The sequence below is a fragment of the Trifolium pratense genome, linkage group LG6 (assembly GCF_020283565.1).
Source record: "Trifolium pratense cultivar HEN17-A07 linkage group LG6, ARS_RC_1.1, whole genome shotgun sequence".
Lineage (NCBI taxonomy): Eukaryota > Viridiplantae > Streptophyta > Magnoliopsida > Fabales > Fabaceae > Trifolium > Trifolium pratense.
Genome location: NC_060064.1, coordinates 18940986 through 19067327, shown reverse-complemented (window position 1 = coordinate 19067327; position 126342 = coordinate 18940986). Strand labels below are relative to the sequence as shown.

At 33.3% G+C, this 126342-nt stretch overlaps 15 protein-coding genes, 1 long non-coding RNA gene and 1 pseudogene across 20 annotated transcripts; 6 read left to right on the top strand and 11 right to left on the bottom strand.

Moving 5' to 3' along the window:
- Positions 1–6337: 6337 nt before the first annotated feature.
- On the bottom strand, positions 6338–10527 carry LOC123891186 (flocculation protein FLO11-like). The gene is made up of 5 exons (XM_045941030.1): positions 10010–10527; positions 9411–9516; positions 8882–8999; positions 7632–8588; positions 6338–7092 (listed from the first exon to the last, which is right to left on the bottom strand). The coding sequence occupies exons 1-5, from the start codon at positions 10182–10184 to the stop codon at positions 6685–6687; spliced, it is 1764 nt and encodes a 587-aa protein (XP_045796986.1). The 5' UTR covers positions 10185–10527; the 3' UTR covers positions 6338–6684.
- A 2736-nt stretch (positions 10528–13263) lies between these two features.
- On the top strand, positions 13264–19908 carry LOC123889405 (4-hydroxybenzoate polyprenyltransferase, mitochondrial-like). 2 transcript variants are annotated; one of them, XM_045938731.1, is made up of 10 exons: positions 13722–14024; positions 14177–14664; positions 15256–15391; positions 16212–16333; positions 16993–17062; positions 17181–17330; positions 17725–17860; positions 17951–18047; positions 18494–18564; positions 19490–19908. In XM_045938731.1, the coding sequence occupies exons 2-9, from the start codon at positions 14246–14248 to the stop codon at positions 18561–18563; spliced, it is 1200 nt and encodes a 399-aa protein (XP_045794687.1). In that variant the 5' UTR covers positions 13722–14024; positions 14177–14245; the 3' UTR covers position 18564; positions 19490–19908. The 2 variants fall into 2 exon arrangements, with proteins under 2 accessions (XP_045794686.1, XP_045794687.1); XM_045938730.1 differs by having other exon boundaries at positions 13264–14664.
- A 233-nt stretch (positions 19909–20141) lies between these two features.
- On the bottom strand, positions 20142–23491 carry LOC123889404 (BTB/POZ domain-containing protein At3g08570-like). 2 transcript variants are annotated; one of them, XM_045938728.1, is made up of 4 exons: positions 23049–23491; positions 22543–22609; positions 21249–22415; positions 20142–21094 (listed from the first exon to the last, which is right to left on the bottom strand). In XM_045938728.1, exons 1-4 carry the CDS (start codon positions 23123–23125, stop codon positions 20570–20572), a joined length of 1836 nt encoding a protein of 611 aa, XP_045794684.1. In that variant the 5' UTR covers positions 23126–23491; the 3' UTR covers positions 20142–20569. The 2 variants fall into 2 exon arrangements, with proteins under 2 accessions (XP_045794684.1, XP_045794685.1); XM_045938729.1 differs by having other exon boundaries at positions 21249–22395.
- Positions 23492–25235: 1744 nt separating this feature from the next.
- LOC123889749 (FT-interacting protein 3-like) lies at positions 25236–28389 on the bottom strand. Its single transcript, XM_045939235.1, has one exon. The coding sequence runs from the start codon at positions 28387–28389 to the stop codon at positions 25354–25356; it is 3036 nt and encodes a 1011-aa protein (XP_045795191.1). The 3' UTR covers positions 25236–25353.
- A 5548-nt stretch (positions 28390–33937) lies between these two features.
- On the bottom strand, positions 33938–35309 carry LOC123893028. Its single transcript, XR_006803332.1, has 3 exons — positions 35193–35309; positions 34900–34956; positions 33938–34111 (listed from the first exon to the last, which is right to left on the bottom strand). It is a non-coding gene; the product is annotated as an uncharacterized LOC123893028 (long non-coding RNA).
- Positions 35310–36286: 977 nt separating this feature from the next.
- Positions 36287–39754, top strand: LOC123892756 (probable acetyltransferase TAP2). The gene is made up of 8 exons (XM_045942616.1): positions 36287–36424; positions 36508–36602; positions 36697–36757; positions 37278–37461; positions 37869–37968; positions 38102–38202; positions 38682–38775; positions 39435–39754. The coding sequence occupies exons 1-8, from the start codon at positions 36387–36389 to the stop codon at positions 39512–39514; spliced, it is 753 nt and encodes a 250-aa protein (XP_045798572.1). The 5' UTR covers positions 36287–36386; the 3' UTR covers positions 39515–39754.
- A 9066-nt stretch (positions 39755–48820) lies between these two features.
- On the bottom strand, positions 48821–50503 carry LOC123891869. The gene is made up of 5 exons (XM_045941744.1): positions 50309–50503; positions 50086–50218; positions 49585–49989; positions 49114–49461; positions 48821–48907 (listed from the first exon to the last, which is right to left on the bottom strand). The coding sequence occupies exons 1-5, from the start codon at positions 50476–50478 to the stop codon at positions 48821–48823; spliced, it is 1143 nt and encodes a 380-aa protein (XP_045797700.1). The 5' UTR covers positions 50479–50503.
- Positions 50504–56307: 5804 nt separating this feature from the next.
- LOC123888995 (probable LRR receptor-like serine/threonine-protein kinase At1g06840) lies at positions 56308–64164 on the top strand. 2 transcript variants are annotated; one of them, XM_045938166.1, is made up of 21 exons: positions 56308–56511; positions 56758–56862; positions 57457–57607; positions 57726–57797; positions 57931–58002; positions 58145–58288; positions 58373–58444; positions 58602–58673; positions 59065–59139; positions 59444–59512; positions 59623–59691; positions 59795–59863; positions 59980–60066; positions 60234–60302; positions 60491–60996; positions 61366–61524; positions 61612–61895; positions 62259–62310; positions 62402–62661; positions 62779–62913; positions 63470–64164. In XM_045938166.1, exons 2-21 carry the CDS (start codon positions 56769–56771, stop codon positions 63842–63844), a joined length of 2886 nt encoding a protein of 961 aa, XP_045794122.1. In that variant the 5' UTR covers positions 56308–56511; positions 56758–56768; the 3' UTR covers positions 63845–64164. The 2 variants fall into 2 exon arrangements, with proteins under 2 accessions (XP_045794122.1, XP_045794123.1); XM_045938167.1 differs by lacking the exon at positions 56308–56511 and adding an exon at positions 56614–56659 and having other exon boundaries at positions 63470–64085.
- A 1325-nt stretch (positions 64165–65489) lies between these two features.
- LOC123889808 (caltractin-like) lies at positions 65490–68284 on the top strand. Its single transcript, XM_045939306.1, has 6 exons — positions 65490–65600; positions 65679–65848; positions 65935–65962; positions 66445–66597; positions 66680–66782; positions 67954–68284. The coding sequence occupies exons 1-6, from the start codon at positions 65598–65600 to the stop codon at positions 68016–68018; spliced, it is 522 nt and encodes a 173-aa protein (XP_045795262.1). The 5' UTR covers positions 65490–65597; the 3' UTR covers positions 68019–68284.
- A 2656-nt stretch (positions 68285–70940) lies between these two features.
- LOC123889844 (cell division cycle 20.1, cofactor of APC complex-like) lies at positions 70941–72572 on the bottom strand. The gene is made up of 3 exons (XM_045939349.1): positions 72236–72572; positions 71816–72094; positions 70941–71675 (listed from the first exon to the last, which is right to left on the bottom strand). Exons 1-3 carry the CDS (start codon positions 72524–72526, stop codon positions 70962–70964), a joined length of 1284 nt encoding a protein of 427 aa, XP_045795305.1. The 5' UTR covers positions 72527–72572; the 3' UTR covers positions 70941–70961.
- A 1974-nt stretch (positions 72573–74546) lies between these two features.
- On the top strand, positions 74547–80440 carry LOC123892637 (pentatricopeptide repeat-containing protein At1g56690, mitochondrial-like). Of its 2 annotated transcripts, none has more exons than XM_045942480.1 (3): positions 74547–77094; positions 78117–78730; positions 79505–80440. In XM_045942480.1, exon 1 carries the CDS (start codon positions 74610–74612, stop codon positions 76734–76736), a length of 2127 nt encoding a protein of 708 aa, XP_045798436.1. In that variant the 5' UTR covers positions 74547–74609; the 3' UTR covers positions 76737–77094; positions 78117–78730; positions 79505–80440. The 2 variants fall into 2 exon arrangements, with proteins under 2 accessions (XP_045798436.1, XP_045798437.1); XM_045942481.1 differs by lacking the exon at positions 79505–80440 and having other exon boundaries at positions 74553–76877; positions 76972–77094; positions 78117–78367.
- An 840-nt stretch (positions 80441–81280) lies between these two features.
- On the top strand, positions 81281–86145 carry LOC123889807 (putative zinc transporter At3g08650). The gene is made up of 6 exons (XM_045939305.1): positions 81281–81510; positions 81758–82463; positions 82835–83119; positions 84193–84321; positions 84763–84860; positions 85056–86145. The coding sequence occupies exons 2-6, from the start codon at positions 81975–81977 to the stop codon at positions 85867–85869; spliced, it is 1815 nt and encodes a 604-aa protein (XP_045795261.1). The 5' UTR covers positions 81281–81510; positions 81758–81974; the 3' UTR covers positions 85870–86145.
- Positions 86146–87500: 1355 nt separating this feature from the next.
- Positions 87501–89528, bottom strand: LOC123890674 (protein RETICULATA-RELATED 3, chloroplastic-like). The gene is made up of 2 exons (XM_045940328.1): positions 89325–89528; positions 87501–88977 (listed from the first exon to the last, which is right to left on the bottom strand). The coding sequence occupies exon 2, from the start codon at positions 88970–88972 to the stop codon at positions 87893–87895; it is 1080 nt and encodes a 359-aa protein (XP_045796284.1). The 5' UTR covers positions 88973–88977; positions 89325–89528; the 3' UTR covers positions 87501–87892.
- A 5157-nt stretch (positions 89529–94685) lies between these two features.
- LOC123891868 (protein RETICULATA-RELATED 3, chloroplastic-like) lies at positions 94686–97118 on the bottom strand. Its single transcript, XM_045941743.1, has 3 exons — positions 96906–97118; positions 96470–96512; positions 94686–96253 (listed from the first exon to the last, which is right to left on the bottom strand). The coding sequence occupies exons 1-3, from the start codon at positions 97116–97118 to the stop codon at positions 95187–95189; spliced, it is 1323 nt and encodes a 440-aa protein (XP_045797699.1). The 3' UTR covers positions 94686–95186.
- A 1195-nt stretch (positions 97119–98313) lies between these two features.
- Positions 98314–104207, bottom strand: LOC123889423 (KH domain-containing protein At3g08620-like). Its single transcript, XM_045938766.1, has 7 exons — positions 103858–104207; positions 103575–103663; positions 102624–102775; positions 99908–100024; positions 99653–99769; positions 99374–99517; positions 98314–99077 (listed from the first exon to the last, which is right to left on the bottom strand). Exons 1-7 carry the CDS (start codon positions 103935–103937, stop codon positions 98931–98933), a joined length of 846 nt encoding a protein of 281 aa, XP_045794722.1. The 5' UTR covers positions 103938–104207; the 3' UTR covers positions 98314–98930.
- A 9347-nt stretch (positions 104208–113554) lies between these two features.
- Positions 113555–114628, bottom strand: LOC123891867 (annotated as a pseudogene).
- Positions 114629–120205: 5577 nt separating this feature from the next.
- LOC123893025 lies at positions 120206–122304 on the bottom strand. The gene has a single exon (XM_045942940.1). The coding sequence runs from the start codon at positions 121364–121366 to the stop codon at positions 120428–120430; it is 939 nt and encodes a 312-aa protein (XP_045798896.1). The 5' UTR covers positions 121367–122304; the 3' UTR covers positions 120206–120427.
- Between the last annotated feature and the right edge of the window lie 4038 nt (positions 122305–126342).

The window sequence follows — 126342 nt, the reverse complement described above, 5'->3', positions numbered from 1 at the left end:
TTTTTTAAAGATTTTATATTTAAAATAAATATTATTAGGATTTAAGATTTATATTGTAGTAAAAAAATAATTTATATTTTAGTTTAGAATAATTTAAGATTAGTTTGTTATTTTAAAAGATATGAGGTAGAAATGTATTATATAAAAAAAAAGATATGATGTAGAAATTTGTTTTTCTTGTAATTTTATATAAATAGTCATATAATTATGAATAATATATGAGAACACGAAAATAAGAATATATATATATATATATATATATATATATATATATATATATATATATATATATATATATATATATATATAGGGGGCTGCTAATTTAGACCCAGTTGGGTCTAAATTAGCAAAGTGCACCTTTTCAGTTGGACCAAAATACCCATTCTTTTTAATTAATTAACCAAATTACCATCAATGGACGCGGATCCAGTGTCGCGCGCGTACCGCAGGACCATGATTACAGGCCGTTGATTTCCATCAGACAGCCAAGATCTGATCTCATCAAGACTGTCTGATCAATCAGACAGCCCAGATCATCCGAATACATCAGATTCCAGCGCGTGCACCACACTGGATTACACCCTGGAGAGAGAAGAATCTACTTTTTAAAAAGCAGGACACGTGTCGCTGTCTGATTGGCTGGGCGTGATTTTTTTCCATTTAATACTTTGAACTCAATTATTTCGTTGTAAATTAATTTTTTATTTTTTTTTATACCAAAATTCATAAAATTTTTTTCTCTACAAATAGAGACTTGGTTCGTTTGATTTGGACACAGAAAAAAAAACACAATTTTTCACTACCTTAATCTCATTTGTCACTACCTTACATCAACTCACTGAAACCATTCTACCAGGAAAATGGTTTCAGAGTACAAATCTCTGAAACCATTCTACCAGCTAAATGGTTTCAGAAGCAAACACAATTAATAAATTACTCACTGAAACCATTCTACCAGTAAAATAGTTTCAGAGTACAACTATGTGCAACCATTCTACAAGCTAAATAGTTTCAGAAGCAAATAACTAATAATCAACTTACTGAAATCATTCTACCAGCAAAATGGTTTCAGATTACAACTCTCTGAAACCATTGTACCAGATAAATGGTTTCAGAAGCAAACACAATTAATAAATTACTCATTAAAACCATTCTACCAGTAAAATGGTTTCAGAATACAACTATGTGCAACCATTCTACCAGTAAAATGGTTTCAGAAGCAAACATTAGTTTTTAATTACCGTTTTATCTCATTTAATTAACTAAAAATAGTTTCAGGTCTCCAAAAATTTCATAAAATATACCAAAAGTTCCAGAATATTATCTACTATTTTCCTGGTATAATGGTTTCAGTGAGTTGGTTGAGTGGTGCGTGTTAAATTACAACACACAAGTAACGTATTTAGTAGACAAAAAATGAGATTAAGGTAGTGAAAAATTGCATTTTTTTTTCGGTGTCCAAATCAAACGAACCAAGTCTCTATTTGTAGAAAAAAAAAATTATGAATTTTGGTATAAAAAAAAAAAAATTAATTTACAACGAAATAATTGAGTTCAAAGTATTAAATGAACAAAAATCACGTCCAGCCAACCATTGTGTGACACATGTCCTACTTTTAAAAAGCAAATTTTTCTCTCTCCAGGGTGTAATCCAGTGTGGCGCACGCGCTGGAATCTGATGGATCAGGATGATCTGGGCTGTCGGATTGATCAGACAGTCTTGATGAGATCAGATCTTGGCTGTCTGATGGAAATCAACGGTCTGTAACCATGGTCCTTCGGTACGCGCCCGACACTGGATCCGCGTCTATTAATGGGTATTTTGGTTAATTAATTAAAAAGAATGGGTATTTTGGTCCAATTGAAAAGGTGCACCTTGCTAACTTAGACCTAACTAGGGTCTAAGTTAGAAAACCCCATATATATATATATATATATATATATATATATATATATATATATATATATATATATATTCTCCATATAACACTATAAAAATATATTTCACCTTTGTGATAAATTAAGAGCATCTAGATATCAAGGTAGAAATAGAAATTTCAACTATGTTGGCACTCCTATATTTTCCCGTCTTCCATCTATAGCACATATTATTATTAAAAAAAGAAAAATAAGATAATTACAAGGGGACTAGGTCTTATCCCAAGGAAATAAACGTAGAACAATATGAAGCATGCAAACTTTTATGTAATCCTAAAAGAGAAAATAGAAGTCCCTAGTAACTTAAGACGAATGAACCGACCGTCAGCACGGAATGACCCACGTACCCACTACTCCATGCAACAAACAGCAAACGAAGCGATGATGACTTTTTCAAGCTAAACGGTTCAAAATCATGGAGTTTGACATGTTACTATTATTTTCTTTCCAAAAAAGTTGTCACCGTAAATATATATATATATATATATATATATATATATATATATATATATATTACCAACATGGTAGATACTTGCCCCTTAATTATTTTATATGCGTATAAAAAATATATTTGTTGGTAGTTATTTTGAAAGATTAATTTCCACAGTTGTCGCGAAAAATACCTTTAACTTATCAAATAAAATAATACTAACTTGTTTTTGTGATTTTAGAGTCGATTATATAACTTATACATTTTGATCATTTTTAGTGGGAGGTCTCCCATCCTAACTACTGTATATTTTTTCACTCACAAAACTAGAATTTAAAATCTTATAGTATATGTGTCTAGTTTTCCCTCGGGCTAATATTATGTTGATTTTTATTTCTTACTCAATCCGTTCCAAAATATAAGGAAAAATTGGTCAAATAAAATTGATGTATTTAGTACAAATATTTAACTAAATACATCAATTTTCTTTAACCAATTTTCTTTTATATTTTGAAAACGGATGGATGGAGTATATGTTTTTAAATTTAGTACTAGTAAATGTGAAAAGAACTTACATATGCTATCAAGTGAAATTATGGGTGTTTATGATTTGGGAGGCAGGCATTCAACGTTGAAGATTACTCAGCTTAAACTACACTCATTCTTCCTCATCCAACGGGCCAACCTATGGGATACATACTAAATTATTTAAGAATTTTTTTGTTGTAAGGACTAAATTTTCTCTTTGCTCAATGGATACAAAATACTAACCAAGTAGTAGTACATATTTTTGTACACCTAGTAGTTATTAATGCAGATCTCAATGGAAGGTATGGGTTCCCTTGCCGTTTGCCCTCTTCCTATGAATTGAGTCACTACAATATTTAATAAGATATTGTCGCTCAATCTGCTTCTCGCGCGTCCTACACGTTTTGATTTTTACCATTCCGCTATTTAAATAACAGACGTTATAAAAATGAATTTTTTTAAAAAAATGTCGTCCGCTAAACGGACGTTATAAAAAACAAATTTGGTAGGATGTTTGTGGGGTGTATCCGCTACCTAAGTAACGGACATAATATTTTTATCAATTCGTAGAACGCTCGAAAAAATGAGTAGGATGTTGACATGATTAAATTTGAATTGAGATAAGGTGAGTGAGTGTGTGCCATAACAGTTTATATAGTTCTACATTGTGTTTTATCATGTTGTGACATTAAATAGGATTTAGATCATAAATGGGTGGTATTATTAGTGACCAAGGGACAATTTTTTAGAATATGTAGCTTTGATATGGTAGAACTATTTGTTTAACGTTGCTTCTTTATAGTGAAAATTATGTGTATATTAAAGTCATGTGCCTCCCTATAAATAAAGGACCACAAGTAAAGTCTAAGGCTTCCCATTTTTGTGGTCCATATATCTGTTTGAAACAGTTAAGAGGCAGTAAAAAAAATTATTTTATTTTTTGATAGAGGCAGTGAAATTGTTGTTCAATTAAGTGATCATTTTTAACTTACAAAGAAGACTACAAATTTACAACGGACAAATTCTTTATTATTTTATAGGGTTGAATAAATGCTTTTGTCTCAAGCCACTAGATTTGAGGTTTGAGTAGTATGCTAGAAATTTTGGGTTGGATCCTCAACTTAATTGTAAAAAAAAAAAACGGGATGTTTGTAACTCCAACAATATCAGCCATAAATAACAACTAATTTGAGGAGGAACTTGCTCATAAATAATCAAAGCACGACCACCATTACATCCCATATTAGCCAAACTATCAGCGCACAAATTGGTTTCGTGATACGAATGACAAATCTTCACTTCCCAATCTAACTTCAACAACCCTCTAATTCTTCGAAACAACAACATACCACCAGTCCACCACCACTACTATCCCCGTAATGCCCGGTAACATATGCTTCACAATATTCATCTCAACTCGACGAAATCCTCATTTTATTACTACTATTTTTTATTTGTTCTCTCGTTCTGTCCCTCCCTCCTTTTTTATATTCCAGAAATTAATTTATTGAACAAAAAATATGATTAAGACTTAAAGAGATGCACTATATGTGCCTCATAAATTCAATTTAAAATTTATTTTATATTTTTATGTTCTGAACATAATTTCTAGAACACATCATTATACATTTAAAATAATATTTTTGGAGTAATTTAACTTCTTCAAAAAAAAGAAAAAAATATTTTTGAAATGCATACATTAGTATTTGATATTCGTGTTTCTGAAATTAAATACAAAATTCATTTTTCATAGAATGGGTGAAAGATTCAACAATTTTTTTGTTGTTGATACCTTTAGGTACATCTAAAGTATTGGACAAATATGATTTACTAAAATTCTAAAAATATTGTGAGGACGTTGTTTTCCTACATTCAACGCGTAATAGTGAAGTGCTTGAACTTCAGTAAACTTCAATTAATGACATATTGTTTGGAAAAACTTATGAAGCTGATTTATTTATTTTTTTTGTTTTTCACCGCCGGTTGAATCTGATTTGTGGGTCAGTTCTGACATCAAGTGGTTTAAGCCTCCTTCCCGATCGTAGTTGGAAACACTTATGAAGCTGATTTTAGTTGAAACAATAATAATTTTTGGCTAGATTTTTTTTTCTTTCTGAATTACTATGTTATAAGTACAAAATTTTCACCGTTTAATGACGACTAATCTTCATCGGAGAATCATGTATCATATAAGGTGAATTTTTTCCTCCTAATCAATTTTTTTGACACACATGAATCATAAATTGAAGTATTGAACCCCTAACCACTTGCTTCACGGACCAAATCTTTTACCACGTATGCGCAGGAGCTGGGGTTCGAACCCTGAACACTTCACTTATTAATATTTAAGGTGAATTTTTTAGCTACTAGACTACTTGATAAAAAAAATTAAAATGGTTCGATATTTAAAGTACTTCCAAAAAAAAAAAAATAGTTAGAAATTACTCCCTCTCCTGTCTTTAATTATAAAGACCATTTTACAAAAATAATAATAATAATTGTCCCTAAATATAAGACAATCTACCAATTTTTATATACATTTATTACTTTTTTTCTAAACATACCTTTATTAATACTATCTGTAACTTGACGTCTTGCCCGTGCATTCGCACGAGTCATATAATGTGACATTGATGAATTGTGAATTTATTATAGCATAAGAATTTTTAATATATTTATTTGTGTAATTAGAAAAATGGATGTTATATAATCAAAGTAAATACTTCAATTTTTAATAAAATATTCAAGTATAATGTAAATATAAAATAACTCCATTAGTTATATAAGCTTGCAATGAGATACAATACTAAACATTTCTAAAAATTTCATGGTAAACCACGTTTGAAGTGGTATCTGTAAAGTTGCCGTCATCGTCAACCAACAAAATCTTTAACCCATTTTTCGACGTAACTCTTGATATATTTCAACATACTTTAGTAATTGTCATTTGTCATTGACTCTTATTAATAATCATAACAAATGATACACTTAGAGGATATTTTCAAAAAAAACTGATACAAAATTAAGTTTAGAGGCTCTATTCTATGTGATGCCTACATTGGTAAGTGGCATAATTAATAAATCCATAGCCTCTCATTGGAAACACACCCTTATGCAGTTAACAACATATTTATTATATTTTTATATGCAAATCCTTCCACTATTGTGGATTCCCGCCCTTGTAAACATGAGATTAGGTTTTGATTGTTGCATTGTTATTCTTATTATTATATATAAAAAATTTCATCAAAGGTTCCTATAATAAGGAACGAAGGGAGTACTATTTTTAAATTAAAAAATCCTGAAACTTTTTTATTGAAAAATAGTTATTAAAAAACAACTATAAGAGAAAATTACACTATTCTCTCTCATACACAGTGCTCAAAATTAGTCACCAATGTTCAAAGTCATTCAAACATGAGTGTAATTCAAACATTTCTTGGAGAAAGTAATTTATGTAAAATTCAACTAAACTCAACTTTAGTGTTCATTGCCAAGAGGAAAATAAACACTCAAACACATTGTTTGCACAAAAACTTTTGACAAGTGCATACAAAAACTTTTGTATGAAAATTCTCATCCACCCAAGAAAGTTGAACCTATATATCATTTAATCTTTTTTCTGCATATTATTGTATAAGAGTAAAATCAAATTTAAATCCACTAATTTCTCTGCATATTGCAGAAAACATACAATGCATCTTTACTTTCTTTTCAACTTGGAGCTTTATAAGAAATGGAACATAAATAACATCTTACAAATGCATCAAGCACAACCTCTTTAGATGCTATAAGAGGCCAAAAGGCTCAGGCAGGTTCTCAAATCCATTATCGAATAATAACGAGCCTTGATCAATTTTATCATCAGCACTATGTAGCCAGTTTGTATTCTTTAAATCTTCTTTAAGCAACAGTGCATCGTAACGAGAACTCTCGTAGATGTCAATTTCACTCAGTTTTGCTGCGTATTGTCTTTCATCTATCTCTCTTCCTTTTATCATATTTCTATTGATACCGTTTACCACATCAAAATGATTTCCATTGTTTTTGTTTAGGAGGTTTCTGTTCACTTCGATAGATGTTGGTGGAGCACTTGAACCACGATAAGATTGGCTCTTGGGAGTGGAGTTTCGAATACTTTGCGGAAAGAGTGTGGTGCTTGATAGTGCACGATTTCCTGAGCCGTTCCTTATATCCTGTTAAGAATAAAAAGTACATGGTAAGTTAAGTTTGGGAGAAAGAACAAACTTGCTTTAAGCAACCAAATAAATACTTTTTGTAGTACATAACAAGAAATATGATAAGCCTAATAACTAAGTTACTTATTCTATCTCTGATATTTGATCCTACAAAAGTTTACTCCTCATTTACCCTTAATTTATTTAGTAAAAATAAAATACATTTAATACATGCTTTTGGTTTTTGTAAAGGTACAGAGGGAAAAACACGCTTAATTGTATCCTGGTTTCCTAAAACAACCTAAGTCGTAAGATTAGGGACGGAGGGAGCATATATCAAGTATTATGGCCAAAATATAGCATAAATGACAAGGATTGTTATATCATCTGGAGAATGATTTTCATTTAAAGAAATTTTGTGCTATAAATCCTTCAACCTAATGTCTCTACTATGATCATGCATAAAATTTGAACCTGCTAAAAGTTGAGAATCGAGAGTCTAGTCAATAAACGTTCATTGTTAATCAAGCAAGACTGGAAAAGTAGAGTATACAAACCATGTGCTTGATAGCCATATCCAAGGATTTCTTTGAGATAGTCCTCCCAAATCCAGAGTTGTCAGGTGCAGTGGTTGAGGCCTTAACCGATCTTCTTGAAACTACCTCAGGAGCATGTGACACTTTCCTCGGCTCAAGAACATCAGCATGATGGCCATTGGCAAAGCCACGACTTTTACTGACAGGTTCTGTTGATCTTCCCCTACTGACAATAGGAGATGAATGTCGCCTTGGCATATTAACTGACGCTTGAGGTTCAGAATTATTTCCCTTCAAAGTGCCTGCACCAGGACGGGACCTGCCTGCAGATAGTGGCCTATCAGGTAATGTTGTTCTAAGGTTTGGTGGTGTATCAAGGGGGAAATCAGGTGGAACAACTGGCTGTGGCGGGGCTCGGACTCGTGGACTTGGTGAGCTTGCCCGTGATGATGGTGCCGAACTACGTCCGCTCAATGAAGGACGTCCGGCTGAAATTGAAGAACTTATTGTAGACGAAGGAGATAAAGAGGGTATTGAACTCCTACGAGTTGGAGTAGAAGGACGGGACAATGACCGAGTTGATGGTGCAGATGGGGAATGTAAGTTTGCAGGAACCTGAGGCCTAGAACTAGGAGTGGATGGCCTTGAGCTTTGTGACGTTGGTCTAGGTTTTTCCACAGCAGAGCTGGTGGAAACTGAACGTATTCTAGAGGGTGTCGAGGACCTTGATGCAGTTTGACGGGAAGTAGGAGTGGAAGGCCTTGCCGAAGATGTCGAGCGGGTAACAGGAGAAGATGGCCTAATGTAAGATGAAACTGAGGCTGAGCTTGTGTTAAGGATATTTGCGGAGTTGGATCTGTTTGAAGAATAGTTGTTGTTATATTGTGAGTGTGAAGTGGAGACCGAAGGGCGAGTCACTGAACTGCTTCTTGCTGGTCTACTAGAATGATTGTTGCTCTCAGATTGTGATACTGAAAGCTGAAACAAACAAGATTAAGAAGTTAAACTTAACAGCACCTAGAAAATCATTTTCAATAGGTCAATATATTATAAATTAGTTCTCCAAGTAATCACTAAGCTCAAAGTTACTAATTGGTGAATATCCATAAGCATGTTGATTAGGGAAACCAACTTAGAAAACAGAACATACACATTGCCTTTTCCCTCATCGAAACAAATATGTAAGCATGGATACATACCGGTAACATATACGGATTTTTTTTGTAGAAAGGTTGGATATAAAGTATAAACTATAAGAGGACCACACATACCCTTGAGGCCTTAGTAGTAGAAGTTGATCTACTCAAACTTCTTCTTGGAGGCGCCAAGGTTGATTGTGATTCACTTTCTGATGATGGAAAAACCGGGGTCCCCGGGGGAGTGAGAAGCCTAATAACATAAAACATTGATTATATTACAAACTATGCTACCAGTAGTTTTTATTTATTTATTTATTTCATTTTTGTGTGTGCACGCCCACAATAATTTATAAGTCGAACTATTTATAGTTGCATTTCATCATTTCAAATTTAAAATAGTAAGCCAACAACTAAAATATTATAACCTAAATGTAATTGAATTGGTTAATTGGTTATTTATGAGTTCCAACATAAATAGTTACCTGCAATTAATTCCAGATCTGGAATTGGTTAATTCCAGAATATTTTCTAAGGGAAACTGCTAATAATCCACATAAAAACATTAAAATCTATTTCTTTCCCTCTTTCTTATTTTGGCCAAATTCAATCTCTACTAATAATAGATCATAATGAATTTGAATGTAAATTGTAACATACATACCAATCATAATCATGCTTTCCTCCTTCTACAGATGACAACATATCCTCAATCCCATTTCTAGCCGGTTTCGCTGCTCCAACCGAGAGTCTCCCCAATTTCACAGAAACTGAATCCACAAATAGCAATCACTTAATATCATAAAACAAATAGAAACAAAACAAAAATTGCATAAACCAAAAGCTAAAGCCTAATTAGCAAACATCCTTAACAAGACAAAATAGCTTAAATTAATTGACATCATCCCAAAAAACACAACTTTCACAATCAAGTAATCCCTTTATGAATAGCAATTATCCACAATCCACAATCTATAATCTATAATACTATATAATAAAAATAAAGCTACTTTTTTCATTTGACATAACCAAACATAACATCCTTTTCATTAAACTAAAATGAAATAAAAACCCGAATTCAAATCATGGCTGAAACAATTTTTTGTCGGACTTTACTTACTTATTACTTCGCAGCTGAATTCTGAATTACCAGACAGAAACAAAAACATGAAACAAAAACAAAAGTAAACAAAAACAAAACAACAAAAAAAACATGTTTTTGGAGAAATTAAGAATGAGATATCAAAAGGGGTGATGAAGTACCATCAGAAGAGTCATCTGAAGAAGGTAAAGAGAGAGAACGACGATTGTTAGAGAAGAGATCAAGAGAGTTATCATCATGGTTGGAAACACCATTAGAATGATTGAAAGTGTTACTTCTTCTGTTATGGTTAATGGATCCATAAAGAGACTCTCTTCCATATCTTCCATTCATCATGGTAAGTGATGACACTGTCACTACAACAGCAAGAACAAGATCTAAGAGAGTTGAAAAAGTGGTGCAATGCAATGGTGTTATTTGTATATATTAGATCTACACAACATGGTTACTTTGTTTGCTTGGTTGGTTATATGTTTCTTCTAATCATGTTTGATTATTTATGTTTTGTTTTTTGCTTGTTGAGGTGGGAGTGTCAGAAACAATTAAATATGATGAAAGGGGGGTGTGTGTGAGAATTGAGAGATTGAGATAGATTTATGGATACTCACATGGCATTTTTTTCTATATTGGCCCACTTTTTTTTGCTTACTTACTTACTCATATACACACATCATCATTCATCATATAGATCAAGGTGAGATCTTTCTTTGTTTTTTACACTTTGCTGCTCATGTGTGTGTCCCATTGGCACATGGCTTGTGATGGGATGATGGGATGAAACCTTCCTTTCTTTTTCTTCTCCTATTTTTTTTTATCAACAATTTAATTTTAATGATAAAAAAGTTTAATAATTTTTAGGTTTTATTGTCATTTTTACTCACTCATATAATTTGTTTTTCTATCTTCAAATCACTCGGTTTACCGTCTCAAACTCTCGAATTTAATAATAGTAAAGTGACATATTTTAAATGACGTGACATATAATTTAATGATGTAGGATCATTCTGAAGTTGAAATTGAAATTTTAAGAGAATTTTCTTGTTATATTGGTATTGATGATTTCACGGAAATGGATTCAGAGCAGTCAGCCATGGTGCAATTAGGCTACAGTCAGCTGCTCTAAATCGTTTGATGAAAATTGGACGGCTCAGATCTCAGTGCAGTTTTAGTTTTATAAGATATAAATATTTTAACTTTAACTCTGAACCGTCTGATTACAAATCAGACGACTATGATCTACTGACTGCATGCAGTCACAATCATTGACTGCACCCAATCCATATCCTGATTTCACATTATCAAGTTGCATAGCATGTCATACCTTTTTTTTTTCTTTTTCAAAAAGACCCTAATCTTTTTGCTACTTGTCTCTTATGCTTATGTTAGTGTCTTTCTTAATTTTCAATTTACACTTCACTATCACTGTGGTGTTTATTTCTGCTTTGCACCGGTCATTGCTTGAGAGGAGAATCTTGTTATGCAAATGCATATTGACAATTCCATGTTACCGCAAAACCAACATTGCACATGATGGCTACTACAAATTTTTTTGCAAGGGTTTTAATACTATTGTATTGTTAAATTAAAGAATAGTGCTAGCAACACACTCTTTAATAAATACACTCTCTTTTATTGGTTGAAATTCACATGGGTCCCATAAAAAAATGTGGACCCATATAAATTTTAACCAATAGAAGAAAGTGTGTTAGAGTGTGTTTGTCAAAGAGTGTGTTGCTAGCACTCCTCTAAATTAAATGATAAAATATACAAAGTTCATTTTAAAAATTATTACTAGTATTTTCGAAGCAAAAGACACTTATTAGTATGATTTTGCTAATAAATTAATGATCAAGTCCTTATTTTTATCATTTGATCAATAAATTTTATGTTAGATAAAATAAAATGTCTTGAAGCATTTGGTAGTGAAAATAATGTAACCAAAAATAAATAAATAAATAAATAAATAAATAAATAAATAAAATGTGAAGTGACATATTAATCTAATAGTAAAATTTATTGATCTAATAGTTAAAATAAATTTATAAATAGTAAAAAATTTGTCTCGCCTGTGTATCGTAAACCTAATCTATATTTTTTCTTGTCAAGTAGTCTAATGGCTAGAAATTTCACACTTAAGATGAATAAGTAAAATGACCGGAATTCAAACTTTAACACCTACATATATAGTAAAACTAATTGAGGTAAGTTTACCGGACACTAAATCTATATTTTCTATTATGGCAAGACAATGATAATTTTGGCTTTAGTTGGTAGTATAGTTATAATAATTAGGAGACGATGGAGTAAGTGGGTGAGATAAAGGTACATATAGAATGAAATGAAAATTAACCTGCTCCTTTTCTTTCTCGCAAATATATGAATATTAAGGTGCATTTTAAGAGACGTTGCAACTAACTTTGGCTCTAAGTCCATCAACCTAATATTCTCGATCTTTCGACCTTTTTTTTTCTTTTTGTTATGAGGTCAAAGAAAGAATATAGTAACTTATTTTCTTGCCACATTATTCTTATGTGTGCTACATGATAAGACATGGCAAAATAGATTAACAAGAATTTGTGCAAGTGGTATCGGTCTTTTTAAGTAAGTAGTGAGAAGTTTAATCTTACATAGATAAAAAATATGGTTGAAAATTAGAAGAGAAATATTAGTTTTTTCCTTTTTTTTTTTTTTTTTTTTTTTGCCTTTCACATGAGTGAATTTTAAGTCACAAATGAGTTGTTGTGGATTTCTATTATGCATATGTTGGATCATTAATCCAACATTGGCCTTATATGTAAATAATTATACATTGTGGATTGTCACTCAAGTTAAACCCAATTAAAAGTGATTTACCTCAAACTTGATGGTGTAATTTTATGAAGAGAGAAAGAGGTTTTTGGTGACCATGAAACAACTCATGGAGATATAATTTTTGGAATTTTTTTTTCTCGACCCCTACCCTTACAAATAAATCAATATTCCCATTTTATCCCTTTTGAAAAATTTAAAAATAAGTTTTGAACGCTTACCGTGGCTAATATGAACATTTTTTGGAACACTTATTTTAATGTTTTCCGGTAACAATTGTATACCGGAACAGTTGGGAAAAAGAGTTCTGGTGTGAGATTTAGCCATGGTTAAATCGTGGCAAAAACTAGACACTAGATTCTGCAAGAACAAGTAGTAAAACCATAGCTAAATCGTGGCTAAAGCACAAAAAATATGGATTTCAAGTGCAGACTGAAGAGAAGCCTCAAAAAAATTCATTTTTCTTCTCACTTCCAGTTTCCGGCTGCTTCGCCACCGTGCCGGATACCTAAATTCCCCCAAAAAATTCCCAAATTAAACCCAAAAAATCCAAAATCCTTTTTTAAACACTTTTTATCAGTTTTAAACACAAATCAAACCCCAAAACAAATAAATCAAAGTAAAGAGATTAAAACCCCAAAAATTAAATTTTGTTATTCTAATACCTCTTTTGTGTTTCTAATTCTTCCTTTTCTGGATCTGTTTATGAGATTTGTTTGTTTGTTTTTTTTTTTTTTTTTCTGGTATGGGCTGAAGGGGGGAGAAAAATTGAAAGAACAACACAACATCAGTTGTACCCTGCACATGGCGACACCGTCAGTTCCGCCATCGGTGGGGATCTGCAGCGCGTCAGTTTTTATCCCAAAAGAAAGGTATTACGACAATATTTTTTAAAATAGGGGTATTGTTGTAAAAAACAATTTTTTTTAGGGGCAATTGAAAAAAAAAATCCTAGATTTAAGAAACTTTGTGAAACTGTGCGATATTCAACAGCAGTAAATCCAAATCCCACCGTATATTCCATTTATTGAACTCTCCATTTATCCAATTACTTTCATTGATATGCAACACGTGCAGTGAAAATTTTGAAAGGTCCAGATTAAAAGTTTTAAATTCATCTTCTTTATGCTAGTTCCATCGTCTTCATCCCATCATCTTCACCTGTCGCCGCCGGCGCCGCCCTCTCCCTCTCTGTGGCAACGACGCTCTTCCATATATACACAACGACGCTCAATCTCACTAAAATCTCACTCTCTTATTGCAAGAACAAAGAGGATCAAGAACAATAGCAGCAAAATTAGACTGATTCGTGATGACAGCGGCGGGACGGTGAGGTTCGATCATGACATCAACGACGGTGAACTGGCGGTGAGGAGATGCATAGAAAATATATTAGTAATCTTCTTTCTCTAATGGAACAGATCGAAAATATATTATTGTTTTTCACATTCATCTTAATTTGATTTTGATTTCTGCAAGATTTTCCCAACTTTTTGAGGAACTTTTACGAATCTTTGCAGAATTAAAGAATTGTGATTCTCAGTGGATTCATCTAACACTCCATTTTATCCCACTTCCCACACTCATCCATGGTTTCTTCTTTGATTTCTCGTGCTTCACGGAAGTTTCTCAAACCTACTCTCCTTTCTTCTAGCTTCTCCTCTTCTATTTTCAATCCCTTGATTCCCTCTCATCCAAATCCCAGTCAAAATATTTCAATCACTTCATTTAAGCCAACCCACATTGGGATTTATGATCATCACTTTTGTAAAAATGTTGGGTCACTCTCAAATTTTCAACTTGTTGTGCATATTTCTACATCACCTTTGAGATTAGGTCAGGATAAGGAAAACAAGAATCAGAGTAGTATTAGTAGTTGTAACGTCAGTAGTGGAGGGGGTGTCTCTTGGATTGATTTGTACTTGCATACGTCGGTTCAGCCTTATGCTCGCCTTGCTCGCCTCGATAAACCGATTGGAACGTGGCTGCTGCTATGGCCTTGTGTGTGGTAAGAGTTTTTGTTTAATTATATTATATGATTAAAATGCTCTCACTTCTCACTATGATAAGAACATAGAGAGATTACTAGCTTTATTGATATGGAATTGATTAGTGATTTCACTGATTTGAAATATGTTAGGTAGGTAGTACTTGTTGTTAATCTCAGATAGCGGCGCGTAGCCCTAAAAAATGCTATAGCAGTAAGAAGGAATGCAATATAGCTGTAAGAATGAATGCTATAGCGGTAGTGAAAACCAGCCTTATAGCATAGCAGAGAGGTGGTCTAACGCTAGGCTATACCGCTATAGCGCCGCTATTATATGGTTACACTTTTGAAATTGGTAACGAGAAGTTAAAAACAATAACTAGTGGAGTAACCTGCCCTGGGACTCGGAGGGGGTCGACCTTTACTTGGTCCCCAGGCGAGCGGACATTAGTGTTAAGTTGTCGGCATGGGGACACTCTGTGGGTAGGGTAGCCAGTGATGGTTCTGATTTAAAAAAAAAAAAAGAAGCTACCTAGTGACAAAAATAGGTCCGTTTATTCTGTCAGCATAGTGCTCTATTCTAAGTTTGTTTTCTTTTTCCATGAGATATAGGTCAATAACCTTGGCTGCACACCCGGGGCATCTTCCTGATTTGAAAATGTTGGCTCTGTTTGGATGTGGGGCTTTGCTTTTGAGAGGTGCTGGGTGTACTATTAATGATCTTATTGATCGGGATATTGATACAAAGGTAAATGTCATTGCTTTTTCTTTTTCTTCTTGCTTATTGTGTTTCAAATACTGTTAAATTATCAATTTACGAGTGTGAAACTTACCTATTTTTTCAACATTCATAGAGCCTAATAGAAATTAGTTTTTTCATACACCCTGTGATTTTGTTTTTGCAAGAATTAGTACCATTTAAGCATGGTTAATAGCTACTCAATATGATGAAAGCCAGGTATTAGTCTAGCTAAACATTTCCCACCCATCAGAATAGCATTGGAGACCTTGGTTGCTGTCTTTTTTGTGTTTATTCCTATGATGTCACATTGTGAGTTTGTTTTAATAGAAACATAATGGGATTCATATCACAAAACAGAGTAATTGAATAAGGAAAAAGGAATTGCAATTGTATTAATCAAATGGTGAACAATTACAATAGACTCAATGACGTAAAAGACTGATAACGAGTAACCAAAACTGATAGCAAGAAGCTACCAATTCCCTAAGCCAGAAGGCCTCCGCAATTCGTATCTGTGAATGCACAACTAACAAAAAATACTCGCTAAAACTCTCTCTTTCTCCACCCATATATATAACAAACTCCTCATGCATTCTATGCATATCTTAAGCCACGCCACCCTTCATATTCCTTTCCCACGTCTTCTCTCATAGACTCTCCACACTTTGGGCTTAGGTCCATATTCAAGGCCCAATTGAGAATCCTCATTCACATTCCTATCAAAACACTTCATGTTTGTTGAGCAGATGATTGCCTGTTTTTCCCATTTTTTATGTGATCTTACATTTCAAGTTCTGACTATTTTTTATATAATCTCATATTGCAGGTAGAACGTACAAAATTGAGACCTGTGGCAAGTGGTATTTTGACACCATTTCAAGGACTTTCTTTTCTTGGATTTCAACTGCTTTTGGGTCTTGGTATTCTTCTACAACTGAATAATTATAGGTTAGTGTTAATTTTGTCTTCCCAGATCTCTGGTAACGTCTACATGCGTTACGTTGGGGATTTAGACTGTGAAATTTACAATATCTCAATCAATTATTAAACATGGCACGTATGATCTGTGTTCTATGTCCTTCACTGTGGTGGTGTGGCCCTGATTGCCAAAGCTGAAAGCTCCAAATCCTTTTTATTTTCTTATGATTAAATATTGTATAGATTGTTTGAAACAAATTAGCCAAATTTCTTTCTTAGAATAGACTATTAAAATATTAAAAATTGGATGAAATTAAGTTAAAATTATAAGAGCAGAATGAGGAATGTTAATCTCCATTAAACTTGTGCCACATAGAGTACAGGATAAAGGTACTTCTTTGTTACATGCATAGTCTCACACAACTGCCTCTTCTGCATGTTAGGCTCGGCCATTGTCAAAACTGATTCAATTGTTTGATAAGAAAGAACTTTGTGTGGGAAACAAGGAGAATATAACATTGCTATATATACCTTGCAAAACACTGTTTTGCAAGTGTCATCATCCATATATACTTGTCTATATGTGTTATCATTATTTCACATGCAAGCATAATTAAATCAAAGTAAAATACGAAATGTGATTTCTGCTCATGCATTCATTAATACTATTTGGTTTGTCTTTTTGGCAGCCGTGTTTTGGGCGCCTCATCCTTGTTGCTTGTCTTCTCATATCCATTAATGAAGAGGTTTACATTTTGGGTAATGATTTTTCTCATTTCTAATTTCTTCTGGCAAATTTTATTTTTCTTCTTATGTCTTAATTATTCCTTTGATATATGATCTCATTTATATGGTACTCTCCTGCTATATTGGTTAGCCTCAAGCATTTCTTGGCCTGACCTTTAATTGGGGGGCTCTGTTGGGATGGGCAGCAGTTAAAGGAAATCTGGATCCATCTATTGTGCTGCCACTTTATGCCTCTGGAGTTTGTTGGACTCTTGTGTATGATACTATCTACGCACATCAGGTAAAAACAGTATAGTTTCTTGGAAGACATTATTCCTATGATTTACTTCTCTGTCCTACCTTTTAATTGCTTCATGATTTTTATTAATTTTTTTGAAAGGTTAATTGCTTCATGATCTGCACTGATTATGTGAAATAAGAATAGGTCTATGTTTATGAGTGTTTTTGCTTTTGTTCCGTCACTTTTCCTGCCATTGGCCATATTATGCTCTCCTTTAGATATGGGGTGTGTAAAAGTCATGGTGTAATTTTAATTTCAACCATGTTCAGATAATATCATTGTCTCTTAACAGTTTAGGTGTTATACAAAAAAGAAGACAAGACTGCTTAGTTTCCAGTATACTCTACAAAATTCTTTTGGTTAAAACAACTTAATCAAAATCTTATGCATTCAGGATAAAGAAGATGACTTGAAAGTGGGAGTTAAATCAACAGCTTTACGCTTCGGTGATTCAACTAAGGAGTGGCTTACTGGGTTTGGGATCGCAAGCCTTAGTAGTCTTGCTCTCAGTGGATTTAATGCTGAACTAGGTATTTATTTATTTATGAACGTTATTCTGCTCTCTTTTTCACGAGGTTAAATAATTGTTTTCTGTGTCCTGATTTATATGATTGGAGCAGGGTGGCCATATTATGCATTTCTGGGAGTTGCATCTGGACATTTAGGCTGGCAAATATGGACAGTTGACCTTTCTTCTCGTTCTGATTGCAATAGGAAGTAAGTTTGTGAAGATATTTGCATAAATTTATGATTTAATTATCCTAAAGTCCATCTTTTGAAAGGGTCTCAATTCTCAAATCTTTATTTTATTGGCTCGAACATTTATTGCAGCTTCAATATATTCTTTTTAATGGTAAATACCAGAGACACAAGATGGCATAATTACTGTTTTATATCGTCAAACCTCAACATATAAAACCCCCTCCATAGTTCAGTGATTGATCAATTTTTCTGTTAATTACTTTTCAAGTGTTCTATTGATGGATTGCACTGTGTTGCAAATATTTCTGATGTATTTAAATTAGCTATGATATAATATAGCGTTCAGTTCTCTCCATTTTAACTATGATATAATATAGCGTCCAGTTCTCTCCATTTTAACTATGACATGGTCATTTCTTTTCAAACTATGACCTGACCTTCTTTCTTTTCCCCTCCTTCAGATTTGTATCAAATAAGTGGTATGGAGCTATCATATTTGGTGGAATCCTAGCTGGAAGACTATCATTATAGGGTAAAGTTTGCCTTATAGCTATATATAGTAATAACAATTTTTAATCTGACCATCCTATGACGTGTCTGATAACACCTTTGTATTCTTCCTTACGTTTATCTTGTATAGAACATGCTTCTGGAGACAATTTTTATACTCGTTAAATGTTGAAACATATTTTTTCCCTTGTGGATGAACTGTTGAAACATGGTCCTTGACATAATATTTTTGCACCAAGGAATGGAATAGTTTTATCAAATCTAGTTTCATTGAAATAATTGAGAAATGGTTGGATTGGAAGAATCACGAACTGATGATTACATGAGATGCTGGTAACTCTTCTTTTGGAGTAAATTTATGTAGGTCCATCTCACCGAATAACTTGAGCCCACTTTGTGTTTAGTGACCTCCCCTGCGTCATGTTTATAAGCATAAAGTATTGATAAATTTTTGGTCCCAAATATAAGCAATTTATGACTAACTTTTATTGCTATTGCTATGGCTATTACTCCCTCTTGACAAAATATAAGCAAGATTCATCTTTTTATGTTCATTGCATGATACCCTTTATTTAATTCAAGTTTTATTTTCGAATACTTCAGCATTAAATAGATCATTAAGGTATTTTTGAGAATGCACTTAATTTTTTATTAGATCAAGAATATTAGTTATACTTAACTAAATTTCATAATACGTCTGAGGTTTGTTACTTTTGCTTATAATTGAGACTGAAGGGAAGTACATGATTGTACTCAATAATGAAGGGTCCCTTGGAAATGGTGTGCTATACTGTATGTTTGTATTTCCTTAATTATATTGGACTTGAAAGTAACCGAACAATGACAATTTGTTATTCGGTTCAACGAGTTAAGTGGCTTGATTAACTAGTTATTCAGTATAATTTCTTCTGATACCAACATCTGAATGTGGTCCTGTTAATATGCAGATGGCACTGTCAGCTCACTGCTCACATAAATGAGTTAAAAGAAGTAAAGGATTTTTTTTATAGCACATGAAACCTGGACATTGTAGCTCCATAATCTTTGAGGTTGTGTCAAAGAAATTGATGCTCAAGAAACTTTCGCAGTTTGAATTATGGGAACAAGCGTGAGATGCCAAGGTGCAATTTGAAGTTCCAAGTTCAAGTAGAGTGATTGGTGTTAGTCCCACTCACGTATATATTGATGAGTGATGGTGTTAGTCCCTCATGTTTGGATGAGTGAAAGGGTATCATATTTGTTATATGATGACTTTCATCGATGATTATAGGAAGTAGATGGATGGTATTTATAATGAAAGAAAAATTAGAAACATTGAAAAACTTGAAGCACATTTCAAGAACAATTTTGAATACTGAAGTCATAATAAAGATTTTTTCTTCCTTGCATTGATAATAGAAAATAGTTCACACCTCAAGAATTCTGCTACTACTGTGTAGAGTGTTACGTATTTAGAAAATTTAACATGTCTATGCATTTTATTTTCCTAGGATCAAACATTCCCCAACATTACCAAACAGATTTGTGAAGCATGAAGCATGCTGATAATGTGACAATGAGATTTGGCAGAATGGACAAATATAATTATTGATCTCATCATTTGGCTTCTGCAACTCAAACTAGGATTTATATTACCGCATAAGAAGTTATTATGTAAACTTAAAAACATGGTGAGCCATTTCTGAGTATTTTGTCGCATATGTTACATTTATCCTTTCCAAGCAATTTAGGAAGCAAGTTTGACAAGTACATTGTGAGAATGTCAAGAGAACAGAACGCAGGTGTTACGTCCCTTTAACAAGGTCTCCACATCTTGGAATGTGGTGTTTGATGAAGCTTCCTCTTGATGGCCAATCAACAAGTGTCACTGTGTAAGACAACTTAGGAAGAGTGGTAACATTCAAGTTGAACTGTGAAACTAAAGACCAAAGATGAGGAGAAACATTTGACCAGCTCATTTACACGTGATCACCTAAAAGGTAGAAATAGAGGGTGCTGTAAAAGCATCTAACTAAGAAGAACAATATCTATGAGACAGAATATCTCTTACTCCTACCATTTTTTCCCTCTGTTCCCCGAGACTTCCTACTCGATTTCTGGCGCTTTACTCCACCTTGACCGCTAAAATTTGCAATTCTTCCTATCCCCTTAGAAAGTGAGGTAAAAAAAGTTTTTCCATTTCCTGCCTTATCAATCATGCCTTGTTTCATGAACAATTGTTCCTTCTCCAACTCACTCAGCCTCACCCTCAATCTTGAAATCTCCAGTTTCAGTTCTCGATTCTCTCTCCGCAGAGATGCATAGTTATCCCTAGGGGACATGGCTGCACTTGGAACACCGCTACTTATTCTCTGTGATAGCAACACGTCTCCTGAACTTCCTGACATGGCATTTTTCAAGCGCAGCTGCTCAAAATACAAAACTTGTACCACCATCTGCAGTGGAAGCCTGTCATTCTGGGCAGCATGGTTGCATGCTTCTTGAGACAGCTTTTGACAGTCTATAAACTTGCAAAGTTTCTTGCATTCTTGTTCTGTTAATGCTGTATGGGCCTGAACAGAGGGAAAAAGGAGATGCATTGTTAACATGAAGTAGGAAAAGTTAATAACAAACATAATCGACTGATTAGTTTTGCATATGCAGTGACTAAATATTGGAATTAGAAAACAATCTTCTCTATAAGACTATAACCAAAAGCAAATTTACCTTCAAATAAATGTCGACGGCTCTATAAAGGCCATCATCGATGACACGAGCATAATCAGGAAGTATCTCAATCAAAGCAATGAATTTCTGTAGACTTAAGCAAGGATCAGGTGCAATTTCTGCTAAAAAAGCATCAATATGCTGCCCTACTTTTAGCAGGGAACCATGTCCATTAGAACCAATTCCGTCGGATTCATATCCGTAGTCTTCCGTCTCTTCCTCTTCAATTCGCTGCAAGAAATTCACCAGTAACCTATGAACTGTATCCACATCAAACAAGGAGTCTCCACTCTGAAGAGATGGTATAAGAAGATCATCTAGTGAAACCATTTCCAACCTTAATGATATCCTTCTTTCAAGCTCAAGCCTACATGGAATTGTGGCACCCAACATTATAGCCATCTTTAACATGCCAAACAAGAAAGTCAAGGGAATGATGGAAGAGCTGCTTTTGTCTGTTGGCATGAGACTAACAATAGTTTCGACGATTGTCCTCTGATCTTTTTCTATAGTGGTTGGACTTGAATTTGTCCTTGATTGATTCCAGATTTGACACTTCCCAATACCCTTCAGTGATGTTTGAGCATAATGCATCAGTGAAGCAATAATGTTATCTGATCTAATCCCCATTCTTCCCATGGTACATATAACTCTCTGGTAGAAATCGAAACGCAGTACTGAGAGATCTTCAATCCACCATGCCACACACTCATCCTTTAGTTCCTTAGATTCACCATCACAGTCTAATTTAGATAAACCAGAAACTAATTGCTCTTTGCAAGCATTCATTGCAATAGCTTCGACGCACCCTTTCGAGATTTCTATTTCCTCCACTATATTTAGAGGTAACACCTCACAGGTAGATAGAACTTCTACTGACCTCTGAAGATTTTCAAAGACAATCTCATTCAGATAAATATCTGTTCTTGAGATGAGGTTTTGCTCCCGATACTCTTCTGTCATTTCTAGGTAAGCGGCTGCACAACGCAGTCGGGCAACATTAAACGTTGTAATCTCGAAATTCATCCCGTAGCAGAACTTCATGGCAAGTTCAAATGTCTGGTGTCCTCCTGGAAAATTGAGGAGCTCCAAATTTGAAACATTTGAACCCTTGTTAGCTTCAGCAACCATCTTTCGGATCTTCCCACTTAGGGTAACCAAGGGAAACTATATGAACCACAACATCAAACCAGCTTTTAGTTGAAATCCAAAGCCATAATAACTAAGTTTACCATATAAAACTTACAATTCAATATGACTAATACAAAAAGCTTAGGAATGTTGAAATATTTACCTTATGCAGCAGAAATGACTCCCCATCAACCACAATTGTAATGTCACCAGCAACATCAGCAAAAATCCTGCCATGAAGAAGAAAAATCTGATTTCACAATAGACACAAAAGCCCTTCATGAAAACCACATAGTACATTCAAAAATCTCCTGTATCCTCTTAGTCCTTCTACCCAAACAAAAACACCTTAATTCCTTACACAAAGAAAGATGTGAAAGAATTTAACAGCATTCACAAAGTAAAACCTCAAGAACAAGAATTTTGATAATCTATATATACCTCAGAAGCTCCAAATATCTCAGAGTAAAACATGTGTTGGATAGATATTAAGCATTCACTTCAAGATTTATATGCATAGCTAACCAAGTTATCAAATGTAGTTACATGTTTAATTAACTGTCAAATGAATTAAACACAAATACACTCACACAAGACACATAATATAGTAAAAAAGAAATAATGAGCAAAGAGGAAAATAAGGGTAATTGAGCCTTATTGCAGAAGTACCTGGTAGTGTAAGAGTTACAAAATTTAGGAGTAGTAGAAGAGTGCTTAGAAGAAGAGATGGAGTTTTCAGAAACCATTTTTTTCCTTTCTTTCTATTAGAGAATACTAGTAGTATTAGAGAAAAGGAAGCTCTTCCTCCTTGTGCTTGAGGTGTGTCTGCATGTGGATGTTTAATGTTTCAGTAACAGAAACACAAACTGTTACCTATAGCTATGGATGATTATACTATCATCCAATAATGTGTACGGTTATTGCAGGTTCAAGAATATTTTGAAGTAAACACCCCAAAAGACCCTCAACATAGCAATCAATTATTCACAAATGCCATAGATAGTACACACATAGACACACATCAATGCAACTTTTTCTTTTCATTTTTCATAGCATAACATGGCATGTAAGTGTAGTCTTCTTTTGCTTTTTGGCTGCTTTTGTTTCTGGCCTTTATTATAACATTTATAAATAAATATAATATGCTTCATATTCAAACGTGATTATATTATATAACTAAGTGGCACTGTTGGCCTTTTTTGGACGTTACAAAAGACTGATTAGTGCAAATTTTGAATTGAATAGTAAGATTTGGAAATAGGAGTGTGCATGTATGAATGATTAGCCTTTGTTGGGTTTGGATTTTTTTTTTTACTTTCACCACCAGTTTAATTTGATTCGAGGGTTAGTTCTGACATAAAGTAGTTTCAGCTTCCTCTCTATCTCAGTTGCGGGGATCGAACCGTGATCCTCACTACCAAGTTTAGCATCAATCACCACTGAACCAACTAACGATTGATATTGAGTTTGGATTTTGAAATGATCAAAATCAAATGTTGGAATTATGGCTTCAATAATGCCCATTACTCAAACAGTTACATTACACAATAGCATGATTTGCTAATTCAAATCAAAATTTACAGTTGTACCAAAATTTTAATTTAAGAAGTTTATATGGGAGTTACTAATCCAAGGTTCAAACATGAGTCTCTCTTTTACCATGTGTGATTTGAAAGAGAAATAGTAATATCCAAGATTACTTAGATGGAAAGGCGTTGGTCTCTTCTAGTTTAGTCGGTTGCAATTAATTTTGGTCACACAAAGTTCAAGAGATTAATTTCAACAATTGTCCGTAGAAAATATCTAATTTATGCACACAAAAAATAAAAAGGAATTGGTTAAAAGTAGAAATGTGAAAATTGAATAAAATTGAGAGAAAATAATGGAGAGATCGATTCTCCATGCAGAAGACAGGTTAGCAGTGGTGTTGATTTGGTGAATGGAAGGGTCAATGTTATATTGTTGGAGTTGGAGCCAAAAGAGGATGGTTCAAAAGAAAAAGTGGTCTAAGGACATTTTTATCTGACATGGAGTATTGGTGGTGTTGAGTTTACACGGAACTCAATAAAGATGTAATTATTAGAGACGACAGCGCCACTCATATGGAGTGTTCCATTTTCGAAGTCCGACCTAACGTCTCTATCAACTGAGTTAAGTATTTTAGATCTTCTCTACCAAAAAAAAAAAAAAATATTTTAGATCTTAGCACACAAATTTTATTAGAACACACTCCGTCTCCTACCGTATTTAATGGAATGTTTGAGGTTCGAATCTCAACTCTTACATATAAGATATAGATTTACGGCGGTCAAAAAGTGATCACCAATGAATCACAACCATCATAATTATTATACACACAGTTTAACCAATGTGTATTTTACGCTTAAACATTAAAAAATGCTCATCAAGAAAAAAGAACTCAAAACAACTATTCACGCACTTTATATTTAATTTTTCTCATTTTAAAAAATTGCACCATCTTATGTGACACCCTTTAAGTGAGTTTTTGTTTTTTTGTTTGACAATCAGCAAGTTGTTACTTGTTATATGTTATTTGTGAAACAATTTATATAAATAAATAAACTTTTATGTATTATCATAAGTTTTTTAAGGTAGTTTATGATAAGAGATACAATTTTTGTTGGTGAAAATTTATGAAATACTAACCTAAAAGTTTATTTATTTGCGTAAACTATTTTTATAAACTAAAAAATAAGTCAAATTCAAACGGGCCCAGTCGTCTCTTGCAAAAATAAAACGCTCAACAAAGATTTCAGGCTAGCAACAAGATGATTTGAGGCTTCTAATTTTCTTCCACTACAAGCCAAGTTTACAATCAAAATCAAAATCAAAATATAACAGTAAAAATGTTACATTGCAATTTTCCACATAATGTATACATTTTTATATCCAAATGGTTCAAGTGACATCAAACAAAGCCATTGATTTTGTACAAACAAAAGGTTCAATTTAGTTACAACATACTATCAGTAAGAGCAGGTAACCTTCTGAAGAAATTAACTGGTGCAGGTGGTAACTTACCCCTTAACTTAGGGTGCCTCATTAAGTAAAATCCAACTAAAAGAAAAACCAACTGAGAAGGTACCACATACAAAACTAATGCAGCCACCAAAGAAAACAACATGAATATAGTTGTTGCACGAGGGTCCCTCCAGTTTAGTAGTGCATGTAGCCTCTCACCTTGTGTTGCTATGTCTCCGACAACACTTTGAACCCTCCCCGCCAAACTCCTCAATCGATCGTACCTCCAACGAACTATATCCTGGCTTTTTTTGGTTGGAAATGGATCAAACTCTTCGTCGAACTCATCTGGATTTGTCTGGTCAGCACAAGAAAGTCTAGTGTCCATGTGAGGAGGGTATCTCGGGCGAAACCTCCACTTCCACATACCTATTATGAACATGTAGAGGAACATGGTTGGTAGAATGAGTCGTGGGAAACAAACAAGCATCATGTAAAGAATGTGGACTAATACTGTTGTGATAGAATTCTGCCATGTTGAAATTTCCATTAACCAACTTCCAACTGATATTAGTCCCGAAAAAACTGACTTCAGACGGGTTATATTTGCCTTGCTTTTTCTCATGCTCCATAGATGAGAGTCTGAATCAGACATGTACTCAACCACTTCTTTTCTAAGAGGTGGTTCTGTCCTACCAAGTCTAGCTGCAACAATAATCATAGCTTGGTATTTCAACTTTTCTTGTTCGAATATGTTGAGCGGTTTTGTATAGTGCATCTTCGGCAAATGCGGTTTGAAATACAAATTAATCATGTTGGTCATTGAGGTACATGAGAAACGGATGGCTAAATGAACCTCGCCCATCTTCTTGAGACCGGAATTTTGCAGCGACAATAATGGATAATTGTGTGTGTAAATGCGACCGGTTTCCAACGTTGAGAGCCTTATCCGAACCTTACCGATCTTTGAATCTTTGCTGTCATTTGAATCATTAAGCTGTCCATTGTCAAACACACCAAGGGTGAGAACTGTGGATGGATCGTAAACTTCCCAAGTGTACTGCTCGTTGAATTTCGGGTTTAGATTACCAACGACCGTTCGAGTTCGCACCCATTTGTGACCATATTTTGCCACACAGTATACATCAGAGATCCCTCTTCCATCTCTACTTTTGGTTGGTTGTACATCAGCATTCAAAATGCCAAGTTCCAATACACCAATTGGCTTCTTCCAAAGTTGTCTTGAAGTAGGCCTAAGATCACTACTGTAATAAGTTGATTCATCTAGCACATGGTATCCACCATCAAGATAGACACTAACATGAATTCGACTCGCAAACTTGTCTTTATCCTTTTCTTTCTTTTTCTTTTCTCCATCTTCCATTGCTGATGACATGGACCTTAAAAGTGGATACCACCGGGTACGGATAGTTCGATCGTCAGCGCGCTTGTCAACTGTGTTCAAAGGAATAATAACATTGCCAATAGTCTCATTCTTGTCTTCAACTGTAATGATCAAAGGTTCTTCAAAAGGTTCAGCAGCAACAAACAGCGTACCTTGATCCCACCGCGGGTTATTGACCCTTGATTGAACTGGTTTTGTCTTGAAAATCTGGTTACCATGTTGCAACTTAACATAAGCATCCGGAGCTCTAGACTTGTCGTCTGGTGAAACCAAGTCTTGCGCCTCAATCACTTTCACGCGTAGGTACCATAATCTCGGCGAAGTGTACACTTTGGACCGAATCTGAGTATAGTTAGCTGGAAAGCTTCCAGTAGGGGACATTGAATCAGAATGCCAAGCATCTGAAAAAGCCTCGTCAGCTTGTGTGCCTTTCCAGACAGCAAGCATTATCTCTCCAGTATTCATCATTTCGCCTCTTTTGTTCACAATTCTGTACCACTGAGGAGCCAAAGGGCTATTAGGTGGAACGCGCCTGGGAACATCGTTCAGCTCAAACCTCACAGTTCCAACAAGATCATCAAGTATTGTGTCCTTGTCTTTGACAACAACTTCAAGAGTAGTTGCTTGTTGATTGTCCTTGGCAAATGCAAATACCTCGTTCCATTCAGGGCTTTGGTTTTTCTCAAAGATTGTGGTAGTTCCTTTGAAGTTTCCAAGCCTTACCACCACATAGGGATCAAGGCTACCGGTCAAATCCATCCTTGGAAGGTCACGAGCTTTCACAACTCGTACGAAAAGGTACTCCATTGGTTCTACAAGGTCATAAGTGCTGCTAGGCGGTTTATTGCTCCCGCGAAGAATTCTTCCACCAACAACTTTTCCACCTCCAAGAGAAGGACTTGTCTCTTTTACTCCGTAGTCCATTGCAGACGCTGCTGCGCCTCCTGCAAACGCTTTAACAACTTTTGGAGCAGACTGTCCAGATTTCATCTCATGCATCCCAAATGTTACATTTGATTTCTTTTCCTTTCCATCATTTGATTTAGGAAGGTTGTGAAATGTGTGCACTGACTCATTTTTCTTTTTAAACACATTGTTGAGGATTTGATTTGTAAATGACGCCGGTATTTGATCTTGTGCAAGACTTTCGTCTGTACTATTGATTACATTGTTGACAAAGGGTTCTTGCATAGCAGGTAGAGGGTTTGAGGCTCTTAAAGAAGGGTCATCTATAATGAATACCTTCAAACCAAGTTCACCTTTCGTGCGCGAAAAAATGCCTTTCTTTTCAAGAGGATAGTGTAATACAACAGCGTCAGAATACGGAACAAATGAGGTTCCGGTAAGCCTAACCTTACCAAGAGGGATTTTGGAGGCATTGCTTTTGTTGTTATAGTGGTAAATACAAGCATCAAGATTGAGGTTTGGTAACTTGCTTGGATCAGTAATGTTGAAGTAAAAAATCTCATTCCAAATTGGACTAAGATCTTTATCTTTAGTTGTTGTACGAAATTTCTGATCATCAAATTCAAGTTCTACAAAAGTAGTAGATGATCCTTGTCCATCTTTGGCCACAAGGTCATGAGCACCAATAACTTCAATACCTAGCTTGAGACTGTTCATCGAAAAGTACCTTCAAATAAAATAAAAAAGAAATAAATAACCTTCAAGATTAATAAATATTGTATCAAATATAAATTTCATTAACCTTGTAATAATAATATACTATAAGACGGGAAAATTAACAGCCTAGTTGTTACAATTGGTTTATGTTTTCCCATTAATAAAGTCAAATGTATTCTAGCTACTTTGTGACACATAACAAGAAGATAAAGTTGTAACATATATATAGTTGATCAACAGAAAAAGATAGAATTCATAACATAATACAATAGTTATGATATAAGTAAGACTTAAATGCAGTTTTGGTCCCCAAAGTTTCACAATTGCTTGATTTTGGCCCTCCAGGTTTCAATTGCTCGATTTTAATCCTCTTAAGTTTCACAATTGCTCGATTTTAGCCCTCCAAGTTTCAATTGCTCCATTTTGGCCCTCCGAGTTTACGCGTGTGGATTTCCTGCTGTCAATATTGACGCAGTTTTCACGCGGTAATCATTTATGACCGTTCGATCTGACATGTATGGCTGTGATTGTTTTCACTGATTTTATTACTTTATCAATTTAAACCGTTTGATCAACAGTCAACGGCTGAGATCGAAAACCGCGTGAAAACTGCGTGCTTTTCAACTGTAGCCAATCTCAATCCCAAGTTTACCCCCTTTTGCATTTGCTAGCCCCCGTTGAATATTTTGATTAAAAATTGGTTATGTGACATTTTAAAATTAAATATGTATTTAAAAATAAATAAATAAATTACAAATTGTTTTTTAAAAACTAAACTATAATTTTTTTTTTTATTATATGTAGTTTATAAAATAATTTTTTCATATAAAAAAGTAAAAAAAAAAATTATGAACTATTTTTTAAAAACTTTGTAAACTTTTTTTTAAATAAAATATAATTATTAAACATTTTATTAAAAAAAATAAATTTTAATACTTTTTATAAAAGCAAATATTTGTATTTTTTTATAATTAAAACATTTTTTAACATTTTTTTTAAAAAAAGTCAACGGGGGCTAGCAAATGCAAAATGGCGTAAACTTGGGGGGCCAAAACCGAGCAATTGAAACCTGGAGGGTTAAAATCGAGCAATTGTGAAACTTAGGGGGTTAAAATCAAGCAATTGAAATGTGGGGGGCCAAAATCAAGCAATTGTGAAACTTGGGGGGCCAAAACTGCATTTAAGTCTATAAAAGTCTATAAGTAAACATGATATTTGCTTAATATAACATATATGTTCATTGTTTGACTTATTACATGAAGGCATGTAAAAGTAATAATCCGAAATCTTTTGAGATGCATAATTTACACAGTTTATTTCATCCAAAATGAATCTTCTATATAAAAAATAAAATAACATATTTTGTGAATTTTTATTACTTCAAGCACAAGTAATACCTCAAGCACAAGCAAGAAACAAGATTTGAGAACATAAAATTGGACCAAAAAGCAACCAATCCTAAAACTCTCTCTTAGTAACCAAAAGGCAAGACAAGAATATAAAATAAAAAGAAAAAAAAAACCTTTTTTACACACTAAAAAGTGAAATACATATTTGGGAACAAGGAATAAAAAAAAATAATCCTTGTGCTCTGCCCTTGATACAGGGGAATATTGTGATTTGTGAGAATGATGTTCAGATAATAAAAAGCATAGAAAAAAATATCAAAAGTATAATAAGGATTACCAAGGAAATTAGTAATTTGTGTGGGTTTGTGTTGAAAACTTCTTAAATTCTCTTCCAAAGACTCAAACTTAATTTGAAGACAATATAGACAATACAACAAGAACTCAAAAGCCAAACATACTTTAGCTTAATATTAGAAATAAAAGTCAACTAAAAATCATGAAAATAGTACACATAACCACACAAAAAAAAAAGTGATGAATAAGTTGAAAATGATGAAGAAGATGATAGTAATAAGGAAGATGTAAGGTACCTGTGTGTTTTGAAGGGTGTTTTGAGCTAGAGAGAGAGAGATAGAGAGAGAGAGAGAGAGGGAATGTGTAACGTAGAAAATAAGTTACTAAATAAGAAGGGGAATGAGGAAGAAATTAAAGGATTGGGTTGTTGTTTCTGGGATGGTTCTCAAAGAGAAAGAGTCATTGAAAATGAGTGAAAATGACATAGTTTGACTTCCCATTTTCATATTACTCCCTCCGTGTGAAAATAATTGTCACAATTTTAACGTGTGGATTATTCATACAAGCTACTTTTATCATATCTTTTATTAATGTATAAAGATAAATATTGACGTACGAAATTTTAACGTGTGCATTATTCGTACAAGCTACTCTCGATGAGTACTGTTAAAATATCAAATTTTCATAATTTTTAATAATACATAACTAAAAATATTAATAATCAAAATTATATGTTAGCAAGTGTGCGGTAGTCAAATGCGATAATTAGTATTTTGGAATGGAGAGAGTAATATTTTGCTGAGAGAGATTAATTAGAATTGTACTTTTTGTTGTTGAGAGAATAATGACATTGTGTTTCTCTCCCTAGACTAAGACAAGACGACAATACAACAACCTTGGTCTTAGCTCCACTTTTTGTCTCGCTTTTAACCGTGTTAAAATGCCCACCCTAGCTCCCCCATGGAGCAGTACATATTTTTGCTGCTAATCTTAAATATAAGAAAAAATTTACTTTTTAGATTAATTGAAAATCTAATGTATTTGGTTCATAGTAAGGTCCGGTACATTAGATTCTCAAATACACCCCCTAGATTGGGATAATAATTGATTTTATGAAATTCATTTTTTGGCTAAACATTTTTTTTTTGAAAGGGAGTTAAAATTAGTGTATGTTTTGGTTTTGCATGGAGAAAATTTTGATTTTGAATTAATTTATTTTGTAAAATTAATTTTAATTAAAAAATTAAGTTAAGGTAAAAATGATTTATACATATGAATATATTCATAAGTGAGTTAAATAGTAAATTTAAGTGTAAAAATTATTAGAATAAGAAGGTACACAATTTCTAATTTGAAGTAGAATAAATTCTAAAGACAAAACTAATTCTACTCTAACAAAATCAAATATATCAAAATTAATTTTAAACAACCTATAGCCCTATCTAAACTGGAGGAGTATCTCAATATAATATTGTCAAAAAATAAACTATAAAGTTAGGTAACATTTTTTTAGTCAAGTTATTTGAGAAGTCAATGTACTCATTCATTGTCCTTCTCCTTGTCAATAAACTATAAAGTTAGGTAACAATTTTTTTTGGTCAAGTTATTTGAAAATTCAATGTTCTCATCCATTGTCCTTCTCCTTGTCTTTTTGCTTACATTAAATTTACGCGAAATGCATTCAGAAATCTTTTGTTTTTGCATTCGTAAAAATCAAGTTCTTTAATATTTCTTTAAATTTTGTAAAGTAATATTCCTTCCGTCCCAAAACTTTAGTCTTTTTAGAATTTTGAATGGAGATTAAGAAATGATAATTTTTACCCTTACTTTATTAAGAAAGAGAAAATATATTTAATTAATGTTTTAACTTTTGTAAGGATACAAATGGTAAAGTAACCATAAATGTGCATTGGTTTCTTAAAATAACTAAAGTTTTGGGACAAAATTAAAAAAATAAAAAGAATAAAGATTTGGAACGGAGGGAGTAGTTAGATTATTTAAGTTTTTTAGGTAATAAATAGATCTTTTTAGTTTTTAATTTTTTGCATAGTTACCTTTCAGATATTCTCCATTACAAAAATTTGTGTACCATTATGTTTCTAGTTATTTTATTGTAACGTTGACTTCTACTATGGTGAATATTTTGATGAAAAAGACACATATTTTAGAGGAGATTAACCGAAAGGACCTAATTGTTACAAACGGAAAACTTAAAGAATCTATTCGTTAATTAAAAAATTTGAACAACCTTTAGTCTTAAATTTATGGTGTAGAAGTGAGACATGCCTTTTATTTTATACAAATTTTTTACTTTTATTATTAAATTAATAAATCTCATCATTGAATCAAAATAAATACGATGTGACATATTGATCTAATAGTTAACTTTATTAATTATGTTAAGGAATTCAACATCGCTTGCGAGATGACCTTATGTATTTATAAAGTAAAGGCAATTCCGACTTTAATTATAAACGGTTTTATAAAAATGAGTTAGACTTAATATAAATAAGATGGTATTAGTTTTCTTCTAACCATTAACAATCTTAAAAAACTCGTGATCATTTTCTTGTTGGTACCAATATAAAGATCAAGGAAGAGGGATCTTTTGTCTTAAACGATGACTTTGCACAAAAATATTTGCAAGTCGTCATGCAGTTCTTGAGAGTTTAAGCTTTTTTAATTAATCTATTATTGCACCAACCATGCATATGGGTGAAATTATAGTATAAACTTTATAGTCAACTCATCCTCTATATTATAAGCTTAGCATTTGTTTTTGGCCTGATTTGAATTTTAAGATGTAGAGTATGACTAGTATTTATTGTAAAAAAATTTGGTCATGCTAACTAGTGCAGGCACTACTATATCAAAACAACTAACTTTTGTATTAAAAATAGTGTTCTTTTACATTTCTAAAAGGTTAATTATAGAAGTTCCAAGATCATTTTATCATATTTGGTTCCTTAATTAGTGCCTGCTTGGACACTAGTTAGCATTTTTTTTTTAATTGGATTGAGAACATCCTAACATTATCAGATATCCCAACTAAATTGACATCCCTAATCACTCTCATCTTCTGTAACACCTTAATTTTTAACCATAAAAGTTGTGATTTTTTATCTTAAAAATATTGTCGATAGTCATTAGAATTTATGTTAATTTTAAGCATTAGTCGACTACTTATGAAAATGGTTCACCGTAGCACTAACAGTTTTTTAGAATGAAAAGCATATTATTTCATATTGAATTGTACATGGAATTGGATTAGGTGCATTCGAATTTTCCGTGCAGTCACTTTAAAAAATACGGTTAAAAAATAAAGTTTTCAAATCATGATCGGACGACTATAAAGTGACCGACCGTACGACTGCACGAAAAATTTGACTTCACGGGTTTCAACTTTCAAGTAGCTGCTATTGTTTTTTTTTTTTTTTTTTACAATGGAATTGAGGATCGAACTCAAAACTTTCAGCATACTACCCAAATTCAAGGTTAGATTTTTTTATAATCCAGAGAATCATATGCCAGTAGAAAGAATGGGCGATGGCGTGAAGGAAGGTCCGTGTGATATTTTTATTGAGAGGGGAGAGATCCGTTAACTTCACGAGTAACTTAATAGAGTTACGCTAAATCACGTCCCTCCATTTCATTTTAATCAAACGGTACAAGTTATTTACTAATTAATTTATTCTGGTGAGCCCTAAATCATGTTCTCGAATGCAATTCCTCTACTCTGCCATTGTTTTGATTTCCCCCATCGACAAAAGAAATCATTGCTCACATGATTTCACTCCCTCAGTCTCGCTTGGTGGTAGTCAATCTCACTTCTATAATGAAGTTGGCACAGTCAGACATATTTCATGCAATCTAAGATACTTATTTCTCTAAAACATGTGTTTAGGAGAGTATAATGACCTCTTGTAGGTGTTGACTTCAACAAATGCTTCACATCAAGTATGCCATTTCCAAATCAGCCTTCACTTAATTTCAAATCCCTGTCTCCTCAGGTTTGTGTTTTCCAACTGGTTTTTTACTGCTGCTGCTACCACCACCATCAATCTTTTCCCCAAATCCTCCTTGAATGATAATGGTATACAGATATAAGGAATAATAAAGCAAATGTTATACAAACAAACTGTTGGAACATGATGAAGAATTATGGAGGGAACTTGGTATTGAAATAAACACAAGTGTAAGAACCATGTATAGTGTGAATTGAAAAAAGACTCTTTGAGTCCCACATTGGAAAAATCACACTACTTGGTAGTGTTTATATACCACAAGGTGGCAACCCAAGGGTGGAGACCGCACACAATGTCGAATATCACACGCGTGCTGCCGCCGTCCGGCCGGTTCGGGACGGGCTTGGGTGATATATTAATTTTTTAATACTAAGAAATTTCTTTTAAATCGTCTCCTTAATTCGCACATGTTAAATATGCTTAGACCAAGAACAGATATTTATCTGTTAAACGGTCAAAAAATACGTGTCCCTAATTTTTTGCCACGTTTGGAATTTTGACTGAGCAATTTTGACGTTTAGAATTGATATTCGTATATTAATTAGAGTGGTTCGAAATTTCGACCATATTTGGTGTTATTCTGGCCGATACTACAGTGCAGTAGTTTATCGGTATTTATTGAAAACGGCTGTTTTATCCTGGGGACTTCGCGGTTGATATACTACAGTGCACTTCTTCGAGTAGTTCCGCGAAACGTCTTAAAGAAAGCGACCTAGTACGTGACTCAGCCAATAATTTGTTTCGTTGCCAATTTTGAAAATTCGTTTTTCTGTTTTTTTTTTATAAAGTCAGTAAACCAGTTTCCAACACAAACAAACAAATAAATGATAGTAACAAGTTACCTCTTCAAGGTTCATGTTTCTCATCTTGTTTCTTCTTGTACATCTTTCCCATTGCTGCTAAAAAATATGGAAAGAGAGAAAATGTAAGGCGAAAAAGCCACAAACTAAAACAAAATTCGAAAGTACAAAACTCAATCAGAAGAGTAAATAGTTCAAATGGAAGATTTAAAAGCTTGAGCCCCTTCATAGAAGCACTACAACAAAATCATAATCATCCGGACATTCATGTTGATTCTGCCAATCCATATTTATGAACATATGAGCAAAATACATCAGTTGATAATTTGTGTTACCTAAGTTTAAGTAAACATCATTTACTACATAAGATCTGAACTCTGAAATGAAAACAAGTTCCAGGCTAAAAAAATTGTAATGTGTTCAGCACACATCCAGGAACCAGCACAGCCACACCAATTTTCACAAGTCAACCCCACTGGTTTAGAGATTAATATTAAGAAAGTCCAAATATGGAGAAAGAAACTAATTAAAATTGTTTGAATCAAAGTAAACATATCCTTTTCTAAATTATTAGCAGAGTTAGAAAAAACATGAACAAAAAAACTTAAATAGCATACTTCAATAGCACTTCAGAAAAAACACGCGGGGGTTGGTAATGAGGTTGAATCATAGATGGGTGATTTGGGAATTATGAATGAATACATGGAATGGAAGTTCTTTTTGTTGGACAAGGATTGTATCACTTTAAGGCGGGAAAGGCAGCCCGACTTTGGCTCTGCCAGATCCGTCCGATCAATCTCATGTTACAAATTATGCCACGTGTTGCTCTCCAAAGAAATATGCTATAAATTGAAATATAGTTAGGCGCAAGATGTGCTTAACTAAGGAGTAAAAGAGGCAACAATATCAACGGTTGACACCACATATTCAAATCATAATTAAAACATTTTCTTTTAGTCTTCAACAACCACTGTGATAATCGTTTTACCTTGTCAAAGAACATCTCTCCACCGCCGAAGAATCTTTATGAGCAAAAATCCTACTGTTTCTCTCTTTTCCAGAGAAGAGAATTCAACAACAAGTCGACCAAACCACTTGTAAACCTGACTGAACCTCTTTACGAAAAACATAAGCATTACAAAATTGCGAAGCGTGGTCACCAATAACATTTGATAATAGACCATACACACCTAACCGATCAAGAATTTTATTCCAGATAAAATGAGAAATTTTTTTTAAAAAAATGGTTGGAAGTTCCCTATTTTAAAAATCAATTTTTTAATCCACTATTTTAATTTTTTGAAAATAAATACTCTTTAATTTTTTTTTTTTGCTTCAATACCTTTGAAAAATGGGCCAGCCCAAAAAGAATTAAACCCAGTTTGGAATGCAATGGCAAAAAAGGAAAGAAAAAGAAAAATGTGGCAGATGAATGAGACATTGATTTCATGCATCATCATCAGTGTTTGGTTTGAGATAGTCACACAGTCACATATCATCATCCAATACAATTATCCAATATTCTCAGAATGCTAACTCTCAATCTCAATGCTCTTCCTTCTTCTTCGTTAGTTCTCTTTCTCTGTCTCTTGTTTTACTCTCTCTCTTTCTCACTTTTGTTTATTATTGTTTTGCTATGTGTTGTTGCAGGTTCAAAATTATACCTTTTCATGCCAATTATCCACTCTATACTCAAACTCAGTTGTCAATTCCCACTAATCTTAATTACCCTTTTACTAATACAGGTTAAAAATCTCAAATTTCTCACTCTATTTCTCAATGCTTTTGTTAATTTACTATCATAATTTATGTGTTGTTTGCTTTCTCTTTTGGTTTCAGCAACCAGAAAGTTCAGGACTTTTCAGCTCAAGGCTGGATTTTGGGAATCAATTAAATCTGGGTACGTTTCAAATTTTATTATTCAATTTGATAATTTTAAGGAATTAAAAAGGGTACTAGAGTTGTATGATTGTATTGTACACAAAACACAAATCTTATGTTTATACAAATGTTACCATGTATGTATGAAGAAATAGTTAACTACTTGGGATTGTTGTTCTTCGACTTGTATGTGTGGTTCTTATGTTTGTCATATATTGTAGTAGCTTTGGAAGCTACAAAATTTATACATAAAATGTTTTCATATTATCATATATGTTCCCAAGAACCCGAGTTCGAATCCTGTTTGGAATAAATCATTTGTTAGATTTTACTTAGCTCCTGGCCAAACTTCGGATTACCAGGCCCCTTTTCTTAAGAACAAAAAGTTTATGATTATGTTCCCCGTTGTTGAAATCTAAGACTGTCATTAAAAAAATTAAAAATAGCCAAGATAACCCGGGTTGTATGACTGACATTCACATGTTATGATCTGTGTGTCTCTTATACTGAGAATGCCCTTGACTTTTCCCCTCTTTCAGGATGAGAAAGAATAACACCACGCAGGTCATTGATCCGGAGTCAATAGATGAAGAAGACGAAGAACCTCTACCTCAAGAGTTTGTGCTTGTTGAAAAGACTGAACCTGATGGAACAATTGAACAAATAATATTCTCTTCGGGTGGAGATATTGATGTTTATGATCTTCAAGCCCTCTGCGACAAGGTGTGTATCTAATATCTGTTTATGTTGTGTATCGATGTTTTTGTTGTAACTGTAAGGCTGTAATTATGTATATGCTAGTTTTGAAATTACTTTTCAGACACAAAACCATGCGCATGCACTCACTTCGTGTTTGAGGAACTTGTGCCACCACATTAAGAACTTATTTCTTTATTTAAACTTTTTATTTATATTGATCAATTTCTTTATCCTTATTTTTGTTCCTTAACAACATTAATGACTCCATTATTTATCTACATTAATCATGACAAAAGTTTCCTTCCGTATAGTTTACTTATTCTTCAGAACTTACATTTTTTAACATTATACTTTGCAGATTCAGTGTACCATCGTACCATTTATTTTATAAAACTTGTCCTTCGTTAATAAATAGTTCATCTCTTTAACAGGTAGGGTGGCCTCGTAGGCCATTGGCAAAATTAGCCGCTGCTTTGAAAAATAGCTATATGGTGGCCTGTCTGTATTCTGTACGAAAGTCACCAGGGTCAGGTAAAAACAGCATGACATACTGTGTCCTGTGATTAAATTAATTAGTGGGCTGGTTAAGCTTTTTCCTTATACTTGTAGCTACCTAAACCTATTTGATGAACATCTTAGTGTACTTGGCGAAGTTATTTGACAGAGGGGAATGAACAAAAGTTATTAATCGGCATGGCTCGTGCTACATCAGACCATGCCTTCAATGCGACAATTTGGGATGTTCTCGTTGATCCTGGCTACCAGGTATTTTTGTCAACCGAACATGTATTTTGAATACAAACTTCGGTGCAAGTTACTCAAAGAGTTCGCTTCTAAAACTAGAATAAAGTTCATGCACAATATAGTTTTTTTTCTCTCTCTAGTGTATTAATTGTGCTAATGATTGAACCGGAATTGAATTAATGGTCTATCTTCATTTGTATGGTGGTACTAGAAGATGTTTTTCTCACAGTTACATCAAAAGAAATTTGTTTTGAGATTAAAAGATATCATTAAATTTTTTTTTTCTGCTCAAATAAAAATGTTTAATTGAATGTTAATCTCTTGTTTAGATAATTTAACTACATTGTATGAATTTTCAAAATACATTAGGCATTTTTGGATTCAGGAATACTGCCAAATTATTTTATGCTCAAGTCCCTCCTTTTGTCATGTTCCAATGTAAGCATAAATTATGGTTCATATGGACTGAAGTACTTTTTGATTTCGTTTTGATTGTATAGGGCCAAGGTCTTGGTAAAACTCTTGTAGAGAAACTGATTCGAGCTCTTTTGCAAAGGGACATTGGTAATATAACTTTGTTTGCAGATAGTAAAGGTATAACAATATCGACACACTTTATGCCTTTCATGTTCAATTTTTTTTATTTTAATTGCATAATCCAGTGAAGAGCGTCGAAGTTGGTTGGTCTGTTTGTACAAATATTACTGGCAATATTGTGGACTTGTGCTATGCATTCTATGGTTTCCGTTATAAAGATGAAAAACAATGCCATAAATTTCAAGGGCCTCATTATAGAGCTTTCATCTAAGACTGTCCTCCCTAATTTAACTTCCTTCATAGTGTTCTTTGGATAAACAGCTTGATTTAGTGTTTATAGCAGTAATGCCTATGTATAAGCTATTTTTATAACAAAAGATAAAATAAAGCCAAACTGTTTTTATATAAGCTATAAATTGTTTTCATAAACTATCTTGGAGTACTTATGGAAATAAATTGAAAGCAAGTTATGGACATATTATAAGTTGTTTCCGTAAATTCTCCCAAACAGTATCACACGTTGTATAATAAAGGATAATCTTGACCAATGCTAATCTTCCGGTCCAAACTAATGCTACAGCATTCTCTTCTTATAATTGCCTTATCTTAGTAAGGAATGTAGTTGTTAGTATAAGCTTGAATTTGCATGCTCTTTTCATGGTTTATGTAAAATAGAAATTCAAGTGTCACTCATTGTTTTTACATGTTGAATGCAGTTGTGGAATTTTATCGCAATTTAGGTTTTGAAGCTGATCCGGAGGGCATAAAAGGGATGTTCTGGTACCCAAATCAATGACTGCAACCTTGCAAAAGTTCATTCTTCCTGCTTCTGTTACATTGTTTAACATTGCAACCTGAAAGTATAAAGATTGGACATCAATCCTGTAATTATTGTGTTAGATGGTAGCAAGATATTCTTTACCGCCAATGTTTTACTACTTTCTGAAACAGATAATGGTGAGACTTTGGTTAAAGAATCAGTGTACTATTGAGTTATGCTTTTTTATTTTTATAAAGAATGGTCATCTTGGATGAATGGTTAAAGAACCTGAAAGTAGTATTGGTTTGCCTAGTATTATGGTTTGGGCCCTTATGGGCCTCGGTGCCTCTGGTCCTTTGATGGTTTCTCTCCCAACCCCCCTCAATTCTTTTCTACCCCCCAAAAATCCAAATTTGCCCCTTGCGGTTTGAAACATTTTTGCCAAAAAACTTCGGTTCGTATTCACCGAAGCCAAATATTAGACCATTTCGGTAACTGCAAACCGAACATTAGCGTTTTCGGTACACAAAAAACGAACGTCAGTTTGTTCGGTATCTGCGAACCGAAATGTCATAGATTTCGGTACGTTGGTCGTTGGAATTAGGCCATTTTCGGTAAAAGTTTACCGAAATAATTGTTTCGGTACCTGTGAACCGAAATGTCCCAGATTTCGGTAAGTGGTTACCGAAATTAATCAGAATGTCAGCTTATTTCGGTTTATATAAACCGCAGTACCCCCCAGGGGCAAAAACGGAAAATCAGGGGGTAGAAAAGAATTGAGGGGGGTTGGGAGAGAAACCATCTGGTCCTTTGCTGTAGTCTCTGCTTGAGAGTATGATAGCAATTATATGAGATTTACTTGTCACCCTACCAGTTTCTTGCACGCCCTATGCCTTTCCCATTTTACCCTTCTGCTACTTAAGTAGCGGACGTTATATATAAAAACAAATCTGATAGGGTGTTCCGCTACTTAAGTAGCGGACAAGGGTATTTTTGTAATTTAGTAGGGCGCGTGAGAAAATCAGTGGGGTGACAAAAGCAAATCTCTTTATATATTGGATGAATGGTTATATTTTTATAAAGAATCCTTCCTTTGATCTGCTCATTGTTGTGCAACTCATGTTTCAAATGAGTCTTTTCTTTAATTAATAGAAAATTTTGGTGTAAAATTTCTCAACTAAATTATAAATGTAGTCAACATTAAATGACTTGAATGCCTCATTGGAATTTTAAAGTTGCATGTAATATAAGAAGATCAGTTGCTTGCTCTTTGAATGACTATTCAACTCATTTAACTGATAAGCCTATATATATGATAGTAATGTTCAACTGTTACGTAATCCTTTAATTTAACAATGAGACCGAATTAATTCAGAGAAAGAAAAAAAAAACACTGATATCAGGAATTGGAATGAAGAAAATATTACAAAATGATTTGACTTTTTATAAAAGAGAATCCCACCAAAGTCTCAGCTTTTGTGCTAGAAACCAAACAAACACAACATTCAAAATGTTTTGACATATTTGTAGCAAAGCTTGACAAAATTTATGAGTGATTCATATTATTTCTTTCACCACATGTAAAATAAAAACAAAACCGTCCACAAATCCCAGATCAAATGGTAGAAATTGCGAAATTGTTAGTGTTGGACGTCATGATCGGGGTTCAAATCCTGATCCCTCCACTTTGTGTGTGTCGGTTTTCAATGACTTGTCATTTCGTTTATATACCCAAAAAAAAGAAAAAGAATAAAAACAAAATCATATGACATTATTGCTTTAAAAGTAGTATAAATAACATCTCAATTCTTCAATAGATAAATCTTCAAGAAGAACAGTAATAGTTGCATTATTATACATGTATAATAAACTCTATATTGAATTGAAATGGGAGTTCCATCTAATATCTCGAGATCTTTGTAATTTTTCAATCTCATAATTTTCAACCAAACGGATAACATATATAAAGGCAAAGACTAAAAATTATAATAGTATACTAATACTACTACTAGTATAAAAAAATTAAACTGATGCTTAGTAGCACAATTATTTTTTGTTGTTATATTATCCCCCTATTACCAAATGACTACCTCATAGTAAGAGTTTGCCTTATTACTAATCATTTTTACTTGTGACTTAGTATGGTATACTATGTCAAAATTTATTCATTAAAATTGTTAGGAATATTATATATTTATTTACTGTTGAACCAACACGTGAAAATATCATTCTCCTTGATAAAGCTTATATAAAACTCAATTAAAAACTACTGCTAATTAGCTTTTGGTCGTAAAATATCTTTCGTATAAGTCATAGATGTGTCTTTCAAAGAACTTGGTCACACTATCAGGGGCGGACATGTCTGAGGCTTGGTGTAGCTAAGTTTGGTGCGGCTATAGTCACACCAGTCCAGTCCAAATATTTTTTAAAAATAATGATAAAAATTTTATAAATAATTTTAAATTATTCTGTATACATATTTGTATAAATATTAATGTAAATATTAGTTTATAGTTTATTATTAATGACCGGAAGTCTCTTGATACATATTAGTGCAAATTAGTTTATAGTATTCAACTTTTTGGTTATACAAAGTGTATTATTTTAAGTTATATAATTTAATTGTATAATAATCAACTTTAACGATTGTGGCATATAAATATGAAATGACATAAAGCAATAGGTTTAATTTTTTTCAAGTAAGAAGATATGGGTAAAATTAGAATAAAAATTAATAAGTTATAAGTTAATTGAATTAGTTTATCAAAATAAACTATAAGCTAATAAAATTTTGGGTTCTATATATTTTGGGTTCTATGTAGTTTTTTGGATATAGTTTGTTAGTTTGTTAATTTCTTTTTTTAAAATAGAAATTTTCTGAATTGTTGGTGTTTTTTTAAATACACATGTGTATTAATAATAATTTCATATGTTGTTCGTTGTTTAACTGAATTATTAAGATAACGATGAATTTTTTTCTAGCCACACCAGTAATCCATGTCTGGGTCCGCCCCTACCGGAGGAAATCATATAGTTTGAACACAAGAAGATTCTGTCTCCTATTAACATCAATTTTATTTATATCCATATATCACATTCACACAAAGTCATTAAGGATGTCTTTATCAACAAAAAAAAAAAGTCATTAAGGGTGTGAAAGTCAATTAATAAATACACACCATGATGTGCACATTTTTGGTGAATTTTTCTACATTTTTAATGAGTTTGACAAATATGTCCTATAATAATATATTCTCCAACTTAAATTCATTCTCTCATCCATCTTAAAAATTTAATGTATATACACTATCAATATAATTTATTTACAAATGAATCCAATAACATATCATGCAATGTAGAAGTATTTAAAAACGGTTAGAAATAAACTTCTAAAGCTAGAGAATAGAGATAAATAATATGAGAGTTTTATATTATTCTCTTCATATATGTGTTTTTACACTATAACATGAGTCCTATTTATAGGACACAAATAAGCAAGTGAAAGATCAAAAGTAATTAAAGGTCGCTTAACAAGTCACTCACTGAGATTTTGCAAGAACGTTTTTTAAGAACATTTTGCAAGAACGTTTTTAAAGGTCGCTTAACAAGTCACTCCTATTTAATGCATTTTAAAAGTTTTGAGATTTTGCAAGAATGTTTTTTACAAGGACCAAAATAAAAAACAAAATATATTTGCAGGACCAAAATCATATTTAAGACTATTTTATATTATTTTCATTTTCAACACTAAAAAAAAAATATATTTCTATTGTCCACAAATTCTAGCTCAACTGGCAGAAATATCGAAATTGCTAGTGTCGGGAGCGGGGTTCGAACCCCGGTCACTCCACTTTATATGTGTGAGTTTTCAATAACTTTGTCATTTCGTCAATTAACAAACAAAAAAATATATACTCTTATTTCTCTTTTTAAATGACCTAATAAACATTCAATAATGTATCTCTAACATTATCAATTTAAGCAATTTTGATAATGTATCTCTATTTTTTTTCAATTACTCTATTTTTTTCATTTGAAATTGCTAGTTTTACCTAATTGAAAAAAATCCTTACAATCCGAAGTCTATATATTTTCAAATTTAAAAATAAATAAAAGAATTGACCTTTCAATTTAAATAAATAATAGGAAATTAAAATTATATATAAATAAATAAACTACAATATAAAAATAGAGTACATCAACCAAGAATGAATTGATCTAAGTGGTAATGATTTTGGTCCCCTTAAGCGTGTGGTCAGGAGTTCGATTCATAACCCCTGCATATGAGTAAATTCGATTGAAATAGGAGAACTCACTTTAGTCTTTGTGTGCTCCATAAATTTTCCGACGAAAATTAGTTATCATTAATGGCGACGAAAACTTCCTACCAATATCATATTAAAACAAATAGAGGACATCACAAAGGGTAAGTAGAGGAAGTGGACGGGTTCACACAAAGTGGCCACGGTTTGTTGATAGGAATAGGATGAGATCAAACTCCACATATCTAAAGTTACATTTAATCAAACAAATATCATGCTAGCTTTTTGACATTACTATGAGCTGTTCAAATATTGTTTATATTATTATAATTAATTAATAATAATAAATTTCCACCCCTTGTGGAATTTGGCAGACAAGTTTGGTCTTTCTTTTTTCTTGGTACAAAAGCAGTTTGGCCTGTATTGGTAAGTAATCATTCTAATTTCTAATTAACTACGTTTTTTTGTCAGGTAGCTTATTGGCTTGCCTTTAAAGATGAATAAGTGAAATGTTCAGAGTTCGAACCCCAACTTCTGTATATAAAATGCTGATATTCCCACCAACTGAGCTAGGCTCACAAGAACTTCTAATTAACTATACGTTATTCCATACAAAAGTTATAATCACATGACAGTATTTTAGTTATTAATTAAGTAATATCCATGTTATACCACCCTTTATTAAAAGAAAAAGAAGTTACCCACCACATCCACCAAGGAAGTAGAAGTGGAGAACTTCCCTTTTTTTATTATTATTATTTCACCCATGTTATTCTCTTTTCATTTGTTCAAATAAAGACTTACTATGAATATCCTTTATTTAGTAAAAGGATTTAATTTAAATACACCGCCGGTGTAAAATAATTTTACACCGTCAATCAATAGCAACCATGTTTTCCGCCACATCACCACACTTCACCCCACTTTCTTGATATGACATGGCAAAATAGTGGTTGTTTATTGGACGATCGTGTAAAATTATTTTACACCGTCGGTGCATATCAATTAAACTCTTAGTAAAAATAAAATTTATTAATCTTTTAATTTGATATTTGTATCTATTTTTAATTATTATTTTTCACAGTAATAATAAAATAAACTTACTCAAATATTATATATTATTAACATTGGTAACTAGTTTTTATGATATTTTTGTAAACTTAGTTCAGCTGATATATATATATATATATATATGCGCCGAAATTTCAACTAGAATAAAAAAAAAAGCAAGTTTTTATGATAAATAATAGTTAACGTTTCTTTAGACACAATATGTGATCATGTCTAACATGACATAGTGATTGATGGTGCACAAGTCATGAATATAACCAATAATTTTTTTACAAAATTTATTGTTGGATTGAAAATTTATATCATATAGATCATCCATAATTTTTTAAAAAAAAATTGAAAAATCATTTAATATGTTATTAAGACATATCAAAATTAATGGTATTCAATAAAAAATCATAAACCTTTTGTTACAACATATGTCATATGAGCCAAGTTTGTTACGATTACAAATATAATCTACTCGAGAGCCCTTGAGATTGAAAATATTTGATCTTCAGACTTGACGAAATTTGTGGTGATTTTCCCGTAAAATACCTTGTCCCTTACATAACGACAATTTAGCTTATAAAAAAAAAAAAACATAACGACAATTTAATTCTATGTGCTTGGTCCGTTCATGAAAAACCGAATTGGATGTAATGTGAAGTGTCGCTTGATTGTCGCAAATGAGTTTTGTGGCCTGAAGATCTCCTAATCTAAGCTCTAAGAGTGAATTTTTAAGTCATGCAAGCTCTCTTGAGGCTGTTGCCATAACACGATATTCAACTTCAACACTAGATAGTGCAAGTTAACTGCGTTTTGTTTTTTCTTCTTCGCGAGATCATATTTCTTCCAATAAGAACACAATAACCATAAGTGAATCTCCTATCCGACAATGATCAGTTCAGTCAGCATCTGAATAACAAGTGACTTTAGCATCACTCTTCACATAATAGTTCTCTTCCTGGTACATTCTTTATATATATAAGAAAACGAATAACTATGTTATAGTGACTATCACAAAGGAGCGTCTAGAAATTAGCTCACATGCTCACTGCAGATGTATATCTAGTTTGGTTAATTTCTATTTACCATTAAAAAAAAAAAAAACTAGTTTGGTGACTATGAGATAATATTTGCATGTGGTCTTTAGCTACCCAACTGGCTTTGAAACAATCGATGGTGTTTGGATGTGTGGTGACAAAGAACATTCATTGTTGAAATTCACACACACAACACAACTTTAATGTCCAAGTTCAAACTCGAGTGAAGTGTCCAACCTAACAACATCAACATTAATATATTGTTAAGAAAGTGGTTAATTCATCTTGAAATTTGTTTTTTTAGGTGTTGTTAGAGTTAGTTACAACCAACTTGTTAGTTAAAGTTTGTTAGTAACTAACTAAGTAGTTAGGGAATTAGTTTAGGCCTAAGGGATGAGTTGGCTTGTTGCATAAGCCACCCTATATAAAGTGCAACTAGTGCATTATATTGTAAATCAATTCAACTTTTTGGCCCATTAAGGATGAATAAAATTTCTATTTTTCTCTAAGCTTTCATAATCAGTTTTTCACCAAAATCATCAAGAAACGTTTCATCTCGTTAAACACAGTTTTTGCAAAACTGTGTGTGTGTGCTCAAGCTCAAGCCTTCCTCGCCTATGAGCTTGCCTGCAGTGTGCGTGCCTGTGCCTGCAATCCATCCTCTGAAGAACAACAGAGTCAGAGGCAACACATCCTCTGAACCGTGCATCCTCTGAACCAAGCAAACTCTTGCTTCTGCTGCGCCAACAATTGGCATCAAGAGCCTGGTTCAATCACAGGTAACAAGAGTGAATTGTGAAGGAATCAAGTGGAGAAACACAAAGTGAGCTGTGTAGATTGATTTCTTGAAAATTCAAGATGAACACCCAAGGTTTTGGTACAAACATTCTGATTCTTGATGGAAAGAATTGGGATAGATGGAGTGCAGTGATGAAGTCCTTATTTGGAGCACAAGAGTGTCTTGAGGTAGTGGTGAATGGATACGATGAGTTGGGAGCAAATCCAACTAATGATCAGAGAAATACATACAAAGAAAACAAGAAAAAAGACTGCAAGGCTTTGTTCTATATCCAGCAGAATTGTGATGCACAGCATTTTGAAAAGATTTCAAAATCAACTAAGTCCAAAGAAGCTTGGGATATACTCGAGGGTTACCATGATGGTGGAACCAAGGTCAAGAAGGTGAAATTGCAGGCCTTTAGGAGGCAATATGAGTCTATGGTGATGGAAGAGGATCAAAAAGTAAGTGATTTCTTCTCAAAACTTCTTGCACTTGTACATCAAATGCAAAACTGTGGAGAGACTGTCACTGATGAAATGGTAGTAGAGAAAGTGCTTAGATCCTTAACTCCAAACTTTGATAATGTGGTAATAGCTATAGAGTATGTGAAAGATACAGCTACTATGAAAATTGAAGAATTACAAAGTGCTTTGGAAGCACATGAGATTAAAGTTCTCAGTAGAGGTTCAGAAAAGAAAGAACAACAAGCCTTGCAAGCTCAAACTAACAAGAAAGAAGAAAATGGCAAGAACTACAAAAAGAAAGGCAAAGATAAACCAAAGTGGCTTAAAGATCAGAGTTCAAAAACTGATGACAAAGCTGAATCCTCTAAAGGAGGAGGTTTTGCCAAAGGTAAAAACAAAAAGAAGAACTTTGATAAAAGCAAGGTGAAATGCTACAATTGTGAGAAGCTTGGCCATTTTGCAGATGAGTGTTGGTACAAGAAAGATCAACAAGAGGCTAATGTTGCAGAAGAAAGTGATGTAAAGTCAGTCTTGATGATGGCTACTATAGGGGATGAGTGTGAGAAGAATGAAGAATGGTTTCTTGATTCAGGGTGTTCAAATCATATGACACCACATAGAGAATGGTTAACCAATTTTGATGCAAGCAAAAGGTCTAGTATAAAACTAGCAGATGGGAGAAAGCTTGCTGCTGAAGGTATTGGTAACATAGTGATCAAAAGTAAGAAGGGAGGTAAAGTGATCATCTCTGAAGTGTTATATGTCCCTAGTATGAATTGCAATTTGCTCAGTTTAGGTCAATTAGTGCAAAGAGGGTTCTCTGTAAGCATGGAGGACAATGCACTGAAGCTGTTTGACAAAATGAAGAACTTGGTTCTGATGTGCAGCTTGTCAAACAACAGAACCTACAGGTGTAACACTACAAGAAAACATGCATTTACTGAGGGCCAAAGGCCCTCAGTAATGCACAAATTTCGTCTAAAATGCATGCATTACTGACGGCCTTGGGCCCTCTGTAATTAGCTCGCCAGTAATGGTTACTGACGGCCCAGGACCGTCAATAACGTTACTGACGGCCTGGAGCCGTCAATAATACACACCGGTCAATTCAAAAGGCCACGCATTTGTGACGGCCTGGAGCCGTCAGTATGACATGTTCTTTTCACACATTGTGACGGCCTGGAGCCGTCAGTAATGTTGAACGATTTAAAAAAAATTTAATAATTTAATTATTTAAAAATCAGTATTTGATTTTTAAATAATTAAATTATTAATTTTTTTTTTAAAAAATTAATATTAATGATAATACTTAACATAATAAAATTAATGATAATATTGTCATTACAAAAAGAAAACAATTAAACAAATAATAATCAACAACAGATTATTAAAATTACACATCAACGTTGGTCAGGCGGCTGATATAGTGGTCGCTTCCCCTTGCCAGTGTCTGTTGGCTGACGCGACCTTCCTCGGCCTCGGCCTCTACCTCCCTCGTGTATTATGACTCCGGGGAGTGACGTTCGCGAAGGAGGTCGTGCCACAGGCCTATGAACGAAGTTAATTGGGGCTTGATTTGGGAAGAAGTTGCCTTGGGGTTGATTTGGGTTTTCATGTGGGATTATGAAGTCTTGTTGTGGATTTAATGATCTCTGGTATTCGGTGAAAGCAGTTTGTTGATTATTTCTACCGCTTCCGCCACTACTGCTTCCACTTGTTTGCCCAGTAGGATCAAAAAATTATAAATGAACTGGTTCATTAAGCATCTGACTCATATCCTCTATGCTCATACTCAGTACTGGATCACCCTCTCGGTACTCCGGCAGCTGATTCAAATTAACCATGCTACTCAAATCCGGTCGATATTCTTGTTCACCGGCATTTTGATTTTGTCGTGCCGAAGCCTGAGATGATGATCCAACCCCCCCCCCCCCCCCCCCCCCCCCCCCCCCCCCCCCCCCCCCCCCGCCGGCGCCGGCGCCCTCTGCTGCGCAAAGAATTCCTGCAATACATGTTGGACCCGTAGGTCCACCCGGTCATCAAATGATGCTTCGAACTCATCGCGGAATTCTTCTCTATACGTGGCCCTCATTCGCGCTTCATACTCATCATCGGTTTCCTCTCTTTGAGTTGGACGAGAGCGTCCTGTACTCGATGAAGATGAAGATGTGTAAGTGACATCTCTCAAACCAGTTGGGTCACTTGCATATAGAGAAGATGTACACCCAGCAGCGAATTTGCGACCTCGAGTCGCACCACCGGCATTCTTAACAAAAGCCAACGACATCTTGTTTCGACGAACATCCTCATTATCTCGCCTATGAGGTGGTAGTCGTAGTTGGCTTGCATTATATTCTTCAACCCAAATTTGCGTCAACCTCTACAATAAATTGAAAAAAATTTATAATTAATTAATTATAATGTTTAGATATAATTATATAATGTTTAAAAAATAATGTTATACGAAATAAATAATAAATAATATATATAATTAAATACTTACCGACACTTCTTGCGCCCTTGCCCCCGTCCACTGACCGGAATCTGCATACCGGTGCATCATGTCATTCATCTCCATAAAGGTGGGTGGACGACCAAATTGTTGGATGAACTCAAGACGAAGCGTTCCGGCAGATTTAGACCCTCCAGAGTGTACGCACGCACGATTGGCTTCATCAGTATTTCTGTTGGCTTTGTTCTTTATACACTTTGCAATATACTCTTCCTCTTCCCATCTGCGGCACAGCATAGGGTATGAATTGCCAGCGAGCCAAAGTGGTGGTTTTGAAGGATCCTTTTTAATCTTTTTCCGCGCTTCAAAAAGTAAGGTCGACAGACGCTTGGTGGCTTTTTTGTTGAATATACGCTCAATAACCGCTGTGTGGTGATTCAGCCAAGTTACTTGCGACTACGAAAAATAAAGAAAAATTGTTAATAAATTAGTAAATATATGTTTAGTAACAAAATTGATTGGATAAAAAAGTAATTATAAATAAAAACGTACCCTGAAGCCATTCCAAAATTGTTGATATCCACGCTCATCTGCCCTGACCTCCGTCCAGTTGAGATATGGAGCCTGGAATTTGGATTTCAATGCATTATTGATTGCCTTATTCGCCGGATTTTGGGGTTGCAAACTGCACAATATATATATATTAGTTAAGAATAATTATCATATATATCCAATTAATTTATTAAACACAAATTCTTAATAATAATTAACTTACTCTGTGGCGGTATATGGCATGATGATGGGTCTACCATGCCGGTCAATCAACAATTCATTTTGAGGAGCTAAAAGTGCAATATCGGGTATTTCCTCGTCCTCGTGGTCATCATCGTCGTCGTAGGAGTCGTACTCCTCTTCCACACCGTCTACGGTTCGAGACTTGGGCATACCCTCCAACCATCGATTCCGAACAACGCGGTGCTGGTGGAATATCATCAATGTCATCATCGACATTGTCATCATCAAAATTTTCTTCATCTGGATTCATCTATAATAAAAAAATATATGATAAATATATTTATATAATTAAGAAATACATGACAAATATATATGAATTTAATTTACATGCACTGTCGGTGTAAAGTTATTTTGCACATGCGTCCAATAATATACTGACACATCATGTATGGTAATTAAAAACACATGATGTGTCACATTCATTAAATGATGTGGCAACACATCATTGGATGTATGTGCAAAAAAAAATTACACCGACGGTGCACAACAATTAAACTCAATATATATATAATTAATTCCCCCTTCACGTATCACAATGTCATTATATTTTACTGTATTGATAAACATTTCGACCCCTATTTTAAATTCCTCTTTAACCCGGCCCCTCTTTCCAGGATTATGTCTATCGTACATCCAATTACGATTGCTAAAATCCATATCTGTGTAGTTTAATTAATATATAATTAGATCGATATATGTATTAAATTTATTACTTTATTTTTCAAAAGTATTTTGGACATATATATATGTCTACTCAACAATAACATATAAACTTTTAACATTTTATTTTTAAAGTTTATGGTTTATTAAATCTAAAAAATACTAAGTTTTTTAGTTGACAAAACTACCGACTTTTTAACATATATATTATAATTTTTTAAAATATAATTGTTTTTCTTTTTTTAAATACATAGTAATAATAAAATGCTAGTAACTATTTCTAAGTGTACGGTAAAAATAAAACTATCACTAAATATTATAAATTAAAATTACATATATTACTTACTTGGGTGCCGGGTAGAGTCTTACTTGGCGCGCGCTCCTAACCACAAACTCCGCTCCTAACCCACGACCTCCGATGACCACGAGAATTTGCTAATAAAAATTGTAAATAACAAATTATTAGAACATATACATTTAAATAACAAAGTAAAAATTTTAACTTTAAAAGTAAAACACAAACACTTACCACTTTTTAGATGGAGATATGAAAATTACATCACTTTTTTAAAAATACACAAACTGTTAAAAAATTTCTTTTATAAATTTTTTTTAAAAAAATTTCGTTTTTTTAAAAAATAATATAAATATACTGTTTTTTTGAAAAAAAAAATACTTATTTAAAAAAAATAATTCTGTTTTCGAAATAAACAAAATTAAATATATTTTTTTAATTTTTTTTACAAAAACAATAACTTTTATACATAGTGATAAGAAAATATTAGTAATAAATTACAAAGTATTAATTAATAACTATTACTAAGTATACGATAAAAAAAAACTATCACTATATAAATTAAAATTACGTTACTTACTTGGGTGCCGAGTAGATTCTTACTTGGCGCGCACCTAGCCCACGAACTCCGCTCCTCACGAGAATAAGACTTGCTATTAAAAATGGTAAAACACAAATATTAGAACATATACATTTAAATAACAAAACAAAAATTTTAAATTCGTAAAAGTAAAACACAAACACTTACCACTTTTTGTATGGAGATTAAGTTGAAAGTATGAAATTAGAGAAAATTTAAGAGAGAAGTTAGATAAAATTTAGAGAGAGAATGGAAATGAAAAAATGAAGTGAAGGAGTAGTAATATATAGGAGTAGTCATAATTGACCGTTACAATTTAAAATTCAAAATCAAGCAATTACTGACGGCCATAAGCCGTCATAATTGTCCAACGGAAATGTGCTTACTGACGGCCTGGGACCGTCATAAATCACATGCGTTACTGACGGCCCAGGACCGTCATAAATGCTTAACGGCTAGTGCGATACTGACGGCCTGGGACCGTCTGAAATAGGCAGTGCAATACTGACGGCCCAGGACCGTCACTAATGCTTAATAGTTAATTTTTTAATTATTTCCGTTCTTCAAGACTACTTACTGACGGCCATAAGCCTTCAATATCCCACAAATGCATTACTGAGGGCTTTTAGCCCTCAATAAGTTTGGTCAGTAATATTATGTTTTCTTGTAGTGTAAAATCTCAAGTGTAGATATGATGTGCATGTATACCACATTGATTGATGAGGTTGAAGCACTTTGGCACAAAAGGTATGGACACTTAAACTATAGAAGCCTCAGTGATTTAAATTCTAAGGAATTGGTGTATGGCCTGCCTAAGTTTAAGACTAAGAAGTCCATATGTGAGATATGTGTGAAGAGTAAGCACAGTAGAAAACCTTTTGTAGCTGAAATGCCCAAGAGAGCTAGTGGTGTATTGCAAGTGATTCATAGTGACATCTGTGGTCCATTTGAAGTTGCTTCATTAGGGGGAAGCAAGTATTTCATTACATTTGTTGATGAATATAGCAGAATGATCTGGTTATACACTTTGAAGCTAAAGAGTGAAGCTTTAGAAGTGTTTAAGAAGTTTAAAGTCTTGATTGAAAAAGAAAGTGAGAAATCAATTAAGATCTTGAGAACAGATGGTGGTGGAGAGTATACCTCAAAAGAGTTTGAGAACTTCTGTACTAATCAAGGCATTACACATGAAGTTACTGCTCCATACACACCACAACACAATGGACTAGCTGAAAGAAGAAACAGAACAGTGTTAGATATGGCAAGGAGCATGATTAAGAAGAAGAATTTGCCACACAAGTTCTGGGGTGAAGCAGTACTTACTGCAGCCTACATTCTGAACAAATGTCCTACTAAGAAACTGAAAGTTGTGCCAGAGGAAGCTTGGTGTGGGAGGAAGCCAAGTGTGAAACACCTCAAGGTTTTTGGCTCATTATGCTATAAGCATGTACCAGATGCTAGAAGAACCAAACTTGAGGATAAAAGTGAAATAATGATAATCATAGGATATCATCCAACTGGTGCCTACAAGCTATACAATCCAGTTACTCAGAAGGTTCACATTAGCAGAGATGTAATTGTGAATGAAGAAGAGAAATGGAAATGGGAGAAGGAACCAGTGTACAATAGTGAATTGCAGTCAACCTTCATTTATCCAAGTTCAAGTGATGAATCTGATGGAGGTGATGAAGGTGAACCTGCTGCTGAAACTATTCAGAATCAAGGTACAGATAATGATGGTAATATGAATTTATCAAGTGATGATGATGATAGAATTCATATGATTGCAAGGACTCAAAGAACCAAACGTGTACCAGCTAGATTGAATGATTGTGAAGTTACTCAAGATAATGCAGTGAATGATGAGGGTGATCTCATTCACTTTGCATTACTAGCTGATTCTGAACCATTGAACTACAGAGATGCTTTGAAAAGTAATGTGTGGAAGAGGGCAATGGAAGAAGAGCTGAAGTCAATTGAAAAAAATCAGACTTGGAAGCTAGTTGACTTGCCAGACAAGAAAAAGAAAATTGATGTGAAATGGGTGTTCAAAGTGAAATTGAACCCTGATGGCACAATTTCAAAGCATAAAGCAAGGTTAGTTGCTAGAGGATTCTTACAGAAACATGGAATTGACTACAATGAAGTGTTTGCACCAGTTGCTAGAATAGAGACTGTGAGATTGGTTGTAGCATTGGCCTGTAAGAACAAATGGAGCCTGTACCATCTGGATGTGAAATCAGCATTTCTGAATGGTCCACTTGATGAGGAAGTGTATGTGTCACAGCCTCCAGGTTTTGAAATAAAAGGAAAAGAATCAATGGTGTATAAGCTGTATAAGGCACTATATGGCTTGAAACAGGCTCCTAGAGCATGGAACAAAAGGATTGATGACTTTCTGATTCAGATAGGGTTTAAAAAGTGTGCTGCTGAGTTTGGTGTATATGTACATTGCCCTAAAGATGAAGATATAGTCATAATCTGCTTGTATGTTGATGACTTGCTCATAACTGGAAGTAGAATTGCAGAAATTGCAAAAGTGAAAGATAAGCTCAAAAGTGAATTTGAAATGTCTGATCTTGGTGAACTTTCATTCTTTCTAGGAATGGAATTTATGAGAAGAGGAGATGGTATAGTAATGCACCAGCAGAAGTATATTGGTGAATTGCTTGAAAAATTTGAAATGGAGAGCTGCAATCCATTATCAAATCCATCAGAAACAAATACAAAAATTGATGAGTGCTCAGATGAAGAAAAGGTTGATCCAACTGTGTTCAGACAAATAGTTGGCTCATTGAGGTATGTGTGCAACAGTAGGCCTGATATATGCTATGCTGTGAGTGTTATCAGCAGATTTATGCATGATCCAAGGAAGTCACACATGATAGCTGCTAAGAGAATCCTCAGATATCTCAAAGGTACTTTGGAAATTGGCTTGCTATTCCCTATTGGTACAAACAGTGCAGGGAGTACTTTGATAGGGTATTCTGATAGTGATTGGTGTGGAGACATAACTGATAGGAGGAGCACATCAGGGTATGTTTTCAAGTTCAACAATGCTGCAATCTCTTGGTGTACAAAGAAACAAGCTGTGACTGCTCTCTCATCTTGTGAAGCTGAGTATATAGCAGGCACCTTTGCAGCATGTCAAGCAATTTGGTTGAATTCAGTGATGATAGAAATCAAGTGTGAACCAGTGAAGCCTCTAATCCTAAGGATTGATAACAAGTCTGCTATAAGTCTTGCTAAAAATCCAATTTCACATGGCAGGAGCAAGCACATTGCTACCAGATTTCATTTCATTAGGGAACAAGTGACAAATGGAATGATTGAAGTGCAGTATTGTCCAACTGAAGTACAGCTTGCAGATGGTTTTACAAAGGCTGTGAAGCTTGACAGGTTTGAGTTTTTAAGGAGGAGCTTAGGACTGGTTGTTTGCAATTCAAGCATGAATTAAGGAGGAGTGTTAAGAAAGTGGTTAATTCATCTTGAAATTTGTTTTTTTAGGTGTTGTTAGAGTTAGTTACAACCAACTTGTTAGTTAAAGTTTGTTAGTAACTAACTAAGTAGTTAGGGAATTAGTTTAGGCCTAAGGGATGAGTTGGCTTGTTGCATAAGCCACCCTATATAAAGTGCAACTAGTGCATTATATTGTAAATCAATTCAACTTTTTGGCCCATTAAGGATGAATAAAATTTCTATTTTTCTCTAAGCTTTCATAATCAGTTTTTCACCAAAATCATCAAGAAACGTTTCATCTCGTTAAACACAGTTTTTGCAAAACTGTGTGTGTGTGCTCAAGCTCAAGCCTTCCTCGCCTATGAGCTTGCCTGCAGTGTGCGTGCCTGTGCCTGCAATCCATCCTCTGAAGAACAACAGAGTCAGAGGCAACACATCCTCTGAACCGTGCATCCTCTGAACCAAGCAAACTCTTGCTTCTGCTGCGCCAACATATATGAGTCAGAACAGGAATCATTATTCTAAATTTCTAACATTAAAAAATAAAAAGAATGTGTTAAGATAGGAAAATTTTACCGCGTATATTATATATATACACACACACACACATAAGAGCACCGCCAAAAGATATTGAATGCAGTCAATGCACCAACCAAGACATATATGCATACATAAGACATATGCAAGATTAGGTAAGATTTCCAGATTTTGATCTTTAACTAACACAAGTAGGTGGTGATGGTACTCTAAAGAGTTAAGGCAATAATAGTATTAAAATATGAAATAAAAAAAAGGCTGCTTCTAATATTAGCGTCTTTATTTCCTTCCAAAATGGCGTGTTTGACAATTTACACAAAAGTTGATGGATGGATCAACCAAGCAAGTCCAAACCAACCTTTGATAGTGCCATCTCATAAATAAACTCACACAGATCATTTTCTTACTACTTTAACATATAAAGTATAATTAATAATATTTTAATTACTCAATATTATATTATATGGTTGGTTATTATCATTATTAATTAATCATCACATAATGTATGTTAAACAGAATGATTTAGCTTACAAGTTCCTCACGGACTCTCTATTTTTGACTTTGGATTTTCATTACAAATTTACAACTCTTATCTCTTTCTATCTATAGTTTCAACATATTTTGACATTTCATTCTTCCTAAGCTACCTTCTCAGGTGAGACTTTTTTTCTCCTTATTTTCTTTCATTAATTAATTATTTTTTTTATTTGATTATTTCTCATATACATACATAAGCTTCTATATATACCTTTGTGTTAATTCAGTTTTTTTCACTATAACTAATTCAGTTTTTGCTTTGAATTGTATGATATATTTATATAAATGAAACTTGTTCCTTACAATTAATGTTTCAATGCTTTTTTATTTATTTATGTGATTTATTTGGTTAATTAATTTCTAGGGTATACTGTGATGTGGGTTCTAAGAGTTTATGGATATGCTTTGGCATTTTCATTTTGTTTCATCACACTCATGGCAGCTTCACAAAGAACACATCCTTCAGAAGGTGAATATTTTGTTAAAACAGCTTATAATATTCTTAATCTTTCTGTTTAATTTAGTTTTTTTTTTTTTTTTTTTTGGTCCTGTGATTTTAGAGTTTAGGATTGAAAATTCAGTTCAAATTGGAAAAATTGAGGGGTTTGTTTTCTTGACCAAAGCTTTCACAACAACAACCCTTTGGTGTTGTAGAGATTTTTGGTCAAATGCAGCTTAATTGTAGTTGTAGAGACATCAAAAGTTTTTAAGTGTATGTTTGGTTTCACTTTGGAGGAGACAAAATTGATTCTAGTGGTGTATAATTGACTTTACAAAAGTTTTTGCAAGTAAAATTGATTTTGGCTTCTGAATTGATTCTAACTTGAAGCTAGAATTTGGAGCTTTCAATTCTAGAATTGATTTCGAGCCTCGAATTTATTGGTTAACTTACTTTGACATGTATGTATAGTGGCTAGAAATTCCACCCTTAAGGTGGATAAGTGGGATGACCGGGGTTTGAACCCCGGCCCCCTGCATATATAATGCAATGTCCTTCTTTTAATTAAGCTCACGGGACGGTATCGGAAGTTCTTAACTCAAACAATACTTGTTTTAATTGCAGTAAAAGCACTGGTAGACATCAAAAAGAGTTTGATTGATCCGATGGATAAACTGAGGAACTGGAATAAGGGTGATCCATGTGCAGCAAACTGGACTGGAGTTTGGTGTTTTGATAAGAAGGGTGATGATGGTTACTTCCATATCCGTGAACTGTATGGCTTTTTTATCCTTCTGTTTTCTTTTTGTTTTGAATTTCAATTCAATTTTATCATCAGAGGGTCTTAATACTGTTTAGATTTCTAAGTTTTTTGTTATTAAATTTGACTTCAGCTACTTGATGACTTTGAATCTCTCGGGAACTCTAGCACCTCAGCTTGGTCTTCTCTCCCATCTTGAGATAATGTGAGTTTTATCATTTTATAAACCGTTTTCTAAAAGAAGTATACGTATCAGAGTTCAGAAGGATAATTGGTAATGTGTTATACTGATAGGATCACATAGAGTTACTAATATCGTCATTGTTTTATGCTTGAAGGGATTTCATGTGGAACAATCTGACCGGCACAATACCAAAGGAGATTGGCAACATTAAATCATTGAAACTCTTGTAAGCACTTATGATAAATGTTTATGTTATAAGCGCTTAATTAAGAAGTTTATCCAAAAGGGGCTATTTTCCGTACAACATTGTAAGTCTTACAGCCTACTGTTATAATACGAGTAGTTATTCTGACATATTTTCTGCGCAGGCTTCTGAATGGAAATCAATTATCTGGTAGTTTACCAGATGAGCTTGGCAACCTTTCAAATATGAATAGACTCCAACTGGATGAAAACCAATTGTCAGGTCCTGTGCCCGAATCATTTGCCAACTTGGTCAATGTTAGACACCTGTAAGCGGATCTCTAAATTAAATGCATCATTAGCAAAACATGGAACTGAATTTCTTACATGTATTTTATCTGCTATCTTTGCAGCCACATGAACAACAACTCATTCAATGGTCAAATTCCACCCAAACTTTCAAACCTATCCAATCTTATGCATTTGTGAGTATTGCAGCCATTTTTCTTACATTTCCATTATGGTTTAAAATTTAGAGTTGCATCCTAGGATGCATCGCTAAATTGACATGGATTCAACTCTAAAGTGACATGTTTTACAAGTTTTAACTGTGTCTGCTTGTTAACGTACATGACTTTACAGGCTTTTGGACAACAATAACTTATCTGGATATCTTCCACCAGAATTCTCGAAGTTACAAAGTTTGGCAATACTGTATGTTATTATACTCTGCATTTTCTAGATTAGTAAACATGTTAAAGTTATACAAATTCATCATTTTTGTGTCAATACACTTATTGTAGCCGTTATATTTTCTTTACCATTCTTAATGATTCTGTAATCATGTAATGCAATAATCAACTGCATGACTCGGATACATGATTAATCTTGTTTGGTTTTGAAAGTTGATTCTCCCTTCTTACATTACATTAGAAATAAAAATATATGTAGTCTTTTATGCACTCAACTAATCAAGAATTTTACCAGTATGTTCTTCAACCATTTTGCATGCTTGTATATATGCTCTTTTGTGTAATTTAGCTTGACCACAACAGGGATTTTATTATTGTCTATGATTCTCATTTTGTTTTTGTTTCCCTTACAGCCAACTTGATAACAATAATTTCAGCGGGAATGGAATTCCTTCTAGCTATGAAACTTTCCCTAGGCTTGTAAAACTGTAAGTACTCTTATCTACATATCCTATTTTTTCCACTTAATGTTACAAATATTTAGTGACTATTGTTTAGCCATACACTAGGTCAAAAAGTTCTTTGAAATGGCCTCCAAATCGCTTTTAGACATTTGGTCTTGTGTAAATGTGTTTATTAAAAGTATTTGAAAAAGGCATCCTTTAGACTTCATTTGAGGCTCGAGTAGGATTTTCAACTTAGAAAAGCTTACTGTCAAGTTTTAAGTAACGAATTGAAGAACATAGATTGATATTTGTTTCTTGAGCTAATGTTTCCTCTCGACTTTAACAGGAGTCTAAGAAATTGCAGTCTGCAAGGACCTATTCCTAATTTGAGTTCAATACCAAGACTTACATACGTGTAAGTATATTTTTTGGTTTTGCTTTGTATTGTGCCTAATGAGTAATCACAATGAAATCATTTACTTCTGTTTTGGATACAAATTCATTTGTGATTTGTTCGTGTTTTAGGGATCTAAGCAGGAATCAGTTCAGTGGACCTATACCATTATATAAACTTGCAGACAATATGACAACTGTGTACGTAAATAGGCAATTTTATTTATAAACATTGTATCTATATCGAACCTAGTTTATTTATCTTAATCAAAATATTTATATAGTATTTGTTTTGCTAATGCAGTGATTTGTCCCACAACAAACTCAATGGAACAATTCCACGAGGCGTGGTATATCCTCATCTTCAAAGATTGTAAGAATATACTCATCAACTTGTATTTCACATCTTATTTAGAATCTAGGGAGATTTTTTGTCTGGTGCAGTTCTTCGTTTATTGGTTGATGTTTTGTTTTCACTGTCAAACACAGGCAACTAGAGAACAATTTACTGACTGGGTCCTTCCCTACTACCATATGGCAGAATATATCCTTCAGCAGGAAGGCGAAACTTATAATGTAACTTCTAAATCTGAATTACTTCATCAACCTTAAGAAATATTGATTTTTTGCATCAAATAATATATTTTGACAAAGGACTTAATGAGTACTGTTGTAAGATATGGAGTGAATTTTGATTATGTTGTTTCTAAAGTAAGTTATACATGTTTGTTTTATCATTGCAGTGATATTGGTAACAACTTACTTTCTGACATTTTTGGAGATCTGAATCCCCCGGAAAATGTAACCTTAAGGTACTCTAATTAATACTTTCAGTATTTTAATTTATGTTCAATTTATGTTCATAGTATTCCACTCATTATGTTTAATTTGTATCTCATATGATTCATTTTTTGTTGTCAGGATTATACTGTCATTAGTTTCTATAAATTATAACTTTGATGTTACATAAGTATCTTATCATTTTTATTTTTCCATAAAGGCTTTCTGGAAATCCTGTTTGCAAGAATTCCAACATACAAAGAATTGGCCAATTTTGTGTTCTTGAAGGGCGTGACATAGATGAAGAATTTGCAAATTCAACCATCTGTCCCAGTCAATCTTGTCCATTCGACAATTTCTATGAATTTGCACCCTCCCAAATTCATTGTTTTTGTGCAGCACCTATAAGAATTGGATATAGGCTAAAAAGTCCAAGTTTTTCTTACTTTCCTCCCTATAAAACTCGTTTCGAATCATACATAACTGATTCCTTAAACTTAAGCATCTACCAGTTATCAATAGATTCTTATGAATGGGAAGAAGGACCTCGTCTTAGAATGAATTTAAAAATTTACCCTTCATTCAACGAATCTCACTCCAACACATTCAGCCCAAACGAGGTCCGTCGCATTAATATCATATTTTCATCATGGAGATTTCCTCGCACGGATTTTTTTGGACCATATGAACTCCTGAATGTCACTCTTCTAGGACCATATGCAAATAGTAAGTTTTTCAATCTCAATATTTCATGTCACTCTTATGATTTTACCTGAGAATGTTACTTGAGAGTTGATGACATCAAGTTTTAGTTTTCTTAATGGTGTATACCTTATTTTTGGTGACATTTTGTTCATATGACGCATTTGTCCACTTAAGTCCAAAGTAATAATCCTCACGGTAAAAAAAGTGTAAAAAATACAGCGAAAAAAATATCTTGATCCACAAAAGATAAATGTAAATGTAGAAATAATTTTGCATTAATAATGTTGTGAATCAGATAGCTAGTGCATATTTTTCCTATTAGGATTAAGTTAATAAAATGTATTCCCTTTATTGAGTTTATCTGATATAACTTTCATTTTTTTGTTATAGTCATTATTAATACAGAGAGCGGAAAGAGAAAAACAGGCATACTAGTTGCTATTATAATAGCAGCTGTTGCTTGTGTTTTAGCAATATCTGCATTAATCATGCTTCTAATGTTTAGAAGAAATGTGAAATACCAGCATTTGATTTCCAGGAAGCGTATGTGTAAGTATTTTAGGCTTTCTTATGATAATGTCAATTTGATTAATATTTAAAGAAAGATATTTATTTAAATGGTACTTCTTTTTGCAGCCTCTAGTGTATGTATCAAAATAGATGGTGTGAAATCATTCACTTTGAAAGAGTTGACTCATGCTACCAACAAATTTGATATCTCAAGTAAAGTCGGTGAAGGAGGTTATGGAATTGTCTATAAGGGCATTTTATCTGATGAAACATTTGTTGCCGTTAAACGAGCAGGAGAAAATTCATTACAAGGACAAAAAGAGTTTTTGACTGAGATTGAGCTTTTGTCAAGGTTGCATCATCGAAATCTTGTCTCACTAACTGGCTACTGTAATGAAGACGGAGAGCAGGTATATAAACACACACATCTTATCCTTTTGTGTATTTAAGCCTTTTCCTTTGTTGGTTCTTTCTGTTGATCTGGTTTCGTTTGTGTTCTCTTAAGCTCATATATGAGATGAGCTTATCACTTATCAGAGGAAATTTATTTGCTTGTTGTAACAAGTTTCTGCGATGAATCTTTTACTGTATATTCAAGTTATGTCAATTTGGACTGTAGTTTTTTGGTTCAATTTTTCTGGTTTTTAATTATATATGGAAGAAATCTTATCTTTGGAACTCAAATATGTAATCTTAGTTTAGACATAAGTTTTGCCATATTAGCTTGATAGTTGACCGTAATATTATCTCATATGCCCTTTTTCTTTTTTCAGATGCTGGTTTATGAATTCATGCCCAATGGCACCCTAAGGGAATGGATTTCTGGTAAGGAATTATAGGAAATTTTTTCATCAATGGTTTATGAATCCATGTTCTAGACGATGCATATCATTTAATGAATACCATGTTCTTGCAGGTAAAAGTAAAAAGTGCAAGGAAGGCCTAAGTTTTTTCATGAGATTACGGATTGCAATGGGTGCCTCCAAAGGCATACTATATCTGCATACAGAGGCTAACCCTCCTATATACCACAGAGATATTAAAGCCAGTAACATACTTCTAGACTCTAACTTTACAGCTAAAGTGGCTGATTTTGGATTGTCGCGGCTTATACCATACTCAGATGAAGATGGTCATGTACCTAATTATGTGTCAACAGTTGTGAAGGGAACACCGGTAAGTTAAAGAAATTTATCATTGAAATATATTTATGTTGTAGTGTGGTTCAATTTTTTTCCAATAATTTGATTTAGCTACTTGGAATATACTAACTAATTTGTTATTTTTCTGCAGGGTTACCTGGACCCAGAATATATGATGACTCATAAGTTAACTGATAAAAGTGACGTATACAGCCTAGGAATTGTGTTTTTGGAGCTTTTGACCGGCATGCATCCAATATCACGTGGGAAAAACATTGTCCGCGAGGTACATTTTTAATTTTTACATATTTTTTCCTTATTATAAGATAACTATATCATAAAAACTTTGGATAATAAAACTTCTGCCCACATCTGTTGTGATTTTGGCTCAAGTCTAAAATTATCAAATTTGTAGGTTATGCGTAATTCCATTGTAAATACACAGTGAGATTGGCGATTCTCCTTTACCTTACATAGAGTGTGTCTCCCCTAATCTAAATTTTTATCTATAAAAAAAAAAGGGGTACATTATATATGTCTAATTTAGTTTTGAATAAATAATCAATTTAGTCTCTAAAATTGTATAATACAGGCAATTTAGTCCTTGAAATTGAAAATCTTTGATTATACTAGTTCATTTAGACCGTCAATTTAGTACATGAAATTGTCTCGCAGGGACTACTGGAGTTATGAATTTTCATATTCAGAAATCACTTTAAAATTTTGTTAATTTGAGAGACTAAGTTGACACTGTCTAACAACACTATTTTCCTACCACGAAGAAAGAAATACGAACTATTTAAACAGACTCTTATCAATTGTGGTACATAATTTTGTCTCAGGTTAATCTAGCTTGTCAATCTGGCAAGATAGATTCAATTATAGACAACAGAATGGGCGAATATCCACCTGAATGCTTAGACAAGTTCTTAGCTCTGGCCCTCAGTTGCTGTGAAGACCATCCAGAAGAGAGACCATCAATGATAGATGTGGTGAGGGAATTGGAAGACATTATTGCCTTGTTACCTGAAACTGAAATTAGTTTATCAGATGTTTCCTTAGATAATTCTGGTAAAATGGCACCGCCGTCTTCATCATCATCATCTGCAACAACATCAGGATTCATTACGACAAGAAAAGACCAACAGCACATGTCTTCATATGTGTCAGGAAGTGATCTTGTCAGTGATGTCATTCCGACTATTGTTCCTCGTTGATACCTTACTATATTAGTCTCGCTCACATGTTCCAAAAAAAATGTAATTATAATTTATACCACATTTAAGTATATATATTTTGACATTAAGATTTTGATAATACCAAAGGTATAGAAAGTCTATTAGGGACTTAGTTATTGTTTCCCATCCTACATAGAACTTTGTAAATTTTGTAAAGTGTAAACAAATTTGCTGGAAAAAAGAAGAAAAATAACATTATCAAGACATGATCGATCTACCAACCGTGTTTGTGTGGTTTGTTCAAATCATGGAAGCACATACTTTTATTTTCACAGTTACAAAGACTGATGCAATTCTACAATCTGTAAGGTTGGGTAATTTTAAGAATTTAACATTACAGATAAAATTTAGCAGGAGAGGATACAAGGTTGACTTGGTAATTGGAGTGAAAGAATTAAGAAGTTGAGTGATAAGGTAAAAAATTTGATTTCATCATAGCATAATTCTAACTATACTAACATTTGTCATCCAAAGACAATAAATTTGCAAGTTCATGGTAGATTTAAATACCATCTCTAAAAATCACCATAAACTTGTCCAAGAAAGACTTAAAGATCATGTTCATATAATCCATATGATGATAAACTTCTCCAAAAGGAATTCTGAGAAAAGGAAATTTATTAAGTAATATGAGCTTGGATATACAAATGCTACTAGAGTGAAAAAATACTGTGTATTGCAGCAGAGTAAATACATTTTAGTATTTTTTTTATTTTTTTATAAAATACATTTTAGTATTTAGATGCAGTGTATTTAAGAAATATGTAACCGTTTTTTCTTGTTTTAGGCAAACAAGGCTTCTAGCAAACATTTTTCTTTTGTCAGATTAAAGTTGCATAATATTTGACTATTAACTTTCATAAAAAAAAAATTATTTGACTATTAATTAATATTAATGTCACTAATTAAGGATTAGGGTTACAATTTTTTTTCATTAGAAGTCTAGCTCAATCGACAATGTCACTAGGTATAGGATTAATGCTAGATGTCTCTCTGATGTCTACTAGTCACTATGATGTCTCATAATGCTCTTAATTTACCTAAAAAAAATCGACAATGTCACTATTGTTAAGTTTGATATTTTCATTTGAGTTTGAACTTCGGTCCTCATAAATGTGTGCGTGTATGTGTGTTTAGGTGGTATTTGCCACTCGATTTAAGGACAAAACAAATATGATTATCTTAAAGAGAGAATTTGTGACTCATTTGATTTCTGTAAGACTCAAGAAATTAGTCTGCAGTTGCGCCCGATTTATGGAGAGAAAAAAAGAAGCACAATACTACTATAACCAAGTGATTTTTTTTTTTTGGTCAAAGGGAAATAACTATAACCAAGTGATTACGAAAAAAAAAAGAAAAAAAAAATACTATTCCCTCCGTAGGCTCCATCCCAATATATAAGATTTACTTTGATTAAATATACTATTCATTTATCTTATTTTGACCGTATTTTTTTAATAATATATATATATGTAAATTTAGTGGGATATATTTTTATGGTTATATGGAGAAGAAAATATAATGTTACATGGAAAATACTCTGATTTTTTTTTTCATGTATTATTCAAGATTATACGACTCTATATATATTTAAATAAAAAATCTTAAAAAAAATATATATTTAGTGATTATTTTGAGCAATACCACCCATGCCTATTTTCTTCTCCTACGATACGAAGGGAAAGTAAACACTTAACTACATCATCATCATCGTCGCGCTTCTGTTAACACGATGGTACGATCCTTATGCATTCATTCATTCTTCTCTATCAACGGTTTTAATCTAATCTAATCTAATTTACTCTTTTATCAGTCTTCATCTATATTTAGAGGAGATTCCAGGAGATTCAACACCAACAACAAACAAAGACCACGACATCATTTGACTCCACAAAAGAAACAAGAGATTAAGGAAGCTTTTGAATTATTCGACACCGATGGCTCTGGTACTATTGATGCCAAGGAGCTTAATGTTGCCATGAGGTATCTATCTATCTATCTATTCTTAAATAACCTCTAATTCTTGTTTTCATAGTACTTACTTACTATAATACATCTTATCTTTGCAGGGCCCTTGGATTTGAGATGACAGAACAGGTATATATTATTATGTCTAACTACATTCATTCAATTTTCAGCCTCACAAATGCTTATGCTACTAGATAAACTCAAATAACTCAATCCAAACAACCCCTTAGTTAGGCCTTAGAGATGGTTCTTCTTCTACTTATTTAGAATTTTGTTTTTTAGTGTTAACCCTCCGGTTCCCAAAGAAAAGAAACTCTGGTAATCCGGAGTTTGGCTGAGAGGTAAGTAAAGTCTGATCAAGAATTGTTCCTCCAAGGAATCCAATTTGGATTCTTCCAAACGATTCATCCTAGGGGGACTCAATAACCACTTGAGCCCAATCACTTGGTTTACTCTTTCAGAATTTCAGATGTAGGGATTTAGTGGCCAATGAAATCTGATTGTAGAATAGTAATGGATTAGGTACCAAACTATCAAGATTTTGTGATGCCATTCTTTGTTAGAGTTCTATATGCATTTCCCTAATAGATAAATCCACTATGCCGTTTCAGCAAATTGAGCAAATGATAGCAGATGTGGACAGAGATGGGAGTGGAGCAATTGACTATGATGAATTTGAGCATATGATGACGGCCAAAATAGGAGAAAGGGACACTAAAGAAGAGCTCATGAAAGCTTTCCATATTATTGATCAAGACAAAAATGTGATGATCGATCTTCACTGCTAGTGCTATACATCGTTAGTATTGCTTCTTGATTCTCATTGCATATTCGTGGTCATTGCAGGGTAAGATATCTGCAGCAGACATCAAACGCATTGCAAAAGAGCTAGGTCAAAATTTTACAGATAGAGAGATTCAAGAGATGGTTGATGAAGCAGACCAAAATAGTAAGTTACCCCATAGCGTGCTTTTATTTCATTCTATGGTAAACCAAGTGGAGATATGTGTTTTAGGTTATGCCGCATCATGTTGTCTGTATATGAAAAAACAGTCTCGTTACTTTGAACTTCAAATCTGTGATTTTCTCTGCATTGAAAGTAAAGTACACACTGATCATGTTTTAGTACACGTGTGATCCTGGCACAAAAAATATGATAAGAAATTTATGTAAAATCAAAGGTATAAAAACTAATGACAGCAATATCCTGACAATATAAATGAATCATATGGGATAAAAATTAAACATATGAGTGGAATACTATGAACAGAAATTGAATAATAGAGGAGAATCTGATCATATGGTTGCATGGAACATATTAATTAGAGTACCTTAAAGGTAACATTTGCGGGGGGATTCTGATCGCTCCCAAAATGTACGAAAGTAAGTTGTCATGAAGATAACTGCAATGATAGAGAAAACACATAATTTACTTTGGAAACAACATAATATAAATTCACTCTGTCATCTTACAATAATAGTAAGTCCCTAGTCAAGATATAGTAGTTTGATGCAAAATATATATATTCCTTAAGGTTAATGTAGTACTTCAGACTCAGAAGTTACATTATAAGCTTAGCCTTTCTGCTGAAGGATAGGTTCTCCCGGTATGGTAGCAAGGAAGGACCCAGACAGCAAATTGTTCTCGGTGAAAAACAAAGTTAAAAGGTTGAAAACTGAGTTAAAATAGATTTAAAGTTAAGAGCAGGTTAACATCCATATCACATGGCATTTATAACTTTTTTGGGTACAATACATGACGTGTTGGTCAATAGTCTATTACAATGACAGTTTGGGATTTAGAGGTTAATTAGTAGGAACTGCATATCTGTATGGACATTTGGGATTAATATGCAACATCTGAATCTTTTAGTTGTAAGGTGGTTTATTTGCCTTATTTTCTCTCCATTTCAGAAATAGCAGAGTTATTTCTCCCTTTCCTGCTTGTCATATGATTACAATAGGTTCCTGAATTGTATATACATACACCATTTATATACAGATGCTTGGAAACAATTTGTGTGTGTGATGGATTTTTTCTTGCATTACTAGTATTTGTAATTTCTTCCCATGTTTGCGAGATATGTTTTACACAGCATTTGTTACTTTATAATATGCAGATGATCGAGAGGTTGATCCAGAGGAGTTCATCATGATGATGAACACAACAGGCTTCCGTCACTAGTGATATCAGATGAAGCTGCCTGCACTCGTGTGATTGTGCAAATTGTAGGAATGATGAATCAAATGTTTTATTTTTATAAGAAATATGAATCAATTGTTATGATTGTGGGTTACCTGTGAGCATTGATGTATGTTGGAATTTTGGTGTTTAAAAATTTGTTATTAAATATTGTTGAAATATAAGTGAAACTATTGTGCTATTTTTTGTAAAACTTATTGATATGTGTATATTTTTAAATAAATTATACTTCCTCCTTTCCTTTTTAAGTGTCGTCTTGAAATAGTAACACCAAATTAGCGAACTGTATTTTGCACATTTTCGTCTGATTATACCCTCATTTTAATCCACCACTATTTTTTGCACACGTTTTCTCTTTCTAATAAATTTAATGTTATGTACCAAAAAAAAATTTAATGTTATTTTTCTTTCATAACAAACAAAAGATTTAATATTCAATATGTTTAAAAAAAATAATAATAATTTGATTTTTAAATATATAGCATTAATAAGTTTTATCGAAAAAAAGATAAATCCGCAGTTAAATGACACTTAAAAACGAACGGAGAGAGCGAATTACACCGTAGATGCACTAACCAAGGAAGGATCAAATATGGATGTAGATGGATTTGTTTGACAGGTTCGGACTTGCGTGATTGTGCAATGGTCAAATCTCTTTCCTTATTATAATTTCACAGGTTAGGACTTAAACTAAATGTAGAAAATGATACTAGATGTGTTGTACTTGTCATATTTGATGATGACGTTCTGTCTTTGGTTAAGGAGATACACACATGTTCATCGATGGATAAATTTAATTGCTGTTTTTAAGTTCTGCTATTGTTAAATTTTGTTTTTCAGTTGCTGTCTTGGTTATGGTGTTCTTGCTTATCATTAAAAGATATGTGATCACTGGACTGGTTTTATTGCATACCAGGTTTTAGAATTCAATTATAGAATTAAACTTTAGCTATATGTGAGTCTGCTAGTGTTGAATACCATTATAAGCACTATATATAGGGCATATAATATAAGTATTGAAATGACAAAGCATAGAATTAAACTTTAGGTATATGTGGTAGGGAGGAGGAGTCATCACATATCCTTTTTGAGTGCATTACAGCGTATGAAGTTTGGATGCATATGTGCAAAGGAAAACAGGTACAGAAGCTGGTCTTCGAACTATTGGTTTGCTTGCATATGGAGCATTTGAAAAGCTAGGAATTTGAAGATTTTTCAGGATAAAGATAAGCCACTTGCAGCGATGGAACACTTCCATCAGTCCATTTCTTCTCATGAATCGTAATGCCAAGACCTACGAACTTGGATATTTCTCTAATATACTCATCCCTTACATTTACATATATCAGTACATATCCACCTCTAACCCCAATTCAAATAAAAAGAACTTGATGAAAATAAAAGAATATTGCTATAAGTTGTTAGCTGTGCAAAAAAAGAGGATTCCGGTTTGGTAAAGGCCATAAGGAATACGCATCGAAAGCCATTAGAAGAGCCATTAACTAGAGATGCAACACCTTCTAGCAAACTTATTTTTCCTAGTGAATATAAACATCTTTCAAGTGCTTTACAAACTTCAACAAGCAATTTTGCCACAAGAGCCTATACAAATAACCATAAGGCAGTCACTTGCACCAAATGATGAGAAATGACCACTTATAACGCATGAAATGAATAGCAAAGGAGAGAATATGTGTCACTCACCAACCAAGGTTGGGGCATTTATAGAAACTATAGAGTTATGAAAAAATATAAAACTATTAGTACACATGATAAAAAATAAAGCCTTGATTCTACTTAATGACATTGATACAACAAATCACTCATTTATGGAGGAAATGATCTCTACCATTACAAAAGATACATACTTCACATTTTTTTCACTCTTTTATTTTTTGTTTTGGAAAATGCCTAGAAAATTCATTAAACTAGGCATAAGGTATGCCATAAAAACAAGTCAACAATCAAGATACAATGACTCAATGAGGCTACACTGTCACCTCTCTAGACAAACAAGTGAACAACACCACACCAGAACTCACCTAAACATCAAAACGAAACACCCTCTACACAGTGCACGAATACAAACATCAAAACAACAATACAAAGAAAGCAATATACCACCTTGGTGAATTATGGAACCAAAACAAAAACATAACAGACTGCAAAATTTAAATGCTTTTCTCCAGGACCAGTGCTAAATGCTAAGGTTCTCTGATAATCGTCTTCAAGCTGATGATAGTACACGACCATAGCCTATATGTCAGTTCGAAAATTCCAGCTACCACTTAAGGATCTCTGCCGCCCATGTCACAATTAAGCAACGGAAGCTCGAAGAGAGTGATAAAAAAATTACCGATCACACCTTCTATCCGAAGCCACATATTTTAGAGATGCAACCAAGCTGCAACTGAAAATCCACGACGCACCTCATAGAGGCCTGTCAAAACTTGACTAACAACCTGCAAGTTCCACCCTTCACTTGATAGATTCTAAGCAAGTTATTGGTGTTGCAATCCATTGTGAAATTGAATAATTGAAGCTTCTAGTCTTTGTTCTCAGCCAATTCCATGATAGTAATTTGCATTCTTCCGCGATAGTCTTGATGCAGTGTCTGCCAATCTTTCAAGGCTTGGAAAGGTATGAATTTTGGAAATTTAGCATTGATATCTAATGAGTTATATGATATGGGTTCAAGCATAAGCACATTGAAAATAGATTATGCACCCTATATGATAATGCAGTGCGAAATGTGAATGCACCTTCTTAATGTAAACTTTTTGCAGTTTTGAGTCATAAGACAAACTAAAAATTGGTAGGTACAGATGATGATAAACAATTGCAAATTTTAATAGTAAAAAAAAATAATATGAATCAATCATATATATTATATACATATAAAAAAAAATTACAATAAATCGTTTTTCAATGGATGTTAAAATCACTAAAAGGGTATGACTCATATTTTTTGATTGGTGCTGCTGTTGGGGTTTCAAAAACATTCCAAAATCTCAGAGTCTTGTCTCCAGATGCAGTTGCGACAGTACACCCATCTGGACTCTGTGCCATGTACAACACCCTCGAGGTGTGATCGTTAAGCTCACCCATCTTCAACATGGAAGGATACATCCACAAGGTAAGCTGGTTATGAGGGAAACCATGGGAGCTAAGAAGCTCACGCTCGTTCTTGTTCCAAGCCAATGCACATACCTGTGATCCTGTGTCAACAGAATTCAAGCATGCACCCGTGCGTGTGTTCCACATCTTAATGCAATGATCGCCTTCACCTCCACCAGAAGCTAATAAATTGTTTTCAAATGGACACCAAGACAGTGCCCTGACAGAAGTCGTGTGTTCCTCAAATCTGTGAGGCCAACCGGTAGATCGTGAATCTGAAGAATCAACTGAAATATCCCATATGCGAACAACATTATCATTTCCTCCGCTCGCCAACTGAGTACCTGAAGGTGACCACTTGAGCCCACAAACCCCTTGTTTGTGTCCCCTGACACTTCCAACTATGTGAGATCTCACTCTAACATCATGATTTACTATTCTCCCGTCTGTTCCTCCTGTAGTTAGAATAGGACCGTTCCAAACCAATGAGCCCACAATTCCGCTGTGCCATCCCTCAATACCCTTACCTGCAGTCACCAAACACAAATGTTCAGACCCTTACCTGCAGTCACCAAACACAAATGTTCAGAACAGTTTTAAGTTTAAAAGTTAAAACAATACAATAAGTTTTATTTTTGTTTGTTTTCAATCTCTGAATTTACCTTTCTAGGCTTAGGCGAAAATGCATCCCAAATCTGTACAGTGGAATTATCCAAACCAATGGTTATAAAACGTCCATCTGGGCTCCAACAAACACTTGTAAAAAAACCTTCTTCATGATCATCCACAATTTCTGCACTAGTGTTTGTTTTCATTGAAGGATTCCAAATTAAAACCCTAGTGTCCATTGCAAGAGTAACTACATTCTTTTTACTCCAATCTAATAGATTCAAGCTGAAATCATCTCTCATTGCAGGTACTTTAAAACGCCCCTCACAATGCTGCAAAATCATTTCACAAACACATCAAAAACTTGTTCTGAAAAATCATTTTCGCAAACACATAAAAACTACATTTTTAATTTAAAAATAATAATTTTTTATTGAAAGAAAAGAAGTTTGCAGAAGAATTTATTAATTTACCTTAGGAATGTGTCTTTTAGGTTTTGGGGGTTTGCATCGAGGAGGAGAAAGGGGAACATCAACATTTCTAGGGTTTAGTGGTTTGTTGCGGAAGGCTAAGATTCTAGTTGGGAGATTAGCAGCATCGACGAGTGCTCTCCGGTAGGCTTCGCTGGACGCCGTGATCGGCGCCGATGAGTTAACCTTTTTCCGGTGGGGTTCAGTGAGCATGGAGAGAGCGTAACCGAAATCCATGGCTGATCTATTTGGGATGAATCTGTCTAAGTTTTCTTTTTGGTATCGCGAATTCATCGTGTGTGATGAAGAATGAAGAATGAAGAGAGAGTGATGAAGTTGCGTGAAGTGAACGTAGAGAGAGAGAAATGTAAAAATAGATGAATCTCGCGCTCTGCTTTGTTTTTATAGGTGCTGGGTTAAAAAACTAACCGCTGGATTTTTATTTTTATTTTTATTTTTTTCAAACCAGCTGAATATTTTTTATAAACGGCTAGATTTTTATAAAGGTATATTATAGAAAGAAAAAAAATCTATTTTTTCCTTCAAATTCAACATCTTTTTTCAAAAATCATTTTCCTTCGAAAAATAAATTTTTTCAAATTTTTTTTTGAAATCACAAACCATGTGCAAAGTGAAAGTTAACATAAGGAAATAATTTTTTATGATTGTAAAATAGTTTTAGATTTTCTTCAAAATCTATATATAAAAAAATGTTTAATTTTTGTTAACAAAAATCTTTTTTTTTTTAAAGTTTAAACAAATACACCCAAAAAGGTTCCCGAACGGTTGTGTATAAGTTCTCCCAAAAATCTGTCGTTTGTAACGAACCCAACATGTGAGTAGCAAAAGCAGTCGTGTAAGAAGAAACCATAGACTGAACACATTCGCAACACTATCATACACAATTGGTTGAAAATAACATCATTTTGCAAACACCAGAACACCCATATAACAACAAAATTAATACTTTCCATGGGACTACCGACTTCTCTAGTCTCTACACGAACAAAATAGTAGAATTTATTCCCAAAAAAAAGTAGAATTTAATTGTTATATACTGACAGTGTAATTTTTTTTTAATCCGCCGGTATCCAGCCTACTATACCACATAATTTGGTTTGAGAGTCAGTTCTTGTATCAATTGGTGGGAATCGAACTGTGATTCTCACTACAAAGTCTTGCACCAATCACCACTAAACCAACTAACTATTAATATTAACCGTGAAAAATTATTTTACACGTACATGATTCAAGTGATTGTGTTTGGTCTAAACCACAATCGCCCCACTCGCCCAAGGACCAAAGAGATAGCTTCTTCTTTTTACAATTGACTAAAGGGATACTCAATGTTTCATTTTAACGTCATTTTAGCATAAATCTCTCAAAAGTCAAACAAAATAAGAGTAGATTGTTAGAGTTTATCTTTTTCTCCTATTCTACCCTCATTTTGAGAAAAAAATGGATGTAGTTATTGAGAAAGAAGAGATGAATATTATGGAAAATGTGAAGTAAGAGTTATTGAGAGAATAAATATATAATTGACAAATTATAATTTTGAACTTTTAAAACGATAGTTAAATAGAAATATTTTTCATAAAATTCATTTGAAACCGTAAAGTGTTTTGAAAATTAGACCAGACTGGCCAGTCAAACCGGTCTGACCAAGAACCAATGGTATTTTCGACTTTGGAGCATGTTTTGTGTTCAGCCGCTCATAGCGCTCATAGGTTACATTATACGAGAAATTCTTGCATAGACACCCACCTAACAATTAGTAATCTTTAGGCACATCCAAATCCAACCATGTAGAATTTCCATTGCAAAATTACACCAGAAGTCTTTTATCTTATTTATTTGTAACATTTTAGTCTTTTATCTTTTATTTGGAGCATATATGTCATTTATCTTGTATATTTGTAACAATATGAGTATTTTTTTAATAAAAAAATGAAAAATGATGAAGTGTTATAAATATACAAGATAAATGAGTTATATATTACAAATAAAATATAAAGGAGCAAAATAAGATAAATGTGGTAATTTTGCCTATTTACATTTATATTTTCTTTTTCTTTTTTTTAATTTAATTTATATGCACCGTCGGTGTAAAGTTATTTTGCACATGCGTCCAATAAAAAACCGACACATCATGTATGGTCATTAAAAACACATGATTTGTCACATTCATTAAATGACGTGGCAACGCGTCATTGAATGTATATGTAAAAATAATTTACACTAACGGTGCACAACAATTAAACTCTTTTTTTTTTTTTTGGTAGTCTTTATGACTCTTCGTTGAAGTTGATTTTTTGCGCCACCCCATCAATTAAATTTCATGAATAGCCCTTTCTCAAACCCTTAATTTTACACTCAAATGGGTTATCGTCGTTACGCAAATATGCGATGTTGCATGGTGCAAGTGAGATCACTCTGCAGCAACACTTCCACCATTTCACGTTACGGTCGCGGTCGTGATATAGACAATGCTCGAAAGGTGTTCGACAATACGCCATTGTCACAACGAACCATCGCTTCCTGGAATGCCATGGTCGCTGCCTATTTCGAATCCCATAAACCTTGCGACGCAGTTATTCTGTTTGATCAAATGCCCCAAAGAAATACTGTTTCATTTAATGGCATGATTTCAGGTTATGTAAAAAACGGAATGGTAGCCGAAGCAAGGAAGGTGTTCGATAGTATGCCTGAACGCAATGTCGTTTCTTGGACTTCCATGGTTCGTGGTTATGTTCAAGAGGGTATGGTGGAAGAAGCTGAAAGACTCTTCTGGGAAATGCCACACAGGAATGTGGTGTCGTGGACAGTTATGATTGGTGGGTTATTGAAGGAATCTCGTTTGGATGATGCAAAGAAACTTTTTGATATGATGCCTGTGAAGGATGTTGTGGCGGTTACTAATATGATTAGTGGGTATTGTCAGGTGGGTCGATTGGATGAAGCTCGTGAACTGTTTGATGAATTGCCGAAGAAGAATGTGGTTACATGGACTACTATGGTTTCTGGGTATGCAAAGAATGGGAGAGTTGATGTTGCAAGGAAACTTTTTGAAGTGATGCCTGAGAAAAATGAGGTGTCTTGGACGGCTATGCTTATGGGGTATACTCATTGTGGGAGGATGAAGGAGGCTTTCGAGCTTTTTGAAGCGATGCCTGTCAAGTGGGTTGTTGCTTGTAATGAGATGATCATGCGGTTTGGACTTACTGGGGAGGTGAATAGAGCTAAGATGTTGTTTGAGGGAATGAAGGAAAGGGATGAGGGAACTTGGAATGCTATGATTAAGGTGTGTGAGAGGAAAGGGTCTGAGTTGGAAGCTTTGGATTTGTTTGCGAGGATGCAAAGGGAAGGGGCTGCCTTGAATTTCCCTTCGTTGATCAGTGTTCTTTCTGTGTGTGCAAGTTTAGCTAGCCTTGATCATGGAAGGCAGGTTCATGCTCGATTGGTGAGATCTGAATTTGATCAAGATTTATATGTTGCGTCTATTTTGATTACTATGTATGTTAAGTGTGGTGATCTTGTTAGAGCAAAAACGACTTTTAATAGGTTTCCATCTAAGGATGTTGTTATGTGGAATTCTATGATTACGGGTTATTCCCAGCATGGGTTGGGAGAGGAAGCTTTGATTGTTTTCCGTGATATGTGCTCATCTGGAGTTCAGCCAGACGAGGTTACATTCATTGGAGTTCTTTCAGCTTGTAGCTACAGTGGCAAAGTGAAAGAAGGGTTTGAAATTTTCGAAGCAATGAAATGCACTTATCAAGTGGAGCCAGGAATCGAACACTATGCTTGTATGGTTGATTTGCTAGGCAGAGCAGGCCAGGTAGACGAGGCAATGGAACTAGTAGAAAAGATGCCAATGGAACCGGATGCTATTGTTTGGGGTGCATTGTTAGGTGCTTGCAGAAACCATATGAAGCTCAATATGGCTGAAGTTGCAGTAGAGAAACTTGCGAAGCTAGAGCCCCAAAATGCTGGGCCATATGTCTTGCTCTCGCATATGTATGCATCTAGAGGAAGGTGGAGGGATGTTGAAGTACTTAGAAAAAAAATAAATGCTAGGAGTGTAGTCAAATTTCCGGGCTGTAGTTGGATTGAGGTTGAGAAGAAGGTGCATATATTCACTGGGGGAGGCAGCAAGAGCCACCCTGAGCAGCCTATTATCATGAAAAAGTTGGAGAAGCTAGGTGGAATTTTAAGGGAAGCTGGGTACTGTCCGGATGGTAGCTTTGTTCTTCATGACGTGGATGAGGAAGAGAAGACACATAGCTTGGGTTATCATAGTGAAAAGCTAGCTGTAGCATATGGACTCCTTAAAGTGCCTGAAGGGAGGCCAATTAGAGTTATGAAAAATTTGCGGGTATGTGGTGATTGTCATTCTGCTATCAAATTGATTGCAAAAGTCACTGGCCGGGAGATCATTGTAAGGGATGCCAATAGATTTCACCATTTTAAAGATGGTTACTGTTCTTGCAAGGACTTTTGGTAGTTCCTGACAAGGGACTTACAGAGTATTGTTGTAAGATGATGGAATGAATTTTGGTTATGTTGTTTGCAGTGATCTTGATAACAACTTACTTTCTGAAGTTTTTGGAGATCTGAATCCCCCAGCAAATGTTACCTTAATAAGGTAATCTAATTAATATGATCAGCAATATATTCTATGCAACCATATCTATAAGGGCATTTTATCGATGAAACATTTGTTACCGTTAAGCGAGCAGGAGAAAATTCATTACACGGACAAAAAGACTTCTTGGCTGAAATTGAGATTTTATCAAGGTTACATCATTGAAATCTTGTCTCACTAACTGGCTACTGCCTACTGTAACGAAGACGGAGAGCAGGTATATAACCTATAGCTACACTTTATCTTATGTTTATCATCTTGTAACTAATTTTATTGAAGAACTTAAAAGAAAATGAGACAGAATTTGTTCTACTATGAATAATTATTAAAGAATTCCGTACCATAGGACAAACATTCATCTAACTATTAAGTCATACATTTTAACATATTAAATACGTTCTATTAGTCCCTAAACTGATACTTTCTATTAAGTCATAATTGTTTTGTGTGTTTGGAAATCTGTTGGAGAGATCTCAAATACATGCCTGAGCTAATCCATCAAGTGATATCTCCAACGGATTTTCAGACATGCACATCTTATCCTTTTGTTTATTTAAGCCTTTTCATATGTTGGTTATTTTTGTTGATCTGGTTTGGTTTGTGTTCTCTTAAACGCATATGTGAGATGAATCTATCACTGTATATTCAAGTTATGTCAATTTGGACTGTAGGTCTTTTGTTGATTTTTTCTGATTTTTCAATATATATGAAAGAAATCTTATCTTTGGAACTCAAATATGTAATCTTAGTTTAGACATGTTTTCTGCGATGAATCTATCACCGTATATTCAAGTTATGTCAATTTGGACTGTAGTTCTTTTGTTGATTCCTTCATTTTGGTTGTGCACTGTGCACATGAACTCTTTTAATTTTCTTGTTTTCTGCAAAGTTGAATATTATCTTGCCAAAATATTGTATATGCCCATGCAAAATTGATAATGTCTGCATTTTAATATTTTTACTAGCACTAGCATTTGAAATATGAATTGTGGTGTATTGACACCATATCTGGTTAGATTTTAAGCTTGATGCATTTACCAAGTCTACTGGGGGAGAATAACACTAGAATACAATTATAACTTCAATCTGCCCGAAAAATTTAAGTCTCTCAACATTTACAACTAAAAATGGAGGTAGTAATGTTGAAAAATGAAATCATGATCATAGTGTTAGTCATGATTTAAAATTATGTATGTTCTTGATGATCCATATAAGTTAATGAATACCATCATCTTGCAGGTAAAAGTAAAAATGCAAGGAAGGCCTAAGTTTGTTCATGAGATTACAGATTGCAATGGGTGCAGCCAAAGGCATACTATATCTGCACACAGAGGCTAACCCTCCTATATACCAGAGATATTAAAGACAGTAACATACTTCTAGTCTCTAAGTTTACAGCTAAAGTGGCTCATTTTGGATTGTCGCAACTTATACCATACTCAGATGAAGAGGGTACTGTACCTAAATATGTGTCAACAGTTGTGAAGGGAACACCGGTAAGTTTGCTAAAGAAAATTTAGGAATAATTTCAATTCCAATATTGAAGACTTGGAAGTTAACGAAATTTCAAAATATCATCAAAATACTTGACCGAATTAATGTAATTGAGTCTGTCAATCTAGTCTCTCACATTGTCTCAGACTCTCAAACACTTAAGTGATTGAAGTTAACAATGGGTTGATACTGAGTATTGACAATTTTAACTGCTCAATTAAAGTTGTCCACGGAGGTTTATAGGAAGGTTTTAAACTGGTAGGGGCACTAACCCATAAGCCCTTACACCAGGTGCTGTGTTTCTTGAGCTATTGATGGGGTTTCAATCTATATCACACAGTAAGAACATTGATTGCAAGGTAACTATTTAATAGCACAAGTGTACTCAGTTTATCTCTTATAGTTTAGCCACTTTGGGTTTTAAAGATTTTCAATCATTCTTCCTTTCTTCAATTGGTCATTTTCCCTTCTTATTTCCACCCTAGCAAAAGCATAATTTCAAGCTAAATAAAACTTTTATGCGTCCTTTGTTTTATTACAAAAAGTATTCTTAGACAGATAATTGATTGACCAAGTTGTTAAGATTACTCTTTGGGGTAAAAGTAGCTCTGAAAATTGCATCAATTTCCTGCAGTGTTTTTGTGGACAATTTTTTAAAATTCAGCAGGTCTTTGTAGGTTTTGTGTCAGAATTCAATTTACATTCCTTGAGCAATAGTGTCTTATCATGTGATTATACTGTGTTATTTTGGCGTGGTATTTCCCATTTTAGAATTTAGACAACAGGATGATTTGCTCCCATCGGATTTGAGTGGTTAACTTGCTGTCAGATGTTTCCATGACAATATAGAGAGAAGAGTCTATAACTGTGAAGTTGTCAGCAAAATCAATAATATAAACTTTTTACCAAATTCTAAATCTAGAATGAGATATTTTATTTAGAACTAGTCTAACACAACTTGTTAAGCACACATTATTGTAAATATATAGTTGTTTGGCACAAAATGAGATACTATTATTTCATACAAAATGGTGTGTTGTTATATAATTCATTATTAGCTTAGCTGTAAACAACTTGAATAAACTAGTCTACACACAATGCATAATATAATATATTTTGGTTTTTTTATGCAGAAAATTGGAAAAGGTACTATTGATGATACAAGATAGGGTTTAATTCCAACTTAAATGATGTTACGACAGAATTCGTCATGACCTTAAAATGTGTTTTAAGCAATCTTTAAAGTGGATTTATCTTGGCTTGGAAAGAAAGGGAAAAATAATCTCCTTATGTAGTCCGGCATCCGGCTAAATAATTTGATTGAGATATACATATTCATAAAATGCTGATCAGTCTGGCATGATATTCTCCATTTTAGACAGCAGATTAGGGTCCTAACTTGTCAGATTGTGTTGAGCCGTTTATAACTTTGGCACTCGGCCGTTGCCATGACTACACACAGAAGAGACCATCAATGAGGTTAGATGTCATGATGGAGCTAGAAAAATATTGTTGCAATACTTCCAGGAACTGAAAGTTCTCTCCCATATATTTCCTTTTATGATTGCAAAGTTGCATCATCAGCATTCTATATGATAGAAGAGGTCACCTGTCTAAGAAAGTTGTTTTGCCTGCCATGGGCCATCCACGGTTCGTAGCTGATCAAATTATTCTAAATTTTACCAAGTGCATGTTTGGATTCGCAGTGAGAATGGTAGAATCACTTACTGCTCATCCAACAATAACCAAAAGCCCTCATCTTTAGCAGTTCCAGTCTTCCAGGTAGTAGTTTGAGTTTGAGCCGAGTACTTTCGCGCTGCATGTAGTGGCGTAATGGTAGAGAATGAAAGCGAGATTGTTGTGTAATCTAAAGGTGGTTATAGTTCTTTATGGGGAAGGAATTGATCGTGGTCTATATGATTCAATTGGTACTGAGACCCAGATTTAAATATATTTTGAATGTAATAATTTTTATTTTAAAAACTTATTTGTATTTCTCGAAAGCGTAGAGAAATGAAAAATATTCTGAATTCAAATTCAAGTATATGTATATCAATAAAATATAAAGATGTTAGAAGTTCATTTTTTTACAACTCGTTAATTTTTCACTTTTCATTAATTGATTTTTTTCATGAATTTTTTTACTATTATTATTATTATTATTATTTTTACAGTAAAACTTTCCTAAATTTTTTTTATTAATACCTATTTTCCTTTTGATTTTATAAATAAATTTCTTTATAATATTTTTGTATATATAAACCTTATAATGAATATCTGTTTTTTTTTTAACTCAATAATGGCTATTTCTTGGAGAACCTTATAATCTCTTTCTTTTTTTGAAAATCTCATCCTTTTTACGAAAATCTCATTTGGTACTCTAAAATTACTAAAGTATTGCTTCATATACAATCTGGCATCAGTACGTGTCACATACTTCTCAATACATTTTTTTTTGTCCATTGAAAATAAACTCACATATAATTGTGAGATCCCAGGTTCGAATCTGGGTCACGACGTCTGATTTAATAATTTCGATATTTTTGTCAGTTGAGCTAGGACTTATGAGACATTATCGATACGTATTTAAGAAGTATCAAATGATTAAATTTTATTTCTTTAAAATATCAGACATGTTTGCTATACTTCCTGATATGTATCGGATAAGTATCCAGTAATTAAGTTTTATTTTTGTGAATAAATAAAATCAGACACAAAAATAAGCTTATTTATTTGAGTGGTATTTTCCATTTTACTAACGAGAGCTAATGAATTAAAATAAAAACTTATTTATTTACGTAAGTTATTTCTTTCTTTTTTTATTGCAAAAAAGGGAGAAAAAAAATATTATAGTCACTACCTACTTGAAAAAATATATATATTTTTGGTAAATTGTTAATGAATAATTCATTAATTAATTGACCAATAGAATCTACTATTAATATGTTTGGACTTTGGACACATTGAGGTAAATCAGCAGCGGTTTCTGCGTGCGCAAAGTCGCCGGTTTTACATTATTTCCCCAAATTCCTTTCCATATGCTAAATTTCTTATCTTTCCGATCATTCAATCAATATATAATAATCCCAATTAGGGTTTTCAAACTCTTCTCTTTTTCTTTCTTTCTCCAATCAATCATGTAAGCAATCCACCTTTCTCCTATCCATTTCAATTTTCACTTTTTCTTTCATATATCACAATGCTTATATTTTTTCTCAATTTTGGGGTTTAATTGGGATTTTGGGTGTTGCTAGTTCATCCTTCAACAAATTAATAGGTTATTGTAATTGTATTTGTTTATTCTGTATACCTATAATTTGAATTTGAATTGGTATTTTATTTTATGCATTGGTCTCTGATAATTCTTTGTTATTTTGTTATATCAGCTGCAGCTAGGTTGGTCATAAGTTACAATAGACCATATACTATATGCTAATTCATTGAATTGAATTTGGACTGCATTTTTCTGGAATTTGATAATAAAAAAGCAAGCACTTTTCTTATTTAATCTGATAGAATAGAAGCTGGATGGAGTTGTAGCTTCTAGAAGTTTTGATTTGGGGCTGGTGACATAAAGAAATTGTTCCTTCATATAGAGGGATTATGTTGCACATGGCTCCAAATCTGAAGTTAAGGTTAGGTGTATCCTTGTTGTTTTTACTGTTGAGCTTTCATGTAATCGGGAATTCGAATGCGGAATTGGAAAATGAGGTTTTGCATAATAAGGTAAGAACTGCTCCACATAAGGATGTAGGATCTGTTGTAATTGATGGTACTGGTGTAGAGAATTCATATAAGGTTGAAAATGGAAATAATGTGGTGGGTAATAGGAAGGGTGGAAGCAGTAGAGTTTCGGTTTCGACGGTTGCATTATTTACGTTGGCAATGGCAGCTGCTACTGGTTTAGGTGCAGTACCGTTCTTCTTTGTAGAGCTTGATCCGCAATGGGCTGGGTTGTGTAACGGAATGGCTGCGGGTGTTATGTTGGCTGCAAGTTTTGATCTAATTCAGGAAGGGCAGGAGTATGGTTCTGGAAGCTGGGTTGTCACTGGAATTTTGGCTGGTGGAATCTTTATTTGGTTATGTAAAAAGGTGATGATGATTCTTCCTGCTCCTGTCTCTCCTTCTTTATCCTTATTGCGGTTACCTTGTTTTGCTGTTTTTCATCACCAGTTCTTCTATGCACTAATACATGTCTTGTGATAGTTAAATATTACATTGTTGATATGAATAAGCTCTATTTCCTTGGCAATCTTTTTTTCAAAAAAAATTATGAAGATCAAAACGAAGGGTTTTCTTATACAGATCTCATGTGCAAGTAATTCATATCGATTTTTGGTGAAATTTTCTATATTTTTGGGATGGCTTGTGTTGTGTAATTCTCAAAATATTACTTGTAGAGTCTATTTTAGATTTGATTTGTAGTGTTCTCATTTTTTTCTTGCATGTCTCATGGATTTCAGTTTCTTGAGCAATACGGGGAAGTAAGCATGTTGGATTTAAAAGGTGCTGATGCAACAAAAGTTGTTCTTGTTATTGGAATAATGACTCTCCATTCTTTTGGAGAGGGATCAGGGGTGGGGGTCTCCTTTGCTGGCTCAAAGGGTTTTAGTCAAGGCTTGTTGGTAACCTTGGCTATTGCGGTGCACAACATACCAGAGGGTTTAGCTGTGAGCATGGTTCTGGCATCAAGGGGCGTTTCACCACAGAATGCTATGTTATGGAGTGTAATTACATCTTTACCGCAGGTAAATCCTAGTAAATTTTAATAACCTACATTGTTAAGAAGAAAATTGTTTTGACTTGAACACTCGCTCATGCTCATGCTCCCAATATCCGCATGAATAAGGTTATAATTGGGTTGCTTGTGGTTGTTCCACTCTATTTAGTTATATTTTTAAGTCTTTTTTTAGTGGCATTGAAAATTAGTTATTTTGTTAGGGGTAGGGGTCGATTACCGGTCCTCCTTCACTCCCCCACCAAACCGACCTTATATCCCCTAGTTATATTTTTAGTTTGATTCAAGCGGGGTGTAATATGTTGCACGAGTAAGCCAATTCCCTATATTTTGTTTACTTTATAATAGTTTAATCCTTTTGGACCACTAAAAACCAATAAACCAAACCATTTCTAGCTGTGCTTATCACTAATTGGCAGTGTTGACCAATCTAAGGGGATCAAGCCCTAAACCTCCTTATCACTCCCCTCCTTTACTCAACCATTAAGCCAACCTTATATCACATGGTTATATTTTTAGTATGATTCAAGTGAGTGTAATACGTTGCATGATTAAGCCAATACGTCCTATGTTTTATTTACTTTATAGCAGCTGTTCAAGCCTTTTGTACGACATAAAAACAATAAACTAAACCATTTTTAGCTGTGCTTTCCACTAATTGGCAGTGTCATCCAATCTAAGGGGACACTTTATCTTTGTACTATCACTTGGACTATCAAAGATTTGGTAGTGTCTTTTGAGTTCTTAATATTCCATATGCAATGAAATCACATCCACGGGTAATTTCTTTCGCCGTCATGCGAAGTTGCATTTCCAATACATACCTAATACAGGTTGCTGTAGTAGTGATGGAATTTTATCTTTAAGCTAGTCTAGCCTATTAAGACTGTTAATAGGTCCATGTTGATATGATTATATGTTGCAGACATGAACACCTGCCCAGACACGCTTCTAGCTGTTTGGTCTTGGTTTGTTTTCATCGTTGATTTCAGGAAACAATTAGTAACCATATAGAAGGATATCAATTCTTTAGTCCAATGCAGTTAATTTTTTCTTAATATCTTATTCTTAATGTTAATGCAGCCAATTGTAGCTGTTCCTTCTTTCATTTGTGCGGATGCATTCAGCAAGTTTCTTCCTTTCTGTACGGGATTTGCTGCGGGATGCATGATTTGGATGGTTATTGCTGAAGTGCTTCCTGATGCTTTCAAGGTTATTTACCTTTATATTTTTACACCAAAGCTATTATGATATACCACTGCGTTTTCAAGGTGTAAAAAATTATTTTTAGTAACTTCACTATTTTAATTCTTTTGTTCTTTTGCGAGTACCAACACCAAGTCCTTAAAGCTTAAGCTATTAAAGGAAGGTGTGGTTGGAATATTTCTAAACCTATTTATATCATCCTTTTCTTCATGGGATTTGCAGGACTTCATCTCTTTGAACACACATACATTTCTATGCTATTATCTTCTCTTTAAATTTTGTGGAATTGTCTTTTCAGTTATATATAATATAATATTATCTTCTTTTGGGTTATAGGAAGCCTCACCTCTTGAACCACACATACATTTCTATGCTATTATCTTCTCTTTAACTTTTGTGGAATTGTCTTTTCAGTTATATATAATATCATTTTCTTTTGGGTTATAGGAAGCCTCACCTTCGCAGGTTGCATCAGCTGCAACCCTTTCTGTAGCATTTATGGAAGCTCTCAGCACCTTCTTCCAGAATTTTACCCATGATTACAAGTGAGTTTGTGTTTGTGTATGTTTATACATTTGGTATTATCAGATACATTTTGTTGTTTGGGTTTGTTGCTTCGGTGAATAGTGCTAAATTATCCATGCTCTGTTGCTAAATGTTTAAATATACGGAAATATGCAGAATTTCTCACATTTCTTCCATTTGAGTTACCCCCCTGAATTATGATTTCTTTGTTGCAGCTCTGAGGATGCTTCTGGCTTCTTTGTTTCATTACTTTTTGGCCTTGGCCCATTCCTTGGCGGGATTTTTCTGGTAGCATTTGCTCTTGCTTTTCATCTTAAGCATGCTATTCTCATGGGCACTGCTTGCGGTATTGCCTTTGTCCTTGGTGCATGGCGACCCATACAGCTTATTTTGTCTTCAAAATTAGGATTTATTCCCGTCTCATTGCTCCTTGCAATGGGAGCTGCTTTCGTCCATATTTCTTCCTCTACTGTATTGAAACTTGCAGTTTCCAAAAAAACCTCAGCCCATAACTTACCTACAATCACTGGTTTCCCACTCAGTATTCACACCCTTCAATCATTCATATCATGCGGTGCAGTTGCTTTTCATGCTGTGGCTGAAGGACTTGCATTGGGAGTGGCTGCCCCAAAAGCTTATGGACTCGGTCGTCATATGGTCCTTCCAGTCTCTTTACACGGGCTTCCTCGAGGTGCAGCTGTGGCTAGCTGCATATTTGGAGCAACTGATAGCTGGCATGGTTCTCTTGCAGCAGCTGCCATAATTGGATTTATGGGTCCGATATCAGCGATCGGAGCTATTCTCGGCGGTATTGATTATAGTGGTCTTGATCACATAATGGTTTTTGCCTGTGGTGGATTAATTCCTAGCTTTGGCGGTGTAGTTAAGAGAGCGCTTAGTTTGGACAAACGGAAGAGCACTTGTGGTCTTATCATAGGTATTACATTTGCTACTTTATGCCTAACATTCACTAGATTGGTGTGCTTACATACACCATACTGTAATTCTGCGCCGGAGGCTGTTAGATAAGAGGATCATATGCTGCATTTTCTGCTTGCTCTGTGATTAATGTTCTTGCAACATACACTTCTTTAGTTCAATCTTCCAAGGCATGGTTGCACAAATTTGAAGAGATTCTCAGTGAAGAAAGAAACTATGATTTACTGGGTGACCAAGTTTTCATTCAGAACTTGTCCATGTGTAATATTTTAGTGTTTACTTGTATATAAATTTTACACATGATCGGAAAAAATTTACAGTGTTAAACTATTGAGAAGCAGAGCATATACTTTTCTCTTTTTTTCATTTCTTGGTCTCATATTTGGTTATTTACAAACATAACTAATATTTGATGGTTAAAGGCACATTTTGTTGTGAGCTGTAATGAGTTATCTAGTTTCCTTATATCGAAGATTTATGTGTTTTTTTTCTGTCAAAAAATTCCATTCATTACACCATGTGTAGAAAACTACCCACTAATGGGTATCGTACAAGACTACTGCAAAATCAAACAAATAGAACATTAAGCATTATGACTTTGTTTATAATAAAATGCATTAAAATCAAACAACTTATGCATAAATTGTGAAAGAACACTTGTTGCAGAAAAATGATAATTTCCCATTTTAATTTGCTTGCAAGTTGATAATAGCAAAGTAATGAAAGACCAACATGTGATTGGTTCAAGTGGTAAGGGACTCGGGTATCGGAAGCAAACAAGTGATCAGTGATTTTATCTCTGACTTTTACAGACGAGAAAACTTAGTTGAGGGTGAAAAAGTGGAATTATGTTAGAAAGGAATAGTTGCCTGTTAAAAGAACACTTTAGAAATGTGTAGAATTCTTTTTTTAACTAATCAATCATTGATGCTAGTAAAGGTGTGTTGAAAATTGTCCTCAAGATATTGTTTTGCATTTATATATGTTAGAATATTGAATTATGCAATCAAGATTAGTTTTTCCCTATAGGGAGGGGCAACGATGCTGAATGGGTAGAGAATGATAGGAGTGATGTTGAGTGCATAGAGAAAATGATGGAAGGAGTGACAAAACAAGTGAATATTGTGAATTGAACTGTTTGTTGAATGAGACAGTGTTTCCATACAAACTTCAAGTTATAAATAATAAGGCTTATAAAAAAAAAAGTTATAAATAATAAGATAAACAATGATTGGTTTTCTGTCAAATACCACAGATATGTTTTAAATCAATTTTTAATTTTAGAAATAAACAAAGTACCCGAGGGAAGCTTGACATTATTAAGCACAGTACTTGTGATATCGTATAAGCGGAGAATATCAGATTCAAACTTTGACACTTTCATATTGCAATGTTTCTACCAAGTATCAACTGAGCTATGCCAACAAGGAGGGCAATAAATTTAATTGGTTCAAATATGGATAAAATTCTAAAAGGCACTGCTCAAAAAGTACTAAATAAATCAAGGTTGTGATTTCAAAAATTTCACCGTGATACCAAACATGCACTAAGAACATCAAGCACTAAACAAACAATTAAGCAAAAAAAATTACTCAAAAAGTACTAAACAAAACTTTGTGAGAAAAAATAATCCAAACACATAGGACTACATATGCAATTTTCTATCCTTAAAATACTGCAATAAAAAAGAAAATATACCAAATAATTGATGTTGCACAATATAATCTCAATATCATACACATGGTTTTATTTAGCCAATACTCCAAACTAGATTTTGTGATACTTTTACAATGATAATAATAGTCTAGAAAAAGACAACAAAAGCCTACTGATAGAACAGAAACAAAAATACAGCAACATAGTAGCCAGACATTTTCATTTGTGTAGGGGGGTCCAATACATGGCCAAACTAATTTGTCACCTTATTGAATCAAGTTGGAAGTTTCAGCAAAATACCATCACATGCCACAAAATAGTGCCAAAATCTTCCATCTCAATCTACCTTTCATTCTTATTTGTTGCTGCAGAAAATTCAGAAAACTAAAAAAACATTCACCTATCAAACACTCTTAGTCCAAGCAATAGATAATAAAAACAAACTAAGTGATGCTATTCACTTAGTTGGTGTTATTTGGTTGTTATTCTCCAAAGCCTCTTCCCTTTCACTTTCAACCTTTTCACCTAATCCATCCTCCAATTGTGATGGCTTCTCACCAGTACTCTGTGAACCAGTCAACCTTGCCAAAACAACAAAAGACATTCCCCCAAGAACATTGTTCACAACTCTAAGCACCAACACTGAGGTCTTAAATGCCAAAGGATTAAGCCCTTTCTCTAACATGAACTCGGCACCATTTAGTGTTTGGTACCTAAGATTACTGCTGAAACCCATATGAGCAGCCCAAGTGAGAGAATTGAGTAAAGTAGGTGGTGCCTTATTTGGTGTCTCAAAGTTTGGATCCATTTTCTTCCTCATCTTAATCAAACCATTTGAAAGCGCGGTTCCAACAAGACCCGCACCAAATCCAACAGCAGCAAAAATGGTTCCTTTATACACCAAAGTACCTAACCTATCCAATAAACTAAAAGCACCAGGTTCAAACATGTGACTCTTAGGACAAGATGCAAAGATTGCAGGCACACTAGATGAAGAAGCTCCTAATGTTGGTGCCAATAGATACATGAGTGTGAAATTAAGAATAGCACCAACAACAAGAGTTGAAAAAACAAAATCAAGTTCATTCAACCCAAAATTAGGCCTTGAAGCCATATCACCTAAAACACAAGCAGTAACACCAACCAACTCTTCCATCAAAACCTTAAAAGGAAATTGTGGATCAGCAGCAACCCTTGATCTCCATCCATTCAGAAACAAACCCAAAATCCCAAAAGACGAATCTTTAGACTTTCCATCATCGTTACTATCAGCACCACCCCAATTTTCACTTCCACCACCTCCACTACTACCACCACCACCACCACCTCCACTCCCACTACCACCACCAACAATTCCATCACCACCGGCGGCGAAAGAAAGTTTCAATCTTTGAGGCAAATGGGTTGTTGGGTTGGTGAGATATATAGAACGGTTATGAATCTGTGGAGGTGATGATGACAATGGTGATGGAATTGAAAGTGCATGGCTTTGACCAGAGAGAGGCGTAAAACGCAATAAAGCCGCCATCGATGTCATTTGATCTGTAACAAATAAAACATCAAAAGACAGAAACTTCATATTAAAATCAAAAATCTTTTATTATTCTCCATTCATGCCAAAAAATTATTCTTTAATTTTTTTTTTTTCTTGCAATGAATCAATACCATTTTTCCTAAACATGTCAAAAAAATGTACTGCAATAAACTCAAGAAAGTGAGTATAAAAAACAATATGATTTGATAGAATCCATGAATATTGATCGTGAAAAATAAAAATGAAATATTTATTTATTTACTATGATTGATGAATCTGAAGAATGGATGAATATGATAATGAAAATAAAAATGAATATTTGAAAGATGAAGAGGAAGATGGATTTAGTGATTACCTGGATCTGGATTGTGGGATGAGTGAGAGTGGCGGAGGGATCAAAGAAGAAAGCTTAAACCTTTGAAATGAAGAAGAAAAAAAAAAACCTTATAATATTAAGGTTGTTTTTTTTTTACTGAAGTTGAGAGTGGTAAAGAAGGAGGCGTGAGCGTGATAGAGCCGTGAGGGACTGAAGTGGGATCAGATCCCCTGACTTTAAAGTGAGAAAGTCATGCTAGTTTGAGCTTATCTCGTAAGTTCGATCAATCTTATGTACCAAACAATGCCACCTGTCTTCTTTATTTTTTAGGGTCTTGTTAACATGTGCCCTTCCTAATGGCACATGTTAAGATATTACTAAAATAGAAATTCAACATTTAATGATACAAGAAATTTAATGCTTCAAAAGTCAAAATGCACAAATTAGCATTTAATAATTTCTATTTTTACTTCCTTAACATGTGTCTTAAGGTCACAACTTAACATTCTCCTATTTTTTATTACTCATTTGGTCATTTTTATAAAACATAGAACGTATTTAGACTATAATATCAATTAGATACATTAATTAATTATTGGATGAATCTAAAAATGTTCTATTAAAAATAGGGAGTATTTTATTGTTTTGATGGATTTTCTATAAAACAAAATAGCCTTTTCAAAACAAAAAAAAAAAAGTGTTCCTCTCAGTATTTTCCTCACGGCGTCCAACCAGTGGCGGTGGTTGGGGTTAGACAACACGACACGACGGTAGTAGAGATCGGAGTGGGTTTCACATTCCTTTTCTGACTGAAGTGAATTTTGTTTTTTTGACGAGTGAATATTTTGTTTTTGCTGTTGTTTGACCGAGTGAATGTTACTACTTCATCTGTCTTTCCCACAATGAGTGAGTCAGTTGATTGCGTCACACCAATACATAAATTTGACGATTAATATTTTTAATTGTATAATAGTAAAAATTATAAAAATATAATATTTTGAAAATACTAATCGAGATGAATCCAACATCTTATATGCTAATATTTGTTTTTATTTATTAGTAGAAAAATATGGTCAAAGTAAAAAATACGAATAATATATAGTCAAAATGACTCATTCATTTTGGAACGGATGGAGTAAGTAATAGGGTTGAATATATTTTTGCCGGAGACAATTATTTTTTATAACAATCTTTTAAGTTTAGGAAAAACAAAAGATAAGTTTTAAAAAATCATACCTACGAGAGGAATGAACAATTTTAACCCTCTAGTCCTCGACAAATATTTACTTGTAACAAGAAAAATGTAAATATTTACTTATATTTAATCAATTTTGTTTTTTGCTTATCAATTAATTACAAATATCCTAAAGAATCTAGTCTAGTCAATAATCAAAGTTCAATGCAGGCGGGTTTGGCTCCATGTGACAAAGAGTTCGATTTCTTTAAGACATCATTTTGTTCCTTCACTCTTTCTTTCTTAAAATCATCCCATGTAGGTCTCCCTTACGTATACTTCAATAGCAGAACCTCAACAAACAAACAAAAAAAAACATCTAATTATGATTTTAATTTCACATTAACTTCTTCATGACCCGTAGCCTCCTTTTGCTTTGATTTTTTTAGTGAATAGTAGAGGACAAAACTAGGGGTATAACATTTCAGATTGGATCAATTTTCAGTCAAAAATATGATCAAACTTATGAAATCTACGTCGGTTTGATTTGGTTCAGTTTTCACTTTTTTAGAGGTGGAACCGAACCAAACTATTTGGTTCGATTGATTTATTCGTCTAAAAGTACAATTGAAAAATAAATCAATATTTTGATTCCTTGATTCCTTCCAGACTTAAATTATAGGTCTCTTATATTCCAAACTATTACTGCTCTATATTTTTCAAAAAAACTTTGCAATACCTCCATCAATACACATATGGGCTGAATTGGAAACTATAACAGATTGATCTTAGAAACAAATCCTCTTTTGCAAGGTTATCTGCAACCTGATTGGAAATTCTCAAACACATGTTTTGAATAGTAAGGATTCCACATCCTTTGCAAAGGCTTCAATCCTATCCACCCTAGAGAGCAAAGATGGGTATTGACGCAGCCTTCATTGACGAGATTTATATCTAATCGAGAATCTTACTCTATATTATAATTTTAGTAGTTCCCTGATTTGTCTTGGCCGTCTCTAAGGCTCGGCTCGAATAATGGCTCACAACTTCGCCTGGAGGGCAGAGAATGGCAAAAAATTAGCAGAGAACAACCAAAAGGTCCGGAAGAGTCCCAAGCTATACCTATCGCTGCTACCATACTTCCCTTTTGACAAACCACAGCATGATAATTAAATTTAACTTCAAGCATACCTGATCCAGGAGGAAACCCAGATTTCAGTATTTTCCATCCTGTTAGCCTTACAAACATCAAACTGGCTTTGTTCAAAAGGGATGGTTCCACTCACTGTCATCTGCCACATTAGGTAGCCATTGATCTCAGAAGCACCATTAGCTTATTAGTCATCCACCATTTATACACTATACAGCATTTCAAATAAGTAACGTAATGTCAGCATGTCGATTGAAGACAAGGGTGCAAAAGCAAGCAGACAAACACAAGATGTAGATTTACACTCATGAATCATGATATATGATGGATTAGATTAGAGAACCAAAATTTATTAGTCATCCATCCTTCCAAGTCCATCACTTCACCACCACATCACATGTATACATTTTTATTTTACCAAACCCATCACATGTATACACATATTCCACACTTCATAAAAATAACTGATTCAAGAATAAACCCAATGAATATATTGAGTTTAAAAGAGAGAAGGAAAAAAGGTTGATTTGAATAAAATATTCTCAATACCCAACTATATAAAATTTTCTTTCAGAAATTCTATATTACAGCTTTGTCTCCTGTCAGTTCAAGAAGGAAACGGTGACAAGGGAAGGAAAAACCACCAGAGCAGCAAGAATTGTTGGCCTATTTTTTTCATAGCTGCATTGAATGAGACATGTATTGGAAGATATTCTCAGCTACGAAACACTAAGCACCGACACAGAGACACTGGTAGTAATTTGAGAAAATAGGATAATTTGAATTGAAAGTAACCACATGTGCCTGTATCATCAGAAACTGACATGTGCCGCACACTGAACTCTCCTTCGAGCTGAAATTTTGATGCTACGTATCTTCTCAACAGTGAATAGCTGGAGGACCACAATATCCATCTACAGTTCTACACCATCAAGGACACATTTAGCTACTTGGTTATGCACGTTTCATCCCACTTGAATTGAATGGGAACACATTACCATTTGGCCCAGTACTATCTTCTCTGAAATTCAACAGAGCTAACTCATGCATTCAACAGAGCTAACTCGCGCACCAGCTCCCTCTTAATTTTGTCTTGTGTGTATGAAACATTTACATCCAAGGGAAAATGGAGAAGGAAATAAAATCACTACTAATAGTAAAATTGAACAGCTTATGGAAAATTTCCCTGTTTTTAATTTCCATTAGTAAAATTGGTGTGCTAAGCTAACAATTCAAGCAAAATTGGTGTGCTAACAATTCAAGCACTTGAGAAACTCTCCCTTAAAAGCTAACTATTATGGAAGAAGAACAAGCCACTCAAATACTGTACTGAATATCTCGTACTACTGATACATATTGTGGGACTTAGGCACCTCATAATACTAAAATCCATATCACGTGTCTACTAAGGAAGATATTAATGAACAAACTCAGAACTAGTGAAATGATTTAAATTTGCACAAGGGGAGTAAGGGGATGATCAAAGTAAATATGGCATGATTTCAGAAAAATGCTTTTAAAGACAATGAAAGGTAACATTTACTAATAAATTTCCAACAGAATTCTAGTAAGTCAGTCAGTCACCATGGATTTAACTCCTGCAAAGTGCAAGATACTTCAGAAAATAAAATGCAAGTGAAAATTGTGCTGATTAATTCCTCTGATGTTGGGAGTCATAAGGTGGTTTGGAGGAGATAGGGATTGAAGTGATAAGAACGTCATGGGTTCAACTCCCCCCTCTAACAGAAATAACAACCACTACTGCCATTTCAACAACAGAAAAATTGCTTTGAAGTCCAAAGACGCCAAAATTATAAACAAACAAACAAACACTTATGATACAGCAATATACAAATCAAGATAATTTTCTGACTTTTTTCCTACATTGATAAGTTTTACCTTGGATAGATACAGTTAAGTCATAAAATGCAATAAGTTTAATTTCTAAAAATTAATATGACTGTTTTAATATCCCCCAATACTTCACACAAATATTTTGTACATATTTATAAAGCAAACAGTATATTTGGCCAAATATGTAACTACAGTTTTTTTAACAATAGCATAATCTTTTGTGAATTGTGATCATCATTTGTTGCTATGGCTATGCATTCCTTTACAGATGTGAATGTGATGCATGCGCGTGTCAAATGTATCAAGGCTGTTTCATATCTCGAACCTTATGAATTCCTAGTACCCTATATCCATATTGTTTCATACCCATGTCATACTAAGTATTTAGGCTCTGCAGACAATGTTATCTAGCAGTCTAATTTATTCAAATAAGTAAATGAATTGATGGCATGCATGCAAAAACTATGAATTTAGATTCCATATACACTAAGGGTCTGTTTGGTTCTAACGAGTGGAGGGAAGGGATTTTGCTCACCTCCTATCTCCTCCAAACCCCCCAACTAATGATGAGAAGCCAAAACTGATTTCAGAGAGATTTTCCTCCACTCCACTCTACAGCAATTGAGCCAGACACAGGGGTTTAAAATAATCCATCCCCTCCGCAAAAATTGAACCAAAAATCAACAATTAAAAATAATCTCTCCCCGACATTCTACTCGACCAAACATTTCCAAAAGATAAGTTGCATCTTTTTGTTTTCCATTAGACAAAGTAAAGCGGAACATAAAAGAGATCTCCATGCATAACAAAGATAGATATAGGGCGAACAAACATACAACAGGTTTGAGGAGTTCTTCTATGATTTCCTGAGCCTGTCATAACCTTATTTCAACAGTATTAGAAGTAAAATTAAGTATAATCAAAATGCATAAAGGGTTCATTGAAATGCTCCTAGCCTGTTCTTCCTCGCAATTTTTCTTAAGATTGAAATATTAATAATAATCTCAATCTATATCAGAAGTAAAATTAAGTATACAAATCAATCACAAAATGAATCATAAATTTTTTGGGCATTTTGCAACATAGGACTAGGAAAGTTAAGTTTTTTATTTGTTACCTTGTCTGGATTTTTTTATCGATCCCTTGCCATTTAATATAACAGCGGAAAACGGTTCTACTCATTTCAAATAACCATTAGTTTAATTTTGAATCCTTAACCACATGTACCAACCTAGTTATCCAATATCCTTAAAATATAAAAAATAAAAATACTACAAAAAATTGATGTTACACATAATACCATTATCTAATACCTCATTTATTTAGACAATACTCCAAACAAGATTTGTGATACTTTTACAATGATAATTAGTGTAGAAAATAACAACTAAAGCCTACTGATTCAGCAGAAACAAAAACAGCAACATAATATGTCAAAACATTTTCATTTGGCCAGGTAGTGGGAGTCCAAAATCCAATACATGGTCATAGTAATTTGGCACATTATTGTTTCAGGTTGTAGGTTTCAGCAACAGAACATCAGCACCTCTACCAGAAACTTGTATCAAATCTCTCATCTCAATCTACCCTTCATACTAATTTGTTGTCACGAGAGTCTGTGAGTAAGAAAACCTACACAAAACTCGGAAAACTAAAAAGCCCTCACCTCTACTACAACCTTAGACAGTCAAAGCAAGAGACAAAACCAAACTGAGTATTGCTATCACTTTGATGGTGTTGTTTGGTTGTTATTCTCCAAAAACCTTTCGATTTCCACCTTATCCTTCTCACCTAACCCAACATTCACATGTGACGACTTCTCTTCAAAAGCATTCTGCGACCCTGTCAACCTTGCCAACATCACAAAAGTCATTCCCCCAAGAACATTGTTCGCACACCTGAGAACCACAACTGAGGTCTTGAATAGCAAGGGATTAAGCACTTTCTCCAACAAGAACTCAGTCCCATTAAGAGTTTGGTACCTTAGGTTGCTGCTGAAACCCATATGAGCAGCCCAAGTGAGACCATTCAGCAATGTAGGTGGAGGCTTGTTTGGGGACTCAAAGTTGGGATCCATCTTCTTCCTCATCTTGACCAACCCATTTGAAATTACAGTTCCAACAATACCAGCGCCAAGCCCAACAACAGCAAAAATGGTTCCTTTATACACTAAAGTTCCAAACCTATCCAATAAACTATAGGCACCAGGTTCAAACATGTGACTCTTAGGACAAGATGCAAATATAGCAGGCACTTTGGCTGAAGAAGATCCCAACGTTGGTGCTAAGAGATACATGAGCGTAAAATTGAGAATAGCACCGACAACAAGAGTTGAAAATACAAAGTCAAGTTCATTCAACCCAAAATTAGGCCTTGTAGCCATGTCACCTAAAACAGCAGAACTGACACCAACCAATTCTTCACTCAAAACCTTGAAAGGAAACTGTGGATCAGCAGCAACCCTTGATCTCCATCCATTCAGAAACAACCCCAAAATCCCAAATGACGAATCTTTTGAATTTCCATCATCACCCCCCCAACTTCCATCTCCGCCATCACTACCACCTCGACCAACCCCACCACCACCACCACCACCACCACCACCACCACCAACCCCTCCCGCAAAATTAAGTTTCAATCTTTGAGGCAAATGGGTTGGTTTAGTAAGATATATAGAACATTTATGAAACTGAGAATGTGATGATAATGGTAATGGTAATGGAAATGAAAGTGCATGGTTATGACCAAAGGGAGGATTAAAACGCATAAGAGCCATTGTTTCCATTTGATCTGCAAAAAATCAAACATCAAAGACAGAAAACTTTGCAATTAAACCATAAATCCTACATCATTCACTCATTCATAACTCATAAATCACAGCAAAAAAATCATTATTCATTCATAGTCATGTAAAAAGTAAAAAATAAATAAAAAATCAAAAATCAAATTATTAAAACAAACATAATATTTTAGAAACATGAAAAACATGATAGATTAAATGTTTACCTGAATCTAGATTGTGGAATGAATGATTGAACAGCAAGATTAACTGCAAGCTAAAACCTCAAAATTAAAATCAAAGTAAAAGTAAAAAACCCTAAAAAATTTATAAAGGTTATAAGGAGTTGAGAGTGAAACCCTAAGGAATACAATGTTTGTTATATATAGTAGGGTAGAGGAAATCAACATGGTGTTCATCTATTGGTGGGAGAATGATGATGAATGTGATCAACATGGACCACAAAAACTTGTAGCCTTTGGATTATATGATCCTCAAAAAAATATGGTGTATACTACATAGCAGATTCATTCTCCCTTAGATATTTGGTTTCACCTGAACACGTTGCAGGAAAAATCTATAATTGGCAAAAAAAGACAAAAAATAGAAAGGACAAATGAGTGAAGTGAAGAAGAAATTGGAGAAAGTGATAGATTTGTTTACCCTTTGCATGGGGTGGATTGGAAACTGAAGTTTTTTGTTGATTGTCATCGGAGCAGTTGCCGGAACTGTTGTCGGAGCTGAGAGGTTTGAATCAGTGTTGCATAGTACAGAGTTAAGCAAATTTGTGAGGATGACACGAGGTGGTTTGATTCGTAACAGGACCGGACAGAAGACAGGACCGGACAGAAGACGCAACAAGATAATATTGGACATGATAAACTTATACATGAGAGATATATGGCAATAATAGTTTTATCTTCGAAAATAAAATGAGTATTTTCGTATTTTTTATAGTTTTACTGCGGATAAAAAGTTGGACCGTGGTTCAGTGAGGGACAAAAATTCTTGTTTTTGTCATGTCCCTTGCTGCCTAATTTGTTTGGTCCCATAACCAGTTTTAAATCAAACAAGGTACAACAAAAATTGTTCAGTTTAGTCCCCTATTTTTTAGCAGATCAAACGCACTCGAACACTAATGCCAATAGTACAGAGTTAAGCCAATTTACGCTTAAACACCACATATTTGTTAAATGGATGTATATAATCGAATCGAGTTAACTCATGAATCAAATGAGTCGAACTATATATATCATTTAGTTAATGAACTTTAAATATTTGGTTCATGAATCAAGTTCAACGAATTAATTATCGAATCGAGTCTCGAACTATGTTACCTCGGTTCATTGTCATCCCTAGTATGTATAAAAATTCAAAGAAAAATGTAATTAAATGGTTGATAAATTTTCAATACGTTTTTCTTTAGTCAAAAAAATTAAAATTTCATCAACTTTTTTTGTACTATGTAAATAAAGGAATTTGGATCATCTTCACACTCTTTTACATCTCTCATTCTCTTTATCTCTCTCTTAATTTCACTATCTCTCATGATTACTTTTAAACTTTTCATGGAGAGAAATAAAAAGGAAGGAGAGAGATGTAGAGGATATTAAAGGAGATGATCCAACTTTCCGTTTAGATGTCACTACATTGGAAATCAGATTTTCTTTTATAAGCCAAGAGATTTACAACAACAAAACTATACCATAAAGAAATGCTCGTCTTCCCATCAGAACAGTCCCCAATCCATGTCATAGGTTTGTCTCGCATCCAAGACACCCTTTCTAAGACACCAAGGGTGTATGTGCTTTACACATTAGCATCAAAGGCGATGTTATACATAGGATCCGGATTCCGTGCAGTCGCGTTTTCAATGCAGTCATGTAGTCAGGACATTTCTTTATGAAAATGTATTGTCTACGGTCATGCATTCACGTTGTTGCAGATGTGGACTATTCAATCAAGGTTGAACGGTGATTTAAGCATGTAACTTGCAAGTGAATTTTAACATACGCACATCAGAAAAATGGCAACATTCCTATCCTTTTCCAATCAAAATGGCCAGAAAATCTAAAAGAATTTGCAGAACATTTATAGTACCATTGTATATAGACAAAATACAACTTTTATCCCATGGTACATGGTAAGATGTTCATCTGAGATGCATCATCATTCCAACTACGGTACATATCTCTTGGAAGAGAATACAAATTCTTGTGACAAACAACAAAAATGAATCCAACCTATGCTATATAACTTACATAAATATTAAAATACCATGACACTTTGACACATGACACATGCCAACAACACTTCTCAAGGCCTGTAACTTTACCATCACCATGACATGTATATATATATTCCACACTTCTCAAAAGTAACTGACTCAAGAATAAATCCAATGAATGTATTGAGTTTAAAAGGAAAGGAAAAAAAAAAGGGTTGATTTGAACAAAACCTATTTTCAATACCCAATTATATAAAATTTTCTCTTTAAGAAATTCATCATTCCAGCTGTCTCCTTTCTGTTCAAAGAAAAGGTAGGGAAAACCACCAGAATGCTAACCAGAAAGCATTGTTAGCCTATTCTTTTCATAGCTGCATTGAGTGAGACATGTGCTGGAACATATTATCAGCAATGAATAGCTGGAGGACCACAACATCCATATACACCATCAAAGACGCATTTTAACGACCCGGCTTTGCACGTTTCATTCCACTTGAATTGAATGGGGACACACTGCCACTTGGCCCTGGACTCTCTTCTCTGAAATTTGAATTCAGTAGAGCTAATTCGCGAAGCTGCTGCCTCTTAATGAAGTCTTGTGACTCATCCTGAGTATGAAACATTAACATCCAAGACAAAATTAAAAAAACTTTCACCACTGATATATGAATTAACTAACAAGTATCTCTTTTGTGAATTTTGATAATCATTTATTGATAATTGATATGGTTTCATAGATCATGTTATCAAGTACCCTAAATGATGGAAAATGCAAAAAAAATAACAATCCAGAAATACTAAAGATAAGTTGCATCTTTTTAGTTTTCTGTTGGACAAAGTGAAGGAGAAATTGTAGTCAGTTCATCGTGCATAGCTGAGAAAGATATAGGTTGAATGAACATACCACAGGTTTGAGTAGTTCTTCTATGACTTCCTGAGCCTGTCTGAGCCTTATGTCAACAACATTAGCAGGTAAATCAGCCTCAATCAATATGTGTAGAGGTTCATTGAGATGCTCATAGCCTGGTCTTCCTCGTAATTTTTCTTCCTTAAGATTGAAAAATTCAATAAAAATCTCAGTTGATACAAGTATAATTGAGTATTCAAATCAATGAAGAAATGCACCATATCTTTTATGAATTTTGAAATATATAACATGGAAAGTTATGCTTGTGTTCATTACCTTGTCGGGATCTTTTATTGACCCTTTTCCTCTAATATACACGCGGCAACCAGTAGTAGCTTCAACCCGTTTCAAAGAATTGCCTCTAGGTCCCAGAAGTCTTCCAACAAAATTAAACTAATGCAATAAGAAGCAACATATTTCTATTACTTATAGTTGATAATAGAGCTTTCACTCCCAAAAGGAACAAATAAAGGTGTCTAATTTAGCAATCAAATTTGATTTACTATAAACGGCATCTCTATAAAAGCTTACATTGGGGAATGTATCTACTGGAATTTCCAAGCGCAATATTCTCTTGACAGTGAATGAACTAGGACTTGCAGGTGCACTTTGCCAGTCCATATTCATTCCAGGTGGTCCACATAATCTCTGTATTTATCAAACAAAGTAATGTGAATTCCTAGAATATGAAAGTAACTATGGTAAACAAGAAAAAATTATAAGGCTTTTTGCTTAAAAATGAAAATCAAGAAGCAACCACCATTGTCGATCTAGGGAACCAACAAAAGTTGAAATCTTATTTGTACATGGGAGGCACTAGTTGACTAGATATCCTTTCACTTTTTTATATTTCTTCCAAACTTCACTTCAGGCATAAACTTTCATCCTAGTTTTCAGTCAAGTATGTGCCGTGTCTAGTGTGTTACCGTGAACTCCAAATGGCGTGTTTCAGAACTTAGAAATATGATATAAAATGGTCTTTTCACCTAATAGCTAAAGCTTTTGGGATATTTGGTTCATAACAACTGTAGTTTTTCCTTACCCCAGATTTGTATTCAGCTTTGTCACACTTAGCATTCAAACCAACCAGAGTGAAACTCAAAAGTATTGTTCCTTTCAACAAATTTGGTCAGAGTGGATATGCTAAGTGAGAACTTCAGTTAACTGAAATATTTTAGGTGTTTATCTGTCTGTCATGAACCAACCATCCCAGAAGCGTAAGCTGTCAGGTAAATGCAAATGAATGGATTTATCTTTAATACTGACCCATATACATTTCTACTATTCTCTAATAAAAAATTTCCTTTTATCAAAATAACACTCACATCTCACATAAACCAAGTGATTGGCTCAGGTGGTTAATGAGCTCCCCTTAGGACGAATCGTTCGGGAGAACCCTAGTTCAATTCCTGGGAGGAACAATTCTTGGCCAAAGTTTACTTACCTCACGGCCGAACCCTAGATTACCAGGGCCCCTTCCCTTGGAAACCGGAGGGTTAACGCAAAAATAAATAAATAAATAATACTCACATATTTACACGCAGGCTTGTGTTAAGCGAATATTTGTTTTTATTGTGATATTTATAATTCCTAATGGTTTAACAAATGCACATGTTTAAACTTTAATAATGCTCTTTATCCTCTTACTTAACGTCAGTTGATTTTAATATTTTCCACTAATATTTTAGAGTATCTGATAAATATCCCTTCATATTATCATTCTATCATTAAACATATCATAATATCGTATCTTATCCCTAAAGATTAATGTCTGTATTTCTTTATATATCATGATTTATCACCTAATGTAATTAGGATTAATACTATGGCATTAGTATAAATAAGGATTAGATTTTTTTCCTAGTGTAACAACATCCGGCATATCATGCATATCAATATTATTTTATTATTTTGAGTATTTCTTTTTTTCCCTTTAAACCTAAAAGACCAACCATGGAACTTCAACATGGTATAATAGTGGTTTTATCCTCCGTGACTTGTCTTGTCGCCACCTTCTATCAAATTACCTAAAATCAGGAACTCTAGTGTGTAACACTGTCATTAACTCCATGTCGTTTTTCTTTCTTCTCGTCAGTTGCGTACAAAATTTGGCCAGCTTTTTCCATCTCAGGTTCTCACTTTATGAATGGGTTTTTGTTTGTCGCTTTTGAAACTATCTCCGGGTCAGTTCACCCCATTTTCATATCCTCCTTCAGTTATACTACCTTAAGAATTAATTTGTAACAAGATTGAAGTTTAGTAAGCTTTTTGTTTTTGGTCTAGTAGCCTAGTGGCTAGACTCACACTATAAATGTGGATAAGTGGGGAATCCGGGGTTCGAACCCCAGCCCCTCCAATAATATCCCTAGTAGCTACAAACTGAGCTACCCTTACGGGTTAGTAAGCTTTAGCCTCATGGTAAAAGTGAGAATATCAGAAAAATATTTCTTCACATTACATTATTACTCTATCATAAAATATGTGAGGAGTATCTATGATAGTCTATTAGGACTAGTTTTCATATTCTTCATACATCGTGATCTGTTTCCTTTTTAATTAGGATTAGGAGTTTAATATATTAATATAGATAAGGATTACTATATATAAACAATCCTACCTATGAATTAATTAATAAGAATTTTTAGTAACAATCAACGATCACTCTTGGGCCTTACGACACGCCTCATGGTCTTCTCTCTTTATGTGAGAAGGGGGTGACGTGAGGAGAAGTATAAGAGTGACTCGGTCATTAATAGGCCTCTCCTTATTTGATTCACTCGGTGGGGCAGCAGACAAACAGTCCATCAAGAGCGCGGAAAAGCTACTTTAGTATTTTGCCTTTCCTAATAACATCCAAAAAATCATTCATATCAACAGCCGAGCAACCCATCTAACGTCAGAGACTCATACCCATTTTGCAAGAAACTTCTTTCAAGAACAAAAGAGTATGATTTCTAAGTATTGTGGCCTTAAACCTCACCGTATGGCATTGAATTACAAAGAATGAGTGTTATACGTCACGAGTTGAATGCTTCTCACATCACATTTCACTATCGAGTTAGATGATGAAATTTTAGAAAAATGTCCAAAGTTAGGAATTAGACAAGCATTATATATGCATTTATTACCGAGATCATATCATAGCAAAAGGAAAATGTGCATCTAAGCATACAAATAATATAATTAAAACTTGAGCATATCAAGTTAAGAATTAAGATGCAACAATTAATAATTTTAAAGCATTTACCTCCTGCTGAAGACTATTCCATGCTCCCATTCCTGTCCCGGAGACATTTGACATGAGGTTTGAAGAAGCCATAGGACTAGGACTTCTATGCTGCAGTCTATCAAAGTCACCAAAACCTTGGTTGGACAACATTCCAGAAACTCTTAATATTTCTGCACATATAACATTGTAATCAGAAACCAATGTATAAAGTTGAAAATCATAGAAAATGAATGGAGATGGAATTTTTAAATAAATAAAAATAGAGAAACAAATAGAGATCAAATGACAGATTGTGCCAAGAAAAAGAGGTTAGAGACAAGCCGAAGTCACTGCAGATGTTGGTCGTTAGATGGAGATCGAACAAATCGTGATTTAAAATACAAATTGATATCCGAATCATCCGATCTTCATTCTACGACCAAAATCGTGACTTCCAGAAATACCAATAATTCAAGTTCATGCCTTGTATGGACAAAATCATCTTTTAGTCAAAGAGATGCTCAAATTAACCCCTAAGAATAGATACCAAACTTGACTCAGATAATCACAAAGCCTCACATTCTCACATAAGGCCCAAAACAGACAATACCTCAGAAGAGCACTACGACGGACTTGAGGTTGGAACACTCACCGTCAAATTTACCACTTCTTGTAAAGGTTAAGACTAACAAGGTACATTTCATCCAATGTTAAGACAACATCAAATAAGAGACAATTTTTTCATTTCATTTAGTTTCATTTCCACACCAAAGAAAACATCAATATCAAGTGAAGTGAAGCGAAAAGGGAATAGTGCCACCAAAATGATAGATGGTAGAGAGAGCAATCAAAGCATGATCAACACTATCTGAACCATTGACATGATCTAAGCACAAACATCAATCAAACATGCTATCATAGACATCAAGTTGAAGACAAAAAAAAAATCCAAAAAAATAGATCCACAAACATAAACAAACATGAACAGACCTTGATTCAAGAGGCGGCTACATATAGGCAGCACTTGCAAAAAAGGACCAAGCTTCTGATGTTCTGCCAGCAACTCTGATAGATACTGACTGCAAAAACAAAAAACAACAAACAACAACAACCCTTTTCATTTTTGAATCAAAAGAACATAAATTTACTCAAAACAAATAAAAAATACAACTAAATCCAAAAAAAAACAACCCTTTTAATTCTTATATATAAAGCTTGAATCTTTTTTATGAAAATTGATCTTAGAATAAAAAAGAAAAGTATAGTCCTATACCTATCAACTTCTGAGCTGGTTCTAATCTGAGGAGAAGCAGCTCTAGCATGTGAGAAGTTCTGATTATACAAACCTGACATGACTAACTTTTTTGTTTAAGGTTTTTGATTGGAAAAAAAAAAAAAACCAAACCTCAAAAAAAGTTGAAAAAGAAGGTTTAGTTGGTGCAGTTCTTTTTCTTAAAACTTTGCAGAAGAGAAAAAGGAGAAACTGACCAAGACCATCATCAATAAAGGAGGTCTGAAATAAGGAGAAAAAACAACAAAAGGGTATATGATTTTTCCATTTTTTTTTTTTGCATAAAAAGGAAGACAATTAAATTATTTTATTTATTTTCCACCTTGTGTTTCTCTCTCTATATATACTAGTCTTAATATACTTTTCCTGTTTTGGTTTTATATTAAATAATAATATTAATAATATTTCATAGTCACAAAAAATAAAATAATAAGAAAAGTGGAAGACAGGAATAAAAGTGAATCTAATATCTAAATAAGGAAACATGACTGTACATAGTTAAGGTGGTAAAAGATAGATTAGTTGTAGGGTGGAGAATTGTTTATGTACCGTTCAAGTGATAGGTCTTGATCTTCTTAAGCATGTGGTCAGGAGTTCGATTTCTGACTCATGTGTATGGAAAAAATTCGGTTGAGAGAGAAGAATCCACCTTGTGTGCTCCACGGGTTCCATGTAGAGATTACTCATCACTAACAACGGTGAAAACTTCATATCAATATTATAGTAACAAAACAAAATAAGATAAAAAAAAATTTGTCGTGGTTGGTTGCGAAAATGAGGCATGAGTTATTATGCATAAGGAATAAACTTATGCATGGTGCATAAACAAATCTCCACCATCAAATTGAATCTAACAAATCTCCAAACGCACCATTTCCCACCATAAAATCAACAACAACAACCCCTGAACATCATCAGATTGCTTCTTAGTTAGTTTTAAACTAAAATCATGCCAAAACAAATTTTGCTGTGGAATGGTTTCACATTAGATATACTTAATCATGTCAAAATCATTTTTACTGTGGAATAGTTTCAGAGGGTTGTAATCCAAAACTATTTTGCCGTGAAATGTTGTGTGTTATTTATACATGGTGCATAAGGAATTCGCTTATGCACCATAACCGCTCCCAAGAAAAGGGTTGAAGTGGTTAAGAAAATGATGAATTCTTCTGTAAACATCTTATTTAATGTTTATTAATTTTTAGACCTACTAGAATTATACAAGTCACCATTATACTAGCATGTATCCAAATAAGATATGCACAATGTTCACCAATAATAATAGTAGAATTTAATTTGTATACACTAATAGTGTAATATTTTTTACAGATACATTCAATATAAAATCACAATGATGTGATATGATTAAATAGTTGTGAGTTTTTCTTTTGTTCGTAGATGAATTGACAAAATATTACTAAAACTCATTGCATGTACAATGAAATGTCGAGTTTGAACTCGAATGTAAACCTCCAAATTAATACATATCGATATTGTCGGTTGAATTAAGGTTTCGAGGATTGAGTTTTTAGTACAAAGTAATATAGTTCCTCCAATCATTTTTATAAGAAATAAATGATTTTTTTAGATTTGTTTAATAACTAGTGTATATTTCATCTAATCTAGACAAGAAATATCAGTTATTCAATGAATCTAAAAAGTGAATTGTTTCTTATAAAGATGATTAGAAGAGTAATAAATTGTAAAAAAATAAAAGGGTGGAAATGCAATGCAAGAGACAAGAAGATGAACAGGTGGAGACGCGTGTTGGGCATGCAAGAGAATCAAAGGTTAGTATAATGCAATGATGAAGGATTGTGTTGTGGAGAAGAGAAAGATACAACCAAAATGTGAACATGGTGAATGGGCAATGATAATGATGTTTGCCAACGTAGTCTTAGCTGGACCGTTACACACTGCATCCTTATACTCTTCTTACAATCTCAAATAGGTGGCTCATTTTATCCGGTTATCATGAATTAACCATAACCAAATTCATATCCAATTTTAAAAACTGGTTAATTATGTTTGGGATTTATAACCAAACCTATTTTTTTAATTTGGATATAATAACCAATTGATGGATAACCACAACCAAATTTTATATCCAAATTTCTCAAAGTTCAAATTCAAATCAATTTTTCTAGAAAAAATTGATAATTTTTTTTTCTTGGAAATCGAAACACTTTTCCCCGAAAAATCGGGAACTTTTTTTCCGAAAAATATCGAAAACTTTTTTCCGAAAAATATCTGAAACTTTTTTCCGAATAAAAGATCGGAACTTTTTCTCGAAAAAAGATCGAATTTTTTTTCCAAAAAAAAACTCTGGAATTGTTTTTATCTAAAATCAAAACTTTTTTCCCCGAAAAAACCGGGAACTTTTTTTTCCGAATTTTTTTTACCGAAAAAAATCGGAAACTTTTTTACGGAAAAATCGGGAACTTTTTTCAGAAAAAAAAAATCATAAATTTTTTCCCAAAAAAAGATCGAAAACTTTTTTCCGGAAAAAATCGGGAACTTTTTTTCCCGAATACAATATCAGACACTTTTTTCCCGAAAAAACTCCAGAATTGTTTTTTATCTGAAATCGAAACTTTATTCACAAAAATAATCGGGAACTTTTTCTCTTGAAAGAACCGAAAACGTTTTCCCGAAAAAAGATCAAAAACTTTTTTCCTCAAAAACCGAATTTTGGAAAAACTAGTTTTGGAAAGGAAAAAAACAGTTATTAAACCAAAAACCGGTTTTTAAAAGCAAAAACCGGTTATAAAAGTGGTTATGGACATAACTGGTTTTATAACCAGTTTTGTGAAAATCAAACCGGTTATGATATTTGGTTTTAATAACTGGTTATGATATTTGGTTATGGATTGGTTATGGACGGTTATTTTGGTTTATCCATGATGCTCATCCCTAATCTCAAATGCAAGTTCAAACTAGGAGATTTACTTTTTGTCTTTTATAGGTTATTTGCAAGTCCTGTGCGTTTTCTAGTTTACTCATGCATTTTTTAAGTAGCTTATGTTGTAATAATGAGAAATTTCTAGAAAAAACAACCTATCTAAAAATTTACTTTTATAACATCCGTTACTTAAGTAGCGGACATTATAAAAATGTGAAATTTGAGGAAAAAATCACCATCCTAACATGAAATTTTCTCCTTTTATAACATTCGCTACTTAAGTAACAGACAGAATCCAGTAATTAAGTAGAGAATTGATAAAAATGAGATTTTTAATTAAAAAAAATCCTCCTGCCGTGAAAATTTCAAGATTTTAAACGTATAATCTACTACTTAAGTAGCGGATGGACTATTTTGGTAAATTCGTAAGGCACTCAAGAAATGCAATAGAGTGGTAAAAGTAATTCTCCAAAGTAGGGGTGGCAAAGCAGAACGCCCAGTTTAGGTCCAACCTGCTTAAACCCGTCTAAAAATGAAATAGGATGGACCAATTTAAACATGTGAGCTTAAAAGTTAAGTGTGCCCAGTTTACTAACGAGTTTGTGGGTTGGCGGGCAGGACCGACAAACAATTTTTTATTTTTTTTAATTTATACTTATAGATTTACTATTTAATTTACTATTTTTTTAAATAAAAAAAACAATATTTTTCAACAACGCATAATAAAAAATAACTCAAAAGATTAGCAACGCAAATCTTGTAGCAAATAGAAATAATTAATAACTCAACATGGAACCAAATTGGTTCATGTAAATTATTAATAGTTAATTTAGTTTGAATTCGCTACATCCTCGCAATATCAATGTCATTATTCAAAATAAAGAAGTCTCAATAAAATAAAGCACCAATAAAAACTCAACAACACTAAACAAGTCTCAAAATAAATTTAACCACCTAAATAAGTGTCAAAATAAATTGGATTGGGAATAAATATAATACAAGTAACTTTTAGTTTAACCTTTCTTATTTTGGGTCTAAAAATGTAAAGAGAAACAAAAACTTGGATTGAACTCATCCGTAAAGTTAAACCATTTCCTTCATTTTTCATCTAAAGTCCTATGACGAAAAAAATAAAATGTCTGTTGGCCAACTTGGCCCGCCCTGACCCCGCACCACTTTTTTAGCACCGAGCTGAAAACCAGGCCTTAGATTACAATTTCACTCTTGTTATTACGATGAATTAACAAAATAGCCCAAGCAAATGTTAATGACTAAGAACTAATAATAATACCCTAATGTCTTAGGTGAATTCAAAATCATAGAACGTTTTATCGAACGTTAATTCCTTTTATCAAAGTATAATAATTCAATATGTCTAAAGTAATTATTGACCGAACAATTATCTCAGATTCAAGTTTCAATAGTTAGGGTTACTAATCAATTGATTCCTAAAAACAATTTATAAGGTTGTAATTCATAAAAGCATTAGACACAGAGATAACTAAATAATGACAAAATTAAAATTGCAACACTCGGATCCTCATAAGTTTACATGTTCCAAATTGATCTAAGGAAGATCATCTAATGAACCTCAATAAAAGACTTAATTAACTACTCATAATTTAATTAATTATAGCAATGTACCCAAAAAAAATATTAATTATAGCAATAAGTTTGAAGAAAGAATACATTAATCAAGATGAACAAATGTGTTGAATCATGAGTTCGAAAAAAAAATGTGTTGAATCCTCCTTCCAGGATGAATCTCCAACCCTAGCTTTCTCAAAAACATGTTTTTTGTGTGTGTGTTTTCTCTCTGAAAATCGACCTCTATGTTAATTATGGAAGTCCCTATTTATAGAAGAACATGAAATCCTGATTTGATGTAACGATGTTGCGCGAGGCGCAACCAACATAACCTGACACTCTTGCTTTTCTTCAAAGTTGCGAGGCGCAGGCAGCAGTGTTAGGTGTATTCCAAAATTCTCCATATTATTGGCTTGAAAAACCTGTTTTCTGAGCTATGCATCCAAATATTTAATTTCTTGAAAACTTGACTAAAACCGTTCTTAAATGGCTCAAAACGACTCAAAACTAATTATAAAAGACGCTAAAAGGACTTTAAAAACATCATATGTCTCGGAGTCATCATGTACCACCAATTATTCAAATCATAGGTTAATTTTTTTTTTTTGCTTTCAACCATCATCAAACAAGAGTTTTAACTTTATCAAATAAAAGATCAATATAAAGTATATACCGTCATCTATTTATGAGCAAACACACATTATTTCTTTCTTTCCAAATTTTGCAACAGCAAACCAATTAAATTACTTGTAAACAATGGCGAACGCCTTTCCCATATAAATAACCACTACAAAATTGCATAGCTTGAAACTATACATCAATAGAAAAAACACTAAGATACGATACATCTAACAAATTAAGAAACTCTCGCCAAAGAGTGTAAAAAAAAACACATTAAAGAAAACAAATAATTAAAAGTTTCATCTTTCCATATTCACCTACACAATATAAAATATCCAAATGAACCAGACAACTACAGATCAAATTATATTTTTGTCGACAATTTATTGATGAACAACCTCCAAACAAGGATAGAAACTTTGTAAGAAAAAATATTTTATTCCAATATTTTCAAATAATCTCCGATGTAATTTATTCCAAATAATTTTCTTAAATGTAAATTGAACGTTAGTTAAAAATTATGATTAACATAATGAAATCTATTTTTCCAACCATTTTTTTCCTATCTAAAATATTCAACCTGAATTTGTTTCATGGAATTTAAATTCAGTTTCATTTGAATCACCTTAATGTTTGCATTAGTCTGTACTTAACTCCAATAATGCATTGTTGCGCCATTGTTTCAGCCATATGTAGTGTTGGGTTTTGCTACATTCCAACAGCAAAATAAGAGAGACCACAACAATTGACCTTCTCAATGCAATGAACATGAATTTAAATTTCACGAAAATATAGTGACTTGTTTATACGTGAACATGTAGTTTTGGTCTTCAACCTATAAATTTGACAAAATAGTACGTGACTTGTTTATTGTTAAAGTAAGCGTTAAGTAAGTTATCAATTCTTATTTCATTCCACTAAACGCACAAATAGATATTTTATTTCCTTAGAAAAATCATTCCAAGGAGTAATTAGCAAAAGATGTTGGAAGTGACCGAATAACACTTAGATGAGATGGCGCGAGACTCTTCTAGCTTAATCAAGGTCTTGGGTTCGATCCCTGGCTTGGACATGCAACAGTGTTAAACTTCTTAGGGAGAGTTTGCCACCCATTTGGGTCTCACAAGGCTTGAGAGATTAGTCTCTGCAGTTGCGCACAGAGGATACCCGGTTTACACCAAAAAATACGTTGGAAGTCGCCGTGAACTTGACTTAGTTAATAGAGATATCAACTTGGAACCTGAGAGTTTGCTCCTCCTTAAGATTTTAGGTTTGATTCTCTCTTGTGCCAATTTAGATGAATTAATTTAGTTTCTTAAAAAAAAGTTAATAAAGATATCACATTTTATACGTAGGAGTCAGAGTTTAAACATCAGATACTCCACTAACTTTAATATAAAAAATTTAGTTACCGAACTACTTTAAAAAATTAAGGTAAGAAATTAAGGTAAATAAAACTCTTAAAGTTTTCTATATTTAAGAAAAAACAGAAGATGCATGTTAGGAGTAGGGTGGTCTTGTCTTGTGCATAAACTAAATTGAACTGTCCACGACCACAATGAGACAGTGCAGAGTGGGTCATTATTTTTATTAAATGCTCACTGCCTCTGACTCAATTGGCCTCATGAGAAGAATCCTAAGATGTTTTATGAAATAATATAGTAAACAATACACCTTTTCTTTTGGTTTTTGTCCTTGGTTTTCATCCCTTCTCTTGCATCTCAAGTATTCTTTGAAAAAACCAAAATAAAGAAAGAAGGTCAATAATTTGAAGAAAAAAAAGCTAACAAAATGGGACCAAATTTCCTTACCTATAATTATTTGTGTTATTTTTATAACCATGCAAAGTATTTACAAATTTCACGATTAATCTCTATTGAAAAATTTGATTAATTTTTTTTTTTATTAAATAGTTTAATGATGAGATTCAAACTTTAATCTTTACATTATAATATTCGTACCAACAGAACTAAGTTTAACTTACGAGGACTAGTGTTAAACTATTTTTTGTGGAGCCTTAGACATATATAAATTGATTTATCAAAATAAAATAAACTTTTCTAGCTAATTAATTATGATAGTAGTAATTTTCTTTTTAACTTAATTGTTTGAAAAATTAATTTAATCAGTCTCCGCGAGCTTAACTCAGTAGAGGAACATCACAATATATATGCTGAAATCGCCTAGTCAATTTAAATTCCAGACACTTCACTTATTTATTTTTAAGGTGAATTTCTAATCACTAACCTATTTTGCTAAAAAAAATTAAGTTCATCAAGTAAATCAGAACATCACCCAAATTATCCAAGTAAATGAGAAGGGGTGGAATGGATTAGAAAGGGCCCAACCGCACACAAGGTCAGAGTGAAAAACAATGATGTCAAATGATACCAACTAAGAATGCTTTATTTCCAAAATAATAGGATGACACAAGAAAAAATGTCTAAACAAAGCTTGCCTCCACTCAAGTATGACAAGAATCTTACAGGTCATGTTTTCCAAATAGAAAATAGTTGTGGTCACCAGTACCAATTTAGTAATACTCTTGAGACAATTTTAAATGCTAGTTACCCTCATGAAAATAATCCTAGCTACCCTCATGAAAATAATCCTAAATAATCCTAGCTACTAGCTACACAATTTCACATGTTTGCCCTATATCAATTGAACAAACCTCAAGTGAGTGAGTTAATCCAGTGGTATTGGCTTTAAGACTTTAGAGTGTGTTTATTTTAATGTCTCAAAATTCGATCATCCATAATTTCAATTTTCGTGGCCTAATCATTGCAGCAAAAAATTGACTTTAAATAGACCTTTCACAAATGGGCGGTAAGACTTTAGAGTGTGCTTATTTTAATGTCTCGAAATTCGATCATACATAATTTCAATTTACGTGGGCTAATCATTGCAGCAAAAAAATTGACTTTAAATAGACCTCTCACAAATGGACAGTAAGATTGATCTTCTCAAATTAATTGATCTTCGAACTAGATATTGAGTTTTAAGAAAGAAAAAAGGCCCCAAGGGGAGAATCCTAGGAGAATTGTTAGATGTCTATTATTTTTAGTTGTTGTGCATTTCTAGATAGCTAAAGCATTATCTAAATGATTTTAATATTTAATATAAATTGATGAAAAACAACTTGAAGTTATTATAAAATCTTTGTAACATGACATATTTTATCTAATTTTGACTTGTTAAAAAAATAATATGACATATTTGATGGTGTTAAGTTTTTCTATTTATAATCATAAAAAAATTATATTAAATTTTGGGAGGAAATGTTAAGAAAATTTGAAAATGCATATCTTCATTATTATTTTAAAAAATACATTTCTATTAATAATTAAAACAATATACTCCATTTATTTTAATTTTATAATTAGAATTAAAAAATAAATAACATTCTAATTTTTTTTTAAAAAAAAACAAAGATATAAAGAAATAATGATAAAAAAAATGCATGATTTTTTTTATCTAGAAACAAAACTAACAACATTGTGTGATTTGGGATTAATGGGTTGTTGTTTGGACAAATGATGGGAGATTTACTTTACTCTATCTCATTTCTCGTGTACCATACAAAATTATCAAAATATTTTTACCCGCTACTTAAGTTGCAGATTTTATGTTTAAAATTTTGAAAATTTCATGGTAGGATGATGTTTTATATATGTAACACTCAAACCCAATATTTATCTTATTCTTGCTTTAGAATTTTTTTTTTCAAAAACTACGCAGCAGATGAAATATAATTCAAGATATTACAAATTACTTCAAAACCTTACTAATAACATTAATTAGTAAAATACATGTTTATACAAAATTTCTTTCTATAAAAATACATCTTTAATTAAACAAATAACTAAGACTAAAGACTCTATGTATATAAAATCCTCTACTAAACACTTGATTTAAAGTAAGGCATAACATAAGCATACATTCTCTTACACAATTCCTACTAAATAGACATACTAATCTAATCACATAGAATAGCAACTAGATAGCATATATACACATAGTCATCAAAGTACCTTATGTCATTCCAATGTCAATTACCAACAAGAGAACACATGGTTCTTAATGCAAGTCTAAGACCATGTACAATGGTTACTTAAATTCAACACTTCTTTTTCACTTCCCAACACTCCACATCATTTTCTCTTTCTTCCACTTACTTGTTTAACATTCATTCAACTTTTACCCTCTCCAATAGTTTTTTCATTCAACACTCTACCCCACCACTTTCTCCACCCCACCATAAAATATTGTTTTTAACAATATTTTTGTTGAAATAAATATTGTATAGAATTAATTATCGGATAAATATAGCAGACAATAATGTGGGATTGGTACCACACTGCCAAAATGATACTAGCATACAATAATGATAACATACAATAATTTAAATGTCACAAACACTACACTGACATAAATCAACGCAATAAAATTAAAGCAAACACTACACTGACATATTCAAACACAATAAAACTGACATATTCAAATGCAATAAAATTAAAGCAAACACTACAGACAAATACTTGCTTGAAATTAATCATCAAACAGTTCTTAGGCCAACTTTTCCAACATTTTTTTCTTCCGGTCATCGGGATGGTCGTCGAAACTTAACTGTAGATACAATTTCATTTTCTCCACTTGGATAGCCTCTTGTTGCATCAATGTCATTTTCTCCATTTATTCAAGCTCTTTCTCCCATAATTGTTTGAATTCAGTCCATTCTTTCCACCACCTCCGAGGTTTCCTTGCTTTTTTTTTACCCTTTTTTTTAGTTGCCTCCCTACCCATAGGACGAGCACTAGATCCTACAGAATTTGAGCCACATGCATCACTCTCGTGAGATCTCTTAGATCCACTACTTCTTGAGCCAGTATTTCCTCCTAATTGACTATTATAACGTGGCTGATCACGGAGAGCTTGTCATTCTGCCAATAAAGTGAATTGAACATTCTTCCCACATGCGTATATTTCTTGCGCTTTTGCCAAAACGTCATTCTCTGACCAACCGCTTGCTTACAAACGCCTAGCGGCCTCATAAGCGCCAATCCATTTACCCAGTATTTTGTTCATATAATTAAAACGGTTTCGACATGCAGCTCCATCACGCGGAGAATCGAATGAGCAATGCTCATTACAATAGTCAGCAATTTTACCCCAATATGTATCACCTTTCTGGTTTCTCCCGACAACACTGCTTGTTCCAAATTTAATCCACCCACTAATTAGCACCAAATTTTGATCAGTGTTCCACCCACTATGATGGTTTTTCTTGCTCTTAGGAGTTGAATCATCTGAATTTGGAGTGACTTCATTAACAATAGTTATTTGTGTTGAAAATTCGGGAAAGTTAGGTGTACCACCACTCGGAAAATTTTCATTAATCATCGGCATGTAACCATTAAACGGGGGTGTTTGAGATGAATTTCTCAGCATAGATCCATAATATGGATGAAAGTTTGGAACAAATGATGATTGGTTGAAATTTGGTGTTAAACCAAAATTAGGTATGTTTTGAGGATGTTGGTTGAAAAATTGATTTGGATTTTGATAATTATTGGGATTTTGATAATTGTTTGGATGATTAGAAGAATTTTGGGTGTTGTTGAAGTGATTATTGGGATCCATTTCACTTAAAAAAGACTAATACTTCAAGATTAACACTAATAGGAAGATAAAATAAGATTATTATAGTGAAAAAATTTGTTTTTTTTTCTGTGTCCAAATCAAATGAACCAAGTTTCTATTTATAGACAAAAAAATCATGAATTTTGGTAAAAAATTTAAAAAATAAAAAATTATTTTGCGATGAAATAATTGAGTTCAAAGTATTAATGGGATAAAAATCCGGACAACCAATCAGCATCACCCACGTGTCCCTATCTGCATCTTCTCTCACCGCGTTTCTGCGCGTCACGCGCCCTGTTCCTGCGTGTAACGCACGCACCCGTTTGGGCAAATGATGCATCGCCACGCGTCCCCTCCGTCAGTCTTCAACACAGTTGAAAATTTTCAACTTTTCCCTCCTCCAAATCATCTTCAACACCCTTCTTCCAATCATTCAACACCCTTTTTTTTTCTCATTGCACATGGTCTAATGTCACTTAGAGATGCAATGTCTCCTAGGTAATTAATTAATAATAAATGATGTGACTAATTTATTAAACATTTGTTTTTTTCTATTTTATGTGTGTGTCTAAGAAATACTTATTTGAGGTTGTGCCCATATAAGTATTTCTTTGGAAAATATATTACCACTACACCATGATAACTTTGTTATACGCAAGTGAGACAATTAGTATATATAAGTAAATATATGTATATATATCTATTAAAAATGAAAATTTTGGGACGGACCACGGTCCTCCCTAGCCTGTAGAGAACTCCGCCCCTGTCAATTAGCTTATAATATGTTCTTTTTTATTGTAATTTTACCGATATTATCTTACTTAAAAAAATAATTATTAATAACATAGTAAATTTTGTTCTTTTTTAATTATTAATTTTATCCGGCGAGCCTTGCAGCGAAGATTCATCCTCTCAAGAACATGAAGGTTCACTTAGCGAGGTCCGAGGACCAGCAAATAGAAACATTTGGATATGAACCAATGAACCATATCTTGGATTCACCATAATCATATCCAGGTTAATTCAACATTTTGTCAATTAAACTATAATTAATTATATTAAATTAAACCACCATAAATAAAATAAATACAAATAATTAATTAATTACTAATAATTAAATCTGGGTCGTTATATTTTCTCTCAAAAATCTCATTTTATAATGTATGTTACTTAAGTAGGGGACAAAAGTCGGCTACTTAAGTAGAGGATAGGTAATAATGTTGAATTTCACGTAAGGTGTTTTTTCTTCAAAATTTCTCATTTTTATAATGTCCGCTACTTAAATAATGAAAGGGTAAAAATAAAAACTCGTAGAACGCACAAGAAACCGGTAGGTTGGTAAAAGTAAATCTCAATGAGTGCAATGAGGGGCCGAAAGAGTTAGGAAAAGCCCATGAACAAAAGTTTGTATTGGGCTTCAATGGATGTAGATGACAGTTATTTTCTAGTTCTTTAGGGAAATTTCTAAAAAAAATTATAAAATGTTAGCAGAAATTTTTGAATTTTGGGGTATATACAACTTCTAATGTAAATTGTCCCACTTTAACCCACAACCACAACTGATAATTAAATTGTCACATTATTGGACGTTTATAACATTTTTAAGTATTATTGTTCATGTTCTAAACTTCTAATGATCACACTTGCTTCCTCATCAAAATTGTTAGAAGATCATGAGAATGCTACAACAAATTGAATAAGAAGAAGATGAGGATATAATGATCATGGTTGTTTCACAAATATTCTGAAGGGTGCGTAGATATAAAGTTTTGCATTTAATTATATTAGAAGTTTTACCATCGGATGTGAGTTAGCCTAGACAATGGTTTATAAGTGGTAATTATTTTCCCAAGGTTAATGGTATCCAGTGCGCCCCTGGCAGCCCTTAAAAATCCGGGGACCGAGTGTCATCCATGTCCGGTCGTACTTATAACTGCATCAGGTCTTCAAGGTGAACAACCTTTAGTTGATGGAACAATGTAGGCAACGAAAGTCGATAAAATGGATTTGTAATCTCAGAAAAAAGATTGCCTTACTTAAATGCTTCTAGAGAGAATAATAAATGGACTTGGATCCTCTCCTTCACCTGCTTCTCTCCCACTCTCTCCTTCACAAATATGTGTCTATCTCTTTCTTGTATTTTCTCTCTCTTAATCTTTTTATTAATTTTCTCTCTCCTCTTATACTTGTATTCATTGAAGGAGGGAGAAGGATGAAAGGAGAGGATCCAATTTCATAATAAATCTCTTTTATAATAATTGGAAATTATTGAAGTGAATTCAACTCTCACTTTAAACTCGTCTCTCACTATTATTTCACAAAGGGTTCTGCTAACATGTGCCTAAGCGTACATTTTAAAGTGCATTTAATTAACTAATATCTTATTTAATTTACTTTAAAAATAGCAATAATCAACTTTATTAATTAAAAGATATGATTCACTATATTTATTACCAATTTAAAAAATTTGCATAGGCAAAATATGATACTTGCCAAATACTTGATCTATGATCACATGATTGGTCAATTGTTTTTTGCTACAAAGCTTCTTTTTTTCAAACTTTTTTTTAAGATGAAAAAAAAATTAAATTATAGTAAGTATTATAAAATTCTAAAACATATTAGCAATTCAAAAGCTAAAATAGTATTAACAATCATTACCATTACAACATAATACTATAATACTCAGTTTGTTCATCGAAAAAAACAAAAATCACAAGTTGACATAAATCAAGTATTATCAGGAGTACTATAAGTCTGATTGTTAACAAACCAAAAAGAAATTGGATGCATATAATTATAGTCGTATTACCAATCGCGTGATTATAAATCAAATTTGGCAGCATATCATATTTTATCTTTCTGATTCTCTTAAATAGATGATAAATATAGTGGACTATATCTTTTGATTAATAAAGTTTATTATTACTATTTTTGAAGTAAATTAAATGGGATATTGATTAATTAAATGCACCTTAAAAATATGTTTTAAAAATAAAATTATATGATGTGGCTGCCACATCAGTATTTTTTAATAAAAAATCAGGAAAATGATTGAAGTGTTACAAATATACAAGATAAAGAACCTATATATTACAAATAAATAATAAAGACTAAAGTGTTACAAATAAATAAGATAAACGATATAATTTTGTTTTCTTTTATTATTAGAAATTAAACTGAGGTTGTTTCGAACCATTTGTTTTTTAAAAAAAACTCATTAACCACTTATCAAAATTTAAAGAGTAAGGAATAAAAACTATATATATTTTACCTTTTCTCATTTTTCTTTTCAAATAAAATCCTTGCAAATGGTTTGTGGTACCTAAAATATAAAAACTATTTGTCGTGTATTGGAATAATTTATTGAATGACAGGAATAAATTATTGAAGAGAGGACACAGTCACAAACATAACATTAATTAATACCAAAATGTTTTTCTAAAACATGTTATAAATATTATTCAGGTGTATAATTGATATTGCTTTGTGTGCTGTTCCACTGTATGTATGCCTTGGATAGAGAAACACCAAATGGAAAAGGCTAAAAAGTACCTCCAGATACTTAGTTAAGTATATTGATAAAAAAATTGGGTATTCAAATTTATACATTCAATATTTAAAAATATAAAAAATTATTTTATTAATATTAATTTTATTTTTTAATATATTTAACAAATATTTCGAATAACTGTTTAGCATGATTCATAATAAATTTATGATAAAAGTTTGAGCTAGAAGACATAAAATTACCGATTTTAAAATTTTAGTTGATTAGTGTTGCCGGTAGTCTGGCACTGAGCATTTGATGTCTTACTTTCATTAATTATCTCACCCGTGCATCTACAATCAGTTATCTTCTTTGGTAGTATTTTTTTTACCATCAATATCCGATCCACCGAATCGTTTAATTTAGTTCGGAGACCAGCTGTGACATCAAATGGTTTCAGGCATCTTCCAATTACAGTTGCGTGGATCGAATCGTGATCCTTCATAACGTTAATCACCACTAAACTAATTAATGATTAGTTCCTCTAGTATTTTTTTTACGCAACATTGGTTTCTCTGGTTGTATTTTTGTCGATAAACAAAGTGATAAATACCACTTAAAATTAATACATATCATTACAAAATTTTGAGTTTAAACTTTACGTAAAAATATTCGATCTAACAATATCGGTGTTAAGTATTGAGTTACACCTTACCAGCCTTCTTTATTTTGTTTATTTATTTATATAAAGATTGAGTAGTTGACTCAAATAATTAAATAGTGGCTTAAGACAGTTGTATTTTTCAAATGGAATGTAGTAGCTTAGAAGACTATATACTATTAAGATGTATAATTGCATTTGCATATACTACAATTTTCATGTGCTATATTAGTTGAAAAAGAAGAACTAGTATTAAATATGGTTTTCATTTGGGAGTGTTTTGATGGCTTGACAGATGAAAAGTTAAATGGCACAATAATAGTATTCCTTCCCATGTGCTGTCATTAGTCTTTGGAAAATAAATAAAATGTCAAATTTAAAAGGAAAAATATGGTTTTGAAAAAGGGTTGAAGTCTTTGCTGTCAAAACTATGAAGATTTACTTCATGTCCTGACATTGTTGCCTGCATTACATTGCAATTAAAATGTCATTTTCAGTTGTAGATGACCACTGAAATGTCATCACTCTACACCAGAAAGTTTTGGTATTTATTTATTGGTATTTTACTTTCTTGGTTACTTTCCTTTGTCAACTTGTTTTGGAAACAAATTTAATAAACAATTATTAGAGCATCTCCAATAAGAGTATCTAAGAGAATTTCATAGACTAATAATATAACTTTTTATCATTGGAGTTCCATGACGTGGCACAAAGAGTATAAAAATTGATGATATATGTCCAATAAGCTTCTCAACAAAAATGAGTCGCCCCTAAACAATAATAAATAGATATATGTCATACATAGTGTGAAATACAAAAAGGAAATAAATAAAAAATTCTTTTACATTTTCTATTATCAGTTTTAACCTAAAAAAGTCACCAGTTTGTTTTTACTTACAAATTTGTGTAAACTGAAATCATAGTGAAAACAAGATACAATTAAAAATAAAAACCGAGAACATTTGCTCAAATCAAACATTAAATTGGTCTGAGTGGAACTAAACTCGAATTCTTTAAGCAAGGACTCGGATTCAAACCTCGTGGACATAAAAGTTAGTCAGTTAGGTTTCTCGACGGAAGTTAGTCATCAATAATGCTGGTAGATACTTCACACCAATAACATGCTTACCAAAAGAAAAAACAAATCTTAGGACTTTTCTTTCCATTCTGTGTATGGTATGTTGTGTGTATAATTAAGTGTAAACACTGCATCATACTGAAATCTAGAGAGTCTAAGCAAAATAGTTCAGAATGAAAGTTCATCTTGGCTATCTACCTCACTTAAATGAATGAACAGAAATGATAGGAACCAGTGGCTGAGGTAATAACCAGTGTGACCACAACATTTATATCAAACTATTAACTTTCAACCATGTGAAAAGAGAAAGTAAAAAACAAGTTAAATAACCTCAAAAGAAGTAGTAGATAGATACTAAAGTTTTTATTCACACTCAATGAAACATGACCAAAATTCATGTCATAGTAATTAACACTTTTTACTCCTAAATTAACACACAATGAATCATGAAACAAAACAAAAAGATAATTGATGTACACAAAAGAAAAAAGGTGTGATTAGAAGAATTTCTGATTACAATAAATTAACTTGAATATGAATGGAACATCGACTAAAGATTGTGCAAAAGTGTCAAGGTGCATATTCATGTTCAAGTGTTGGTTGTGTTCTTGTAACTGTTGCAGCAGGTGCTTTTGTATCGCCGATAGAAGCCATTTGAAGAGTTTCTCCTGAATCTGCAGCTTTTTCCATACCTTGCATTTTCTTCTTGTGTTTGTATTTGCTTATACACAAAACTAGAAACATGAACAACACCAACAATACTAGTCCTCCTACAACAGAACCAACAATAATCCACACCTTTTTATTACTACTCTTCTCGCGTTTTACTTTTGGAATTGGTACTAAAGGACTGATGTTAGTGGACTTAACCACTATAGAGAAATGGCCTTGTTGAGGCGTAGAACATGTGTTACCGCCTTTTACATTGCTGAAATTGGAAGAACCTTGCAAATCAAACCAAACACATTTTGCAACAAGGCCTTGAGGAGGTGACTTAACATCTTGAAACTTGACCAAAATGTTATCACCAGAAGCATTTATACCTAGTTCTGATAAATTTGTAGCCGACAAATTCGAAGCATCATAAGCCAATAGTCCCAAAACCGGTGCCAAGTAAGTGTAATTAGGCAAAGGGTAATACTTATTTGACAACTTATTACCTAGATTTTGATACACAAAAACCAATCTTTCAACATAAGGATGTACAATGACACCATTTGGAATATCGAACTCGTTGTATGTATGAAACCCTTTTCTCCTTAAACTTCCACTCCTTAATCTTAGTGCTGCAACTTCAATTCCAGTTAAATTTGAAGGAAGTTTAGTTGCATTGTAAATTGTACCTGTTTTTGGATTCACCAAAGCCTTGTAAGCATATTGTTGGAGAATTACATCTAAAGCCTTTGCTTCCTTATTTGATTGAGCCATAACATGAGGAAGTGATTCAAAGCACATAAGAATAAGAAGAACCAAAACAAACACCATTGTGCTTGGAAAAGGAAACTTCATGAATACCCTTTTGTCTATTTGGTTGGTATACTCAAAAATATAACTCCAATGCAATATTAAAGCATACCAAATTGTAACCGAAGGAAATGCAATAAATTTCTTCAAAAGGGGTCTCTAAAAATTGAAACTTGGAGGCACGTTTTGCTTTGTTAAAGAAAAATATTCACTTGGGGCATTAATAGTACTAAAGTAGCTTTGAAGATTTCAACCGTTGCAAAATGCTAATCTTTTCTCTCAAGAGTCCTTGTAAAAAAGGCAAAGGCCAAATTGGTAAAAATTCACTCAAATACTTCACAATCTTCTTCTATGCATCTCTCCCTCTACAAGCAATAAAGAAGCAACAATTTGTAGAACAATAGTACTAAAACCTAAAGAAGCTGAAAATCAAAGTTGTAGATAAAATTAAGAGATTCTAAGTGGTAGATCCATGACCCTTTTGGATTTCATTTAAGTATTCACCAAAAGACAAAGCAAACAAAGACAATTATTACCTTAAAAAAACTGTCTTTATTTGTGAATTTCAACAGCTGTCACCAATTTACTTGAACTGAAAAACACAAACAACTTCACAAAACAAGAAAACTTCTTGGTGTAGATGCAAATAATCTTCAAGAAAATCATCACTCCTAGCAAAATCTAGTGACAATGACTGAGAGAGACATTGAAAGTCAAATCCTAGTTAATGAATGTGAATGTGTGAATATGAATGAGTTTATAAAATGAAAGAGAAAAATGAGGTATTTTTAGTGTAAAATGGAAGGTGTTTTTTTGTGACTTTTTGAGGTGAGTGAGAGTGAGGGAGAAGAAAGAGAGATAAGTTTTTAGTAGTTTAGAGCTTTAGATGGTCACTGTGGGGACTCACCAACCAAACAACCAGCAAAGGAAGTAGTGATGATGATAATAAAAGACAAAAAGGCCATGTGATGTGAGGAAAAAAGATTACAGTGGGAAACAGAAGGAAAGTGTTAATATTAAATCATCGGACACTTCTAACATGAAAGAGTGACACAAGTGGTGCACGGTGCATCACTTGTCAATATCTCGATAACGAAAATAAATTTTATAAAATTCACCGTTGGATTGAAATTTTATATCATATAGATCATTCATATAAATTTTTAGAAAAATTTAACATCATTTGATGTGTTATTGAGACCGACCAAAATTAACGGTATTCAGTAAAAATTCATAAACCGTTAATCTTGATGAGTCTCAATAACATATCAAATGATGTTCAATTTTTCTAAAAATTTATATGAATGATCTATATGATATAAATTTTCAATCCAGACGGTGGATTTTATAAAATTTATTTTTGTTATTGAGATATTGACAAGTGGTGCACCATGCACCACTTGTCACACACTTTCATTTTAGCCAAAGCCTAAATCATCGTGTTAAATATATTTTTGTCTAAATATCTTAAATTTTGTTTTTATTTTCTATAAATAATTATCAATTTTTGGTCACTGAATTATTTTTTGTTAAAATTTTTAGTGCTTACTTCCATTCATGTATATCATTCGAAATTTAGTTTTTTATTCGCGGCAATGTTTAGTACATTATCGTAATGTCTCTAACAAAAAATTTAATAAGGGATGAATTACATATGATGATTGTAATTGTAGTTTCTTGGTTACTACGGTCACTCACACCATAATCGGTATTCTATTCACTTTAATGTGGGTAGCGGGTATTTTTACTGTCTATACCATCTTAGAGGAGGATTTTTAAGAACAATTTAGTAAGTTTGCAAAGCTTTTCTCAAATCGAATTGATATGGTTTCAGAGCGATATGGCGAGACATGTATTTACACAATCATTAAGCATATTTGGTATTTGGTGTCGTTTATTCTGATGATGGTGTGATTTTGTTCAATAATTCACTAAACTGGTACCGAAATGACCATAATCGAGTTAGCTTTCCAAAGAATCAAACCCCACAAAATTTGGAGTTACAGAGAGAGATTAATTACTGTTTTAGTGAAGGTCTGTCAAATTACTAATTCTGCAGAAATCTGCTTCTGACCTTCAAATTCAACATCATCTACCGAACGCACCGTAACTCCAAATTCGATGAAATTGAAATGCCAACAAGGATGATTTCGTCAGCTTTCCATACATGTAAATACTATTCAAAACGGAGCTACATGGTGAGAGACATGACGAAAATACCAGTAGTAGATCCATACGATAATTAATTTGGACAGACCTTCACTAAAACGGTAATTAATCTCTCTCTGTAACTCCAAATTTAGTGGGGTTCGATTATGTGGAAAGCTAACTCGATTATGGTCATTTAGATACCATTTTGGTGAATTATTGATCCATATTGAGTTTTGTACGAAGCTTTGTGGTAAATTGTGAAATAGTTTTTAAAAGGTTTTTTTTCTTCAAAATAAATCCAAAATCCGAAAAACTTTACCAATACAAATTAACTATCTTAATAAAACATACATAAAAGAGATTAAATAATAAATACCTTTACATCATCATTGGAAACACCATAATCCAAATTAGATATATAGAGTTGGGTTCCAATTTCTATGAAGGCGCACGACCACCTTGAGCAGTAAACGCCACCGCAGCCACAACTTGATCTCCATACAAATGATGTTGTCACGTCGTCTCTAGCGCGTAAAACAAAAACAAATCAAATCCAAAGTAAAAGTTAGGGTTTCGAAATCTAAAAATTAAAATTTTGAAGAAATAGATGAAAGAAAGTTACCTTAGCACCAGAGAAATTTTGAAGAATTAAAATTTAAAATTAGGGTTTCGAAATCTAAAAATTAAAAATTAGGGAAAGCAACAACGCTATCATCAGTCGCGTGCGAAAGCAAAGCGAAGAATGACGAACGAAACACAATTCAGTGAGTAGTATTCAACAGTTGCAAGAAGGTTTCATGAGATTGATCAGAACAGAAATCGATTTGAGTAGTGATAAGTTAGGGTTTCAACGTTATTAGGTTTCAGAACTCGCGTACTGCGTGGGAGAGGAAATAAAAGGTTTCCGGATCCAGATGTTTTGTTGTTCTTGATGATATCATCGAGAGCGACAGACATGGTTGAGAATTTGAGAGTTCAACGAGAGGGGAAGGGAGGAAGAAGAAGGATCGGAGAGTGGATTTAAGAACTGAAAGATTAGGGTTTTGAAGGATTGTTTCGTTTGTTTGTGAGAGAAAAAGAAAGAAAGAATTAGCCGTTTTGTTGTATAATAAGGCAAGTAATTAAACATATATATATATATATATATATATATATATATATATATATATATTTGTTGTGTTAAATTGTGAAATAGTTTTATTTTTATTTCTACCCCATCCCCATACCCGCACTTTGAAAAAATACCCGTACCCATCTCCATACGGCAAAAGTTAATATGCATAAGCCTTTTCTTATGTATGGTGCATAAGTCATTCACAACCATCAGATGATTTTACACATGTAATAATCATAACTGAAGAACTTTCTATTTTTGCTTGCTCAATTTCGGCCACATTTTACATGCGATTCGATCACCGATTTCGAAAACTAATACCGGAAACATTCATAAAATCGAACGACGATCAAAACGGTATAAAGAACGTCGAGTTTCGTTGATTATTAAGGGAGAACGAACCGGGTCGACGAACCGGGTCGTTGTGACCCGTTTCTGCATAAAATGGGTGAGGAAGATGATGAACAGTGACGCGCGTCCACGCCCACTCTCACTGCGGCGCGTGGGGCCGCGTGCGGTGCCAAGGAGACTCCAATTTTTTTTATTATTTTTACATAAAAATAGTAAATATTTTTCTGAGAATTTTGGGACCAGTTTGGTATTTTTCTGAGACCTGGAACTATTTTTAGTTAATTAAATGAGGTAAATATGCTTTTATAAATATAAGATATTAATAAAAGTTTCCCAAAATTTTATTTAGGGTATTTTGAATTATTTGGAACGGTTGGGGATACCTCACTCTCTTCGGTTTTATATCTTCTTAAAAATTTAAATTTATTTCACAATTTTTATTAAGGGTTAAATATGTTTTTGGAGAACAACTCTTTGAAACCATTCCACAGCAAAAATGGTTTCATACCGTTATACACTGAAACCATTAGTATAGTTAAATGGTTTCATGGCGTTATACACCGAAACCATTATTATAGTTAAATGATTTTATATGAGCATTAGTGTCAAGATGTTATACACTGAAACAATTAGTCTTGTTAATTGGTTTCAAGATGTTATACACTGAAACCATTTGTCTAGTTAAATGGTTTCATACTGTTATACACTGAAACCATTATTCTAGTTAAATGGTTTCATAGCGTTATACACTGAAACCATTAGTTTTGTTATTTGGTTTCAAGATGTTATACACTGAAACCATTAGTCTAGTTAAATGGTTTCATAGCGTTATACACTGAAACCATTATTTTAGTTAAATGGTTTCATATGGGCATTAGTGCCAATATGTTATACACCGAAACCATTGTTATTAAGTAAAACATCACATAACCATTTTACAAAATCATTCTACATAAAGCAATTAGGGTTAGTTTAGTTGAAAAAATTTTGGATAGTATGCATGAGATATTGGATTCGATCATTTTTTTATTGTAAAGAAAAATCGATATATATATATATAATTAATGTATGATATTTTATTTATATTGTGATTATGATTGATAAAACTTAAAATTAAATTGTATGTTTGACAAGTATGCTTTATATATACATGAACCATTTGTTATTATATTGGGCTTCGAGGGGGTGTATGACGAAAATTAATTAAAAATGGATTTTTATAATATATACTTCAAAGGAACAAAAATTATTATTTAATTAGAAACGGGGGGCGAGCTAGAAATTTGGGGGAGGGGTGCGCTAGAAGTTTGGAGGAGGGAAAAAAATTGGGGGCGTGCTAGAAATCTAGGGGAGGAAAAAAAATTGGGGGCTCACGAGAAATCTAGGAGAAAAAGGAAAAAAAACT

Excerpts from the sequence above, each read along its gene's own strand:
- LOC123889749 (XM_045939235.1), bottom strand. The coding sequence starts at position 28,389 with ATGAACAGTCTCAAGCTAGGTATTGAAGTTATTGGTGCTCATGACCTT.
- LOC123891186 (XM_045941030.1), bottom strand. The coding sequence starts at position 10,184 with ATGATGAATGGAAGATATGGAAGAGAGTCTCTTTATGGATCCATTAAC. Across the intron at positions 8,589-8,881 it reads CTACTACTAAGGCCTCAAGG|CTTTCAGTATCACAATCTGA; the intron begins GTATGTGTGGTC and ends TGTTTGTTTCAG. Across the intron at positions 7,093-7,631 it reads ATATGGCTATCAAGCACATG|GATATAAGGAACGGCTCAGG; the intron begins GTTTGTATACTC and ends TATTCTTAACAG.
- LOC123893025 (XM_045942940.1), bottom strand. The coding sequence starts at position 121,366 with ATGAAGTTTCCTTTTCCAAGCACAATGGTGTTTGTTTTGGTTCTTCTT.
- LOC123889405 (XM_045938730.1), top strand. The coding sequence starts at position 14,246 with ATGGTTTCTTCTTTGATTTCTCGTGCTTCACGGAAGTTTCTCAAACCT. Across the intron at positions 16,334-16,992 it reads CTACAACTGAATAATTATAG|CCGTGTTTTGGGCGCCTCAT; the intron begins GTTAGTGTTAAT and ends TCTTTTTGGCAG. Across the intron at positions 17,331-17,724 it reads ATACTATCTACGCACATCAG|GATAAAGAAGATGACTTGAA; the intron begins GTAAAAACAGTA and ends TTATGCATTCAG.
- LOC123890674 (XM_045940328.1), bottom strand. The coding sequence starts at position 88,972 with ATGACATCGATGGCGGCTTTATTGCGTTTTACGCCTCTCTCTGGTCAA.
- LOC123889808 (XM_045939306.1), top strand. Across the intron at positions 65,963-66,444 it reads GATTTGAGATGACAGAACAG|CAAATTGAGCAAATGATAGC; the intron begins GTATATATTATT and ends ATGCCGTTTCAG. Across the intron at positions 66,598-66,679 it reads TTATTGATCAAGACAAAAAT|GGTAAGATATCTGCAGCAGA; the intron begins GTGATGATCGAT and ends TGGTCATTGCAG.
- LOC123889423 (XM_045938766.1), bottom strand. The coding sequence starts at position 103,937 with ATGTCAGGTTTGTATAATCAGAACTTCTCACATGCTAGAGCTGCTTCT. Across the intron at positions 103,664-103,857 it reads ACCAGCTCAGAAGTTGATAG|TCAGTATCTATCAGAGTTGC; the intron begins GTATAGGACTAT and ends TTGTTTTTGCAG. Across the intron at positions 100,025-102,623 it reads GGAATAGTCTTCAGCAGGAG|AGATTATGTGGACCACCTGG; the intron begins GTAAATGCTTTA and ends TGATAAATACAG.
- LOC123891868 (XM_045941743.1), bottom strand. The coding sequence starts at position 97,118 with ATGTCCAATATTATCTTGTTGCGTCTTCTGTCCGGTCCTGTCTTCTGT. Across the intron at positions 96,513-96,905 it reads CAATCCACCCCATGCAAAGG|TTAATCTTGCTGTTCAATCA; the intron begins GTAAACAAATCT and ends TTTAGCTTGCAG. Across the intron at positions 96,254-96,469 it reads ATTCCACAATCTAGATTCAG|ATCAAATGGAAACAATGGCT; the intron begins GTAAACATTTAA and ends GATTTTTTGCAG.
- LOC123889807 (XM_045939305.1), top strand. The coding sequence starts at position 81,975 with ATGTTGCACATGGCTCCAAATCTGAAGTTAAGGTTAGGTGTATCCTTG. Across the intron at positions 83,120-84,192 it reads TAATTACATCTTTACCGCAG|CCAATTGTAGCTGTTCCTTC; the intron begins GTAAATCCTAGT and ends ATGTTAATGCAG. Across the intron at positions 84,322-84,762 it reads TGCTTCCTGATGCTTTCAAG|GAAGCCTCACCTTCGCAGGT; the intron begins GTTATTTACCTT and ends TTTGGGTTATAG.
- LOC123889844 (XM_045939349.1), bottom strand. The coding sequence starts at position 72,526 with ATGAATTCGCGATACCAAAAAGAAAACTTAGACAGATTCATCCCAAAT. Across the intron at positions 72,095-72,235 it reads CTAAAAGACACATTCCTAAG|CATTGTGAGGGGCGTTTTAA; the intron begins GTAAATTAATAA and ends ATGATTTTGCAG. Across the intron at positions 71,676-71,815 it reads TTTCGCCTAAGCCTAGAAAG|GGTATTGAGGGATGGCACAG; the intron begins GTAAATTCAGAG and ends ACTGCAGGTAAG.
- LOC123888995 (XM_045938166.1), top strand. The coding sequence starts at position 56,769 with ATGTGGGTTCTAAGAGTTTATGGATATGCTTTGGCATTTTCATTTTGT. Across the intron at positions 57,608-57,725 it reads TACTTCCATATCCGTGAACT|CTACTTGATGACTTTGAATC; the intron begins GTATGGCTTTTT and ends ATTTGACTTCAG. Across the intron at positions 62,311-62,401 it reads CCTAAGGGAATGGATTTCTG|GTAAAAGTAAAAAGTGCAAG; the intron begins GTAAGGAATTAT and ends ATGTTCTTGCAG.
- LOC123891869 (XM_045941744.1), bottom strand. The coding sequence starts at position 50,478 with ATGCCCAAGTCTCGAACCGTAGACGGTGTGGAAGAGGAGTACGACTCC. Across the intron at positions 50,219-50,308 it reads ATGCCATATACCGCCACAGA|TTTGCAACCCCAAAATCCGG; the intron begins GTAAGTTAATTA and ends TATATTGTGCAG. Across the intron at positions 48,908-49,113 it reads AAGCATCATTTGATGACCGG|CTGCCGGAGTACCGAGAGGG; the intron begins GTGGACCTACGG and ends AATTTGAATCAG.
- LOC123889404 (XM_045938728.1), bottom strand. The coding sequence starts at position 23,125 with ATGGTTTCTGAAAACTCCATCTCTTCTTCTAAGCACTCTTCTACTACT. Across the intron at positions 22,610-23,048 it reads TGTAACTCTTACACTACCAG|GATTTTTGCTGATGTTGCTG; the intron begins GTACTTCTGCAA and ends TCTTCATGGCAG. Across the intron at positions 21,095-21,248 it reads CCGTCGACATTTATTTGAAG|GCCCATACAGCATTAACAGA; the intron begins GTAAATTTGCTT and ends CCCTCTGTTCAG.
- LOC123892637 (XM_045942480.1), top strand. The coding sequence starts at position 74,610 with ATGGGTTATCGTCGTTACGCAAATATGCGATGTTGCATGGTGCAAGTG.
- LOC123892756 (XM_045942616.1), top strand. The coding sequence starts at position 36,387 with ATGCTAACTCTCAATCTCAATGCTCTTCCTTCTTCTTC. Across the intron at positions 36,425-36,507 it reads AATGCTCTTCCTTCTTCTTC|GTTCAAAATTATACCTTTTC; the intron begins GTTAGTTCTCTT and ends GTGTTGTTGCAG. Across the intron at positions 36,758-37,277 it reads TGGGAATCAATTAAATCTGG|GATGAGAAAGAATAACACCA; the intron begins GTACGTTTCAAA and ends CCCCTCTTTCAG.